General features: G+C 40.5%; 7 protein-coding genes across 7 annotated transcripts; 6 read left to right on the forward strand and 1 right to left on the reverse strand.

The window, feature by feature from the left end:
* Positions 1-21681: 21681 nt before the first annotated feature.
* On the forward strand, positions 21682-95002 carry LOC143354700 (inactive tyrosine-protein kinase transmembrane receptor ROR1-like). The gene is made up of 5 exons (XM_076788965.1): positions 21682-21694; positions 21800-21893; positions 40954-41164; positions 41894-42053; positions 94908-95002. The coding sequence occupies exons 1-5, from the start codon at positions 21682-21684 to the stop codon at positions 94982-94984; spliced, it is 555 nt and encodes a 184-aa protein (XP_076645080.1). The 3' UTR covers positions 94985-95002.
* Positions 95003-95996: 994 nt separating this feature from the next.
* On the forward strand, positions 95997-99945 carry LOC143354496 (tyrosine-protein kinase transmembrane receptor Ror-like). Its single transcript, XM_076788645.1, has 9 exons — positions 95997-96201; positions 96274-96398; positions 96463-97001; positions 97095-97331; positions 97404-97537; positions 97623-97839; positions 97978-98319; positions 98398-98666; positions 98805-99945. The coding sequence occupies exons 1-9, from the start codon at positions 96022-96024 to the stop codon at positions 99492-99494; spliced, it is 2733 nt and encodes a 910-aa protein (XP_076644760.1). The 5' UTR covers positions 95997-96021; the 3' UTR covers positions 99495-99945.
* Positions 99946-103750: 3805 nt separating this feature from the next.
* On the forward strand, positions 103751-104916 carry LOC143354670 (uncharacterized). Its single transcript, XM_076788929.1, has 3 exons — positions 103751-104150; positions 104549-104643; positions 104712-104916. Exons 1-3 carry the CDS (start codon positions 103821-103823, stop codon positions 104914-104916), a joined length of 630 nt encoding a protein of 209 aa, XP_076645044.1. The 5' UTR covers positions 103751-103820.
* Positions 104917-104974: 58 nt separating this feature from the next.
* On the forward strand, positions 104975-105783 carry LOC143354701 (uncharacterized). The gene is made up of 2 exons (XM_076788966.1): positions 104975-105179; positions 105521-105783. Exons 1-2 carry the CDS (start codon positions 104975-104977, stop codon positions 105781-105783), a joined length of 468 nt encoding a protein of 155 aa, XP_076645081.1.
* LOC143354671 (uncharacterized) lies at positions 105718-107469 on the forward strand. The gene is made up of 2 exons (XM_076788930.1): positions 105718-106367; positions 107145-107469. Exons 1-2 carry the CDS (start codon positions 105979-105981, stop codon positions 107347-107349), a joined length of 594 nt encoding a protein of 197 aa, XP_076645045.1. The 5' UTR covers positions 105718-105978; the 3' UTR covers positions 107350-107469.
* A 1748-nt stretch (positions 107470-109217) lies between these two features.
* Positions 109218-112781, forward strand: LOC143354702 (uncharacterized). Its single transcript, XM_076788967.1, has 7 exons — positions 109218-109523; positions 109922-110016; positions 110085-110262; positions 110315-110552; positions 110584-111061; positions 111251-111676; positions 112455-112781. Exons 1-7 carry the CDS (start codon positions 109311-109313, stop codon positions 112657-112659), a joined length of 1833 nt encoding a protein of 610 aa, XP_076645082.1. The 5' UTR covers positions 109218-109310; the 3' UTR covers positions 112660-112781.
* A 634-nt stretch (positions 112782-113415) lies between these two features.
* Positions 113416-115209, reverse strand: Mrpl45 (mitochondrial ribosomal protein L45). Its single transcript, XM_076788646.1, has 6 exons — positions 114815-115209; positions 114428-114745; positions 114180-114331; positions 114061-114109; positions 113825-113974; positions 113416-113748 (listed from the first exon to the last, which is right to left on the reverse strand). Exons 1-6 carry the CDS (start codon positions 114866-114868, stop codon positions 113488-113490), a joined length of 984 nt encoding a protein of 327 aa, XP_076644761.1. The 5' UTR covers positions 114869-115209; the 3' UTR covers positions 113416-113487.
* Between the last annotated feature and the right edge of the window lie 6687 nt (positions 115210-121896).

A 121896-nucleotide genomic window follows, 5' to 3' on the forward strand; every position in this document is an offset into this window, starting at 1 on the left:
ACATTTAACACTAGGTTTACGGAGAGTTAAAAGTGAGTATTTTACAATACTTTATAAAAATAAGAAGAATGCGTCTATCCAAGTTTTCAGCCATTTTTTACATAATATATACCTAAGGAAATAAGTTTGTTGAGTAATTCCACGTAGATGGATCTTTGCAATCTCAATAATCGCAGATTATAAATATTAGAACCCGTCATTTTGACGGGTCCCGTAAACCTAGTGTTAAATACCGATCGCGTCGACGTCACTCGGAACGATTGAAAGAGTTCTAGGCGATCGGTTTTGATTGAAACCAATTTCCCGGTGGCAATTTATTGGCCCGTTTTAACACGTTGACTTCCACGTCAGCCATATGTGGGTGACGGAATTATTTGTGCAGGTTTTAAAATAAATTTTATCAGGATCTGTAACATACAAGAAAGTTGGAGGAGTATGTACTCAGTATCACACATTTAATTTTTTTCAATTTTCATTTCATTAAATAAGTTACTTTGATTTCATGGAATTTTTGAGGTTTCTAGACTGGTGATCAAAGTGTCAACCCTTTGCACTCGGCGCTATTTTCATTCTGAAACTAATCCGAAACTGATCCGATTTACACATATAACATTTAACCCGTACCACTCGAATGGCGACTGTAAGGCGCCACTAAAAATTGCTGTATCATTATTCAAAATATTTTTAATATTCTTAAATTTGTGTGTATTTAATAAATTACAAAAACTTCAGTATCGTACGAGTAAATTGTACCATTTTTGTATGTATGACATGAGAAAAGAAATATATAGAAGGGAAATATTCCAGGTCGGAAGAAATGTTTTGTTTTCGAGATAAAATAGCTTCGAGTGCAAAGGGTTAAATGTTTAGTAATCTATTGATGAAAATTTTGTAATCTAACAAATATTTTGTAATATATTTTGTAATTTCTTTGAAATAATGCCACAACAATGTCTAGTGGTGCTTCAGAGTCACCACTCGAGTGCGAAGGGTTAAAAGTGATATAGCAAATTTTATTAGCGTTAGCGCGGGGATATGAAAAAAAAAAGAAATATGAAACGATGCGTGTGTGCCCTCTGCGAAGATACGCCAGGTGGTCGATAGATTACCAGTTAAATGGCCGCGAAGGGACACTCTCTCACGGAGACTTCGGGGGCCCGGGCTTTCACGTGCGGTCCACGTTTCGCCGATTTTATGTTTAATTTCGTGCCGGTCGTTACGTGAGTCGCATCTATCCCGGGACGGACCCGGAGGCTGGCCGGGACGCGATCTTCCCGGTTCTGCAGAGCACGCGGCGCACCACCGAACACCCGGAGCCATAATTCAGAAGCACGTCCCGCGTTAATGCAGCAATTCCGCAGATACGGAATTTTACGCTTACCTGCTAATTGCCGGCGAACGGACCGAAGCCGTAATGAACCCGTCTTCTTCGGAACCGTGAACCCCTCCGCGCCCGGAAACCTTGCCCGTGGTTGGACGGTGACCAATGGCGGCCCGGACCTCGGGCTGAAATCGCACGTGGCGGATCTGTCGTCACGAACCACCGGCAAGCTGCAGCCACGGACCAACTGGAAGGACACTCTACCACTTTGCGATTTAACATCGGAAGAAAATCTACGTTTCAGTAAATAAATTCTATTCGGAGTCGGGCTAATTCAGTTACGTTGTAATTCATTTGTGCAATTGATTCGCCATCATCATCCAGTCAATTGCGTTTCAATTATACAGGCCGAGGCGCACTAACTATTGCCAATTATAATAAACTCCGAAAGTGTGATGGTAACGGAAATGTTTTTGAAACGAGAGATGCATGGGACAACCTTTTTTCCTAGGTGGAGTCGCTTCGGAGATGTGAAGGTCACCTTTGCGTTTTCGAATGGAATGCTATGTTTCCTGTTTTCTGATAGCGGCTATTGAGACGAATCGAACGAGGTGCAACATTAAGGTCTTTGAAGGTCAGCAAAGGTCATTTATGACAAAAGAAATAAACTTGTTCGAAGTGATTGCCATCGGTATCAATGCAATGCTGCAATCTTCTTAAGGGGGCCGGCAGTCATTCGGCCTTGACTGTCACGCAATGTTACGCTGTGCCTTTTTTTCTAGACATTTTACGTCTTAAATAAGTAAGTGATCAATTAAAAATGCATACCACCGTGTTCGTACATGTCTTTGCTACGTCTGTCCACTAAATCTCTCGAAATTAAGAGAATCTCTCTGCAATATACGTATATGAACTTGCAACGGTCAAAATCTTGACAAATCGACGCTTCAATATTGCAATGAGCAGTTTAAAAGCGGTCACTTGTGTTTCCCAAAAGTCCAATCTACGTCTGTATGGAGCCCAAATTGCGAATTTCTACCTCATCCTGGCGTAATTTGTAATATTTGACAGAAAACTCGCTTTCTGAAGCAAGTATGACGTCACAAGATGGCTGCCGCAGACAGATTCTCTTAATTTCGAGCAAACACGGTGGTGTGCATTTTTAATTGATTACTTACTTATTTAAGACGTGAAATGTCTAGAAAACAAGGCACAGCGTAACATATGTAGCGTGACAGTCAAGGCCAGATGCCTGCCGGCCCCCTCAATCTTCTTGCACAGCTTTTTCGAAATCGGACCAAACGACCTAACATTTTCCGAGCGATTGGAACGATTGGTTTGCCAAGGGAAAAGATTTTGAAAAATTGCAATTCCCGAGGATTACGTGAGAAAAAACGCGGACCGAGGAATTACGAAGGAAGTTAAACAAGAATATTCCAGATTCGAAAAATGGAGTCTCACCGAGGCCGAGTCGCCCGGAATAGAAGGTTGTCGAAAAGGGCGTTCCACGGGACCTCCGACCCCGGAGCATGGTTGCAACAATGCTCCCATCGGAGCGTGGACTCGGCCGGTGGTGTGCAGTCAGAATTTTCCATCTCGCGGCCGGTCGGCCGTTGCGGCGTGCACGTGTGCAGCGCGCGGTCTCGCGCGTGCATACCGGGCCCTTTGACACGCGCATAAATCCAGCGGGGCGTCCCGTGGCATTGTGAGCCATGTCAGAGATGCTTCCTCCCGTGCCATCTTTAGAAATGCCATTTCTCTGCGTCACGCGTCTCTCCTTTCGCGATCCTCGCTGCTCACCGACGACGCCACCGAGAGAGAGAGAGAGAGAGAGAGAGAGAGAGAGAGAGAGAGAGAGAAAGGGCCTGCCCAGGTGGCCGGGGTTCAAGATAATGCTAAATCTTGCTGACTGGCGGTAGTGGAGCGGTTTCGATGCTCCTGCGATCTATTGTTTACCTCCTGCGACGCCGTAGATCGCGTACCTAGCTTCTTTTTGTAGGTAGTCGCGTAGAGGACACATGAAGGTCAACGTTTTCAATCGGAATTATTAGGGGGGCCCATAAGTAATCAATTATTTTGAAATCTGAAACAAACTTAAATTCAAGTTTTTATTTCTTCATTTATTATATAATCGCCATCATTATCAAGGAGAGTTTGCCACCTTTCCTGCAAATTTTCAATCGCCCTCTTATGGAAATCCAGGGTTCAAGCAAAATATGACTCAAGGTGCCTCCTTACATCTTCTACGGAATGTTTTATTTCTTAAATAATGCTCCAGAGATCGGAAAAGATCAGAGGGAGCAATATCCGGTGGAGTACGGGGGTGCGGCAAAATTTCCCATTGCAATTCTTTGATTTTTTTCCTGAGTGAGTTTCGCTGTACGGGGCCGGGCATAGTCAATTTGCAGTATTACACCTTTTCTGTGGACAAAGGCTGTAAAACGACGTGACTTCATTGTAAAAATTAGTATAGTTCTGCAACGTTCTGCAAGCCAATTTTGGCATTAGAATAAAGTAGAGAATCTCTACTTTATTATATGTGAAAATCATCGCGTGGACCGACGTGGCGCATATACTGATTCATTAACGAAGAGTAGTAACATGGGCGTTTCTGTGGAAAAATAAGTACCGTCTTTGACACTTAATTTACAAAAATAGAGGAATGTTATCGATAATTTGGAATTACTAAAGTGAAAATACATGTTTCGAGATGTTACATCCATCATATACAGGAAATTTGAACACTCCTTAGTACATTTTAACATATTTCTAGCGCGTATGGAAACGTGCCCATTCATTTATAGGTTAGGTGTTCGTCTTTTAGGTGAAGTTTACACGCTCTGTAAACGTACAACAAAAGAGTTTACCCAGTTTATAAGTGTTGATTATTGATTATATAATAGACAAAGTAAGGCGAAACAAATTTATTACACATTTAATTACAGATATTTTCATCTATAGTATATAAGTAATTAGATTAAGATCAACAATACTACATAAGGACCGTTTTTGTATTGGGCAGACAGAGTTCAGGCTCTTCAACGCCATCTTTATGTATATAAAGAGAAGAATAAACCATAAACCATAAACAAAAGAATTTTAAGTTTTAATATTCAAGGGTTTTAATACGTGGTTATTTCAGATTATATTAGCAGAGTCAGTTTTTGTTTATTTGAAAGTGAATTTTGTCCAGCTGAAAAGGCCATTCGTCACACTGTGCGACGTTGACACTTGTTGACCTTCGATACGTCTCCATAAACATCGGAAATTTTCTTTGTTGTTACCGTTGCGTTAAATCTCGCATGAAAATGGAAAAACTATGCAACGACGAATGTGATCCTTGATACGACACTTCCTCTGCCGGGAAGAATCGCTTAAACGCCGCGATTCAACGGCATCAAGGATTCACAACCCTAACTGGATCCCCGGCTCGTTCGCCTCGCCGAGCGAGCAATCGGATGCTGAATAATTCACCGGCCGATCGGATCGAAACAGGCCACTGAAAAATAAATTAAGATGGCGGGCGTGGGAGGCTCGCCGCGTGAAATTTTCAAAGCGGTGTTTTCGGCTGTCGAGCGTTTCGAACGGTCCGTATTTTGACACCGTTGACGGGCTCTCTTTTCTTATGGTAATCCTGCCAACCCCGCGTCCTCCCCCACCCCATCCTCAACCCTATTTGTCTCCCTCTTTCTCTCCCACCGGAGCTCCCTATTCCAGGCGACACGCAGGCTTTTGAAAATCTTTTCATAAATCTACGTCGGGCCCGGCCGGGTGCATTGTGGTCCCGGGGACGTTTTTCGGCAACAGATCTCGAGAATGTACGAGAGGAGCCGGGCTTGCTGCTTCGAAAGACGCTCGATGGTTTTTGTGAGCCCCGAACGTGAAATATCGCTTCCTTCTTGATGCCGAGCTTATGGCCTTTGTAGCTGCCCTTGATGCATCGTGTTCCCTGGCGACCAAAATTGTTACGTTAATTTTTACAGCGATCTTTACGTGTTGGTTTTGAGGTCGAGGCAATTTGAGAACCGAACTGCTTCCATTTCCTTTTTATTTATTCGATCGACTGAACCACTATCGGCGACATCGTTCGAATATTTAAATTTTTTAAAATTTAAATTCTGTGGAAATAAAAATTCTCTCGATTTGAGAATTGCAACATCTAAAAGCATCTACATTAATTTAAAGCGGACTCTGCAACACTTACGGAGTTCATTTTTCCAGTTTCTCTTCCCTCCGCGAATTTGTTTAAGCAGAAACGCATACGTTAAAATTTTGTTGGGAAGAGTCCCGCGGTCGGACGATTACCGATTACTAAATGCGGAATGATTACTTAATCGCGAATGATCTCGAACCTGGAAAAGTCCGCTGCCGCGTGAATTCCGTTTTTCCCGATCCGCTTGAAAAACGGGAACTCTATCCGTGACACGATTAGCATAAACGCGGCAGAACGACGGAAATATCCGTTCGTAAATTCATTCACGATTTACATACGGTTGTTGAATACTGTAATATTCATAACAATCACAATTTCATGGTAATTTCGTAAAATGTATTCCTCGGGAACTGTTCGCTCGTCAGTATGGAATTCCGGCGCGGCGTGCGCCGCTGAAAGCAATCTTCGCGCGCGTTGAATATATAATAAACAATGATTAAGGTAAATATGAATATTTAAATCGAAATTACGTGGGGAGGGGAGGGGGATAGGAGGACAAAACGTGGGCGGGGCGGGAGGGGTGACAGGGATGTTTATATTCTCGGGACAGGAAAGAGTTTTCCCGGGGCAGTTCAGCCGGAAAATTTCAGATTCCCAGCACGGTTTTTCGCTTATTGTCCGACGTATCATTTCCTCGGCCAACAGCTGCGCCTCTGTCGCGCGAGCTTCTCCCGGAGCACCGGCGATGCAACAGTCCGCAAACACCGCGAGAGCGTTCTACTGTCGCCGGGGTTAGTAAAAGGAACCATCAGCTATAATGAGGACCCGCAGAAGGGGGACCCGTCGCCATTATAATTGAAAGCCGCCCCTAAATTTTCCGCCGACCTCCGGGACCCTGTCAAAATAAAAAGACGCCCGGGCGAAACCCGGGCTTTGTCCGCCGCGTGAAATATCGATGGTACACTTATTGTGACACTTCAATGAACCCATAGAACCCGCCGACTGTTAAGTAGCTGTCTAGGCGAGAGATATTTACCGTGGGACCGCGGTTATGCCAATTCAACAGGCACCATCATTACTGTGGCGGTGCCAATTACTGTGCCCGTATTAACCCCTAACGGACCGATGCCGCCACATAAACGGCATCGCAACTTTTACTTACCGGGTCCAATGGAAATCGAATTTCAATCATCTTGTTGTTACTTCGAATGTACAGGCTGGTTCACCTAACTCGAGCATCTAAAATATCTCGCTTGTTTTTTATGATAGAAAAAAATTGCACAGGAAAACATTAGTTGGTTCGGAGGGGCAAATATTATGATAGGCAAAAAGATTTGTTCGAGGTTATGTGTTTTGAGATTCCAAGGTCATCGATGTTTTTTTAAATGGAACTTTTTCTTATTATTCTTATTATCGCTATATGGTAGCCGAAGTCACGACGAATCCAACGATCCGTAACATTATGACCTTCGCGTGACCTTGAACCAACTAATGATTTCCTCGGCGATTTTCTTCTATCATAAAAACAAGCGAGATATTTTAGATGCTCGAGTTAGGTGAAACACCCTGTACATAAAATATAAATATTTTCCTTTCTATACCTGATATAAAAATGTTGAGTCCACAGTTTCTCCTCGTATGAAAAATAGCTTGGACTAAGGGTTAATGATTTCCTCTGCGATTTTCTTCTATCATAAAAAACAAGCGAGATATTTTAGATGCTCGAGTTAGGTGAACACCCTGTACATAAAATATAAATATTTTCCTTTCTATACCTGATATAAAAATGTTGAGTCCACAGTTTCTCCTCGTATGAAAAATAGCTTGGACTAAGGGTTAATGAATTCCTCTGCGATTTTCTTCTATCATAAAAAACAAGCGAGATATTTTAGATGCTCGAGTTAGGTGAACACCCTGTACATAAAATATCAATATTTTCCTTTCTATACTTGATATAAAAATGTTGAGTCCACAGTTTCTCCTCGTATGAAAAATAGCTTGGACTAAGGGTTAATGATTTCCTCTGCGATTTTTTTCTATCGTAAAAAACAAGCGAGATATTTTAGATGCTCGAGTTAGGTGAAACTCCCTGTACATTAAATATAAATATTTTCCTTTCTATACTTGATATAAAAATGTTGAGTCCACAGTTTCTCTTCGTATGAAAAATCGCTTGGACTAAGGGTTAATGATTTCCTCTGCGATTTTCTTCTATCATAAAAAACAAGCGAGATATTTTAGATGCTCGAGTTAGGTGAACACCCTGTACATAAAATATAAATATTTTCCTTTCTATACCTGATATAAAAATGTTGAGTCCACAGTTTCTCTTCGTATGAAAAATCGCTTGGACTAAGGGTTAATGAATTCCTCTGCAATTTTCTTCTATCATAAAAAACAAGCGAGATATTTTAGATGCTCGAGTTAGGTGAAACACCCTGTGTATAAAATATAAATATTTTCCTTTCTATACTTGATATAAAAATGTTGAGTCCACGGTTTCTCCTCGTATGAAAAATAGCTTGGGTTAATTATGCGTATTGTTGAAGCGAATATTTAAAAGAAATGTTAAATATTCCATATTGAAAATAAACTCGACAAGATCGTTGTGGCTTTTACGTCCTGTAGTCCTCGTAAAGCGTTCATGAAAAATGGCCCCGAGCCATCCGGTACTTAGTGTCGACGTATCGTTAATGTTACTCGATTATCGTGTAGTCGGTGGCAAAAAGAAAAGGTCCGGGGAAATGTTTAGCCATTCGAGGGCCGAGTATAGCGTTTCATCGCAGACAATGAGGAGCGGGAGATTTGCGCCGAGGCTGGTCGCGAGCAAGCACGCTCCTATCCCAGCGCGGAAAATGGACCAATAAGAGGTCCATTAAGTGACAAGCCGAGTCGCCATTGTTGTTACGAGTGGGTTTACGTTCAACGTGAACAGACAATGCTTGTCCATTCACGACAAGAATAGATCCCGACCGAATCTTCGCTCCCGACTTTATCCGACCACCCTGTATAATTCCGCGATATTCGCCACGCGCTATTCTGCGCGTGTGTGCGTTTCCGGTCAATCCACTTGTCCGTGGGGCACCGTGCACGCGATTTTAATCGTCCGAGATATGGCACTCGATAGTTTCCTCGACCGTTGTGCCATTTCTGCGAACGCTGTCGCTCGATAATTCTGAAACGTCGTTCTACGCTGGAAACATCACTTTTATAATTGCTAAACAATCGTGCAGCTGAGTAAAACAAAAATAACAACGGCTTCGGAATTGTTCAGAAATTATTTTAGAGATCGACGTAGATTTTTGCAATGATTTCTCCGATGCTTCCTGCCGTAAACTGGACATTTTTAAAATGATTAAAGAATAGAGTTCACGAATCATAAAGCTACCTTCAACAAAATGGCAACATGACTGTGAGAATACTGTGCAATTGTGATGCCCTCAAAGAAACAAAAACTATAAATGGTTCTAAAAATACCCAAAAAATGGCCAAAAATTACTCACGGTGCCGTATTCAAAATGGACGAGTCCTTCGGAGATCTGGAGCGACGCCGCGCGTTTTTCGGAGCAGAAAACGGCAAAATGGCAGAGCGAGTCGCCTGAAAGTCTGACCGCGTGAACCACTTTTCGCGGGGCGCATCGCCGTGAAATTATTTCGGGCTAGACGCACGCAGAGAAAATGGAAAACACCCCCGGGGGTTGGAGGTTGGAGCCGTCAAGGCAACGGGAGAGGGGTGAGGGCGACGGGGGGGAGGGGATGAGTTTTAAAAGGCAAGCGTTTTAAATCCTTGCAGCATTCATTATTCTGTCGTGCGCACTTTTTCCACGCTTTTTCTCCCGCGTCCCCCTTTTTGCCCGGTGGATTTTCAGATTTTTCCGCGAGCTGGGAGCGACACAGCGCGAAGCCCAAACGCATTTCGAACGGCGAATATTATCCGGCTAAATGAAGATTATGCTCTCACCCGGATTTGCCGGCTTTTCGTCCGGCTGGCCGGTTTCTGCAATTTTTATTCCCGTCCGCACCGCGAATCGCGCTCTAAGAGCCGAGCTTCTCTGCGGCGGCGAGGACAGTCTCGTTCGTCCCTCCCCTCCCCCCTCCCGCGATATTTACGTTGAATTAATTTAATTACAAGACAGGGCCACCGTTAAAATATTCCGGCCGCCGTTCGCCGACCAAACGAGAATCCCGAGTCTCGCTGAATTTGACGGAAACCTGCTCTTCTGCACTCTCTTCGCTTCTATACTTCTCCACTTCTTGTCAAAGAGTAATTGTGTTTGTAATATATATAATATTTTGCGAAAATAAGGATTCGAAGCAATGTTTACAGTTTCGCACGTACCATCGTTAAGATAGTAGACAAATGCTAGGGAAATGAAATTGTCGACAAACACTGATAGCCAACTGTAGTAAGACACGTTTAGGCTGGTGTTTACACAGTTTTTCTCCTATTTGAAAGTTAGTTGACACGAGTAAGTCAAGATGAAACCACTTGGTGCAGATAAAAGAAACAGTATCGTTTCATTGTGCGATCAAGGTTTTTCGCTACGGCAAATTGCAGTAAAATGTGGCGTAAGTCGTACGATGGTTGCAAGAATAAAGAAAATCAGTAGTGTGTCAACTTCTTCAAGACACGGTGGACCGCAACTTGTTTCTGACAGAGCTGCGCGTGAAATTGCACATCGTCTTCGGTCTGAAGGTCATGAAACTCCAAAAATCGTGGCTCGAGACGTTGGAGTAAATGCAAATGAGTGGACCATCCGCTCCTTAATGAGAATCGGGTTCAAAGCGAAAGAAAAGAAACGCAAACCAGCTGTTTCAGACAAAAATATTAAACTACGAAAAAAATTTGCTCACACATACACAGAGTGGACAAGAGAATATTGGAAAAGAGTTGTATGGCCCGACGAAACAAAAATTAATAGATTTGAATCCGATGGAAGGTCTTGGTACTGGACTTCATCCGAAAATAGTAATCAAGCAAGTAGCATAAAACAAACTATGAAGTTCGGGGGTGGCTGAATTATATGTTGGGGTTGTTTTACTCGTACGGGTGTTGGTCCCTTAGTTCGGATAGAAGATATCACGCGCAAAGAGCATTATTCAAATATTTTGCAAAATAATTTACCTCCTGTTGTTAATTCTATTGAATTTGCTGAAGACGAAGCAGTATTTCAACAAGACGGGGACCCTAAGCATAGTGCAAAGATAGTAAAAATCTGGCTAGGAAATCAAAAGTTTTCTGTGATGGTCAGCAGGAAGTCCAGATATGAACCAAATCGAAAATTTGTGGTCAATTGTGAAAAGAAAGGCTAGTAAAATATGACAATCCACCTTCAGGTGTTCATGAATTGTGGAAAAGGACGGAACAAGAATGGCACAACATTGAGCCGGAGATTATTAAAAAATTTAATAGATATGCCACGCAGGCTAGAAGCAGTACAAAGGAGTAAAGGAAAATGGACAAAATATTAATTTGAAGCTTTATTCGAGCACAATTAAAGTACAAACCTGTAAAAATTGTTTTCAGTCCCTATTTTCGATCAATATCCCGTATATTGTTAATGTTAACGAAAATAAACTGCTGTGTTTTGTTTACCCTATTCACTTTGTAATTATTAGTATCTAATCTTTATCTTATATTTATCTTTACGTTTTCTCACTGTCACTGTATATACAAACACGAGGCGCGCAGGTACCCTCATCCGAAATACGACGACAGCCGGTCCCGAGGCATCGTCTTATATCGGAATAAATCTGTATTAGCAAAATATCGATGTGAGTAAAAAATGACCCCGGCACAGTATGTACTCCAAGTCCCAGTACTCGGGGGGTTAAGGGATGAAAAGAATTTTTGCATAAACATCCGCCTACTGATAAAATAATAGCCTACTAGGCTAGAAGCAGTGCAAAAGAGTAAAGAAAAACGGACAAAATATTAATTTAAAGCTTCATTCGAGCACAGTTAAAGTACAAACCTGTAAAAATTAATAAAAAGTAAATATTAATCCTACTCACTTTGTAATTATTAGTACCTAATCTTTATCATTCAATTGAGAAATACGTTGTATTATCACGTTTTACATAAAGCTAGCGAAGTGTGTTCACGCTTCTGCTCGTCACTGTATTTATATGGTTTATTATTTACAGGGTGTCCCAAAATGTAATCAACTCTTAATTGGGCCTCAGTTTTTACGGGTCCCATCTTTCGTTAGTAAAAGGTATAACACGCCGTCTAAATTGTCGAGCGGACAACTTCGAAGAAGAGGAGGGGTCGGGGACTTTCTTGTTGCGGAGAGAAGGTAGTCGTCTTGTATCGAGAGAAAACTGTAAAATCGCTGAACAGGGGGAAAGTTCGGTCGATAATTAACTGGTTGCGGGAGACCAGTGGAGGGGCGATGGTGTCCGTCCGTCCGGCGCCGGTGTCCATCGCGATCGCGGCTACATATTTGCGCTTGTTGCTGGACAACGGAACTCAAACAGCACGGGCCGGTGGCCAGAGTTGTCGAAGAAGCCCGAGGAAACTGTCCGGGCCAGAGAGCCGACCGATGAAAATACCCCCTGGAGATCGGCGAAACTTTCGGCCGGGGTCCACTGTTGCGGCTTCCTTCCGCGTGTTATCCGGGCTCTCCCTGCGGACGGAGGACCGGAGGTTCCTCCTCAGCATTTAATTGCCAAGTACCGGCCGGAAAAGTTCCCGTTGCCGATCCTAACTGCGACCGACCTTGCCGAACGAAAAACGGCTCGGGATGGACAACGTTGATCCTCGGGTTTCGAAGGACCCCGAGATTCTCTCTCTCACTCTCTCCCCTCTCTCGCACCCTGGTTCTGTTGTTTCGTTGAAATTCAGATATCATGGCACCCCTTTGTGCCGTGGGACGACTTGTTTTGTCTGAATCAGCTCCGGCTGTTTGTCGATTCCATTATACGCGGTCTTTGTTACCTAGGACACGTTTCCCTCCCAAGAAATTGGATGTCTACCCCCACCCCCCCCCCGTCCCCGGAAAGTGCCACCCGACTGCCCTGACTTTTCGGAGATTACATCCCGTCCCCGAATTTTAATTGTAAAAACCCTCCAGAATTTCGCAGCGCCGATGTCTACTTCGTTCCGGGCTCGGATTTGCCGGATTTTAATTGAGTCACGTGGTGGCCTTCCGTGCGGATTTTTATGCAAAATAGAAGATGTTTGCATTGATCGCGAGAGACAGGAGCTACGTAGACGTTTCTTCCTTCTTTCAATTATCTTATTAACACTGGGTTTACCGGACCCGTCTAAATGACGGGTTCTGCTATTTTTAATTTACAATTGTTAAGACTCTGAAGACACATCCGCGAGAAATTATTCAACAAATTTATCTCTTTGGGTATGTTATTTAACAAAGAAAAGGCTGCAAATTTGGGCAGCACATTCTTGTTTATTTCAGAACGTAATGTAAAATAGTCACTTTTGGAGCTCCGTAAACCTAGTGTTAAGCTGAAATCACACTTGCCGCTCAAAAGTATCCGCGGTGGATGCGTCGATGAATCTCGTGTTTATTTTTAGCGTAGTGTTGGTGAGCTCCGCGTACGTGATTTTTAATTTAGAACGTGAGATATTTCATAAGAAACTAATGAGAATCGATTTCAGTCACTGAAATCACTTTTATGCAAGGCTAATACATAATTCGCAAGTGTACGGACACTTTTGAGCGGTAGTGTATGCGCTTCAAAAATGTTTTCAATGTGTCCACCGCTTTAAATTGTACCATTTTAGTCAGAAATTCCCAATACTCCGTGACATGGATCGTGTAGGGCTAGTATTTTCTTGTGACCTGCGCCGAACGCGCAGAAGGACGGCGCGTGTAAATAAACAACGCGCGGCCGATTAAAATACCGTAAATGCGGTATCGGATTACGCAGTATGTTTACACTATACAGGGTGCGCCATCTTTTATGTCGGTATGTAAACATCGAATAACTTTAACGTTTATCAACCGATTGACTTGACTAAACATATTTTTGAAAGGCCAATTCAGTACAATTTTAACTTTGGATCGCTTCAGAAGTAATCGCTAAGTTTCGCTAGTAATCGCTTCAGTTTCTCTCGAAGTTATTCAATATTCACATACCGACATAAAAGATGGCGCACCCGGTACATTGCTCGGCGACCGAGGCAGTTTCTGGGCCCCTCGCGGGGTATGCCCCCCAGTGGAGGGGATAGGCGAACTAATATCGTGTCGCTCCGTGCGGCTTAGATCGAGACAGTACTGTAGTTTGGATACCTACTTGTATACGCATATTTAACGATTGCTTCGATATTTTACGCTTTCGATAATTAAGTAACGAGACGTGGACGGAAAAGGGTTGTGTCTCTTGTTGGGGATTTTTGTCTACTAAATTAACACTCACTCTTTGGTTCTACCTTTTGATTATATTCATAACAAATATACAACAAACGTTATAACACGTGCACTCTCTTACGTGGTCACATTCGACGACGCTTTCTCGATTCGCTTCTTTTTTCTGTTCTTCCCACTCCTCACTCATTCCATCTCTCTCTCTCTCTCTCTCTCTCTCTCATACTATTCTCAATTGTTTCTTCTAGATCCTTCCAGGTTCTTCTTAACGCATACATACACACACACAAGCACACACATCTCTGACGGTGTCAGAGTGTATAGATACAGGATCGTTATCGATGTCACCAGACGCGGACGAAAAATCGCAGGCATTTTTCGGCGATTTAAATGCCGCCAGCGTGTCACGGGAGCGGACAAAATTCGAGGGATAAAGAGGAAGGGAAACAAGATAAAAATGTAGCCAGTCTCGAGCGTCGAATAAATAAAAACCGGCCCGGTGCAAATGTTCCTTGTCAACGGAATCCTACGGTGTGCACCGTTTAAATTACCGGGGCTTGCGATATTTTGCCGCTTCGGATTGACTTGTTAACGCGGACACCAATTCACGATCAAATAAACGCCGACTCGAATGTATCGTTCGACCGTTCTGTTCGATTAATTCGATCCCTTCGACCACCGCGCGATAACGTGGCAATTAATTTCTTTTTTTTTTTAACCGTTCCACGGAATTCGACGATCCTCCAGCCCAATGACTTCCAAACTCGGCGATCTTCAAATCCAACCATTTTTAAAAACAATTTACAAAAAGCCATCGTAGACGAGACTATTGAACAGACAAATAAGAAAACATTGTGCAGAGCAGAATAACTTTTTCAAAATTGGTCCAAGCGAATTAAGTTTCTTCTTTTAGGATCTAGATGAAATAGTTTGCTAGACAATGAGGAAGAAAATTTTGACAATCGCAAACGGCACAATGTTGCGAACGTGAAAATGGAAATAATCTAAATTTTATTAAAATTATTAATATTATTAAATAAATTAATATTATTAAATTTAATATTATTACAATTAATAAGAGTTGCACGCTGTCTCGAACTTTAACCAGTTAACTGTGGAATTTAATTTTCAAAATCCCTCACGGCGCGGAATTGAAATCAAGCAGTGACGAATATATACGTCGAATGCAGGCCAAATGCCGCTATTATAAATTGTACGAAAAAAGGAAAGCAAAATGAGAAAGAATTACGTTTTTATTCGATAAGAAATTAACAATTCATTAACGTTAACCGCACCGCAATAGAATTTTGGATGACGTGTATACACGTCAAACGCGCTTAACTGGTTCAAATGGGAATGGAATGCATAAACATTGCGCATTGTTTCAAACTTCAAAATAGAAACAAAAATAACCGTATCATTAACATATTATTTAAGAATCGCACAGATCGCTTGGACCATTAATGACTAAAACCTAACCCAAAATAAAGATTCCAAACCAAGTTCCACCGCGTAAAATTAAAAGCTAGGAAAAGCGGCGTCGCAGCAGAAAAGAAAAATGGCGAGAACAACGGCGAACAGTTCGCGCGAGGGTGGCGTCGGCTCGATTGAATGAAGAGGAAATATTAATTCAGCGGAGAGAAAAAAAAAAGCGAAGGAAAAAAAACTGCTTGCAGCTACAGCAAATATTTGCGACTCAATTTAATAGTTTCCACAATGCGTTCGGTTTCCGGACGGACAACGGGCTTTCATTTAATAAAATCCAGCGGCGGCGATCGCCGCGGTCCGTGCGGGCTCGCGTTGCTTTTTTTAATTACCCGCGCGACATTAATCACACGCCGGAGAACGGAAAGAGAGGGACTACAAAGGAAACCACTTTCACAAAATTAAATTCTCATTTCGTCGGCGCGCAGCCCGGACGGTCCACCATTGCGCCGCCGTTTTAATTCGCCCAAAAATCGTTGCCGCGGCTTTTACAGGGTAACAAAAGCACCGCGGACGAGGGAGAAAAAAAACACACACACAGAGAGAGAGAGAGAGAGAGAGAGAGAGAGAGACGCCCGCAACAAACACACCGACGCGGCGCGCACGCACGGCGAGCGCGAGCGCCGAAATAAATACAAACAAAAAGAAACACACCGGGAGTAGAATAGCCGTTCGATTTTATTGGCCGTCTCTCGATACGTGTTTCGCGCGCCCACCCCAATTCGCCGACGTACACTCTCGGGATTCGTACACCCCCGCGATTCCTACACCCCCCGCGCACGGGGCTGTCCGCTTTTTAGAAGCAACGACACTTGTCCCGGATCGAAGCCCGGCCTGCAAAAACCCGCGGATCCGGAGGAGACCGATCGGTTTTCAAAACGCGCGCGATTTATCTTCCCCAACGACGATCAGTCAACCGACGGGAAGCCAATCCGGGCTCGCACGATCCTTTTTACAACGTTTAGCCCAACTTCCACCGAAGGTTTCGTCTCGATCGACCGTTTACTAATGCACTCGGATGAACTTCCATTCAGGGGACCAAAAATTTTTAACTTTTCTGAATGCGATATTGTTCGTACTTCGCTAGAAAATGATAGAACTGTAATTTCAGTGCGCGGAGTTCACTCGTCTAATTGCTACGCGCGAGTAAAGGTGCTCGATTTCGAGCGCGTTGATCACACAAGGGCGCCGCCATTGAAAATTGTCATTGAATTACTCAATTCTCTAAAGAATCTCAGTCAACCGACGGGGAGCCAATCCGGGCTCGCACGATCCTTTTTACAACGTTTAGCCCAACTTCCACCGAAGGTTTCGTCTCGATCGACCGTTTACTAATGCACTCGGATGAACTTCCATTCAGGGGACCAAAAATTTTTAACTTTTCTGAATGCGATATTGTTCATACTTCGCTAGAAAATGATAGAACTCTAGTTTCAGTGCGCGGAGTTCACTCGTTTAATTGCTACGCGCGAGTAAAGGTGCTCGATTTCGAGCGCGTTGATCACACAAGGGCGCCGCCATTGAAAATTGTCATTGAATTACTCAGTTCTCTAAAGAATCTACAAAAAGCGTCTTAAAAATGTCTTTAAAAAATGAACAAAAATGAATTGGTTATATTAGTACCAATGTTCGAGACCTTAAAATGATCGAAAGGATTTCGTTCGCGTCTTTTGAACGAATCGATCACTATGCGTCGCACACTTAGCCGCGGAGCATGATTTTACCACGAGCCTGGTCTCTGTACCACGGACGTTTCATTGAATTGTTTGCCCGTTTTTCTTTCATAATACATATTTTGGCATTGTGGTACGTGAAACAGGTTTTACAAAGCCCCGGCGGCGCTTTGTTTCGGTATTTCGTCCTCCGCGCTGCTTCTAATTGTTTGTTTTTGTATGCATTTGACGGTTTTATTTTGTACCCTCCAATTATTTGCGGATTTTTATGCATTCATAGCCGGTGCACGTGTTTTTCGAAATCGGCGGAGCACAATGTTCGGGATAATTGAATACACCTCCAGGTTATTTTGTACTTTGTGTTTGAATTACCGCCGTAGGCGGCGAATTAAATTTTACAATTTTCCGCTTTGTCGAAATTTGGTTATAAACACGGGAATTTTCGTGGAGGTCGCTGCCTGCAAATATTACGCACACTTTTCCAGATTATTTTCACGTACGATTTTGTAAATATTTTGTGCTAATGTTTATTAGCTTGATAGCCTGTCGTGTCGTGCGTGTCCGTGTGAAACGAATGAAATTTATCATGTATCCATCGATAAATCCGTGAATTTTGTAAACGTGAAATATGCGTGTAATTGTGCAAATTGTGGGATTGTCGTAAGCGAAATCGAATGTTCGAGTTTTACCAAATGTGCGATGCTGAATAATTGTCAAATAATTTTAAAATTTTCAAAAGTCTCCGGAATCAGTAATGGAATGCAAAATTCAAACATAAACTCAAATTATTTCTCTAATAATAACAATTCCATATTTTTTAACGAAATCATAGACACCATTATCTCCAACTTAAAGTAAGAACGAAATTTCTATCTGGCTCCTGTCTCTCGCAATAGACGCGGAAAATAGCTTTCATTCGATATAAGACGGTGGCTCGGGGCGGCTTTCACCTTATTGCGGATGAGAGTGCCTAACCGGCCCGACATTATTCTCGAGTGATTTTATGGGTTCCATAAAGTGGTCAGCTCTGCTGTGATATCTTTCTCCGGAAAATGACACACCCTATTGTAAGCGAAAATAAAAATAAATTTCGAAATCGATCAGCACGGTGAACGCGTCATAGATCGAAACTCTTCACTTCCCAAGGACACGAGGCAACAATCTCTAATCAGTTTCGCGGTTAGGTCGAACGGAATCCAAATATAACCAGCGTCAGCTGTCGATTACGTTCGCGTATAAAACTGAATCACGTCGATCACGTGGATCGCTTGGCTGACGCGCGTCGAAGTAATAAATTTCATTACCGCGGAACCTGTATTTCTAGTTGTCACGGGTCTCGTGACACGCGGTCCTCTTGATTTATTGTTTATAATTCATACCGCCGGGCAGACTGTAATTAAGGCTGGCATCATGCTCCTCGTTAATTCGCTAATGAGCAATTCGCCGCGGAGGCTTTAATATAGATTGCAACTGGAGAATGTCGGGGCCAGGCTGCTCAATGTTGTAGCTAGGCGTCAGGCCAAGCTATTAAATAATCGAGCGAATTATACCACCACCACCGTACCCTCCCCTCCACTTCCCCCACCCCCGGCCCCACAGACTCCTCACCGGCCCCCTCCTGACCCACCACCCAACATTTTAGCGTATATACCTCTTGGCCGCCGGTTCCCTGCAACGTCAGCCGATCAGGTGCCAAGTGCAAATTTAAACTTGCAGTTTCCTGCCTCTTCCGACAAGCCAGTCCTCTCCGCATTGGAATGCCTTCGCGAAAGAACTTTATGGATCCCAAATAGAGGAATATTGACCAGCTTTGTCTGGCCGGGCTCGCTGCCTCAACGCTCCGGGAAGATTGCGTGCATACGAGAACGTCGCGAACAGCTGTTTGAGTGTGCATTCGTTGATGCAATTCCCGGATATTTTATACAAAATAAAAAGACTCAGGGCTGAACATAGGGACCACAAATTTTGGCCCTCAGAACGCTTGAAATCGGGTTGAAACCAACTTTAAACATGCATAACATTTGTCCCAGTGAATTCCTAACGTTAATACTTGGATTTTTGGCACTTTCTTGTGAAAATCTACAGGATGAGATTTGGAAAAGTCCAAAATTTGTGGTCCCCCGAGTTGAAGTTTAACCGCTTATTACGTTTAAATTGGTTTTAATAGAGGAAGGAGTGGTGATGTGCCAAACTTTAACTTAGGGGACCACCAATTGTGCCCTCAGCTGTCAAAGACGCTCGAAATCGGGTTGAAACGAACCTCAAACACGCATAACTTTTGCACCAGTGAATTCCTAACGTTGAAACCTGGATTTTTGTCATTTTCTCGTCAAAATCTACAAGACACTATTTGAAAAAGTCCAAAATTTGTGGTCCCCCGAGTTGAAGTTTAACCACTTTTTATATTTAAATTACTTTTAATGAGGAAAGAGTGGTAATGTGCCCTTCCTACCCAGTTTTATACATGTCTCTAAGGTATTTGAAGGTTTGATCTTCCATTTGCGAGGATCCGGGATCAGTTTCGTGAAACTCGCTTCCCCGGAAGCGTTAAATTACGTTCGCGTAAGCGGACTATTTTAATTACAGTTATTCATTACTCAAAGTCGAAGCTTTCCCAACAGCAAAGGTGTCCGGCAAAAATGATTAAAGAAGCAGTAAATCTGTACGATCATGGGCGGTTTCGCATCGCCACACCACTAGATCGTAACCGCGGCGATCGACATAATGTGATCCGGATCTTATCCTGATCAACGTTATTAAGCCCCGTAACGCGGCGCAACATCGTCCGTAGCTCATAACTTAATCCGGACCACTACATCTGAGATCAAGATACGATCAAGTTCCCTATACCCATAGATCATGACGTCGTCAATGAACAATGTATCATGATACAGACCAGATCAGTCCGCGACACCTCGCCGTGTAACCAGGATTACCGTTGTCGGTAGCCATGATCGAGCTAGCTCGCTATCGTGCTTCCTGATCCCGATCGTTGGCCAAGAAATATCTCCTCCTGAAATTGTCATCACACTGTCTATTGCCACTAATTGACTATTATCCGATGGAAACCGGAAATCGAGAACCGATTCATTGCACGAACCAGTAAAGACTCCAACACCTAATCCCGCAGCTAAACGACACAACAAACCCGACACTGGCGGTCCACAGATTAGTTCGGATAGTAGAGGTTCCACTTTATCGTGGATTAAACGAGTAAATGCGAACGGAACCGGGTCGTGTTTGGTATCGTTTTAATCGGCGAAATGTCGCGCATCCGTTGACAAAAGTTTCACGAAGACATCATTCGAAGGGAACGAGTTTGATTAGCAAATTAACATTGCCACACCGACAGGTTTCTCCACTCGCCGTTCTCTTTGATGTTCGCCGTTACTGTAATGCGTTATGGCAATGCGGTAAAGTGGGACACCCGGTAGACCGTAAAACGAGCATGCTCGCGATGCATACTCGCCGCAAGAAAACTCGAGGAGCAGCCGAGGCGAGGCTCGACATCTCGAAGCATTCGGATTTTGTAAAAACGCCGGACCTGTCTGTTTCTTTCGCGACAAGACCAGCAGTTAGGCTCGGGAGTGGCAAGTCCCGGTTATTATCGCTCGCGGGGGTGATACCCGAGAGCTAATAGAGTTACCTGGTTGCCACTCGAGTGCTCGAGGCTGACGTGACGCTGGACGGAAGAGAGCTATCGTGTTTCAAGCCGGTGAAATCGCGGGAGTTCCGTGTGCTGTTGCGTGGAACGCAGAAGGGCTTGATGGCCGCGCATAAGATCCTCGCAAGGACGGCTGCTGATGCGGTATTTGCGCAGGTGTACGAAACACCGAACCGGCAACCTTGTTCGGAGTAGTTAGTCGTTGCATTGTTACATAGTCGGTATAACTTGAGACGCGCGCGAGGGGTGGGCGCGTGTAGCGCGCGTTTCCGAGATAAATCGCAAGTTCGATACGCCAGACCACGAACCAGAGTTGTTTCGTCGACGATGGTATAGGGTATACTTCGTTCGCACTTACCACAGTTTCTCACATTGCAAATTGTTGTTGGCAGGATTCAGACATCACCTTCCGAGCATCTTTGGGGACCCCTTTCACCTTTATATTTCTGAAATTGTTCTGATTAAAACGATACTAAACTATACTTCGTTCGCACTTACCACAGTTTCTCACATTCCAAATTGTTATTGGCAGAGTTCAGACATCACCTTCCGAGCATCTTTAGGGACCCCTTTCACCTTTATATTTCTGAAATTGTTCTGATTAAAACGATACTAAACGCGATACCGTTCGGATCTTACTCGTTTAATGCTCACATATACTTTAATTGACTATACAATAATCGATGATGTCTGGGACCAGTTAATGCTATACCTATCAATTTTTTAAAACAGGTTTGAAGTCAGCTGTTCACTTAATTAATTCTCCAGAAACTGAATAAGTGAATTTTGATACTCTGGGTCAGAGTAGACCCGGTCTCCGCCGTCCAAGGGACAACTCAGACTTACTTGACGATACAGTTAAACCGTGCAACTTTACAATTTCCTTTTCCTGTACAATTTTTGTCCATCTTCGATAATGACCGAGTTCGGCCCAGTTACTGTACACCCCTGTGTACGGACCGTTCGGATAATCGAGGTTCTACTGTATCGTGGATTGCACGAGTAAATGCGAACCGTACTGCATCGTGTTTGGGCTCATTTTAACCAGAAAAATGTGGCGAACACGTTAGTCACAGTTTCACAAAGAAATTGTATCTCATTAGTTGTTTGTATCTGATTAAGTTTGTAGTTGTTTTAACTTCTGCTGACCAATGAACGTTCTCTTTGCAGATGGAGCTGCTGATGACGAAAATCTGGACACGGCTGTTCAAGATTACATAACTGACGAGGACTACAATGATCTCTTCGATCCTACCACCAACGGGTACGTGTCGCCAATAAACAAATAATAATTTAAAAACATCCGCCATCCTACAAGACACTGAAAAATTCGTATTTTCCATAGAAATCTTCAGTTAAAAATGTTCTCGTACGAATGTGCTGCTGTCCCAAGGTTTTAGTATACTTGACCCCACCGGTAACAGGATCAAGGACACTCGCGAACGATTGTCCCCCGAGTCGAGAGATAAAATGTTTCGTGCCTGAACGTGAAATTAAAAATAGGGCGAAATGTATGACAGGAGGGTGGAGGAGGAGGAGAGGGAGGGTAAAAGCAGGATTGACAGGGGCGTAGAGCGGAGGGGTGGGGGGAGATTTCATGGGTCCGTATGATGGAAAAGCGAGAGCCAGGGATGCCGCAGGGCTTAATAAGGAAGCGGCTCGATTGGTTCGATTCGAAAGCTAATAATGCCACTTCCCGTGCGTCGTGCCACTGCGAAGGCTTTAGGCGTGATTAAATTTGAATTCTCTCGTTCCTTCAGACAGGCTAATTCGGGGAGGAAGCGGCGATAGGGCCAATCGAGATTCCAACGACCGAGAGCCTCGTCCTCGTCGTCCTCGTCATCTTCGTCCTCGTCGTCTTCGATTTGGCTTATTGCGGGGAGAATTTTCTCCCAGGAACGCTCGAGATTTCGGAAATGGAAAGATTTCGCTCCCCGGGAAATGAAAACTCTTTAAACCAAATCGATCGATTTAAACCCGCTACAGGGGAAACAACTTCAATCCTCGGCCCTGATTACGTGTATATTTTTTTTTTTCTTGAGAGAAAATTCTCCGTTTCCCGCAGATTCAATTCCATCCCTTCCGACTACAGAAAAAGAGAACATTTTACATTTTTATTTTCTAGTTATGCATTTATGAGAAAAATTAATTTAATATTGCTGCCACATTATTAGAAACCTTTTACAATTATTATTAAGGGAAGAAGTTAATTTTTATGTAACTCCTTTTTCTTGCAATCGATGCAAACAATTTTTAATTTGCATAAAATTTCTGCTATCACAGCAAGAAGAAAATTGTTCATGGAAGAGTTTTCATTTAACCCATTTGCATCATTAGCGTATATATATATACGCTCAATTTATTTCTTCTTATAATGCTGAAATATGAAGTTCTTTTATTTGTAGTCATTTTTGTACTTGAATATAATAAAGAAAAAGTTTGGTGATAAAGGCCTTCTTTTCATATTTCCTTGCAAATGGGTTAACTTGTGCTTCTTCCAGCGGATTTGGGAAATTGTTTGCACAAAACCCTGCGATAATAATAACATTTTTAGTTTATTTAGTAAAATTTTCTTAAATGAAGAAACACCTGGAAAACTTGTGGCGTAAATATACTATATAATATGGTGTAATATTTTCAGTTTATTTAGGGCGAGTAAAATTTTCTTAAATGAAGAAATACCTGGAAAATTAGTGCCGTAAATATACTATATAATAGGGCGTAATATTTTTAATTTATTTAGAGCGAGTAAAATTTTCTTGAATGAAGAAATACCTGGAAAATTAGTGGCGTAAATATACTATATAATATAGCGTAATATTTTTAGTTTATTTAGAGCGTGTAAAATTTTCTTAAATGAAGAAATACCTGGAAAATTAATGGCGTAAATATACTGTATAATATGGCGTAATATTTTCAGTTTATTTAGGGCGAGTGAAATTTTCTTGAATGAAGAAATATCTGGAAAATTAGTGCCGTAAATATACTATATAATATAGCGTAATCTTTTTAGTTCATTTAGAGCGAGTAAAATTTTCTTGAATGAAGAAATACCTGGAAAATTAGTGGCGTAAATATACTATATAATATAGCGTAATATTTTTAGTTTATTTAGAGCGTGTAAAATTTTCTTAAATGAAGAAATACCTGGAAAATTTGTGACGTAAATATACTGTATAATATGGCGTAATATTTTCAGTTTATTTAGGGCGAGTGAAATTTTCTTGAATGAAGAAATATCTGGAAAATTAGTGCCGTAAATATACTATATAATATAGCGTAATATTTTTACTTTATTTAGAGCGAGTAAAATTTTCTTAAATGAAGAAATACCTGGAAAATTAATGGCGTAAATATACTGTATAATATGGCGTAATATTTTCAGTTTATTCAGAGCGAGTAAAATTTTCTTAAATGAAGAAATACCTGGAAAATTAGTGGCGTAAATATACTGTATAATATGGCGTAATATTTTCAGTTTATTTAGAGCGAGTAAAATTTTCTTAAATGAAGAAATACCTGGAAAATTAATGGCGTAAATATACTGTATAATATGGCGTAATATTTTTAATTTATTTTGAGCGAGTAAAATTTTCGTAAATGAAGAAATACCTGGAACATTAGTGGCGTAAATATACTGTATAATATGGCGTAATATTTTTAGTTCATTTAGAGCGAGTAAAATTTTCTTGAATGAAGAAATACCTGGAAAATTAGTGGCGTAAATATACTATATAATATAGCGTAATATTTTTAGTTTATTTAGAGCGTATAAAATTTTCTTAAATGAAGAAATACCTGGAAAATTTGTGACGTAAATATACTGTATAATATGGCGTAATATTTTCAGTTTATTTAGGGCGTGTGAAATTTTCTTGAATGAAGAAATATCTGGAAAATTAGTGCCGTAAATATACTATATAATATAGCGTAATATTTTTACTTTATTTAGAGCGAGTAAAATTTTCTTGAATGAAGAAATACCTGGAACATTAGTGGCGTAAATATACTATATAATATGGCGTAATATTTTCAGTTTCTTCAGAGCGAGTAAAATTTTCTTAAATGAAGAAATACCTGGGAAATTAATGGCGTAAATATACTGTATAATATGGCGTAATATTTTCAGTTTATTTAGAGCGAGTAAAATTTTCTTAAATGAAGAAATACCTGGAAAATTAGTGGCGTAAATATACTGTATAACATGGCGTAATATTTTTAGTTTATTCAGAGCAAGTAAAATTTTCTTAAATGATGAAATACCTGGAAAATTAGTGAGATAAACATGTGGGATGATAGTAATGCATGCGTGATGTCGGACACGGCAGAGATCGAGATCAGCTACCGCACATCGGAGTCGGAGCAAGAAAGCAACAGACCCCCTAAAGCCTAGCCTACAGGCAGCCCTAGGTCGCCGCATAATGGCGTGGTAATGCACCGAACCCGATTGAAATTACGTGTCGTAACCAATCGCAGTAACGCATTATGGTTACAATGTCGTGCATGCACATGGGTCGACGACTTCCCAGCCGGCTGCATTATTCCTGAACGCCACGTGGCTCCATTAATATTGATGCACCGACCGATTCCCTGTAACCCCTTCGGCAGGGGGATGTCGGAGCCGGAGTTGACAGAGATGCTGGTAGACGTTGTTGCGACACGGGGCTTTATCCCTCGAAGGATCGTGCGAGATCAATTCTTCGCGGTCCCGGAACCGTGCCCGCCGCGGCAAAATTATTCCGAATATTCTTCAGACGTTGTCCCAAGATTTATCGCCGGGACGCGCCGCAACTCGAACATTTCCAAACAATTTCAATATTTCGAGAAAGTAGCGGTCGGTAGCGTTTATTCCTTTCTTTCTTCGCTTAACTGATTTTTCGGTTTGTTACAATGACAGTTGGTATGTTATACTGCGGATCTTTATGCGTTTGTGGATTATACAAATTTTCAAAAAATCCGAGAACATAAATTTTTATGTATTTTAGATCTACAACGCCTATTCCCATTAGAAATAAAATGTCATGTGATTCCACTTGCTTAACGTTTGTCTAGAACAATTGAAAATTGCGTAAACATCCGCAGTCTAATTATGAGTATACAGTAACAATTGGTGTGCAACTGGTATGTTATAATAAAAATTAGGAACGGTGGTATTACGAAGATATTAACCTAATCCATTGGTGTATTACAATTATTAAAAAATCTCCCTCACATTTTCAAAATGGCTGCTGTCAGTGGCCACACAAAACTAAATCTACAACACTCAAAAGAGAACATAACACTTTTTGTCAAAATTGTAACAAACGGCTTTATTGGCTTTAGTATTATAAAGATATTAACCTAATCCATTGGTGTATTACAATTAACAAAAGTCTCCCTCACATTTTCAAAATGGCTGCTGTCAGTGGTCACACAAAGCTAAATCTTCAACACCCAAAGGAGAACATAATACTTTCTGTCAAAATGATATTAAAGGGCGCTATTGACTTTAGTATTACCAAGACATTAACCGAATCCATTGGTGTATTACAATTAACGAAAATCTCCCTCACGTTTTCAAAATGGCTGCTGTGAATGGCCGCGCAAAAAGGAATTTTCACCATCAAAACGACATTAAGAATTCGGTATAAAGAAAACTGTGCACAGAATGTTACCATTTGATCCCGATTGCTTCTATCAACTTCCCATAAACAGTACAAAAGAAGTTTCCCCGGACGCGCGTCGAGATGATTGATAATCTGCAAAATGGCGACCGAACCGAACCAGACCCAATCACGCGAACACTCTAGCAAGTCAGCCGTTACCCACGCATAATTAAGTTCGACATCCGAGCAAGCACGCTCGCAGACCATCGCCCTGGACCCCTCCCACCCCCCAAGGCCCCTTGGGCTAGCGGAAAAGGTGTTAAAACATCGCCGAGGACGAAGGGGGTCGACGAATCGTCAACAATTCGACGCGCCCACCGTTGCGTTGCGTCACTTCCTTCGCTGGCAGTTTTAAGCACTCAGAAGACCGTCTCAGACAGGGATTAGGCGTTCGCGGGGTTTCTATAAATAATGCAACGTTTAACCTCGGCTGAGGGATCGGTTTTGTCGCTCGCGACGTTCCCTCCGGCATCGCACCGGCAGCAACGTTTTAAAGTCGCCATGCAAATGATCGAAGAGGCGTTCGATCGCCGCGAAAGTCGGCTAACCGGCGGATACAGTTTGCTTGCGGAGCGAACGCATGGTGGATGGTCGTGTCATCCTCGTCATACTAGATTGTCAACTCTTCCCTGCTCTCGAACAAAACGACGGTCGGCTGCAATCCTGCGGAGATTTTCATTAGTTGCGCGCACCCTGCACAGTGTCTTCTTCAAACCGATTGAAATGTTCTGTTAGGTCATGAAATGAGATTCAACATATGTAGAACCTTTAAAAATAATACTTATATTAACAGCATTGCTATTAAGCTGCTATTAAATAAGAAAAATACCACGATCTTTAAAAATCTCTTCTTTAACACGTCCGCGGACGTGAATGCTATAGCATTCATTTTCACAGTGATGCAAAATTACATGAATGGTATAGCATTCAAATTTTAAAGCCAATTTTTATTCATTTAATTTTATACAACCTTAAGTTTTTGTAATTAATATACACTTCAAAGTAATGACCAACTGTGATTACTAATGACAGTTAACTTATTATTATTGGTTATGTCTAATCAGATTTCGGATAGTACAACTAGTTTCAAGAAAAATTTTTACTGTCCGTGGACGTGTTAATTTTAATCAGTTAAAGACAATATATTGGCGTTCTTACATTCCTTTAATATTCCCATCGCTTTAAATTGCAGCAACTCGACTTTGTCATAAATGCGCAAAATCCGCCGTCTAAGAAAATTTATAATAAAAATTCTCTACGTTAATTGCAAGGTAAAGGAACTAGACATTTAAAATTGCCCTCAGCAATTTTTACAAGCTAAAAATGATACAACAACATTTTCTTATTATTTAAATGTTTTCCCCGTTGCGGGTGCGATCTACTCATTTCTGTCATCAGAATTGTTAAAAATTGTTAAAGGAAGAAACAAGATGTTCACGCGGTTCCGGTATTTTGAAACAGAAAATTTTGCATAAAGATTCACGCTATATGTTTACATTATACGTTCGAGTTTCGGATCCGAAATTTCCGCGGCCGGGTGCGGTTTTTGCGAACCGGAAATCGTCGAGTTTCCGCGGAAATCGTAGCTGACGAGCTCGCTAGCGAAATCCGTGAAATTGATCCGGGCCGTTACATAATTTTCGGTCGTCGCGCAATCGTTGTAAAGCGCGGTGAAATTTTAACTGGTTCCCGTCGTTTAATAAACGATATTTACGATCTCGCGAGGCCAGGCCCCCGGAACTTTCGGCGCGTTTCCTCCGGCTGGAAAAAAAAAATAAACCGAACTGCTTTTTCAACCATATATTGTGTTTTTTACGGGATTCTTATGGGACATTCCGTAGGATATCGGGCGCGCCGGCTTCGAAATTATGAAACTTAAATTGAAAAAGCTCCCCTGTCGGCGGCCGTTCATTTTACGGACTTCATATTTTACAGTTTTCGCGTGAGAGCGCCCGCGCGCAACTTTTCGGCCGTTTTTAGCCAAGAGATACAACATAAACGCGGGCACCAATTTTCCTAGAAGATGAGGAAAGCAATTTATGGACGATCAATAAGCAGAACATATTTTTGAGCGGGACACTTTTGAGCGTAGTTAATATTTATACAATATAAAGTCTTTTGAATGTATTAGGTTGGAACCGAAGTTCGCAGGGTTTTTTAATTAAAATTAAAAAATAGATTTAAGGTATTCATTCGTAGGTTTGTTCAATAATATTATTTTCCATTCTGTTACTTTTTGAGGTAACTGATCATATGATTGAATAAACCTATGAATAAATATCAATTTTATCTTTGAATTTTTATTTAAAAACTGTACGAAATTTTGACCCAATCCAATATTAATTTAAATTTGGACAATTTCGAGGACATTAATAATTAGATTGCGAATTTTATATATAACTAGAACTAGTAGAAAAGTACAAAATTGTGAAGACGTTAGAGAAATTTGAGAATATCATTACGTTATGTTCGACTTGTTTTTATTAAGAGAAGGAGGATATATTTTCGCCCAACTTCTGCTTTCGAGAATCAATATTTAGAATGTGATCGTTTGTGTGTGTTTTTCTTTTAATCAGACACGAACTTTTGCAATCGTCTAATAAATATGGAAAAGCCTGGTTCTCCTCGAAGCGACGTCTCATTTTAATCCTGCCCTATCGCTTTGAGTTATGAATAGATGGTCGCAGGTGCAGCAAAGGATCGTTTGTTTTGATCAATTCGGCAGAGTGTTTCGGATAGGAAAGGACTAGTGGAAACATATTACGGAGGAGCGTCTTCTGATGCATTTTTCAATAACCTACACAGTAGTACTGACGTATTTTACCATCAAAAGAAATGTTATAAATAGACCGCGGATCTTTATGCAAAATAAAATTTTCACACATCAATTGCAATCTACAGGAGCCGAGTAAAAATTTATTTTGCTCATTAATCATTTTTATATGTTAAAAATTGTACCCCGAGATTATTAAACTCTTCTAATCTTTCTACTGTTTTGAATTACACCGACTGATTTTTGTCATAAATGCATAAAATCCGCAGTCTAGTTATAAACATTTAAGCTTCGAAGTAAATACTAGGAAATAATTAAGAACACAGCAAGTCTAATCATTGCAGCCGTGGAAAAAACTAACACGGGAGGGGGTTAAATTATCGGAACATTTTTACTGATTAGCATTTCGCCTAAACAATTTTTCCACGGGCGCATAAATATTTAAGCAGTCTAGTTATAAATATTTAAGCTTCGAAGTAAAGACCAGGAAATAATTAAGAACGAAGCAACTCTAATCATTACAGCCGTGGAAAAAACTAACACGGGAGGGGGTTAAACTATTGCAACACTTCTACTAATTAGCATTTCGCCTAAACAATTTTTCCACGAGCGCATAAATATTTAAGCAGTCTAGTTATAAATATTTAAGCTTCGAAGTAAATACTACAAACTAATTAAGAACGAAGCAACTCTAATCATTGCAGGCGTGGAAAAAACTGACACAATTGGGGGTTAAACTATTGCAACACTTCTACTAATTAGCATTTCGCCTAAACAATTTTTCCACGAGCGCATAAATATTTAAGCAGTCTAGTTATAAATATTTAAGCTTCGAAGTAAATACTACAAACTAATTAAGAACGAAGCAACTCTAATCATTGCAGGCGTGGAAAAAACTAACACAATTGGGGGTTAAACTATTGCAACAATTTTACTGATTAGCATTTCGCCTAAACATTCTGCCCCGGGCGCATAAAATCCGCAGTATACTTATCTCGGCAGCAACTTGCCCGAAACCGGAAACAACCCTCGCGCCAAGAGCCAATCATCGAGTTTACCGAGGCGAACGGTTGTCTGCGTGTGTGTGTGTGTGGTGCAACTCTACGCGAGCATGAGAGCGCGCGCGCGCGCGCGAGCACACCCATGTATCAGCTTGTGTTTACACGACAGTACGTGATTGCAGGTGGACGCAGGGTAGTAACCAACCCCGCTGGTTATTGAATATAAATCAAGCTATGATCAGTAAGTCACAGGCAAGTTCTGTTGCATCTGTGGCCCGCAGCGTTGACCGTTCTTGACGTACCGACGGCCTTCAATTGTTAATGATAGTACGTGCCGCGCTATCGCCGCACCAGACGCCTCTACCTTCATTACCGAGCGGTACCGTTTCTGCGGAATATTCCCGAGACGCATTGTTTGGACGCTGAAATTTCCGTCGGAGCCTGTGTGCGCGGTCCTCGATGACCCGCCGGGGCCACGGTGGCCGTGAAATGCCTCGGACATCGATGATTCAGGCCAATATTTGGACACCTCCGTAATTAATCCGCGGATTTTACGCATTCCTCGAAATTTCAAGCGGCTGGAATCATCGGATCGTACTAATTTAACCCCCTCCCGTGTTAGTTTTTTCCACGGCTGTAACGATTAGAGTTGCTTCGTTCTGAATTATTTCCTGGTCTTTATCATTTTTCTAGAATCTTTAAACAGAAAAATAAACTTCTATGTAAGTGTTACTGCTGGAATAATTTTGCGTGAAAATGAACAATATTTGGTGAAGTTTTAGTTCACATAAAAATTGTATGAATATGTTTTTATTTTTGTTAGGTAGGTGGAATATGAGGCAACATGTGTCGGAAGAATTTAAGGTTATGTAATCGGTAGAATATTCAAAGTATTTCTTCCATTTCTGACCTTGCATGACCTTGAACGCTAACGAAATGCCTCGAACATCGATGAATCAGGCCAATATTTGGACACCTCCGTAATTAATCCGCGGATTTTACGCATTCCTCGAAATTTCAAGCGGCTGGAATCATCGGATCGTACTAATTTAACCCCCTCCCGTGTTAGTTTTTTCCACGGCTGTAACGATTAGAGTTGCTTCGTTCTGAATTATTTCCTGGTCTTTATCATTTTTCTAGTATCTTTAAACAGAAAAATAAACATCTATGTAAGTGTTACTGCTGGAATAATTTTGCGTGAAAATGAACAATATTTGGTGAAGTTTTAGTTCACATAAAAATTGTATGAATATGTTTTTATTTTTGTTAGGTGGGTGGAATATGAGGGAACATGTGTCGGAAGAATTTAAGGTTATGTAATCGGTAGAATATTCAAAGTAGTTCTTCCATTTCTGACCTTGAATGCCCTTGAACGCTACCGAAATGCCTCGGACATCGATGATTCAGGCCAATATTTGGACACCTCCGTAATTAATCCGCGGATTTTACGCATTCCTCGAAATTTCAAGCGGCTGGAATCATCGGATCGTACTAATTTAACCCCCTCCCGTGTTAGTTTTTTCCACGGCTGTAACGATTAGAGTTGCTTCGTTCTGAATTATTTCCTGGTCTTTATCATTTTTCTAGAATCTTTAAACAGAACAATAAACATCTATGTAAGTGTTACTGCTGGAATAATTTTGCGTGAAAATGAACAATATTTGGTGAAGTTTTAGTTCACATAAAAATTGTATGAATATGTTTTTATTTTTGTTAGGTGGGTGGAATATGAGGGAACATGTGTCGGAAGAATTTAAGGTTATGTAATCGGTAGAATATTCAAAGTAGTTCTTCCATTTCTGACCTTGAATGCCCTTGAACGCTACCGAAATGCCTCGGACATCGATGATTCAGGCCAATATTTGGACACCTCCGTAATTAATCCGCGGATTTTACGCATTCCTCGAAATTTCAAGCGGCTGGAATCATCGGATCGTACTAATTTAACCCCCTCCCGTGTTAGTTTTTTCCACGGCTGTAACGATTAGAGTTGCTTCGTTCTGAATTATTTCCTGGTCTTTATCATTTTTCTAGAATCTTTAAACAGAAAAATAAACTTCTATGTAAGTGTTACTGCTGGAATCATTTTGCGAGAAAATGAACAATATTTGGTGAAGTTCTAGTTCACATAAAAATTTTATGAATATGTTTTTATTTTTGTTAGGTGGGTGGAATATGAGGGAACATGTGTCGGAAGAATTTAAGGTTATGTAATCGGTAGAATATTCAAAGTAGTTCTTCCATTTCTGACCTTGAATGCCCTTGAACGCTACCGAAATGCCTCGGACATCGATGATTCAGGCCAATATTTGGACACCTCCGTAATTAATCCGCGGATTTTACGCATTCCTCGAAATTTCAAGCGGCTGGAATCATCGGATCGTAATAATTTAACCCCCTCCCGTGTTAGTTTCTTCCACGGCTGTAACGATTAGAGTTGCTTCGTTCTGAATTAATTCCTGGTCTTTATCATTTTTCTAGAATCTTTAAACAGAAAAATAAACATCTATGTAAGTGTTACTGCTGGAATAATTTTGCGTGAAAATGAACAATATTTGGTGAAGTTTTAGTTCACATAAAAATTGTATGAATATGTTTTTATCTTTGTTAGGTGGGTGGAATATGAGAGTAGAATATTTAAAGTAGTTCTTCCATTTCTGACCTTGCATGACCTTGAACGCTAACGAAATGCCTCGGACATCGATGAATCAGGCCAATATTTGGACACCTCCGTAATTAATCCGCGGATTTTACGCATTCCTCGAAATTTCAAGCGGCTGGAATCGTCGGATCGTACTTTGATTTTATGCGCCCGTGGCAAAATGTTTAGGCGAAATGCTAATCAGTAAAATTGTTGCGATAATTTAACCCCCTCCCGTGTTAGTTTTTCCACGGCTGTAACGATTATAGTTGCTTCGTTCTTAACCAGTTAGCTGTTGCGACCTCTTTGGAAAATGTGTACCTAAGTTGCGTCGCAAAAATTAACCGCTGTTTGAATTATAGATGTTTTGACGAGTACACTCGTCATGACACAAAATATTGTCATTTCTTCATGACGAGTATACTAGTCAAACACAGTTAACTGGTTAATTGTTTCCTGGTCTTTATCATTTTTCTAGAATTTTTAAACAGAAAAATAAACTTCTATGCAAGTCTTACTGCTTGAATAATTTTGCGAGAAAATGAACAGTATAATTATTATCATCAGATTTCAGACCAATATTTGTCGAAGTTTTAGTTCACATAAAAATTTTATGAATGTGTTTTTATTTTTGTTAAGTGGGTGGAATATGAGGGAACATGTGTCGGTAGAATTTAAGGTTATGTAATCGGTAGAATATTCAAAGCAGTTCTTCCATTTCTGACCTTGAATGACCTTGAAGCTCATTGCGTTGCATACGAATTTGTCTCGACGCACTCTTTCAGCTGATATAAAAAATATATATACTATTTGATTTAAAATATTGAAGGTCACCTTCGTATCTCGAAAAATAAATCATAATAGTGTTTAAAAAAATGTAATAATAACGCGAATTTGAATTTTAGATATTTGCTTTCTATCTCTTGGAATTAATGCAGACAATTTTTGTTTCGCACGAAGGTTCACGGTCCAATCGTTACAAGCGCTGGCAATTGTTTATTGTTAGTGAATATTTTTCTCGGCGACTGTACGAGTTCAGCGTTCTTTGCCGGTATATATCGGCGCCGAGGAAACGTTGCAGCGGGCGAGTCTCGTTTTAAATGCATTCCGGCGAAAGGGTGAAAACACGAATCGTTCGGAAGAACGTGGATGACGATAATCTTAAAAATAAAAATAGTACTCGAGGTTTTCGGGCGCTTGGTGCTCCGTTATTTTTCCGGCGCGTCGGTCGAATGGCTTCTCAAAATGCATGGAGTAACTTTGCATGGTAAACACAGAGGAAACACCGAGCCCCTTTTTTCAGCCCTCTTTTCCTTCGAACTGCACACCCCCGCGCCGTGCTCCCCCACCCTCCGCCGCGTGGATTTTGTGGACGCTGTTAATTTTGTTCGTGTCGTTTGACGTTGAAAACCGCCGGGACATCGTTAACGCATGCACCGGTGATTTCAATTTTGCGAAACTTTCCGAGCGTAACTTTTTTGTCCCCGGTAATTCGATAATCCTTTAATGGCCGCGCATAAAATCGACCGAGACGGAAGGACGGCCGATTGAAAAAAAAAAAAAGAATGAAAAAATAAAAGGAAAAAAATTGCGAATCACAATGCGGAACGGCAATCCGTCCGTGCCGGAGGATTACTTGTAAAAATCATTTTTGGCAAGGTTTTATCCGATGGCGGTCGTCGGAATAGTTGTTCCGTCGAATCGAAAAAGAAAAAAAAAATATTTAATTCGATACCGGGCAGCGGCGGCGCGTTCTGTATCGAGGTTTCCGATGCTATTTGAAAAGTTGATGAAACAATTCGGTTTCGATATTTAATTACGCGGAAGTAGGGCCGCCGCTAAATTCTTCATGCTTTCATTTCACTACCCTTCCGCTGCCGAGATCTATATTTGATTTCGGACAGAGCTCGCGCCGTTGTTTAATCAATCACAACTCCGAGATGCTTCCTGTTCTGCGTAATGGAACGTGATTCTTATGCTAAATGTCGGGCTCGCGTTGTCTGCGTTTCGCTTCTGCAATTGTTCGGTAAAAAAATTTCTGGGAACTCGTGATTTTGTGAAAATTGAAATTAGGTGAAAATTCTATCGGTGGCATGCGGTACTTATGACAAAAACTAGTGCGATTTAAAGTGGCTGGAAAATTAAAAGAATTTAAGGGCGGCGACGTACTCTTTTCAATTTATTTGACAATTTTTATTTCGCATAAAAGTGTTCCTACACTTTTTCCGATGGACGTGAATTATTGTATAAAAAATATGAAAGCGTCAGTTGAAAGTTTAAAAATAATATATCCCCTTATCTAATGTTTAATCTTAATTTTCTATACAAATTATCAAGTTTGGAAGCCAGTAAGGAATAGTAGTATATTACCAATTAGGGAACAGTAGTGAATCATAATAATTTAACATTTCATTGCGGGAAAATATTTTTCGGGTTCTCTTGTGCCAATCCAACTAGAAAATCATTTCGCAAAGGGATCCTTTATCTCTGGAGCGATCGCAATTTTCCAATTCCTTCGTTTCTACTTTACCGACGGAGGCCGAGGGTGCAGAACGGCGGGGGTTGCGGCGCGACGCGCAACAACGAAAAGAAAAAAACAGAGAGATAACAGTCAAAACGTTTCAAATTCTCGATGGAAGTGTAACCTTGGAAGGGAAACAGACGCGGAAATTCGATCCAAAAGCTCGATGCCCGAAAACAAAACCGGGGCTTTTTTCCCGGAGACGGGCTACAGTTTGATGAAGGTTCCATCGAACCGCACAATGAAACACGAAACGACGGGGATCCCCGGGCGAAAGTTTCATTCGATCGAATTCGGTGTTCGATTGAATTTCAAATTGTCCGGAAAGTCCGTGGGAGGTCGCCGGGACTTGACGAAATTCAATTAACCATTTCCGCGTGGATACGACGGGTTTTTTTCCTCTGCGAACCACCCCCGCGCGCCGACCACCCTCTCTCTCTCTCTCTCTCTCTCTCTCTCTCTCTCTCTCTCTCTCTCTTTTTCTCTCGAGGAATTTTTCACGCGGTCGTTATAAAACATGAAAGAAACCGGGGGGCCGCGGTTATTGGCCGAGAGCCGTTGTTGTCCAAATTGACCCGGCTGAATGGCCGCGTCGCGAACAAAGAAGCAAACGAACAAATTTCCACCGGGTACCCGGCAGTTTAATTAATCGCCGGACAACAATCGCAACCCGCTCCGAACCCGGCTTTTCCTCGTCTGCAACGGCCAGAGAGAGAAATAGAGAGAGGGGGGGGGGAGAGAGAGAGAGGACATTTCCCTTTCGAAAAGCCGTGGGACGACGCGTCGCTCTGTGTCTGACATGCGTGCTTCAAAAGCTCTTTGCATAATCGTCGCTCATTGTCGCGATTCACCTCGTCGCCGTGTCAATGAAGAAGTTTAATATACCGAGTGTCTTGAACGAGGGTTCGCGAAATTACGACGCAGGCTGATAGCGGCCATTGTCTCGCGAGGCTCGAGCCACGGGGAAGAAATTGTGCGAATCCGTCGCTCGGACGATTTTTTTACAACAATAGTTACAAAAGATATTGCGGCTATGGTTTCATCGGACGCTCTTCGCGTCGTTATTGGTCGCACGAAACGTCCATTCGTTCTGCGAGATGCGATCGATGCTTTCGAAGTCGAACGTTCAGACAACGTGAAAATGGAAACGCTAATTCGGCTACGACTTTTTTGACTTTGACAATTTTTCTATGGAACACTTGCCGACATGCTCGTTACACTTTTCCGGTTAAAATGAGACCAAACACGACCCAATTAGGGTCTCATTTGCCCGTTTAATACACGATATAGTGGAACCTCGATTATCCGAACTTGTACGGAGTGAATCCTGTAACTGGATCGAGTTATAAATCGGTTGTTAATGAAGCTAGACAAAAATTGTAGAGGAGAGCTTTGTATAATCCGGTGTAATAAGTAAGTCGTGCTGTAATGCGATTTTTAACGGAAGTCCAGTTGCAATAATTTGATCTGTTTGAAAATAAATTAAATAGGTTGCGGAGTAGGTGATAGTTCCGACGAAGGAGAAGTAGGAGAAAGTAGTCGGCGACGAATCGACAGGAAACTGCTCGTGGAAGTTGCAGTCAATTGCGACTTCCGGTTTTGCACTCGAGGGCCAGGGAGTAATCGTGTATATTCGGCCAATATAAATCGGACGGGGGCGGACGTAGCCGGTGGACTGGTCGCGGCTAGAATATTAAGTATGAATATGTTAATGGGGACCGCGCACCCTATTCTTCTCACCCTCCGTTGTCGCAAACTCGCGGCAAAATAATGCGTGCCCCGTGGACTTTCCCTCTTATCAACGGAGGGGGGGGGGGTTGATATACGATAGCTGGGGTCGCGCTATTTACCGGAGTGTTTTCTGGAAATGGACTGGCCAAGATTTCACTCTTTTCCCCTGTCTCGCGAGCCTCCGTGCCGCCCCGTGGAAAACGTTAATTCACTTTGCGTGATTTATGTCGCGAATCGTGATGGCGCGGCGACACGTTCGCGCCAGGAATTGAGCAGGCTCGAACGACAAATGGCGGCGCGTATCTAAACTCTCCGGCGAGTTATTCCTTACTCCTTATTCGTTCCTACATATTTCTGAGGTACAGGGTATATAAAAATTATATGTCACGACCACCGTAGCGTGATTCTACATCTCTAGATCGGTGGAAATCTGTTTAAAAAATGCACCGCAAAATTCACCTTGACCTTGGAAATCAAGGTCAAAGTGTCGAAAAAATTTTCTTTTATCGCATCGTATAGTACTCATCACTCAAATTTTTCGATACTTTGACCTTAAGTTTCGATGTCAAAATGAATTTTGCGGTGCATTCTTTTCACAGATCTCCACCGGTCCGGAGGTGTAGAATCACGCTATGATGGTCGTGACATGTAATTTTTATACACCCTGTACAGTGGCGAGCAAAACACACTTCGCTGGTTTTACATGAAACGTGATAATACAACCTATTTTTCAATTGGATGATAAAGCTTAGGTAATAATAATTGTATGGTGAATGTGACAAACAAAACATCACAGTTTATGTTAGATAAGATTAACCCTTTGCACTCGGCGCTATTTTCATTCTAAAACTCTTACAATATTTTCATTTCATTCATACGAAACTGATTACCACATACAATATTTAAATGTTTAGTAATCTATTCAATACAAACTTCGTAATGTAACAAATATTTTGTAATATTTGTTGTAACTTCTTTGAAATAATGCCACAACAATTTCTAGTGGTGCTTCAGAATCACCACTCGAGTGCAAAGGGTTGACAATATATATAATATTTTACAAAAATAAGGATTCGAAGCAATGTTTACAGTTTCGCACGTATCATCGTTAGGATAGTACACAAATGCTAGGGAAATGAAATTGTCGACAAACACTGATAGCCAACTGTAGTAAGACACGTTTAGGCTGGTGTTTACACAGTTTTTCTCCTATTTGAAAGTTAGTTGACACGAGTAAGTCAAGATGAAACCACTTGGTGCAGATAAAAGAAACAGTATCGTTTCATTGTGCGATCAAGGTTTTTCGCTACGGCAAATTGCAGTAAAATGTGGCGTAAGTCGTACGATGGTTGCAAGAATAAAGAAAATCAGTAGTGTGTCAACTTCTTCAAGAAACGGTAGACCGCAACTTGTTTCTGACAGAGCTGCGCGTGAAATTGCACATCGTCTTCGGTCTGAAGGTCATAAAACTCCAAAAATCGCGGCTCAAGACGTTGGAGTAAATGCAAATGAGTGGACCATCCGCTCCTTAAAGAGAATCGGGTTCAAAGCGAAAGAAAAGAAACGCAAACCAGCTCTTTCAGACAAAAATATTAAACTACGAAAAATATTTGCTCACACATACAAAGAGTGGACAACAGAAGATTGGAAAAGAGTTGTATGGCCCGACGAAACAAAAATTAATAGATTTGAATCCGATGGAAGGTCTTGGTACTGGACTTCATCCGAAAATAGTAATCAAGCAAGTAGCATAAAACAAACTATGAAGTTCGGGGGTGGCTGAATTATGTGTTGGGGTTGTTTTACTCGTAAGGGTGTTGGTCCCTTAGTTCGGATAGAAGGTATCATGCGCGAAGAGTATTATTCAAATATTTTGCAAAATAATTTACCTCCTGTTGTTAATTCTATTGAATTTGCTGAAGACGAAGTAGTGTTTCAACAAGACGGGGACCCTAAGCATACTGCAAAGATAGTAAAAACCTGGCTAGGAAATCAAAAGTTTTCTGTGATGGTCAGCAGAAAGTCCAGATTTGAACCAAATCGAAAATTTGTGGTCAATTGTGAAAAGAAGGCTAGTAAAATATGACAATCCACCTTCAAGTGTTCATGAATTGTGGAAAAGGACACAACAAGAATTGAAAGATCTCGATTAATCAGGTATTTTAATTAATTTCAAACAGAGAACACTGTCGACCGAGTCTCGGAGTATTTTAATATCGGGACAATGGCGGCGTCAATCGATCAAGAGGGCAGGATAAGTAATAAAACCTTAGCTTCCAAAAATATTGGATTAAAAAGATCAAAGAGACACTTGATCGATGAAGGAGCATTCGAAGTTCCCTCGTCGGAGAATCCTCGCACCGAATGTCCCCGCGTCGTCATTGGCTTAATCAAAATTCCTTTGTCAATCAGCCGAAAGTTTCACTGGCTGGCCCTGATAAGAGCGAGGCTCCTTTAATGATCCCCATTTTAAAGTTACATTGTTAGCAGCGAGCCTGGATGAAATTACTCTGGCTATCGATCTTATGTGTGGCAGGGAGCGCAGGCCTCCGGGGCATCGCTGGACCATGATAGTTTATCGCAAACACCGACATTGTTATGCGCCCGCTATATTACCCGCAAATTCGATCGGTCATAACGTCTATTCAATTAATTCTACCAATGATCCGATTCAATTATATCCGTCCCTCTGGCAAGTAATTTACCCGGAAATTTATATTTATGCAAAAGACTAAATCGCGGAGACTGAAATTAAAAAATTCTATTACCGCGTCCTACGAGATTTCAAACTAATTTGAAACTACACTGATAACTAGATGTTATTGGTTTCTAGACAACTATTTTTCCACGAATAACTAGCATTCAGTAATGGCTCGTAATTATTATGGATTATTATTCCTTTCAGGAATTAATATTTAATTGCGTTGAATTTGCGCGTATCTTAAAAATTGCTCGGTTTGCTCGATTTTGTTGCGAGGAATCGTGGCTGTTATTCGATAAATAAACAAGTAGAAGAACATATAATTAACGGACATTTTCCGGGGGGGGAGGTACGAGCATGTAATATGGATCGTTACAAAATTCCCGGGCGTCGTGTAACGCATTTCTCCGAGGGGAATTGCTCGCGCGCTGTAAAAATATCGATACAGGTATAATAATCGTTGAATTTTCATATGTCGTACGGTCCTGCGCCTGTAATCATGCTAAACGGAGCATGTAAACTGACAGGCAATAAAAAATTGAACCCTCGTCCTGAACGTTCTTTGGTCAATTTCTCGCGACAACATGTTGCTCATACATTTCAATGAGGATCCTCTAACGGGTGTTCGGGGAACGCGTATCCTTGCTTCCGCTATTCCTTACATTTTTCATTGAAAAATAGCATCATCATTTAAACACTTATTTCACATTTACAATTTTTCTCTATTTTATTCATTACATGTACTTGCTGGTGAAATTTTTCACATTCACGTATTTTCCATTTGGGGGATCATTACAGCATTGTTATTATTTATTATTAGCGCGTTTACTAGTCTCCATAGACCCATATTATTTAAATTCAATTAATAAATATATATGTATTTATATATATATATATTCAATTAATTGAATACTTTTTATACTTTTTTATACAATATTTTCTACTATGAGCATGTAGCATTGTTATTATTTATTATTAGCGCATTGACTAGTCTCCATAGACCCATATTGTTTAAATTCGATTAATATATATATTTATATATTCAAATAATTGAATACTTTTTTATTTAATATTTTCTACTAAGATGTCTTGAAATATTGATTATATTTTATAATTTATTGTCTGTGCATTTTATGCAGTATATTTTCAACTAAGGTTATTGAACAAGCAAAGAAACTTTTATTTCACCCCTGTTTCCCACGAAAGGTGCAGAATATTTTAATGTTAATTTTACCAATTACCGAGGAAATTTTAGGAACGAGGGCGCACGGTGTTGTCCTTTCTACAATGATGTGAATTTTTTATTTGCAGGACCGACGTGGAGGCGACATCCGGTTCTAAGAGCGGCACATTGAAATTCACACGAACCCTAACGAATATTTCAAGGGATGCTGGAGGGGTGGTTCATATGAGATGCGAGGTGGTCGGCGATCCTCCGCCAACCAGGATCAAATGGCTGAAGAACGAAGCACCTCTAGAGGAGCGACGACCGAAAATCACTATTAAAAAAATTAACGCGCAGGTACGTGTCACCGAAAAACTCATAAACCACCGGTATTTATTAAAGGTATCTTTATTAACGGACCAATGCCGCCATATAAGCGACACGGCACTTTTACTTACTGGGTCCAATAAAAAGAAATAAAATATAAATATATATAAAATATAAATATTTTTTCCTTTCTATACTTGATGTAAAAATGTCGAGTCCACGATTTCTCTTCGAATGAAAAATAAACTTGAAATACTTCCGGACCGTTAAGGGTTAAAATTGTCCGACGTTTATCATCCCTTTCGTGTCGATTAAATTGTTTTGGATTTTATAAATCTTGAAGTTATTATGTTTTTGTTTTCTGAAAATTTCTTTTCAGGGTTTTGAGGGTAGCTAACCTTAAAGTTAATTCTAGTTTGTATTATAAGTCTTGAAGTTATTACGTTTTTGTTTTCTGAAAATTTCTATTCAGGGTTTTGAGGGTAGCTAACCTTAAAGTTAATTCTAGTTTGTATTATAAATCTTGAAGTTATTACGTTTTTGTTTTCTGAAAATTTCTTTTCAGGGTTTTGAGGGTAGCTATTCTAGTTTGTATGAAGTTAGTTATTAAATATTGAAACTATGAATTGTAAAACGATGTTATTCCGAAATATCTTTTTCTAATGTCCACATTTTCAGTCTCGAATAGTTTGTTTCGTTCCGCAGCTTTTTCGGGACTGACAAGTTGAACTATTTCAGCGTGGCATTTCTAATGTTCAGGAGCACGAGCATGCTGCAAAGAACCTCGCCGGCAGTCGGCTGAAGATCATCAATCTGGACGTGTCTGACGTTGGGTTTTACACTTGCCGAGTCACGAATGGCAAAGATCAAATACAAAGCGAGGGAACGCTCCGGATCGACTCCTCTAAAAGCAGACGCCGTGAGTTAAAGACAATTTTGCAATTTTTCGAACGGCAACGAAACGATCGGCACCGGTCCCAACCAGTTCGGAACTGTTGCATCTGTTTCGCAACAGCGAACTTTAAACCCGACGTGTTTACGTAACCGTACCACTTGCTGAACTTATGGCTGCTAAAATGAAGTACACTCATAGCGAAAGCAATCACATTTTCTAAGTTAGATTTTCGATTTGTTTTACAATAAAATATACTCAGATTTTAAATAAAAGTACGAAGATATTATTATCATGATAATATTAGTAATGTTAATATAATATTAGTATTATTATTATTTGGTTTTTATTTTTTTTTAATTTTATCTCAAAATTAAATATTTTCTTTTTTGTCAGTTCTGAAGTAAAATATTTTTCGACTTGTAATTGACTGTAAAATAAAATATCCCTGGATTTTCAGTAAATTCTGAAATAAAATATCTTCAGATTTTCAATTTAATGTAAAATTAAATATTTTCTTTTTTGTCAGTTCTGAAGTAAAATATTTTTAGACTTGTAATTGACTGTAAAATAAAATATCCTTGGATTTTCAGTCAATTCTGAAATAAAATATCTCCAGATTTTCAATTTAATGTAAAATTAAATATCTTCTTTTTTGTCAGTTCTGAAGTAAAATATTTTTCGACTTATAATTGACTGTAAAATAAAATATCCTTGGATTTTCAGTCAATTCTGAAATAAAATATCTTCAGATTTTCAATCCAATGTAAAATTAAATATTTTCTTTTTTGTCAGTTCTGAAGTAAAATATTTTTAGACTTGTAATTGACTGTAAAATAAAATATCCTTGGATTTTCAGTCAATTCTGAAATAAAATATCTTCAGATTTTCAATTCAATGTAAAATTAAATATCCTCTTTTTGGTCAGTTCTGAAATAAAATATTTCTACACTTGTAATTGACTGTAAAATAAAATATCCTTGGATTTTCAGTCAATTCTGAAATAAAATATCTTCAGATTTTCAATTCAATGTAAAATTAAATATCTATTTTTCTATCAGTTCTCAAATAAAATATCTCAGGATTTTCGATTCTCTGCACGATAAAATATTCTTTTTACGATCAGCTATTCGCAAAAGAATTTTCCATTAACATCGACTATTTGAAATTTCTCTAGGAGCGCGTAAATTTCAATTTTTAAATTGCACTCTCAGAATATGAATTCTCTTCAAAGGAATATATTATCATTAATATCGAGTAAATGTACCCCGGGCACTTGATTAAAGATTACCAAACTCATTTAACGTTCTCGGTTCCCAAGAAATCCGAAGAAACTCTTAAGAGGCGAAGAAAAATTCCACTTAATCCACGTCCCGTGTAGCAGGACACTTGAAAAATTTGTGTTCGCGCAAACATCGTCAGCGATGATTAACTAAAGAAAACTACTTAAAGAAAGTGAGGGAACTTCGTTAACCTTCATCATCTCGTTGCCCTCGGCCGGTTATGTTCGCCATAAATACGTATATCAAGTTCGCAGTGGAATCGTCGCGAACCGCGGGTTCCGTGGCAGCGATCATCGGAGAATTTAATGACTTTCTGCGAATAATACTAAAATGAAATCTCCACTGAAAAACTCTTAAAAATAATTGCTATCTCCTCCGATATGCAGTGTCAATATTTCCTGTGTTTAGCAATAGTTATTCTCTCAATTTTTAAGAGGTGACATTCAGTCTTCGTTATAAAAATACATGTGACAATATTTTTGTCTGAACTGTAAACGCGCAAAGTTAAATAAAAATCGTTGATTGACGGGTGATGTTCCTTGTTAGTGAAAAATCCGTGTTGTGCCGACGTCATCGGGGCTGTAGGCGAACCGTAAACTCTATTTTGCTATTTTGTCCACGTTTTGGCGGCAAATTGGCGACAGTGCCGCCCCTGTCACTCAAAAAGGTGGGCGAACGGGGGTGTGCGCGGGGTGGTTGGGGGGTGTTGAAACGGGAAAGAAGTTCCGAATCTTCCGCCGGGTGGAGAGAGTTTGACTTGCAGAGTGCTAATATTAAAGTTCCTCGTCGCGCGGAGGGTTGAAAGTGGAGCCGGCCAGCGCAACGGTCCGCGGATAAAGGGGGGGGTGGGTTTTCGTCCCGGGGGGTTGGGCGGCGAGTCTGGGCGTTTTCTTCGCGCATCGGCCTCGATTAGATTAGAATTTGTTAGGGGTGTCGCCCGGTAACTTCGTCAGAGGAACGCTGTCAGTTTTGTTTCATCGCTCCCGGGCACAAGAGCTTTTTGGGAAAGTTTCGCGCACCGAAATTCCGCTTCGAGACACGGGGAAAACTTTCCGGCTGAATACCGACTTATGAGGGACGACGTGGCCCCATCGGGGGATGAGCGCCGAATTAGCCCTGGCACGTCCGAAGATTCGACATTTTTTTTTCATTTTACCGCCCTTTATCCCCCCCCCCCCCCCTCTCTCTCTCTCTCTCTTTGTCTCGATTTCTCTCGCGGCGAGACAAAGACCTCGGGGGAACGGTTTTTACTGGAATATTGACGGAAGTTATAATTTCCCTTCGCCTTAAGTCCACCTCGGTAAAATATGCGCGCCAACTTTCCACCAGTTCTATTTGTGCTTCGTTTGTTTTTCAGCTCCCCGGGAGCAAAAGATCGGCAACTCGAGCGGATCGAGGAGTTTTAGACGATCTTTTGTTGGTCTACTTTCCGCTCCGTTTTAATCTTGTTTGACTTGTTAGCGGCCATAGCAATCAATGCATTGCTGCAAAAAAGTTCCAGGATGCCAGTCCCTTTTATTCGGTATCACTGATCAAATATATTCATCAGAAAACTGTGAGGCTTTCTTCAAAAAATTGTCTCGTATTCAATGCTAGGAAACACCGCATACTTTTTTTTTTACAGGCGATGAATACAATTTTAATTCAGAACAAATTATATTTCAACCCCCTAAAAATTGAACCGTGGACCCCTATACAAACTTATAATTGTTAGAGTTCGATCAATCATTAAAATTAATACTCGTATTTAAATGCAAGGAAGCACCACATATTTTTTTTTACAGGCGATGAATAAAATTTTAATTCAGAACAAATTATATTTCAACCCCCTAAAAATTGAACCGTGGACCTCTATACAAACTTATAATTGTTAGAGTTCGATCAATCATTAAAATTAATACTCGTATTTAAATGCTAGGAAGCACCACATATTTTTTTTACAGGCGATGAATAAAATTTTAATTCAGAACAAATTATATTTCAACCCCCTAAAAATTGAACCGTGGACCTCTGAGCAAATTATAATAATTAGAGTTCTAAAATAACATAAATAAAATAAAAATAAAATTTTAATAAAATAAATAAAATTGTATTTCAGAACAAATTATATTTTAGTTACTTCAACCCCCTAAACATTGAACCGTGGACCTCTACGCAAAGTTATAATTGTTAGAGTTCAATCAATCGCTAAAATTAATCAGTAACTGATGCTTGAGGATTCTATTTGATTAAATGTTCATTCATTTGATTTTTATTGCAGTTTGAATGCTGCAGCATTCGACAATCTAGTGCACTCTATGAATGCACACGAACGCGCAAGGTATTGCAGCGGTAATTAATGGTAATTAATGGTGGATCGGAGGGTTCCGGCAACATTGATATTGCATTTTTGTTCGTTACGGGAATGCAGACTCGTCGTCAAAATTTCCGACGTATATTTTTTTTCCAAGTCGAATCTCGCCACTCGAGGGAATCAATTTCCCCTCACGTTCTCGGCGAGCAGACGTCAAAGGGGAATTTCGATGAGTCGAATTGACAGTTTTACGATCCCCCTCGAAAGCTTCCTATATTTCGTTCGTCTCCATTGGAGATCAGGAAAAGCTTTTCTTCGTCATCGTGGATACTTGTCAAAGATCGGGACGCGTTTTCTCGTCAACTTAATTCGAGCATGGATCGCGAGGCACGAGCGTATGCATCGTTGCATATCGTGCGTGCGACCAATACATTTTTCTCACAATTACTACGGTTGTTCTTTATAGAAAAATCTCTAAAAATTAAAAACATTGCTTTCAGCACTAACGAATTTATATGAATCTCTAAAACTACCATGAAAAATATGCATTTTCCCTGATTTTCTGAGATTTACAATTTTTTTAAACCTGTTTGCCTAATTCAACAAATCCGAAAAAATACAGGTTAATAATCACAATAAGACGCAACTACCCTAATAATATCAATGTGTTCATCCGATAACTTCAGTATAAAATCAGCAATTTTAAGTTTCTACAATTTTTTAAACATCAATTTTGCAATTGAAAAATCGTAAAAAAATCGCAGTTGTGCGGGCTATCGGGTAGAATGTTCATGAATTTTTTCGTAATTTTTTGTCAAGCAGAACGGAAGAAATGGGGGATAGTTCATCAAACCGAACTCACCCTATAACTACCCTTGTGGTAGGAGTACCGACTTGAAACTTTCCACAGAGGATTTTCTTGGGCGCTTCTGTCGAATGGTATGAAGAGAGATCAGTTTGTTTTGGGCGATTAAAAAATACGATTCTTCGATTCCTCCGAGGGGGTAGTACTTTCTTAAACGTTTTTTAAACATCAATTTTGCAATTGAAAAATCGTAAAAAAATCGCAGTTGTGCGGGCTATCGGGTAGAATGTTCATGAATTTTTTCGTAATTTTTTGTCAAGCAGAACGGAAGAAATGGGGGATAGTTCATCAAACCGAACTCACCCTATAACTACCCTTGTGGTAGGAATACCGACTTGAAACTTTCCACAGAGGATTTTCTTGGGCGCTTCTGTCGAATGGTATAAAGATAGATCAGTTTGTTTTGGGCGATTAAAAAATACGATTCTTCGATTCCTCCGAGGGGGTAGTACTTTCTTAAACGTTTTTTAAACATCAATTTTGCAATTGAAAAATCGTAAAAAAATCGCAGTTGTGCGGGCTATCGGGTAGAATGTTCATGAATTTTTTCGTAATTTTTTGTCAAGCAGAACGGAAGAAATGGGGGATAGTTCATCAAACCGAACTCACCCTATAACTACCCTTGTGGTAGGAGTACCGACTTGAAACTTTCCACAGAGGATTTTCTTGGGCGCTTCTGTCGAATGGTATAAAGATAGATCAGTTTGTTTTGGGCGATTAAAAAATACGATTCTTCGATTCCTCCGAGGGGGTAGTACTTTCTTAAACGTTTTTTAAACATCAATTTTGCAATTGAAAAATCGTAAAAAAATCGCAGTTGTGCGGGCTATCGGGTAGAATGTCCATGAATTTTTTCGTAATTTTTTGTCAAGCAGAACGGAAGAAATGGGGGATAATTCATCAAACCGAACTCACCCTATAACTACCCTTGTGGTAGGAGTACCGACTTGAAACTTTCCACAGAGGATTTTCTTGGGCGCTTCTGTCGAATGGTATGAAGAGAGATCAGTTTGTTTTGGGCGATTAAAAAATACGATTCTTCGATTCCTCCGAGGGGGTAGTACTTTCTTAAACGTTTTTTAAACATCAATTTTGCAATTGAAAAATCGTAAAAAAATCGCAGTTGTGCGGGCTATCGGGTAGAATGTCCATGAATTTTTTCGTAATTTTTTGTCAAGCAGAACGGAAGAAATGGGGGATAGTTCATCAAAACGTACTTACCCTATAACTACCCTTGTGGTAGGAGTACCGACTTAAAACTTTCCACAGACTATTTTCTTGGGCGCTTCTACCAAATGGTATGAAGAGAGATCAGTTTGTTTTGGGCGATTAAAAAATACGATTCTTCGATTCCTCCGAGGGGGTAGTACTTTCTTAAATGTTTTTTGAAGGCAGGCAGCATTCCCAGCGCTGGTCTTGCAGACCCGTCGTCGTTTCCAGTTTGTTCTGTCCGCACCCTCAAAAGCAGCCCCTAAAATTGACGCGTCCCGGACTTTTACGGGCGGAAAACCGACGGGGATCGTCGCAAAACAATTATCACCCCAATAAATTCTGCGAAACACGAGTGGAGGGGCGTAATGAAATCAGCAGGAAAGGGGGCGGTGTTGCGGGGTTGTGGGGGAAAGGAAAAGATGCGAGGCGGAGGACAGGGGGAGGGGGTGGTGGTGGTGGTGGTGGTGGTGGTTTCGGTCGCGAGTTTAATCGGCCGGTTCTCACGGGGGCGCGAGAGAGCGACGTCGCACGTTCTCCCCGGTGTTTAATTCGAAGGGTGAGAAGTCGAGTTAATTAACACGGTGCTCAATTATTCAGGGCAAGCCTAATAAGCCGTGTCGAAACTGTTTGCCGCTGGTACACGATCGGAACGAGTTTACGGCGAGGACCGGGCACGTCTGCCCGGGCTTTTATGGCGGGCTGTTGCTTTCCGGGGGCCAGGCTGACCCTTCCATCGTGTACGTGGCGTGGAACGAAATGATTCGCGATGGGACACCAAGGGTTCAATGGGAAAAGACAAACCCGATCCGAGAAATATTTAACAGTGCCTCCTGATTCCCCAGGCTTACACCACCTTAGAAGGGGCGTGTCCTTGATGATAGGAGAAAATGTAAAAACAATTGGAGACAGTATTGATAACAGTACCCTATTATTTAATTAATGTCCAGACAGGATGCTCTTATGCAATATGAAATCTGTGTTTTCTCGAATTTTTTCGTGATTTTCATTTTTCATAACCAGAGTTTGCAACCGAAAAATCGGAAAAAATTCTCGAATATGTGGTTCGATATCCTGAATACGTCAGATTTTTTTTAGAATTTTTAGACCCGATTACGTGGGAGAAATGGGGCAAAAACTAGTTTTTTGTTTTTACCCTGTACCTACCCTTGGAGGCGACATAGGGGGCTGAAACTTGGCAGAACGGGTTCTTCCTCGGTGTGCTATCGAACGAGCCATTTCCGGCCAAAATTATCTGAAGGGTATTTTTTCTACCCTTAACCCTTAGGTCAATAACCCACTTCCAATTAGCTTTTATAATAGCTGTAATATTTTTGTGGTCTTGGATAGTCACAGATTAATTTATATTTGAGGCATAAAATGTTGACAGCCTCTAATACTGAACTAAAAATTAGAAGAAGACAGAGATTCACAGTGAGGGGGTGAAGATTGAATTGCATTGGAAATATATGGAATATTAAAAAACGGCTTAGACCAGCTCGGACAGGTCGATACACCTAAAATAAAGATTAATCTTAATCGGGGTCGGTCTAACAGCGAGCGAATAATATTTTAACACCCCGGTTAGGGGATTTACGCGCACACACTCTCAGGGGGACGTCGCCGGGGGTGGGTCGTCCGAAAATTGTCCACGGCTCGCTTAAACAGACCTCGGGCCGAAACTTTTTCAATTATTCCTGCAAAATAGCCGGATCAAAGTTGCCGGCCGGCTAGGTAGATTAATAATTCCGGTATTAATTAAAATTCAGTTATGACGGTGTGAAATAAGGGGCAGTCGACCGAGAGGATCCGTGACGAATCGATAGCCGGGCCCGGCTGCCGGCCGCGGATGAATATAATCGCGAATTAATCGAATCAGCCGAGGACACGTGACGTATCAAATTCAGGAATATCATTTTAATTATCGGTCCGGTTCAAGGGTTGTTTTACCACCTCTTTTTCGACCGGCGTTGTCCGCTTTTAATCCCACGCCTGTCGCTCGTTTCACGAACGTTTACCACCTCGCCGCAAATAAACCACCGCTGTAAATAATCGGAGGGGCCCGTTAGGATGCTTTCACGCGGAATTGTATGAAAAATTATCGACAGTTTCTTGAATATTCATCGACAACCCCCCACTCCCGTTCCCGTGAATATCCGATCGGATTGAAAATTTTGCCGGCGTTATTATGCAAAAAGTTCGACTAATATTCATGACGTTAATCACACTCGAGCCACCGGACGTAATATTACGTCGCACTTAGTTTCTACCAGCGTTTGCACTTCGAAATTAGTTTAAAATTCGCCCCGGACCAGATCTCGGCTAATCTGTTTCGTGAACTTTCGCGTTTTATCCAACTAGCTGTTTTTCCGGCAAATATTGCTCGCGAAAAGTAGTTCTCAACAACTAAATAACAAGTTGCAATCTTCGTGCACGACTCTGCTTAATATCGTACGGTTCTATTGACTTTTAACCGAACTAAAAAATTCAGGACGCGTCCGGAAGAAGAGAAACGAGGAGAGCGATGTAAAATTCAGGTGTGACGAAAATTGAGTCTGTTGATCTTTCCACTCCTGTCGCGTCGAATATAAAAATCGTAGACCATTGTTTCTACGCTGGTCTCAGAGGGCGAATTCTCTACTTTCCGATCCCTGAATTCGATTTCTCAAAAGTTTCTCTGTCCTCGAATCCCCGGATTCTAAATCGATTCGTAAACTTTAAACGAGGAGAAACTATTTTTTCCCAAAACGAGCACAGATTGAATGTTCGAAAAATTTTTTCAGGAGTTGGTGGGATGAACAAAGTCGGTTATAAAAATGTTTGTAGCGTGTGTCGAATAAAATTCTAACCCTTAGCACTCGAGTGGTAACTCTGAAACACCACTAGAAATTGTTGTGGCATTATTTCAAAAATATTACAAAATATTTGTCGCACGACAAAATTTGTATTTGATGGAATACTGAACATTTAAATATTATATGTGGAAATCGGATCAGTTTCGTAAGAATAGAACAGATTCTAAGACGGAAGAAAAATTTAGTTAAAACAGCGCGCCGAGTGCGAAGGGTTGAAATATTTTTAACACGTTGACTGCCATGTCACCCAAATGTGGGTGACGGAATTATTTGTCCAGGTTTTGAAATGAATTTTTAGGTTAGGATCTGTAAAACGCAAGAAGGTTGGATGACTACTCAATATCATACATTTGAGTCGTTCATTGCACAAATCGATTAACTCCATAAAACAAAAAGTTGAGAAATGCAATGAAATAATGTACATTGTTTTTTAAAATTCCCTTTATAATATAAATTCAAATAAATATTGTAGAATGCATAAATACAGATGTAGCTTTTATCTAACGGTATATAAAATTAATAAGAAAGAATGGCCAAAAAATAGTCGTCAGTAATGTTACAATTTTTATGTGACTGGTGGAGTTAATCGATTCGTGCAATGAACGGCTCATACATCCCAAATGCCTAGCCGATAAAAGTCCTAAACTAAATTAACTAAACTAACCTAAACTCCTCTATTCCCGTATGCCAAACCTTTTGTTTTTTATGCTTTTGTAAATTTCGGGCCCAATTATCAGGATTACAACTTCTTTTCCGCCCAATCAATGTGTTTGTTGCAATATTTTTACTATTTCAATCAGAAGAATCCGAAGAAAACCATAAACGTTTTCTTGAGCCAGACTGTCTGTTGATAAATCGTATTGAAGAACCATCAGATGATTCACTGTTTTCCACATCCACGTTGTTATTAGTCTCACTCATCTTGACTATAACGTTATAATATTTATTTCTTTAAAACCACCGACAAATTGAAATAATTGTTTGCAATAATTTAATCCCAAATACGATCTGGGGGTGATGTTGAAAAGTATACAGTAGAAGTTAAAACATACCCAATTAAACTTTATTCTTAATAATAATTAATTTGACTTCACAAGTACTTGATCCTGCGGCGATTAGATTGTCACTGACTAATTTATTTTACGTTAATTCTGATAAGACGGCACTAAAAAATGTACCGTTATCATTCAGCGCTTGCTAGTGCATTTGAGTTGCATTATTGCAATAGATTTACATTAGAGTACGGAGTTAATCGAAATGGCCTCCGAAATAAATTATTTATTATTCAATGGCGAAAAAAATTTTGTCGTGTAATGGTGTTAATCTTTATTATTCAGGAAAGTTGTTATAAATATAAAAGGTTACGATTATACCAAGTGCTTTGACACTTAAATTTAAGATTGTTCAAAAAGTGGAGTTAATCGATTTGTGCAGTGAACGGCTCATTTAATTCTTTCAATTTTTATTTCATTCGATAAGTTACTGTGATTTTATGGAATTTTTGAGGTTTCCAGTTCGGCAGTCACGGTGTTAAAACAACGAAGCGTTCGCAAATGAGTGGATAGTAATTTTCGGCACGATCAATGCTTGCGATTTGCTTCACGAGAAATCTAGTTTCCGCTTCCCGGGACGGAGGATTACATATTTATAGTCCCCGCAGAATTTTTATTCGATTCTTGCCGACATGGCCGGGGCGAGAGCGTTTCATTTGAAAGTTTCCGTGTGCTCGAATCGCACGCGGAACGCAAATTCTACCGTGGATCTCGTCTGACAGGTTCAGTAAACACGTGAGAAATCCAGGAGAGACCGTCGGACAGGGGTTTAGGGTAACTGAGTGTTCAGCCTGTTCGTTAAAAACCCGGAGGCAACACGAATAAGTGAATTAGGAAGGTGCGAGGCCAGACGTCCTTTTAGGGCGGCCATTTACCTTCCCCAATTTTCCATCGTCACCGTGTCCCCGTCTCTATTACTGCTAAAAAAAAAAAAGAAAAAGAGAAGACGAAGACGGGACGGGGAGGTGCCTGCTCTTGGTAGTCGTGAAAACCTTTGTCAGAGACGAGCAAAAGGGAATCTCTTTTCTGTACTTTTTCCTTATTTTTTGACAACTGTTTGGCTCTTCGTTTAAATTGGAACGATGAGATAATTACCGAAGGTTAAGCATCGTTTTCCGGGACAAAGCGTTTCTTCGCGCGCACGTCTTCGACGTTTGTTTGACGAATGACGTTAACGATCTCCGATGGTGAACGCGTCTGATTAATCGCGGCACAAAAAACCGTGCATTGAATTTCTTTCGTTTCCAGGCTCGGTATAGTTGTCAAGCGCGAACGACACACAAGGAGAAACAAATTCTGGCACAAAACAGCATAGCAACCTCGGCTTCATTTCCTCCGTATTGATTTCCCCAGTCGCCTCGGCTGCAATCCCAGTCCATTTGAATTTCTCTCTATTAAAATCTCTTCTCCACACCACCATACACCACCACCCCCCCCCCACCCCCCTCCCTTCTAACGGCCACCGAGTTTCATGTGCATCAACTTGTCCATAACTCGAGCAGCCATTGAGCAAGGACAACAGCAGGCAACGCGACCGGAAACGCATTCCTCGTGCATCCAACGCTCGCGCGTGTGACGTTAATGCATTCGCGGTGACAAGCGAACTTTTTCAATTATTCACCTGTCGATTTTCCTGGCGGATTTCAATTCTCGAAATAAGAATCTTCAACGCTTCCCTCCTCGTTCTTGTCTTCTTTTTGTTTTGTTTTTTTTTTTTTTAGGGGAGGCTGCACAGTGTCGCGATCATAGATCGTTTCATGCTTCTGCAAAGCGATTGAAATTTTCTGTTAGATCGTGAAATGAGATTCAACGTATGTAGAAACTTTAAAAGTAATACTTATATTGAAAAATATTGTACAAGTTATAGAAACAAATGTAAAAATAAATAGGAAATATCATATTAAATAAGTATAACGATAACGTCTGAATATAACAATATAAAAAGTAATTCCTCGCTAATAATAGTGCTTATGGGATTAGACGGAAGTTCTTGTTAAAAGTAGGTCTAATACACCTTTCGGTAGCGGATTTAATAATTTATATAGTAATTTATGATGGGATCGGAGTTAATTAACAGCATTGCTATTAAGTCGTACTTTGTAGATACACGCGAATCCTTCCTTGTGTGGTCAATCCTGAACCTTCTTATGTCTTTGTTGCGAGCTTCTCGAGCCCCTTCAGACATCATGCCAATTGGCAATAGGCATGATTTACTTATTTCTACCAAATAATAATTTGCGCACTGTAACGGGCAAGAATATAAATTGAAATATAAATCTTTTGTTTCGCGAACAAATTTCTCGAAATTTAGAAAATTAATAGCAATAAATTTATTGCTCTGACATAATTTCTTTAGAACAAATATAAACGTACTCGGGGGGTATGCCCCCAGTGGATAGGCGTACTAAGATCGCGTGGATCCGCTCGGCTTAGATCAAGACTTTACTGTACTCTTGAATTCTTTCAATCTTTATACTCTCTCGAGCTGCACCCTCCCATTGTTCCTATAAATGCATAAACATCGTTGTAATAACCTCGCATGCGGATCTTTATGCAAAATAAAAATTGCAAGACGTAGGGATCAAATAGAGATTTCCTTCCGTCTTTAATGATTTTAAAAAACTGCAAAATTACATCTAATCTTTCCACTCATTTTTCTCATAACTGCATAAAATCCGCAGGGTAGTAATAACCCTCCGTGCCGGCAGGTGAACATTGAAATCTCGAACCTCCGGGTTGTCTGAGGCCGGAGGGAACGAAATGCGAAAATGAAATACTTTTTTGAAATACGCCCACTTGTATTACCGTGAAAAGCCATTTCTTCCCGGAGCCGTATTTCGAGAAATGCGAGGGGAATATGAAATCGTACGAGAAGAGAAATAAGAACAAGGCTTTATCGATCAAACAGGGTTCAGCTAATATGGAATAGTTTTTTCTGTTACAAGGGAGAAAAAATTTCGCAATAGTTTTCGACCGCAATGTGTGATATTCAACATTTTCAATCTTATGAAAATAAATCCTTGCGGCAAATCTAATTAACCAGCTGATATTATCCAGTTGGAATAAATCGAAGGAAAATGTTATTTTGCGGTCATGAATATTCAGTCTTTACGAATATATAATTTCTCCGCCTGAAAAAACATTAATAACAAGATTAACAAACGCGAGGCTGCTCGTGGACCAAATCGTAAGGCGGGGGATTAACTTGAATAAATAAATGCATTCGATGTTTCGGTGGAAACGTCGTTAAAAAATAATTCTGGAAAATATTCCTTGTGCAAAATAAAAATTGTCAGGAATCAATTGAAATTTATTTCCATTCTTAGCGCATCTTAATTTATTTCCATTCTTAGCGAAAATGTATACAATTTAGAACAGTAACAATACTAGCAGAATTTAAAGATACTGTTATATTATTTTCAATCTTTTAAACATAATCAAGAAGAAATTAAATTTCTATTTCACCCCAGTTTGTTGCAATTCAGATAGAAAGTGTTTATTCTGCGTAAAGATCTATTGATAAGGTAAGGTAGAAATTTATCATACGCCGTAAAGAATGTTGAATAAGAGTTAAACAGTTCTATTGATTATGGAAAGTTACGGAGAAAGAGTTTCTGTCTACAACGAATTAAGTGGGTGGCCACGGTTTTTTATCATATTCCCCGAGGTTGGGGGAGGTCCGAGGGCGACTCGGTGGAGCCGCAACAAAAATTAATTAAAAATCCAATTAATCGAGAATCCTTAAAGGGTGGGAAAAGGATTCGAGGCGTCTGTGGAAAGAGGTTTGATAAAGGAGAACGGAGGGACTTGTACCGGGAGAAACTCGCGTCGGCGAAGGGCAGAGAAACGGCGAGAAGGAAGCCGAGTTTCAAACTACATAGACGTGTAATCATATATAGATAAGCGGGGAACGTATTCACGGGGAGAGGCCAAGATTCTATCGTTGCAGCAGCTGCAACGTAAGAGGATGTGGCGGACCTTGGTGAAAAGCCTCCACACCCGATTCCGACGTGATTTCGTAGGGTTATTTAGTGGTGGGTGGAGAAAGAGAGAGAGAGAGAGAGAGAGAGAGAGTGAGAGAGAGAGAGAGAGAGAGAGAGAGAGAGAGAGCAGGGTTCTCGGGAAGTTTCGGTTCGCGATATCGAATCGCGTACAATGATACAATGAGTTGCGCATACACGTCGGTTTCAGTGAGAGCTCGCCTTCGAGATACCGTGCGCTGATAGCTTTTGTAATTTTAGAAAATGGACGACCTCGAGACGCCGAGGATGCCAGCTACGGACACATATTTAATAGGAAATTATTTGAAGAATCACGGAACCTTCAATTCAATTTTCTTTTCCTCGTCAAGATTTCTTCCAGGGGATTATTTTTGCGTGCACATTTTTGCGAGGCTGCTAAATATTATTTGGAAAATTGCGGAATTAAATATTTCCCTCGTGGGATCTCCTCAAATGGCTTATTCTTGTATGAAAAGTGCGTTAAATTATTTGGAAAATCAAGAAACCTTCAATTAAATTTTCTCTTATTCGTCAAAATTTCTTCCAGGGGATTATTTTTGCGTGCAGATTTTTGCGAGGCTGTTAAATGGAAAATTGCGGAATTAAATATTTTCTTCGTGGGATCTCTTCAAGTGGCTTCTTCTTGTATGAAAATTTTTGCGTTAAATTATTTGGAAAATCGCGAAACATTCAATTAAATTTTCTCTTATTCGTCAAAATTTCTTCCAGGGAATTATTTTTGCGTGCAGATTTTTGCGAGGCTGTTAAATGGAAAATTATTTGGAAAATTGCGGAATTAAATATTTCCTTCGGGGGATCCCTTCCAGTGGCTTATTCTTGTATGAAAATTTTTGCGTTAAATTATTTGGAAAATGGCGAAACCTTCAATTAAATTTTCTCTTATTCGTCAAAATTTCTTCCAGGGAATTATTTTTGCGTGCAGATTTTTGCGAGGCTGCGAAGTGGAAAATTGTTTGGAAAATCGCAAAACCTTCAATTAAATTTTCTTCTCTTCGACAAAATTTCTTTCAGGCGATTATTTTTGCGTGCAGATTTTTGCGAGGCTGTTAAATGGAAAGTTATGTGGAAAATTGCGGAATTAAATATTTCCTTCGTGGGATCACTTCTAGTGACTCATGAAGATTTTTGCGTTGAACGGGAAAATCGCGAAACATGCAATTAAATCCACTTTTCTTCATTAAGATTTCTTCCAGAGGATTGTTCTTGTGTAAACATTTTTATGAGGCAGCCGGGAAAGTTATAATTAGCTGCTGCACTTTGTTTTGTTTGGACGGGGTAATTGCACGTGGAGAATCTAGTTGAATTATCCTGTTTAATTTGAAGTGAACTGAAGAACGTTTTGAATTCACTCTTCTCAGAAAATTCCTTTTTCATCGGCTTCCGAGAGAAATTTTATGTATCATCAAAAACGATTCTAATTGTTTCGCCTGATTTAATGGTAATTGTGATTTTAAGACAAAACAGTTTGCAAAAAGAAATCTACATTTTTCAGAAAAGTAACTTTAGTGTATCATTGACGAAGGCACCATGTTTATATTGATTTTTCACAGTATTGTTGTTTATGGATTTTATCGCACGAAACCGGGCCAGACTAACAAGAATCGGTTTAGGCAAACATTCTGCCATTAAAATCTAGTTCTACGAAGCACAGTGTCTACTCGATACTTGTCCAAAACACGGGTCCGGCCAGGGACATGTGTCGAAGATACTATGCTGGGAGATACTATTCTTTGACACACTGCCGAACACTCGAGTCCTGAAAGTCCCATAAAAACATAATGAAAAATAAATCAATTTTGTTATTGGATGACCTGTATTATGTTTACACTCCTCGGCGACCAAGGTCATTGGAGCTTGGGGTTATATCCCGCGGGAGTGGGGATAGTTCTAGGACTTTTATCCGCTAGATATTTGCGACATATATCGAGTGAAGACAGGAGCTCTAGGGAACGAAGTCGCAGGGACGAATTCGCGTGGAGAATTTCGCGAAGGGGACCGCCGCCGCGCCGTCTGCAATCTCGATTTTGCCCGATTAATCAAGCGGCCCGAGTGAACCAATTTGGGGAGCATTCACGCGGCCCCGGAACAGTTTCGATCGACGGGTCGAACTTAAGAACGGTTAACAGCACACGCCCTGTAAAATCGGGTAATTTATGGGGTCCGACGGGGTACGCAACAATGCACGGCTAGGAAAATACATTTCCCGCGACCGGGCTTAACGACTATCTACGAAATATCGGCTACGCTGCAACCAGCGCACGACGATTTACAGTCAGGCACGATTAAGTAGCTTACCTGGAAACTCTCCCCTGCCCCCCTGCCCCCGTCGGCCCCCGGGAAACTTCGCCCGGAAGTTTCGAGTGCAACTTGCGACCGCGCCGTCGCTTGAATGCGTTAATCAAAGGATATTTGGCAATAAGACAAGGCCGGACGACGTTCCCTACGACGAACTTGCTGCGGGAAACCGGCTGCAGTCGAAGATTGGCCGATCGTTGTCGGAGATCGGCGTCTGACCTTCGACCGGGGACGGCAGCTTCCGGTACGGCCATCTTCTTTCACCTCGTTCGGCTCGTGCTCCCCTTTCTTCTCTTTTATTTGTGCTTCGTCTTATTTTTGCACACTGATTTGTACCCTGGAAGATTCAGATTAACTTATACTATCATTAACAAAATATGACAATGATATACAAGATGTAATATCATAATTAAGAGTAGAGGTCTCCACTTTAAAAAATCGATTTGTACTCTGTGTGACCCCCATTGCCAAGAAACTTCAAAATCTCATTTTTATTTAAAGAAGGACATTACTTATGGGGAGACCTAGATAAATGGGCCACCCTGTATAATTAACAAATTTTGGGGGCAGGATGGTTTTTAGGTGAAACGATGGTTGTGTGGTGGGGGAAGCTTGCGTTCCGTGTAAAAATGGAAATTATTGACTTAATAGAGACATAATGGAGGTCGAGTATGGCGAAATGTCGATCTTATGATTTATACACTGGAAGATTTAGATTACCTTAAACTATTATTAACAAAATATGACAATGATATACAAGATGTAATATCATAATAAAGAGTACAGGTTTCCACTTTGAAAATCGACTTGCACTATGTATGACCCCCACTGCCAGGAAATTTCAAACTTTCAAAAATTTTTATTTAAAAAAGGACAACGCCAATGCCAACGCCTTAAACTATTTTTAACAAAATATGACAATAATATACAAGATGTATAAGTAAAAGATAAGTATATCAAAAAAAGTGGAGGTTCTCACTTTAAAAAATTGATTTGTACTCCATATGACCTTCAGATCTCCACTGCCAAGAAACTTCAAAATTTCAGAAATTTTTGTTTAAAAAGTGACATTACTTATGGGTAGACCTAGATAAATGGGCCACCTTGTATGGTATAATTAACAAATTTTGGAGGCAGGATGGTTTTCAGGAAAAACGATGGTTGTGTGGTGGGGGAAGCTTGCGTTCGGTGTAAAAATGGAAATTATTGACTTAATAGACACACAATGGAGGTCGAGTATGGCGAAAGGTCGAGCTCATGATTTATACACTGGAATATTTAGATTACCTTAAACTACAATTACTAACAAAATATGACAATAATATACAAGATATAATACCATGATAAAGAGTAGAGGTTTCCACTTTAAAAATTTGATGTGTACTCCATATGACCTTCAGATCTCCACTGCCAAGAAACTTCAAAATATCAGAAATTTTTATTTAAAAAAGGACATTCTCATACTCATTCTCATTCTCATTCTCATTCTCATTCTCATACTCATGGGTAGATCTAGATAAATGGGCCATCCTGTATGGTATAATTAACAAATTTTGGAGGCAGGATGGTTTTCAGGTGAAACGATGGTTGTGTGGTGGGGGAAGCTTGCGTTCCGTGTAAAAATGGAAATTATTGACTTAATAGACACACAATGGAGGTCGAGTATGGCGAAAGCAAGCCATAAGTAGTGAGCCACACGGCAAAGGTCGAGCTTATCTCGAATCACCGGTTCAGTCACGCCTGCCTCGAAGACGCTTTTGCGCCTGGGGCACGGCTTTAACTTTATGCGAAAGTTGGCCGGCGCGCGAGCTCCAGCTGGATGCTTCAATTTCATCGTGGACGTGCTTAACGAGAGGTATCTTGGTTTAATGATACGCTAGACGAGCTGTCTCTAATTATACCGCTTGAAATTTGTTAACAAATTTATCGGCAAACTCGGCCCGCCAGGAGCCCGTCCCCGTCGTCTAGCTGGATGGATACTCTCGGCGACTTGTTTCCGGTGTTTATCGGGTTTCTTTCTCGAGTGAATGCTTCGCGGGCACAATATTGCCCGGGAAACTAAACCCGAGACGAAACTGTTTTAACCGTGAAAATCGAAATTATGCGTATCGAGATATTTCTTGAAAATTGATTTTTTCGTAGAACCTCAAAAACGTCTTCCCAAAATTATATACTACAACTCGTTGAAACGAAAATGTTTTGACGATTGCTGAAGTAACTTTGACTGTTGACATAACTTTGAACGCGTTTTTCTCGCGAAACTATATTTTTTAAATGGGCGTGCAAGGTGACTCAATAAGTTATTAATTTATCATGTTCGACCAACGCTTTGGTTATTCCTTATACATTTCTCTGTGGATTGTACTACAGATTTCGACTTCATTTTTTGTTTATGATATCCCTTCAATTCATATAAACTCAATCTTTCAATTGAAAAATGTTCATTTTTCTACTTGTCTAGTTTTCGTAATTTTTTAGCTACAGTTAACCCTTTGCTCAACCAACACTTCGTTCCTTATACATTTCTCTGTGGATTGTACCACAGATCTCGACTTCATTTTTCGTTTATAATGTTCTTTCAATTCATATAAACTCAGTCTTTCAATTGAAAAATGTTACTTTTTCTACTTGTCTAATTTTCGTAATTTTTTAGTTAACTATTTTGACTCCAAAACGAGACATTTCTTCCGACCTAGAATATTTCCCTTCTATATATTTTTTTCATGTTATACATACGAAAATGGTGCAACTTATTCGTACAATACTGACATGTTTAGTAATTTATTAAATACGAACAAATTCAATAATGTAAAAATTATTTTGAAGAATGAGCAATATTTGGTGCTCCCTTACAGCCACCATTCGAGTGCTAAGGGTTAAAACTACAGTGAACATTTAACAAATAAAATATTAATATAATTATAGCTTATTATTAAACAAAATATCACTACAACTATAGTTCATAATTACAGAAAATAAATTTAATATTTTAATGATTGATACACCGCATGGTTAAACAATCTTTACACTGCTAAATAGCATCAATTGTCGGCAACTTGCAATAATGATAAAAAGATGAATAACTTTGTCCCAGTTTTTCGGCACCCTTTGATCAGCCGGTGCCAGCGCACAACAGCATAACAGAATACTTCGCAGTGAACTGAATTTCTCGTTAGACCAGCAGACAGCCGGTGGGAGGGGTGGGTTCTGATAACATGATCACGCATACTCGTTCAACTCCCTTTTGCGATTCGGAAAAGTTAGCATCGGCGGTAACTCTTGGACCGACCTGTATAGCTCGCGGAGGTCATCCAAAGAGGCCTGCAGCAGGTGCGGGCTCTGTGTGTTTAATGCACTCGAAACACACAACACGCCCCCAGGGCCGACGGGATAGCAAGGATAATTTCGGATAACCGCGCTGGTAAAACCTCCGAACATCAGAAGGGTAGGGCGCAGGGGAGGGGGTGGGGGTGGGGGGTGTATCCATGGCCACGGGCCACGCGCCGAATGAAATTTCGAATGTAACTTAAATCTTAATAATATTCCGCCTTATCTTAATTAGCCGGGACGAGCGCGCGCTCGCTATGCGACGCGTGTTTTAATAGTGGCAGAGCTCGGCCGGTTATCTACCGATCGAAATTTATAACCGGTATTACGTTACTTCGCGCGTTAATGCCGAGCTGATACCGTGTTCGTCCTGCTTTCCTCGGTGCCACGCGTGCGTAGTAAATCCTCCGATTTTTTGTTCGCTACTGATCGCCGCAACACTGTAACCAGTCCGACATTTTTCTTCCTCCGGTTGAGCATTCGATATCCCGACAGGGATTTAGTGCAGCTTACATGCATGTATTACAGCTGTACATGCAGTGCGGAGTGCGTTTCTTAGCCTTGTTTGATAATTGCAACACCTGCTGCTTGGTACAGCCTTTGCGAGAGACTCCGAAAGTGTTCTTAAGCCTTGACGTGTACGGTAAGGTTTCGACGTTTGGGGAAATTTTGGAGTCAATTGTTATTTCTATCTTGCGTGAATGCTATCGCTCGATTCCTCGGATTTTTCTGATTAAAATGAGTCCAAACACGACACCCTTCGGATCAGGTTTACTTGTTTAATCCACGATATTGTAGAACCTCGCTTATCCGAACTACTCACTGGAACGCGAATGGAACCTGGGAATTAATCTCATCGCATATAGGCCGGTTTACAGTCAACTAATTTACACGCGCAGCACGTATCGGGCAATGTAGAGTGCAGATACCACTGGTTCGGATAATCGAGGTTCCACTGGATCGTGGATTAAACTTGTAAATATGATGCGAATTGTGTCATGTTTGGACTCATTTTAATCGGAAAAATGTCACGAGTAAGATGACAAAGGTTTCATGAAAAGATTGTTAATCCTCAAGCTCCGTGTGTTAATTTTTTATTGCATTTTTAAGGATCAAGAGCTGCCTCGAATTTCGTACGATTTATCTCCATATCATTTTCTGTTCTTACCGCGAGCCTGCAGTTCCGCTGGCTTAATTAAAACGTTTTACAATTTTTATTGTTCATACAATTTTGTACGCCAAATTAAATACTCTGTTGCGGAAGAAAGTTTCGCGGACAAAGTTCCCGACGGCCGCCCCCGTTGCAATCGAATGTTTTAGCCCTGGCGCACGTGAAATCATTTATTGCAGTTGTTCGCGGAACAAAGGGAAAAAGAATGTTTAGTGTACATGCACGTGAGTATTGTTCGAATCAAAACGAAACGAATGGAAGCGCTGGGAAAATAAAAAAAAAACAAACGACAGTGGCGTCCATAAAAAAGTTTCGCCGGAAAATTGAATCATTGATATTCTGTAACTGTCGTGCGTTCCTCAGGCAAAAATCCACCAGTTTCCCGTCTCTAGATGTAGTGAAATCTGTGATTTATGAAAAACCAATTCAACAAAATATTAAAAATGTCATAGTCATTATGTGCTGTATGTGATAAATGTGCAACAAATAACCAATTTAATAAAGTATTCAAAACTTTATTATTAGCCAATAAAAAATAGTGAAATAATATATAATTATAAAATAAAAAAAAAAGTGAATAAATGTATAATTCAATGAAATATTTAAAAATTTCATAATCACTATATGGTTGCCAATGGTGAACAGAAATTTTCTGATTTCAATTAAATTAGCGTCTAATAATGGAACCTTGCTGCTGAAAAATCTGTTTGACTCTCCGATGGGACGACCGAGTCCGGGTCTATTTTGACCCAGAGTATCAAAATCGCCTTTCAATTGCTCATTTCCTGGCGAAATAATGAAATGAACAGTTTCGGCATTAGGGACAATAGAAGGATCAATTTGTCAACAAGAAGTACCTTCAAAATCTGTTTGGCCCTCCGACGGGACGGCGGAGTCCGGGTCTATTTTGACCCAGAGTATCAAAATCGCCTTTCGATTGCTCATTTCTTTCCGAATTAATGAAATGAACAATTTCCGTGTTAAGGACAATAGAAAGATCAATTTGTCAACAAGAAATACCTTCAAAAATATGTTTTAAAAAATTGATAAATGAAGCAGTGAGTGGTCCTAAACGTCGTCGATTGTAGAATTACAAGAATGGTCTGCAGTTTGAGGGTTAGAAAATTCCGTTTTTCTTATTTCTTTTTTTCCTGTTTCGATTTTAATTATTTCTGTGCACTGTCTTCCTCGTCTTCCGACTCCTCGGGCGCTAATTACGACGGGTTCGAAGGGTCTTGCGGTGGCGAGAGTGTTTAGGCGTCAGCCTGGAGACGTCGGGGAGTGTAATTTCACACTCGTTGTCAGGTCGAGTGGCTGTGCGGTTGAAACCAAGTGCTTTCACGAGTGCCCGTCGAACTCGGCCGATTGAAAAGAGTTCTGCGGTCGTCCTTAAATCGCCAACGGGACGGGGACAAGTTTCCGGCGAAGTTGCACGGGACTCGCGAACGAGCCCCGACAGTTTTCGACGGCTTGTTAACCGATATTGTGCGGGGGCCAGTCACCGACCCCTGAATTCGATCGAAAATGACGCTCACTTTCAGAACGAAACTTCCCTGCCCTCGAAAGGGGTTGCCTCGTCGTCTTTTTTTCCGGTCACGCGTCCGCCTTACTGCCTGCGCAATTTACCATAAAGTTTTCACGCAGTTTTCGCAACTGCGGGGACTCGCGTATTTTTTAAATTTTCACCGCAAACCAAAAGTCGTAAAAAAAACAACTTTTGTATCATTTTTCACGTCATACAGTAAACCTAACTGACTTCACGACAAAAATCCAAGTGGCGAGTGTCCGAATATTAATACAACAGTCACTATGAACTTTTAGAAATTTTTATTCATACTTTTAGAAATTTACCAGAAAACAGATTTGTAAATATTATTTGTAACCCGATGTTTCGAGAGGCGTTAATTAATCGGAACAGGAGCGACAAGAGCTCGATCATTGAATTCCAATGACCAGCACTGCGACCGCACAAGATGGCGGCGCGGCATGCTAGGAAACCGCATTTTTATTCCATGCAGAATTTCGAATTAATTGCGGTACGACCGGCGCTTAAACGGCGCGGACTTCGGAACGGTTTCGGGTCAATTAATATAAATTGTCGGTGATCGTACCTGGCAAAGAATAATCGTGGCCCGCGATTCGATATTGGCCCATTAAAACGACTGGTCGGTCGCCGCCGTTCGACCGTATCAAATCGGATCTATAATTTCGAGTTTCACTTTATAAATCGGCCTGATAAACCGCTAATGGCACGCTCGCTCCTCGTAATCTTTGCGCGGAGATCTCCGGGTAACGACTGCTAGTTTGCACAGTAGCCATGTTGCAGATTTCTTTCTTTGAAACCAAAAAGAAAAGGCAACGCTAATTCGAATGGATTGCAGGGGAGAAATTCTGATTGAGGAAACGGTTCAGCAGGAGTTTTGCTCACTTACGTGTCTTGTAATAACACTTTAAGTACTGGTCGGTTAATTATAGGCCATTCAAAGTGATTCATAGCTAATGTATTAGTTTACGAAGGAATTCTTTGCGAAGTAATCCTTTGCTAAATAATTCAGACGACCGTTAGTCTCTTAACTTAAAAGCCCGAGAATGCTCGGGTATGATAATATAATATAGTACACACTTTGACAAAATAATTGTTACGTTAAGAGGTTAACAGGTTTGCGAGTTTGCCCGACATTTACTTTCAGAACAAGGTTAGGTTCTCTCTTAGTGCGACCGACCCGCCCTCTACAACGAAGCTGAACGTAACCAAGGTTTGGCTTCAATTTGGGAAATTTGGCTGCAGACTTTGCACTGAAATACCGAGCCTAATGCGGAAACATATGGACAGGAATTTGGAGTCAAATTTTGGTGCAAAATTCAAAGCAAATTGTTTACTGGGTGGTAAGCAAAGCAATAATATTTCACGCATTTTTCAGTCAGCATCGTGAACTGTTTCATTGGAGAGAAAAGTCACAAAAATTCGCGTTTGTTACAACGCTTCAGAAAATATTATACATTAACTAAGAAAATATCCAGTTATAGAAAATTTTACTAATCCAAACCAAAAATTTTAATCTCGAAAGTTCCTTTATATCTTTTTTAACACTAGGTTTACGCAGCACTAAAAGTGACTATTTTGCATTACTTTATAAAAATAACAAGAACGTGCAACCCACATTTTTAGCAATATTTTAAAAATAATATATACCCAAAGAAATAAATTTGCTAAATAATTTCTCGTGTATGCATCCTAGAGTCTTAATAATTTTAAATTAAAAATACTAGAACCCGTCATTTTGACGGGTCCCGTATACCTAGTGTTAAGAAAAAAGTATCCTATCTAATAAGTGTGAATGTAGCTGACAAAAAAGTTCCGGAACTATTTCACACCCTGGAGCGAACCCGCGGGTCAGATCCGCAGGAACCTTTGTTTCCAAAATAAATCAAGTTCCGGAAATTCGAGACCCGCATCACCCGCAGAAAAATGGCCGCAGAGTTGCCGCGGCTTGCGAAGGCTCATTGCTGTCATTACACGATAATAATGTCACCTTGGCCGTGGAACGAAGCCGCAGCAAACAAACCAAGAAAAAAAAAAGAGAAAGGAAATCCTGCGAACGGCGTAGCCGCAATCGCGTCGGGAAAATCTCGAAAAACCTCGCCGGAGGCGCACACCGCATTAACGCACACTAACGCCTCAAAGCGGCCGTGTTCAACCGGGGAGGATACGTTAGAAAAATAAAAACAGGTCCTGGCGGCGCGCGGTTATCGTTCCCCTCCCCTCCCCTCCCCTCCCCTCCTTTGCTCGTTCCCAAGATTCGATCTTTTTTTTTCTCTCGCCAGCCTACACGATTCCCCGGTAAAACGGGCTACCGATATAATTCCCGGAGTGTCGCTATCGGCCTATTCGTTAAAAGGTCGTGGCACAGAACATTCGTCCCTTTCCAGCAGTTAGGCTCCGTGCTGCCTGGACTCTTCGCCGATCTTCCTTATCGCTGGCCTCGCGTGCAAACGCGATCGGTGAAATGGGACGTCGGATTGCACATAGGGTGTAACAAAATATACTGTCAACGATTCTTCTGTTAATTCTACACCTTCGGATCGGTGCAGATTTCTTAAAAAAAAGTGTCCGCAACATTGACCTTGAGCAGAATTTTCAAGGTCAAATTTTCTTTTCCATCGCACCGTTTAGCTCTCGTCACGAGGAACAAAAGTCCCAAAGGAACCATAGGCCGCAAATCAACCTGTTACCCGTACTATCCAATATTCCACCGTTGTGAGTTCGTATAGTAGAGGTTCTACTATATCGTGGATTAAACGAGTAAACACGATCCGAATGCCATCGTGTTTGGTATCATTTTAATCAGAAAATTGCCAGGAATGTATCTAATAAATAAAATTTCCATTTCAGAGTGGTTAGAAGCAAACAAATTCATGGACAATATTCGTCGTTACGATTTAAGGGAACTAGGGTGTAATTGTTCCATGGTATTTCATCTTTCCGATCATTGGGATGAAGATTTTCGAGAAGATGAGAAACGGACAATAATAAAAAAATTACCCATGATCACCCCGTCTCGAAGTGTACCGCCGCGTTTTTCCTCGTGTGGTTTCTCGCCGCCATCGGTCTTCTGCGGTGTGTTTCGTGCTGAGGAAGTCAACACCGACCGGCGCGGCGATCACCCGGTCGATTTCGTTTCGGCTCTAACTGGCTCGCGGCACCGAATCTCCTCGATCTCTTCTCGCTTCTCTGCCTCTTCCCCGGCTTTCTGTGGTTTCTTTTGTTTGCGTGGGATCGTTAGCACTGGCCGTGGAGAGGCGAGACACGCCGCTGATGATAATAGCTCGAGATCAGCCGAGCCTCTCTCCGCCTAGGTACCTGCTTCGACGCGGCGCTGTAACTTACCCCTATCTCTGTAAAAACGGCCGAGTGAAATGGTACTCTTCGTTGCCAATTGGAACTCACACTCCCGCACCGGCTGCACCGTACACTGCACTTTTTCTGGAACCGTTGGACAACCGCCATACGATATTTTGAACATTCTCTTGTGTTTTCAGGACAATTGAGAGACCTGGCCATTCAACACTATACCTACCAAGCATTATCTGGTAAATATTGCCTTATGAAAATGGCAACCCTATTAAGATTGTACGTAATTTTCAATATAAGAAATGCTTGGACGAGGAAATTTATTAAAACAGTGGTTTTTCATAAATGAATTTTTAGAGCTTCAACCATTCTAAAATAGAAAACCGGTCACTTTGACCGTGGTAGGTTCGGTGTTAAGCAGAGAACTGAGTCAGGGCCATTTGGGTCTTTTAATATCACTTTTATTTTTACCGTAAAGCATTTTCTCCTCGATGAAATCAAGTTTTCTCTGATTCTGATTAAAATCAAATTTTTGAGAATTTGTTTTACCATTTTACCATTATAAATTGTACCCATTCGCTTTTGTCACAAGTGTAGGCGAAAATATGATGAAACATAAGCGACAATTAGATTCAATGCCGCTTCAACTTCAACAATCATTTCGCGTACAGGTCCGCCGTTTAATGGTAACGTATTAATATTGCCATTTAATCGTAACTTAATATCCCTTTCATGATGGACGACAGAAGGGAGGAGGGTAACTTACTTACGGCCCGACCCTCGTACGTTTATTTATGGGCGATTTTGAGCGGAATGGAAGCAGTTAACTCTCGAACAGGGTCCATCCGGACCAATAACAGCCATGCCATATTTGTATAACACAAATACACCTTTTCCCGACAAGTTTCATCTCATTTCAGTCGTATTTTCGATTTATAGAACCCCTTCTCCAAACAAACCATAAAAACTACAGGACTACAGGACTTATTCGGTCTAACAATCTGCAGTCAACAATATAATATTTGCAGTCCCAATATAATTTCATCTACAATCTCTACTCGATATATGTCCCATATATCTAGCAGATAAAAGTCTATCTAACTATTCCCACTGCCACGGGGCATACCCCAAAGCTTGAGTGACCTTGGCCGCCGAGGAGTGTAAACAAATTTTGTTATTGGATTAGTAGTGGTCCCACACCGATACACACGATGGTTTGTTTACACTCCTCGGCTTCGCTGTCCTTTTCTACATTTCTACAGTATTTTGGAACAGTATCTACCCGATATATGTCCCTGGCCAGACCCGTGTTTCAGACAGAAATCGAGTAGACACGAGACCATTCGATTCACTGAAAGCTGGCTAGAACTTTCGCATTCGTATCGGAAAGAATTATTTTACATCCTGCCGCGAATCTCGTTTATTAAACCTTCGTGAACCATCTGCGAATGGAAACAAACAATTAAAAAGAATTATTCTGAGCGACACAGGGCAATAAACAAGTGACAGAAACGTCCGCCATGTTGCTCGTTAGCGGCGAGATCGACGTATCGGATCCGTTCGTATTCCGGCCGATCGGAAATGTTAAAAAAACCATGAAATTTCATTTGACCGGCAGTTTACAAAATTTTATATTCAGAGGAGAGCTTTTTCATCCGTAAAAATCGGGGGGGGGGGGAGGACGCAGTCGATGGGATCGCGATTTCGGGCCAACGCCGCGGCAATATTTTCAACAAATTTGCAATTTACAGAGTGAACCGTTCCGTGCAAATACGCGTTATCGTTACCGTCCCCGAGCCGGAATCGCGGTTTTTCGCGCACGTAAACCGAAAACGCGGCTACATAATCGTCCATAAATGCGTATAGATTTCGCGTGGCCTCGAGCGCGCTCGCCGACTATATGTATAGTGCCACCACCCCCCCCTCGCACCCCCACCCCCGCTCTTCCGAAAATCCGGGCTTAGGGGACTTAACAATTCGCGTTTCACGTAATCTCGCATGAATCTTCATCGTCTCCTATCTGGCCGCCCTTTCTGCAAAGCCTCCCCCGCCGGACGGGGACCCACGGTTCGCTAAATTGCAGCCGGAGTTTTTATTTTACCGATATTTTTGCCCTAAGCGGTCCGCTATCAGCGGAATTATGCGACGTTAATCGAGCCGCCGGAGGGAGGTGACGTTTCCCTGATATCGGGGAAATCGAATTTACAAGTGTGCCGACAAAATTCCAATGCGAACTACAGCGCTGTGAATAATTACAAACTGAATCATATTTTCATGTTTCTCATCATCAACTTTCAAAATAAACGGCTCAAATCTTCGGGGTTGCCTTCTACGAAAATTTACAGCAATGGCGAACAAAATTCGGTCACCGAATCAAGGAATCAGAACTTAAGGTTAAACTTCACCTCCTGGGACCAAAAATTGCTGACCCTCTTAAATATAATCTTGTAGATCTTGACGAGAAAAACCCAGGAATCGAAGTTTTAATGCGAGGAATTGACTGGTTCGAACGTTGCAACAAGTTGGTTAAGTTACACACGCATAACTTTTGAATTCCTTGCCTTAAAACTTCGATTTTTGGCACTTTCTCGTCAAGATCTCCAGGATTATATAGCGAAAAGTTAAACATTTCTGGGTTGCCAAGGTGAAGTTTAACCTTTTCATGATTTTTATAGTACTGAAACCGTTTATGCATTTTTTAAATTCTAATAGAAAACAAACGTGAGCAAACAAAAACTAAAAGTTTTGTTCCTCAGAAATCTGAGAGAAATGGCTTTGTTCTTAAAATTGTGGTTTAAGCTGCGAATAAGTGTTTGCAGCGGGGAGAAAATATTTGGGGAAATTTTGTTACGAATTGCGTAGTGATCGCATAGATTCCGAGGCCATTTTCGACAACAGTTATTCAAAATGGAGGGACGAACGCGCCGGGAAGGTTCGGTTTGACAATTCGCCGGGAATTTTTCTGCTGAAAAAAAGACTCGTGCGGCTTGATTGGCGACGCGTTTGTTTTATTCGATTTTCTTTTGATCCGTTCCCTTCCGGAAAAATCGAAACAAATACGGAAAACAAACATGGCCGTGGCGCGAGCGTTTTACATCGAAAAATCGGTGTTGCCGGCCCACTCGAGCCGCCATCTTGGCAACGGTACAAACATCGGCGCCGTTTCATTTGCGTGCATTACGAAAATGGCAACGATTTCGAGATTAAAATAAATTTCTCCGGCGCGCACGGTTTTTGATGGACGAACGTTACATAGGCCGACCGAGACGAGTTTATTTGGTTGAAAATGTTGCCGGCCGGAAGTGACAATGATACCGGCCCGCTCGTATATTTCCATGCGTTTCACTTCGAACAAACACCGTGTTGAAACGTCGCCGATTCGGCCGCGCGTTACTTTTGCAAATGGACTTTCGATGTTTTTAAACGGCCGATTCGTTATTTAATGCCGGGCGATTCTGCAAAAATAATGTTGTTTTAAAGGGGAACGGGATCTCACCGGAAGACAAATACATAATATTCAAATTAATAACCGTGACAGCGACACGGGAATCCATTTGCTTGATAAAATCGCGGAATTCCCGCGATAGTCGACAATTACGATACATTACTTTTCACGAAATTCGCTTTTTTTATTCGGTACACGAATACGCAATTCGCTGGTGCCCGGGCTACGTGGAATGTATAGTTCAAATATTCGCTCAACTTTTTCGTGGGAAAAAATACCACGGAGATGTTGTGTCTCGTTAAGTAGAGCTCGGTCCAATTTAATAAAAATCTGGAGCTGACAAACAATGGAAATAGGATCGTTTTAATGGAACATTTGGAGACGGTTTTAATCAAGTTTTTAAAATTTTTTGAATTTAATTAATTTCAAGTTTAAAAATATCTAAATTGGTCTTTTATATTTCATATTTATTATTTAAGAGAACACTGGGTCACTTACAATTTTTTAAATAGCTGGTGAATTAGGAATACCGGAAACCAAATGTCCACAAGAAATACAATTTAAATGAAATGCATTGGCCTTTTATATTTCATATTTACTATTTAAGAGAATACTAGGTTAGTTACAATTTTTTAAATAGCTGGTGAATTAGGAATACCGAAAACCAAATGTCCACAAGAAATACAATTTAAATGAAATGCATTTAAAAAAATTAGTAACTAAATCTGTGAATGGGTAAACGATAAATAATCGTTTCTACCGATCCAAAAGTCATGTGTCCGACGAACAACTTTTATTTATAAGAGACCACAGTTTCGTCCCGCCCGGAACGAGCCAAACTGTTGAAGTATCAGAGTTTCCGGGGACCGCGAATAATTCAGGGCGAAGTGACTTTTGGCCGATAGTGTACCTTGCCAGGAACAGGATCAAACTCCGCGTGTATAATTTGTTAAACTGCCCCCGGGGAATTCTGTCTTGCACGAGATACCTGTAGCTTAACGCGACACCGCGATACGTGAGATCACGGCGTGCATCTACACCTGCCCGGCTGAGCAAGACTAATATTCCCCTCTTATTGTTTAGATCTGCCCACGGCTTCCTGCTCGTCCTGGATCCATCCTGGATCCATCCCGGGTCCATTTCACGCACCACATACCGGCGAAATCTTCTTCCACCGTACGATCTCCCCGGTCCCGAACCGTTAGGCTAAAACACGACCGTACAATACCTGACCACCGTCGTCCAACTAACGCTAGGGCCAACACCATCCTCTCGCCCTCCATCCCTTCGCCCTTTTCCTCCTGTGCGACTACACTTTTACGCTGTGCCATTTTTCTAGACATTTCACATCTTAAATAAGTAAGTAATCAATTAAAAATGCATACCACCGTGTTTGTACATGTCTAAATCTCTCGAAATTAAGAGAATCTCTCTGCGGCAGCCATCTTGTGACGTCATACTCGCTTCGGAAAGCGAGTTTTCTGCCGAATATTACAAATTACTCCTCGATTAGGTAGAAATTCGCAATTTGGGCTCCGGACAGACGTAGATTGGACTTTTAGGAAACACAAGTGAGCACTTTTAAACTGCTCATTGCAATATCGAAGCGTCAATTAAGAGAATCTCTCTGCGGCAGCCATCTTGCGACGTCATACTTGCTTCGGAAAGCGAGTTTTCTGCCGAATATTACAAATTACTCCACGATGAGGTAGAAATTCGCAATTTGGGCTCCGTTCAGACGTAGAATGGACTTTTAGGAAACACAAGTGACCACTTTTAAACTGGTCATTGCAATATTGAAGCGTCAATTTGTCAAGATTTTGACCCTTGCAAGTTCACATACGTATATTGCACAGAGATTCTCTTAATTTCGAGAGATTTAGTGGACAGACGTAGCAAAGACATGTACAAACACGGTGGTATGCATTTTTAATTGATTACTTACTTATTTAAGATGTAAAATGTATAGAAAAAAAAGACACAGCGTAACATAGCGTGACAGTCAAGGCCAAAATGGCCGTGTTTTCGTGGAGAATATAACGGACAAACCGGGAATTGTTCCATATTTAACACTAGGTTTACGGGACCCGTCAAAATGACGGGTTGTAATATTTTTAATTTGCGATTATTGAGATTGTGAAGATCCATCTGCGTGGATAACTCAACAAACTTATTTCCATAGGTATATATTATTATTTTATTTATTGCTTTAAACCAAGTGGTTTATATAGCAAGTACAGTATTATTACATTTGGCTTACATCAAATAGGTTTACATTGTTTCTAAATTCTAATGGAACATTGTTTAAGGAAATTATAAATTATTTTCAGACCTTTCCTATCAGGTTTACATAAGAAGGAACTAATACAAAGAGGGAAACAGTACTTGCCTTTGGGGAGCTTCGTTTCCAATGTATTACGTTCGTTTTCATACTCTGGGCATTGTCATATATTATTATTTTAAAAATGGCTGAAAACTTGGATAGACACATTCTTCTTATTTTTATAAAGTAATGTAAAATACTCAGTTTTAATGCTCCGTAAGCCTAGTGATAAAAGAATTTTATTGTCGCATCGTCGGGTCTGCCGAGTGACAATTATAGTAGAGGTGCTATATTCCCTAATTATTTTGGTGTCACTTTAAGTAGAAAAACGAGACGAATTCAATGGCAGAAGTTTCATGAAAAGAAAACTCAAAAATCAGAAAAGTTGCAATCTTTTGCTAGGCTTGCATTAGTACGAGGCATGAGTACCGATTAGTATGAGTACCGATACTCGACCCCCGGTCGTGTTTACCGCTTGGCTGGCCCCAGTGGTGACAGTTACGATAGAGACCTTCGCGACAGTTACAGAGAGAATAATGTACTGTAATGAAAATCCATATAAATTGTACATTTTCATGAGTTACGATTGCCAGTAGGTCGGCGATATTCTGAAGGATGTAATTATGTTTTCGGACACACGTGACACGAATTATCAGAACACCTTTCTCTCACTCTCTGTCTCCCTCTGATCATTATTTCACACGCGTCGGCCGCTTAGTATTATCATTTCGATACAGCCCGGCCGATATCCGAAGCTATTTATGCTTATTCGTTATCGAAGCACGAAATAAACTGTAATGCTATTACGGGGAAGCGTAAAACGCGACGCGGGACACGTATTTACAGCGGACGCGGCTGCACTTTAACTCCCGTTTTATTAACGCCCGTGTCACCGCGCGGACGCGAATTATTGAAACGAAATGGAATTTCGTCGGGGCCCCGTCAATAACGATTCCGAGCGTGTGTCCTTTGCCAGGACGCCGCTCTTTAATTGCGCTATTAATCGACCGCCTCCCCATGAATTCGCCCCCGAAACGCGCTGCTCTCTTTTCAACACTTTTCCATCGATACCCGCTCGCCTATACATTCTAATTACGAAACGGCACACAATATTGCCGCCGGTGTAGCAATAAATTCAAGATTTCCTTGTTACACTGAACCTGCTACCACCAGTCAAATAACCGGTTACAGATTCATTTTACAATTATGGAAATTATGAGGATACTTCGACGGCGGTTGATCGAGAAACGAGATTATAATGCTAATCCATTGATACAACTTCTTTCGCTTTTAACCCCTTAACTGTGCACGCTCGAGATAATTCGAGCGGCGTTGTATTTTATGCTGCTATAATTTTTCACACCCGAATAGAATCGAGAATTGAAAATAACAATGTAAAAGCAAAGAAAAAAGATCGTTTTATTGATATTTATCATTTACGTGGGATTGTAAGCAACAACACTTATTTATTCAAGAATAAAATATAGCCTTTTTCCGTGGAATAAAAGCGCAGTATATCAAAAATTGATTTTTATCAAAAAAACTGTGCGTTAAGGGGTTAACCGTTTATCTATTAAACTTTCGCCATCGTATTCCTGACATTCTTCCGGTTAAAATGAGACCAAACACGATACAATTTGAACCATATTTGCAAACCGCATTTAAACCGATAGTTTAAACAATGCTGGTTTCATTCGTACGGAATTTGTTCGCACAAGTTGGCACAAGTGGATGCTAACCGAAACCGATCGGAACTCTTCTAACGCGCTAATTCCGACATGGTGTCGGGGTGGAGGGGGGAGAGTATAGTATGGCGGTGGTTCTCGCTGGTAACAGCTCATGTTTAATAAATACACGGGCCGGTGCCGCATAGTTTACACAGCGGAGAATTCCTACGCGCGGCTGCGTGGCCCCGGGATTATCCAAAATGTCGATACAAGGCCGCCATTCCAATTTATCCGTCCTGGTCCCGGTCCCGGGTCCGAACCAATACACCAACGGCCACCGGGTTCACCATTTCGACGATTGCTCGGGTACGATCCTAAAGAGGTGGCTTCTAATGGAGCGGTGGTGCCTCGGACCGGGTTCCCGGCATTAACCGCTTTTGAATTTTCGCGGGGGGGGGGGGTGAAAACGCAGGGGGGTTGGTTGGAATTGGCGGAGCGCGTTGCACGCATTACGCGCCGACCCTCTGCAAATTACAGCTGGCCGCCGGATGATCGTTCGGGCGCTACGCCTTCCGGTGAAACGGCCGGGGTTATGCGCTCGATCTGGCGTGAATCGTGGATCACCGGCTGCTGTCGAACAGTCTGTTTGATATTTGCCGGAGTTACCGTGTTTCAATGTTATTCCATTTCGCTGTTTGCGCAGGAAGGACCCGCGACGGCCGCCCTGCTCCTCGCGCAGAACCTGTCGACTTGTTACCAACGTGTTCGACAGCTGCGGTGGGTCTGCGATGACCCACTTTTTTTGCGTCGACGATGTCTCTCGTAAATAGTCGGACGTCTGAATCGTTGCAAAATTACCGCTTTGCGCGAAGGGAAATCGCCCGAGAGCCACACGCCGATTTTAAAGGGGCCTTGAACTTCCAAGGGTCAAAATCTTGACAAATTGACGCTTCAATATTGCAATGAGCAGTTTAAAAGTGGTCACTTGGGTTTCCTAAAAGTCCATTCTACGTCTGTATGGAGCCCAAATTGCGAATTTCTACCTCATCGTGGAGTAATTTGTAATATTCGGCAGAAAACTCGCTTTCTGAAGCAAGTATGACGTCACAAGATGGCTGCCGCAGAGAGATTCTCTTAATTGACGCTTCGATATTGCAATGAGCAGTTTAAAAGTGGTCACTTGTGTTTCCTAAAAGTCCATTCTACGTCTGTTCGGAGCCCAAATTGCGAATTTCTACCTCATCGTGGAGTAATTTGTAATATTTGGCGGAAAACTCGCTTTCTGAAGCGAGTATGACGTCACAAGATGGCTGCCGCAGACAGATTCTCTTAATTTCGAGAGATTTAGTGTTCGTATCGAAAAAAAGGCTCTGGACAGACGTAGCAAAGACATGTACAAACACGGTGTTATGCATTTTTAATTGATTACTTACTTATTTAAGACGCAAAATGTCTAGAAAAAAGGCACAGCGTAACATAACGTGACAATCAAGGCCAAATGCCTGCCGACCCCCTTAATGAAATTTATGCAGGATATACCCAGTGAACAATTTCGAGTGGTTTCGATCCAGGAATGAAAAAAATATTTCATAACAAACTATTTGTTTGAACAATATTTACAAAAATTTATATTTTTTTGTTTTGTAATATTTCTTATTGACTTATTTATATTTATGTAACTTTGCGTACGTAATTTGTGGACCGAAATGGGGGATGTGTTTTTGGTATTTTTTTGTTTCCCATGATTTTTTATGGCAATTTCGCTGAAACATTCGTGACATTTTTCTAATTGAAACGACACAAATATTTGAAGAAATTGCGTTGTTAGAGAAATAGTTATCGGTATGTTCTTCTGTAGGTTTGAATTAGGTCTCTGTCGGGAACGTAGATTATAATATTAGCTACACAAATGAAACTACCATTGTTTAGACTATCGGGATCGCACACACGGTTCTGCTGGCAAGTGATACAGAGAGCCCTTTGTCTATGAGCACGCTTTGTCGACTTCTTAATAAAGCACTGTTTGTTAACGCTACTTATCAATGAAAGTGCCCGGGTCTTATCGCTAAGGACCATGCAATCTACTTGCAATTCACTTTAATAACAGCATTGATTTTAATAAGCAAACATACAAATATAATAGAAATCGTATTCCTTCTCTTGCTAATTTTACTAAATCCAAAATAATACAAAAACATTCACAAATTCTAATAATAATTGGACAATACAAAATTTTCAATTTTAGAAGACCAAGCACAAGAACGTGAATTTTAAAAATATACAAATGAGCCGTTTATTTTGAAAGTAGATGAGCAGTAAATTGTTATGTAATTTATGCAGTTAGAAAATGTCCTGAATTGCATAAATCATGTTTTTGAACTGTTGTAAAGATACATAAAGTAAATTGAGTATTGGTTTTTCAATTTGAAGCATTTTAAATTATGTCGAATCGACTTGGGCTCTTTCGAATTTTATAACGAATCTGGTTGTTCACTTTGAAAGTGCTTCACTCCATTTTCCCTAAGAAAACACATATTATTCGCTTAATAATTGCTATTATTTTAATAGGAACTATAAATTTAACGGAAGGATCTTTCAAAATAAACGGCTCAAATCTTCGGGGTTGCCTTCTACGAAAATTTACAGCAATGGCGAACAAAATTCGGTTACCGAATCAAGGAATCAAAAGTCAAGGTTAAACTTCACCTCCTGGGACCAAAAATTGCCGACTCTCTTAAATATAATCTTGTAGACCTTGACGAGAAAAAACCAGGAATCGAAGTTTTAACGCGAGGAATTCACTGGTTCGAACGTTGCAACAAGTTGGTTAAGTTGAACACGCATAACTTTTGAATTCCTCGCCTTAAAACTTCGATTTTTGGCACTTTCTCGGCAAGATCTCCAGGATTATATAGCGAAAAGTTAAAAATTTCTGGGTTGCCAAGGTGAAGTTTAACCTTTTCACGTTTTAACTGTTCACGATGTGACGTAATAAACACATTGTAAAAGTTTCCAGTTAAACGATAAAAGCGGTGGAGCATTCCGCGAGTAATAAAGACACGGTATGTCTCGCAATCAGCAAATCGACAAAAATTCCTGGGAAGAGGAATTGGTATCGTATCAGCCACTCGAGTCCTTGATAAAGCAATGAAATGCAGGGCGATCGGGGATAAAAGAACGGGCGAGCGAAACGGAGGGCCGAGAAGGATCGAGAATTGCGATCGAGCTGCCGGGGCGCGATGGATCCTCTTTTTGCGACGGTTACCTACAAGCAGTTCCGGCGATATTTAGAATCGAAGTTTGCTTATGTAGAGGAGCGGGCGTCATTTATTTCGGTGCATTCTCTTCGCCGGCGGTGCACGCCCGTGTTCACCGACACTATATCTGCTTTTCTCAGAGTTCGCCGTGCCCGGCGAAACGATCGCATCTACGCCAGTGGTTCTCACGGAAGTTTCGACACTTTAATAACGCGGCTCGAAGGCCATTTTAACTTTGCCTCGGACCGTGGAACTGGACCCGCCTCGGACTTCCCCTAACTTTTATGAAAAACGGCCGGGACGCTCTCCCCTGGCCGACCACCGCAATGTTGCATGGAAATTTTCCGACCCGGCGTCCCGCGATAATGCGTGGAACAGTCTCCGCGTTTGCGCTTTCAGAAATTTCTAATAATTGCCCTGGGAGTTCCTGAGAACTTTTGCGTTGTCGTACGACTCTTATAATAAGGCGGTGTCTCTAATAAAGCGGACAGCGACGCGAACGAAACGCGTATCGGTGAAACTAATTCAGTGATTCTTTAGTTTGCTATGATTTTTTTGTGACACTTTCAAGTACCGGTACATTCGTCGCATTTTTCCGATTAAAACGATACCCAACATGACGCCATTCGGATCGCGTTTACTCGTTTAATCCACGATACTGCGGCACCTCTAATATCCGAACTGATATTTGAATCCTCTCCCGGGCTGACTATTAAATCGAAAGCTACCTATGCGTATATGACATGATTCGTTGTACAAATCTGATAGCTTAGGTTTCATTATCTGAACGTTATCACTGATCAGTTCGGATAGTCGAGGTTCTACTGAATCGTGGATTAAACAAGCGTTAAGGATTCAAATTATGTCGTGTTTGGGCTCATTTTAATCAGCAGTCGGAAATACGATCATATAAGTTCTATAAAAGAATAATTGCAAACAAAAAAGTTTCATTTCCACAGTTCGAATACAAATTTGAATAACAGCGAAACATTACAGCTACTGAAATGAATCATTTTGTCCATATGGATCTAATTTATCGTGTCTGAATTATTCGTCTATTACTATTCGAAATTTGTTCGCGGCTGAAATACCACTCTATTATCGCAGTGTTGATATTAATTCGTCCGTAAATCATTTTTGCACGGACACATACATAGAACCGTCTGGCCACTTGATCCGATTAAAAGTAAGTGGACAATAGAATCATCGGACGGCGGGACAGCACTGGTAATTTTGTTAGCGACATTATCGCCGCGTGCGAATTTGAATTCTAATAATAATAATAATAATAATAAAAAAGGGACCGGTCCTTCCCGCAGGCTAACAGCGTTCCCCCGTAATTCCGCGCTAATTCCCGTCACGACGCAGTTGCTCGATTTCGTTAATATATCGCCGCGCGTGCCGGCTGTTTAAACGGTGATTTAATTTCATTTAATAACGCGGAACGGTATTACCGTGATTTAGCGTCGGAACAATATACGCGGAATTCGCAACGAGCGTAACTCACCGGAAACTTGAATGTGTGTTCGCCGGTTTAACGACGCCCGGAATGTCTCTGCGTATGAATTTTCAAGAAAATAAATTTCGTTGCTCAACGTACGCCGCGGCGCTGCGTCTCCGACGGACTCCCGACGGTTTAATTGAACTTCTTGTTTCGCTTCATCTCCGACAACTCGGTGCCGCAGGAGAAACAGCATTGTCAAAGGAAAAACTCGTTTCAGTAGCACGATAAATTATAAAAATATCGCGGGAACCATTTGCGGGACCTTACAATATACTCGAATTTCTTTAATCGATTTGAATCGATCAAACTCTGCGAAATATTCTTTCAGCAATTTTTAGAAATTAACTCCGAGGCGCTTAACATGACAAAATCGCTCAACTTTAAACATAACTTTCGAACCAGTGAGTTCCTCGCATTAAAGCTTCGGTTTTTGGCATTTTCTCGCCGAGATCTACAGGGTGGTATAATAAAAAGTTAAAAATCTCCGGTTCGTCAAGGTGAAGTTTAACCAAATTGCATCCCGCTTTAATAGCCAGTCATATTATGTAATTTAATAGCCAGGAACATATTATTTAATATCTGTTTCACGGAAAAATTCATTGCCAAGCTTACAGAAATGGAGAATTGAAGAGTAAATGGCGCAAAGGTAAACGGTAATAATGGCAAATAGTCTATAAAAATGTATCTCAATTGTCGCGTCAATAGGCAGCGTCAGTTAGGAGAGTCAAGGGACGAATTGGTCAAGGGACGAATTGGCCGAGGGACGAAATTCGGACGCGTCAGGCTCCAGCAAAAAAATAAGCTGAAGAGAGGAATGTTAACACTTCGGAAACCGTGCTGCGGGTTTAACGTCCTCCCCATCAATCCGTGCATTAATTCCGAGGCTCGCTGCTGCCGGCAGGGATTTTTGGATTTTCAATTTCCCTGGACGTCGATGGCACGTCGCAGTTGCGGTTCGGCCACGAGAATTGACCGGACGGCGTTTGAACGGTTCTGCGGCCGGGAATATTTGCCCTGTCCCGGATTCACCGTTGATCCCGCGCTGTTTGATGACTTTATTTCCCTTCTGACAAGCCCCGTTCCTGCGGCTCCTTTTTTTCCCCCTTTTTTCCCCCCACCACTGTCCGTTGTTTTGACGGCGAGGCTGCGATAAGAATCGACGACACCGGTCGCGAGCCATTTTATTGCATCGGACGTCGTGGAAAGAATCGGTCACAATCGATTTCCGATTTTTCGACCCCCTGGCGTGATTTGCGAAAAACTTCTTTTCCACTTTCACTCGGGTCTCGCACGCCTCGTTTATTACTGCGAATTTTTCGGTACCAGTTCTGCGACCGATTTCTGACATATCCGCGAAATGTACTGAATTAATTTTTTTATTTTATTTTGTTGCTTTCGTCAGCCCTTTTTTCAAGAGAGACGTATTTGTTCCTCGAGCGCCTAAGCGTCAACCCTTAGCATTCGAATGGCGACTGTAAGGCGCCACTAAAAATTGCTGTATCATTATTCAAAATATTCTTTACATTATTAAAGTTTGTATTTAGTAGATTCCTAAACATTTCAGTATTGCACCATTTTCTTGCGTATAACATGAAAAAGAAATTTATAGAAGGGAAATATTCTAGGTCAGAAGAAATGTTTCGTTTTGGAGTTAAAATAGCTTCGAGTGCAAAGGGTTAATTAAAGTCCCATAATTTTTTAGAATCCACGCGAATCTCGAAAGTCTTGTGATCAAGTAGTACGAGTACTGCTTTGGGGAGACATCGGTTAGGGAAACGTGATTAACACAGATCAGCCGACAGATTAGGAATCTTTATTAATATTAATGTATAGTTTCAGCTTGCGAACATTGTTAAAGTAAGAAAGGAATATTTACTGTTTTTCTTAATTTTGCATAAAAATCCGCAGTCTAGTGAACTCAAATTATGATTCGGTCCGACACGAAACCGATCGACGATCAGAAACTAGTTGTTACCGGGAAACGTGTAAAAATGCGATACGAATTTGCTCGTCGAGGGGATAAAAACTTCCGGGCCGATAAATCTTCGGATCCCGATCAGCAAAAGCGTTTCAAAGTGTCGAAATCAGACACGTAAAGGCCCCCCACCCCCCACCCCCCGGAAAGTTTTCCAGCCGGCTGACCCGATGAATGTAAACGCCATAAAACTTGCCGGGGAGCGTAGTCGTGAGGGACACTTTACGGCTGTACAGTAAATCTTCGATTTTACACGACTTATGGTAATCGAGTCCGCTCGACGTCCGAGGGTGTCGAAGCCGCTATAAATTCCGGAGGAATTATGGCGCCACTAAAGGAGGCAATTTCCACGGGAGAACCAACCGTTCGCCGCCGCGCAGCCCTGCAAGGATAATCCAGGAAAAAGATCAGCGAGCGAGCGCGCGCGCGCGCGCAGGGGGATTATTAGCCTGCGGCCTCCGCAGAAGTGTTTCCAATTAACGAGAAGAGAGTTATGATCGCCGCTGACGGGCCGTTCTGCCGCGATAGATTAAAAGTTTCGCTCTTTGTGGAGGATCGGCCGCTGCGCTGGACCGTCTCCGGCGCCCAGACGCTCCTAAATTAATCGTTTCTTCCCCGTAATCCCGAGGAGAAGGGGATTAAGCCTCGACCATTGTACCGCGACACCTGAAATTGAACGGTTTATGAAAGGTACGATCACCGTCAAACTCTTCCGAAATTAAGTTCGACCCTCCGCAAACATTTCAAATCTGTTTTATCTCATTTTTCACGTTGACACGTTGTTTACAGGAAGCCTGACACTACTCTATTGAAAATCCTCTTCTAGGAAATAATACGGAAAGAAATTATCACGTTCCCAAGGGTGGTGTATTGCTCCGTAGAGGAGATGTATTGGTCCGTGGCCTCAAACGGTTCCGAAATTCGACGCGATTTTTCCTGATTCCTAAATAGCGAAGTAGTTTCTGCGGATTCAGAATTCCATTTCGAGAACGCCGTTTCGCAGCCAATGAATTGGCATCGCAGCAAATTCGGGAGTCTTCCGGATTTTCCCTGCTTACCGTTTGATGAATTCCCCCCGTGGGGGACCAAAACATGGAAAATGTATATATCTCATAAATATTGTATTAACCCCGATCTGCATACGCACGGAGAGAGAGAGAGAGAGAGAGAGAGAGAGAGAGAGAGAGAGAGAGAGGGAGAGGTGGAGAGGAGAGAGGGGGGGTAGCGGGCTAGCTCTTTTCGCATATAGGCGCGCCGCCAAACTAGAAGGGAGGTGAGGCTTAACGACGAAACGGCGGCGGCAAGCTTTATTATAATTTCATGTAATTTCGCTAATGGGGATTAGCCGGTGGGCGAGCATAGAATAATATTAAGGTGAAACTTCCTCTAGTGGGTTTAAGCCATAATCTAGCTTAATACGAGCACCGGGGGAGTATTTTTCGGCTGCTGGGGTACCGGATTCTTGTCGGTTGGCCGATCCTCGGGGGGGCACCGGAGACAGATATTCCGCCGGCTAATCCAACCCCCATGGTTTTTCCAGAATTAGCGAGCATAAGTTTCGACCGCGGTTGAGCACCGTTTTATGCGAATCGTACAAAAACACCGACCAGGCAGACTCGTTCCCGACGTTTAATCCCAAACGAAGTTGGATTTGCATTGATGCCGACGGAGGCATCATTTATCTCCTCCATTTATGACCATCATTCAACGACGATCGGCCATTTTTCCGCTTTCATTAATGTTCGTGGACCGTGCCCAGAAAATTTCAGGCGAAAATTCAAAGTTGTTCGCTGGTACAGATCATAAAGCTATGTCCACACTGAAGACACATTTATCTCTTCTATTTATGACGATCTTTCAGCGACTATCGGCCATTTTTCTGCTTCAATTAATGCAAGTATGTTTGTAGACCGTGCCCAGAAAATTTCACACGAAAATTCAAAGTTGTTCGCAGATACAGATCATAATGCTTCGTCCACACTGAACAAAACATTTATCTCTTTTATTTATGACGACCATTCAACGACGATCGGCCATTTTTCTGTTTTAATTAATGTTTGTAGACCGTGCCCAGAAAAGTTCATACGAAAATTCGAAGTTGTTCGCAGATACAGATCATAAAGCTTCGTCCACACGGTAGAAACATTTATCTCTTATATTTGCGACAACTATTCAACGACAATCGGCCATTTTTCTGCCTCAATTAATGCAAGTATGTTTGTAGACCGTGCCCAGAAAATTTCACACGAAAATTCAAAGTTGTTCGCAGATACAGATCATAATGCTTCGTCCACACTGAACAAAACATTTATCTCTTTGATTTATGACGACCATTCAACGACGATCGGCCATTTTTCTGTTTTAATTAATGTTTGTAGACCGTGCCCAGAAAAGTTCATACGAAAATTCGAAGTTATTCGCAGATACAGATCATAAAGCTTCGTCCACACGGTAGAAACATTTATCTCTTATATTTGCGACAATTATTCAACGACAATCGGCCATTTTTCTGCCTCATGAATGAAAGTATGTTTGTAGACGGTGTCCAGAAAATTTCAGTCGAAAATTCGAAGTTGTTCGCAGATACAGATCATAAAGCTACGTCCACATGCAAGCAACGTCGAACTACGTTCGGTTCAGTCACAAACGCGCAAAGTTGAAATTAAATAATTATGCAGACGGCCCATGGGGGTCCCGCATTATTATTTAGCCCCTAGATAAGAGGCGGCCGGCTTTTTACCCGGAGCTTTTGCCCCGAAAAATCTGCTTAATCCACGGCGGATTAAGTCAAAATGGCGCGGACATTCTAGAGCGTCTAGGCGAACGTTGGCCGTCGGAACGTCTCCGATCACGGCTGCCGCGCCGCCATTAATATTAATGGAATATCGATAGCACGCGATAAAAGCGATTTAATAGCGCAGTTAATGGCATTATATCACGGGACTACTGGAGCCCATTAGCGAAATTACGTGAAATCACGAGGAGGGGGGAATTAGATGCGCCGTTTCTGAGCGTTTTTTTTTTTTGTTTCGACTAGGCCCGATTAGACCCGGCTTCCGGCTTCCGGGGACGCGTCGAGGATACCTCCATGAATCCTTGATGAATCGACGATCGCTACTGGGACACATGCGCTACCGCGAGCATAACCGATGCAAATTAATCGCACCGTTGATCCCGCGCCTTTCGGGTGCCATTGATTATCGCGGATGTTAATTTCCCGGGAACCGACTCCGTGAAAGGGTTGTCTGGTAATTTGATAGTCTAATTTAGGTGTCATGGCCGCCGAAGGAACGATGCTGCACGAAATTTTCCGCGAAGCGATAGAATTACCGCGTTTAAAATTCATATCTCCTATCATTTCGCTAATCGAATTATCCTGGTCGCTATCTCCTTGATTACTGCCCGCGCTCGGTGCGTTAAACGCGGTCGTAATTGCGTGTTTAGGTTTCAATCCGCTATTGGCTACGGTTTATCGTATTTAACGGTTGTTGGTGGATCTTTGCGCAAATTGAACATTTTCTAACTGCGTTGCAACGAACCGGAGTGACATAGATATTTATTTTCTTTCTTGATACGATCAATCCAGTAATTTCTCTATATATGTCGCCAAGACCTGGATGATAAATGTCGCGGAACTATCCCCACTCCAGCGGGGTATATCCCTTGAGGGGCCTCGAAACTCGAGAGGCCTCGGTAAACATAACTCGGGTATGTCTCCTGGACGATACAAGACGCTGGCAAGACTCGTGTTGTTGACATATATCGAGAATTAACTGTATATTGAAAATAATATAATACTAATTTTAGATTCTTCCTATGTTTCCAATCTTTCAAATTACTCCTACTAATTTTTGTCATAAATGCTTACCGCCGTCTAGACTGCGGATCTGTATGCAAAATAAGAAATATTTCCATTGATTGCAAGACACAGGGGCGAAATAAAAATTTCTTTTTTCTTTTAGTTATTTTATTCAGCTGAAAAGAACACACTGCTGGCTTCAAATCTTTTTAATATGCCCACTGTTTGAAATTGTGCTTTCCTATTTTTGTCATACGTGCATAAAATCTGCAGACTACTAATAAGTTAATGTTTAACACTAAACCTACCAAGCATTGACAGTATCTGGTAAATATTGCCTTACAAACATGGCAACCCTAAGTTTATTGAGATTGTCTATAATTTTCAATATAATAAATGCTTGGACAAGGACATTTATATACCTATTTTCCATAAATGAATTTTTGTAGTTTCAACAATGGTAGGTATAGCGTTAAACAGTGTTCCTAACGAAGGTTATTGGACTTAAACGTACTCGTAACTGCTGGTTCAAGTTTCAATTTCTTGTTATCCAAAATTACGTTTATTGGTTATACTGTCGTGCTGGTACGACCGAATAACCGCAAACGAAAAATTTCCCGTCGCAATTCACCGGACACCCGGTACACCGGAGCATCGAAAATCGTTCCACGCGGTGAACTTAATATCGCAATTGCCGCGCGGCCAGCCAATACCCGACGTCCGTCCCCGGCCATTTTGATCGGCCGCGAGATACCGAATTACGGACGAAACGCGGACAAAAAAAAAAAGAAAAAGAAACAAACGACGAAGACGAAAAATAAGAAGAAAAAATAACGAGGAAGACGTCGTATAACGACGGTGGGTGGGTAGAGGGTGGAGGGCGAGGGATGAAAGCGGGAGAGAAAAAAAAACGAGGAAACTCGAAGAAATAAAAATGGGGTTGATATGAAACGAGTCTCGTCGGCTTAATTCCGGCTGCAAGCGTGCCCGATAACGATTTCATCCCCGATATCTCTGCTCGATTAGTCGAGTAACACGGCCGGAAGGGCGGGGGAGGGGTAGGAAACGGAAGGGGAGGGTTGGCCGGGGAGGGGATGCGCGGAGGGGTGCAAGGCCGCGCGGCGGGAAGATAAAAAGAGGAAGTGGCGACGAGGATCCAGGGGTCCGGCAGAAGGCAAATCACGTACACCGGTGCCTTCGTGGGCTACTGAATTGAATTTCGGACAACACTTACCATGCCGGCCTCATGAATAATGCATCCGCCGGAGTGGCCGGTCGCGGGTGTCGCGCACGGAAAAGTGTTGACCCTTTGACCAAGATGGATGAGGCTGCTGTTGATTATCAAAGACAAACGTGGCCGCCGGCCGCGTTTCTTGCACTCCGCGCTCCTCTGCACACCGGGTGCGCGCGGAAGTGCTCCTACTTTCCGCCATTTTTCAGACTGTCGAACGGGACCTCCATTTTACCTTCGAATTTTCACTTGAAAATCCCCCGCAAACTTTCGGGCAGATGTCTGAAATTTCTACGATAATCGACCAAATCGGGAGGAAGGAGTATGCAATTGCTAAGAGTCATCCACTGATTGGACATCAAGTGCCTTTAATTCGCTGTTCTGATTTGCCAATGGAGAACACCCCTGAGGCTCGTGATTGTTTAAGTCTCGGTATTTCTGAAATTTCTGCAATAATCGACCAAATCCGAGTGTCGGTGCTCAGAAAACTCTAATAAGCAGACTGCGGATCTTTATGCAAGATACAAAATATGTGCACCAATTGCGAGACACAGGAAAAATTTGTTCTTCTCTTCATTATCTTATTTAACCGAAGCTGATACACCGACGTTCTTAAATCTTTTTGATATGACCACTGCTTTAACGCTAGAACTACCGAACCAGTCAAAATGACTGGTTCCTAATGTTTTCCTTCGCAATTACTGGAATTCTAAAAATGTTTTAATCAGAATTTTTTGAACGAACTTTTTCATTGAAGCACATGTTACGATAAAAACGGTATTAGGTTTGAATAGATGTAGTCTTGTCATGATTACAAAGCAATATTCATCAGTTGTATTTATTCCCCGGTAGTTCTAGTGTTAAATAGTGTGTACACATTTGGATCGTAAACGCATAAAGGCCGCAGTCTACTGATAAATAATACGTCGTGATTTTTCCAATGACTTCCGAACAGACCCTCCGGACCTGATAAAAGTAAATGATGTCCCCGTGGCTGATAAAACTCGTCCCCCCCCCCTCTGTCACGAGTTCTCGCCGACGCGGTAATGGCGGCACAAATTATCATGGCGCGATGAAGATATCATAAACTGCGCCCCTCGCTCGGCCGAATCCTTAAAAACTTTTGAAAGCGACGGCACAAAAATATTCGGCCGGTCGCGATGATGAAATAAGCCATTAAGTCGCGGCCCCCGGTGTAATATCACCGACGAGCAACGTAATCCCGTCTAATGTCGGGCAATGAAACGTAATAGCATAATGTATCACGGCCTATCGCACGCGCGCGCGCGCGCGATCGCTCGCTCGCGAATGCCCGCGGAAAATTGCGCGCAAACTGCCCTGGCCCGTCTTCTCCCTTTGCTAATTACGTTTTCTTCCCGGCTTCGGCCCGAAAGGAGAAAACTCGGTGCTTTTTCGTTCTGTTCGGTCGTCTACCCCTTTACGGTACACGGCATTTCTGCGCGGCCATTTTGTCTTCTACGACAGTACAATTAGGTTGCGAGTTTCGTGCATTCGTAGCAAAAATGAACGGACGAAGTACAAAACCTTACACCCCGCCTAGAATTATAAAAATTATCGAAAATTAACTCATAAATAGACGGCGGATTTTATGCATTTATAACAAAAACGAGTAGGTGTAATTTCAAACATGAGAAACATCAGAAGAATCTAAAAATACTGTTATATTATTTTCAAACTATTAAACCGCCAATGTCCCATTTTTGGGACACTGAATAAAAGGAATATAATAAATAATATAATGTAACGAATATATTACGAATAGAATAATATAATTAAACGAATACAATTTCAATTTTGCTTTTTTAGTATACTATAGTACATTCCGCCAATGTTCAATTTTTGGGACACTGAATAGAAGGAATATAATAAATAATATAATATAACGAATATATTACGAATAGAATAATATAATTAAACGAATATAATTTCAATTTTGCTTTTTTAGTATACTATAGTACATTCCGCCAATGTCCCATTTTTGGGACACTGAATAAAAGGAATATAACGAATATATTACGAATAGAATAATATAATGAAACGAATATAATTTCAATTTCGCTTTTTTAGTATACTATAGTACATTCCGCCATTGTCCCAAAAAAGGGACGTGCTCTAATTTTCATACTTAAACAAAAACAATAACAATTACAGCAAAAATAGTTCCAGTCGGTTAGTATGAATGTGATTGTACAGTTATAATTTAATTTTCTTTTGTATTTTTGAGTTGCGGCGGGTAGTGGGTTAAGAGAGAAAATAGATTTCAATTTCGCTGCAGTTTGTTGCGAGTGAGGTAGAAAATTTTTATTTCGCATAAAGATCCGCTGTCTGCTTCACACAATCGCCGTAGAATCGTAATTAGAAGAGCTGTAAAATTCGCGAACGAAGGGTAATTCTCGTTTGTCCCATTGTTTCCCGTCGAAAAGTGCCCCCCACCCCTGCGCATTCCGCGAGTCGACGGAAAGGAATCGTTATCGTTGGAAAAAGGATGGCGAAACACGTACACGGAAAAGTCGATCGTCCCGGTTTTACAGAGACGCAGCAGCAGGCGGTTTACGTGTCCGACCCACGTATTATGTATCTCGAACAGGAAGTGGGAAAGATAAGAGAGACAGAGAGAGAGAGAGAGAGAGAGAGAGAGAGAGAGAGAGAGTCCCGGTGGTCATTAATATAAACCCTCCCCCGCAACTGGACCTGCATCTCGAGAGCTCGCCCTTCGCGCAACTTCGCGCAGTTCCATTCGCTTTGCTATTTATTCAGAAATAATTTCTCGCCTCGGCGAACATGCAGTATCGGGTTCATTGTTCCAACAATAGCCTCCGCACTTTGCGTACTTTTCCAGATCCCCGGCGTTCCTCTTGTTCGGCCTGCTCTCGTTATTACCGGGCCGCGAGTTTTGTCTGTAAACAATGCGCGAAAACAATGGAACAAGTCGAATTTCCACCGTCCTCTGTGCCCTATGCAAATTTAGATTTTTATAGACCGGCCCGAAAGAACGTTGCGATTTTATTAGAGAAAGATGGACGGGTTGAAACACGAATTATCAATTTCGGGGAGAAGCTGTTTATAAAAATACGAATTTTTCCGTTTCTTCGAAATCGAAATATTCGGTGAAAACGTGTTACTCTATTATTTCCCAAGCTTAAACGTAAGTACAGTGATTTCTCTATATACGTCGCCAAGGCCTGGATGATAAACGTCGCGGGATTATCCCCGCTACCGCGAGGTATACCTCGTGAGAGGCCGCGAAGCTCGAGAATGTAAACATAACAGCTGGACGATACCATCGATGCTGTTGTTAGATTGCGAATATTTATGCAAAATAAAAATATTCTGCCTTTTAACAGGTTGAAAATACTACAATAGACACACCTATTACACATGTATAATAAATACCGTAATACACACCTACTCGTTTTCGTCATAAATGCATCAGTCCACGGTAGGTTTCACGCTGACAAATAAAGTTCCATCTCGTTTGTTTATTAGCTCGAATTTTCGATCGCGTCGGACGTCCCGAATTGGTTTATTAAAACGTTCCGGGGCGCGTATTCACTGAAAATTCTGTTCATTGTGTACGCTGTTTAATACCATTCCTAACTACGGACATCTTTTCATCGTGGAAATATTTGCTGTTCGTGCAACCGGGGAAACGTAATAAAGCGAGCTGGGCAGATGTGCGTAAAAAAAGATTTATATACATGTAGGTATGTATGTACGTATCTGTATGTATACGTATGAAGAGAGCCGTTCGAGGGAAGACGATTTACAATCGCGGAAAACGGATTTTTATACGGCTTCGCGGTACGCGCTGCGGCCCGTAATACAATTCCGGCATCGATTCTGTTTTGATTTCAATTATCTTTCATTACATCGGCCGTATTGTATGATTTCCGGGCATGAATTCGATACTAGACGCGGACTCGAGCTTCCGAACCGCCGCAGCATCGATTTATCGCGACGCCGATAATAGACCGACGCGATTGTCGGACTTCTCTCTCTCTCTCTCTCTCTCTCTCTCTCTCTCTCTCTCTCTCTCTCTCTCTCTCTCTTCCATTTTCATCGAAAATAGAAAAACCCGCCGCGCCGTGGAAAAAAAAAGAGAACGTAATCGAGGAACTTGAAAATCGAGTGATGTTCGGATGCTATGAAAACAATCGCCGACAGAACTACGGATTTTATGCGTTTATACCTATAGCAATCGTTTAAAACAGCGCAGCAGGATACATATCTGATAAACTACTGTCTGCAGCACCCATTGAGCAAATTAACCCCTTGTCTTATAAGTTTTCCTTCATTGTCTTCCTTTGTTGTCCTTTCTTTACGCAGAAACTGAAGCATTATTTCTGGAACAAATATCTAACACGCGTTTCATCAATTATAATATTAATATTTATTATTTTTTTACATCATTTTGGTATGTTGCTTTCTTCAAAACGTTGCCTACATTTTCACGAAAGCAATGCAAACATAGGAAACGTGCGCGTACAAGGATATTCAATAACAGGATTTAAATAAATCACCGGACTATTTTTCGCACGGATGTTTAACACTTTGACTGTCAAACTAGAAGCCTGAAAAATTCCACATAATCGAAGTAAGTTATTTAATGAAATAAAAACTGAAAAAAATTAAATGTATGATATCGGATAGTCCCCCAACTTTCTTACATTTTACTGGCCCCAATCAAATTTGTTACAATCAGTATATTGACATAAAAATTCATTTTAAAACCTGGACAAATAATTCCGTCACCCACATGTGGGTGACATGGCAGTCAACGTGTTAAATATTGTTTCATTAATACATATTTCTGTCAACACGTGCATTGATCAATTTTTAATTGAGCATTGATCATATTTAATTTTTCTTTAAAAATAGTAAACGCTTGTACAGGGTGTATGAAAATCATATGTCGCGACTATCATAACAGGATTCTTAAATTTCAAGGTCAGAGGGTCAACAATCTTTTTTCATTGCATCGTAATCTACACATCGCAAGGATAAAAATTGTAAAAGGAACCTTGAGTAGAATAAGACGAAATAAAGAAGAGTTTGTTGACCCTTTCACCTTGAAATTCATTCCACCCTAATTTCACCTTTCTTAGACCTTTTTTTGCACCCTGTACACTATAAAACCAACAATATTGGAGCCATTCTATTTGCTGTAGTAGATCTGTTCGTGTCACTTTCACCGCACAGAATAGACGGTCTTCTGTGCCATAAGTTCGGAGAGTCGAAGCAATTGTTTTCCCGTGAATCGTGGACGAAGATCGCTCGAAAGATTTCGCGATGGTCCAAGACTCTCGAACAAGCGGTCCCCTCGGAGACACGAGGGGTGGATTCAGATTTCCGATATTATTTACTTTGCACCCCCGGCTTCCGTAGCTCGGCAGGACAAACACAGGGGCGGGGAGGGGTGGCCTCCCTAAAGACCAATTCACCTATAATAAACCCGGGCGATTACCGGGGTGAAATTACTTTTCCTCAAAAGATCTCCCGGTGCCGTTTGATGTTGTCGCGGCGGCGGCGGCAGCAGCAGCAGGCAGCCATCGCGAAATTTTCCCGTGGAACTTGATGTAATCACGAGCCCTCCCCGAAAAGTTCGACGAGAACTCGTGAAACTGGAGGCGTACCATCACGTTCGTTCGTTCGTTCGTTCGTTCTATCCGCGTCTGTTTTTCGAGCGTGTCTTCGTGTTACCCGTAATGGGAATACCTAGTCACCGGGCCCCCGACTTCAAGGCGCAAAGGGACCTGTTAATGGCAAAAATCAGTGATTTGGAAAATGAGAAATCGGACGGCGAGGTTCGTCTTCGAATAATGATGGAAACCGCCAACTCCCCGTGTAATACGCGACCTGGTACCTAATTTGGGTACTGGAAACTAGACTTATGGGGTCGTTAAGGAAGTCGCAAAATTATTTCAGTTGATTTCAATTCATTTGAATTGTTCAAGAAGGAAACAAACGTGTACATAGCTTTGACATTCATCTTGGTCTTATATTTCTAATGCTTCTCTTTAATACGAGACCTGGTACCTAATTTGGGTACTAGAAACTAGACTTATGGGGTCATTAAGGAAGTCGCAAAAATGATTCCAGTTGATTTCAATTCATTTAAATTGTTCAAGAAGAAAACAAACGTGTATATAGCTTTGACATTCATCTTGGTCTTGTATTTCTAATGCTTCTCTTTAATACACGACCTGGTACCTAATTTGAGTAATGGAAACTAGACTTATGGGGTCATTAAGGAAGTCGCAAAATTATTTGAGTTAATTTCAACTCACTTAAATTGTTCAAGAAGGAAACAAACGTGTACATAGCTTTGACATTCATCTTGGTCTTATATTTCTAATGCTTCTCTTTAATACACGACCTGGAACCTAAATTGGGTACTGAAAACTAGACTTATGGGGTCGTTAAGGAAGTCGCAAAAATTATTTGAGTTAATTTCAACTCACTTAAATTGTTCAAGAAGGAAACAAACGTGTACATAGCTTTGACATTCATCTTGGTCATATATTTCTAATGCTTCTCTTTAATACACGACCTGGAACCTAAATTGGGTACTGAAAACTAGACTTATGGGGTCGTTAAGGAAGTCGCAAAAATGATTCCAGTTAATTTCAACTCACTTAAATAGTTCAAGAAGGAAACAAACGTATATTTATCTTTAACATTCATCTGGGTCTTATATTTCTAATGCTTCTCTTTAATACACGACCTGGAACCTAAATTGGGTACTGAAAACTAGACTTATGGGGTCGTTAAGGAAGTCGCAAAAATGATTCCAGTTAATTTCAACTCACTTAAATAGTTCAAGAAGGAAACAAACGTATATTTATCTTTAACATTCATCTGGGTCTTATATTTCTAATGCTTCTCTTTAATACACGACCTGGTACCTAATTTGAGTACTGGAAACTACACTTATGGGGTCATTAAGGAAGTCGCAAAAATTATTCCAGTTGATTTCAATTCATTTGAATTGTTCAAGAAGGAAACAAACGTGTACATAACTTTGACATTCATCTTGGTCTTATATTTCTAATGCTTCTCTTTCTTTAACACTAGATCTACGAAGCACTAAAAGTGGCCAGTTTGGATCATTTTATAAAAATACCAAGAATATATTCAGCCAGATTTTTAGCAGGCTTTTACTATAATACATGTTCCAAGGAATAAATGTGTTGAATACATTTCCTATAAATGCATTTCTACAATCACAATAATTGTAATGGTCCCGTAAATCTAGTGTTAAAAAAGCGGTAGAAATGACGTACAGGGTGTGGCTGGAAGGTTAGTACGAAGGAAGGGGATGATTCTGCGTGTAAAAATCGAAAACTAGGATCGAAAAAATGTTATTCCTTTTTTTCACGTGTAGAATGCAGCTATTTCATCGAGTGCCTGGTTCTTTTTTCTTTTTTTTTTTTTTTTTGTTTGGAATTATACCGGCACAAAAGGGGACGAAAAGGGCGGGTGCGAGGAGAGAATAAACTGCGAATGCGGCGCGAACCCCGGGATTTTGAAAAGGGCGACGAGACGTGCTGGGCGTGCAAAAGAGAGTCCCCCGGGCAGAGAAAACGGCGTGAACGGAAAAAGATTTCGGGTGTTCGCGTATCAAATTTTTATCGGAACGAAAGGCTACGGTACCGGTGCTCGTGTGACCGAGAAAGTGGCCCGGTGCAAACGATATGTAAACTCGCGAGAAAGAGGGGTTGCTCGGGAAGTTCGAGGGAAAACAACGACCCCGAGACGCGATAAAAGAACGATTACTCGGGGACGTAATGGGCTCGGAGAACCCGCGTTGCAAATAGTTACGGCAAACTTTGGGGGATGCGAAAGACTATGGACGGGTCCGGGGATCTGTATGGGCTTCGGGAACGGTGTTAAACTGATACCGGGGGAATGGACCAAGTTTTCACCTAGATAAAAGTTTTATGGAACGCTCAAGGTCAGCCCAAGGTCGACTTCCTCCGTCGGTTTTCTCGGACGTATTTTTGCGTCGATGTTCCTTCAACTAGAACGAAATAATTAGTGAATATGAATAACCTTGAACCCTTCGAGGACGTTCGTGCGTCGTGAGCTAATTTTAAAGAATATTTTCAAATTTATTATACAAACGAAATTATAATATTAACCCTTTGCACTCGAAGCTATTTTAACTCCAAAACGAAACATTTCTTCCGACCTAGAATATTTCCCTTATACATACGAAAATGATGCAATTTACTTGTACAATACCGAAGTGTTTAGTAATTTAGTAAGTACAAATAAGTTTAATAATGTGAAAAATATTTTGAATAACGATACAGCAATGGCGCCTTACAGTCGTTATTCGAGTGCTAAGGGTTAACTTATTTATAATCTCTCGTGGATTTGTCAGTCTGATCTTGTACCATGTAATAAATTAATTATAATTTATTATTTTACAGCTCCCATTGGCCAAACGTCCAGCGATGATAGATTTTCTCCGGACATGTCTGATGGTAGTGATTTCCTCGACAGGTAAATATTAATTAAATATTCCTGTACCTGTAAATATAATATTTAATGATCAGCAGATACACTTCACCGGGCATAACTGTAATGAGTCTAAAAATTCTGTATCATTTTGTGTTGACATTTAACTGCAATAACTCGTGTCACATTCATTTTTATAAATGGAACACACTTGAGCACACAAAATATTTTCCTAAATTGAAAACGTGTATAAAATACTTCTCAAATGATCTAAAGTATCTTATAGACTTTTCGATTTTATGAAAAGAATTTTTTAAATGTACAAAAAATGGAGGATTACTAGTCTAATTAAATGTATTTTGAATAACAAGATAGTGTTAGTAGTATATGTTTAATTCCTGATTTCGCCGCCAAAAGCCGCGATAAGCGTTAGTTTACAAATGGACGCCGGGTGTGGTGTCAAATGACACGGACTTTCTGTTACAATTAAATGTTTTGATAGATTATTTATAATAATGAAGCTACTCTTGTACCTAGTATTGTTGCAAAATACGTGTATTTTTGTACGTGCCATGAATAGTGTCAAAAATGTTACTAATGTTACAGAGACAAGGTGATAATACATTGCTGTAAACACAGTGAGGTTATGAGATAATATCGTGTTTTGTGCAATAACGAATCCACAGAGGCGTATACGATGATAAACGAATGAAAACTCAACTCAAAAGTGTTCATTTGTTCTTATTTCGGTTTTCAAACATTTCGATTTGGTCTATTTCTTTACGATTCTATGAAATGCAGGTTATGTTTTGAAAAAAAACAATGGTCTATTTTTGTTGAAATCATGACATAAAATGTTAACGAAGCGTTGCAACAAGTTCACAACTTTGTTCTATACGTATTATGCATCAAAATAGAGTCATATAACCAAGAATATATGTTAATATATAATGATTTCGAGTGATTCAGTTGCTCACCTAACCTAACCATATTGTCACTGTTCTAAGCAGATTTAATGACTTAAAATTATTTCGTGGTGTTGACAGCATTAGACCTGGGGACGGATTAGACCTCTCAGGTTCTGGAATGTCAACGCCACACATCTCTCACCTGGCATCAACAAATCCGTTTAGCATATTATCACCGAGTCCACAGCCGACTAGCTCTCAATCTAGTACCACAGACATGCATACAATCGGCGGCCTTACAAACGTCAATATGCACTTATCTCCTGGGAGAAATGACAATCATGAAGGAAAATGCGAGGTACGTCAGAAACACCTATATATTTCACTTAATTTTTGAATTGCGTATTAAAAAATTATTTCACTGTTCCAGATATATGTTGGAAAAACATGTGCACCATTTTTAGAGAAGCAATCAGTTTATATACCGTATCCAATGACACAAGAATTACTTGACGATAAATTGATGAAAGCCTTTGGTGTTATCGAGTACTCGAAGTAAGTACGTTAGAAACTATTCAAATTCAGTTCAAACCTAACACGATCAACTTTAACATTTCAGCGAAGTCTCATCGAATTGCGAAGGTTACGCGAAACCATCTTTATGTTACTCCGCATTTCCAATATGCCGAGATCCTGCCAGTATTCTAAAGCTGAAAGACGCGAAGAGAATGTTTCATATTTTAAATAACAATCAAGATGATCTATCGAAAGACACAGGCGACGGAGACGACATAGGTGATATTACAAGATCGCATAGTATTCCCAGAAAGCGTAGTCCCACCTTGGGTACTGGTTCTGAATTCAATCCGTTCATGGAAGGAAAACCTTCCACGAAGAAGCTGCTCAGCCAAGGTTACGGCGAGTCACTGTTCTCTGGCAGAAACGACATCAATCGTAAATTACGGAGGATTTGCCGACAGGAGTGCGAGGTGTTGGAGAATGATCTATGCAGGAAGGAGTATGCAATTGCTAAAAGACATCCACTGATTGGACATCAAGTGCCTTTAATTAACTGTTCTGATTTGCCAATGGAAAACACCCCTGAGGCTCGTGATTGTTTAAGTCTCGGTATTTCTACAGAGGACAATGTGCAAGAGAGTAAGGGCAACAGATTATTATTTACATATATATATCTTGTTCTACTTCATTGGGGTTGTTCGCTATATCAGCATTATCTGTCTCACGTTACAGACGATCATTGTTATTGGGGTAATGGTAAAACTTATCGAGGTATAGTGAAAACAAGCATTAGTGGACGACCATGCTTGCAATGGTTGGCTCACTTCAATCTCCCAATTTCTGATTACCCTGAATTAGCTGGTAAACACTCGTATTGCCGCAATCCAGACGAAACAGAATCGCAACCGTGGTGTTACGTTGACGTCAATCATACAATGCAGAAGGAATTTTGTGATATACCTAAATGTGGTAAATATTGCTCATTGGTAAACGAAAGGGCACTTAATATGAATATTATAAAAACACTGCATTTCGTTTCAGTTGAAAACTTATGGATCTATGCAGTCGTTGGGTTTGTACTAACAGGAGGACTTGTTGTAATATTGGTGTGTTATTGCTGCTGCTATAGAAGCAGAAAATCTACGAGGCAGATGAATCATTTGCCATCTAACAAAGTAAGATTTCATATAATTTCGCGATTAGAGAACCCAGCCAGTATACGGTATCATAAAAATAATGTTCTGTTCTTTGTTCAAACAGATGTTAACAGGTATACAGTGCGACAAAAACATATACGATGGAAGACGAAGTACGACACAACCTATGGAAATGAGTTCCCTTCTAGCCGGTCCCGGTAACACGACACCAGGAACTGGAACATTAAGCAGTGGTAGCAGTAGAACATCCAATAACAGAGTGCCGCAATTTACCACCAACAATGTTGTACTTTTGCAAGAACTTGGTGAAGGAGCGTTCGGTGAGATCTTGCAACTTTTTCAAGTTCTTCCAGTTAAATTCATGAAGACGACATGAATTTAGTCAGGCGCTTCTGCCGAAATGTAAAATACCGGTTTTTAAGTCCCCGATTTTAATTAATTATTCTATCGTTCACCAGGCAAAGTGTACAAGGGAGAGCTACAAACGGGTAATAAGTGCGAGCCGCCGATCTACGTGGCGGTGAAGACGTTGAAAGAAAACGCGAGTCCAAAAACGCAAAACGACTTCAAACGTGAAGTCGATCTAATGACGGATCTTAGACATCCAAACATCATTTGCTTGCTCGGGGTGATACTGAAGGGAGAACCAATGTGTATGCTATTCGAATACATGACCCAAGGTGACCTACACGAATTTCTGATTTGCCACTCGCCGAGATCGGACGTTCCGTTGAACAACGGAAGCGGCAAAATCTTAGAGCAACCAGAATTTTTGCACATCGCTTTGCAAATTGCGTCTGGTTAGTATATAGCATCTCGCGTCAACCATTCCAATCAATTTTATCGGTGTACTTTACTCGGGGAAAATGTTTGTTCAGGTATGGAATACTTAGCGAGCCATCATTACGTTCATCGAGACTTAGCCGCAAGGAATTGTTTAGTCGGGGACAACCTAACAGTTAAAATTTCCGACTTCGGGTTGTCACGTGACATATATAGTAGCGACTATTATAGAGTTCAATCTAAGAGTTTGTTACCTGTTCGATGGATGCCTCCGGAGTCAATTGTTTATGGGAAATTTACAACGGAGTCGGATGTTTGGAGCTTCGGTGTCGTATTATGGGAGATTTACAGTTATGGTTTACAGGTAATGCCGACGAATCCTAAATCCGAGTATTTACGACCTTGGAGATGCTTGAGAGATGATGTTATTGCTCTTGAGGAATTGCGAGGTCGGCAAATTTATTTTACACATTCCCTACTTATTCCACTTTTCATTTTGCAGCCGTATTACGGTTACAACAATCAAGAGGTGATAGACATGATACGTTCACGACAGTTGTTACCTTGTCCCGAGGACTGTCCCACCATGATTTACAGCCTGATGATAGAATGCTGGCATGAGGTTGCGAATCGTAGACCGCAGTTCCCGGAGATACATCACCGGTTACACAATTGGTACATAAATCAGACCTACCTGAGCGACTTCTGCAACGAGTCTATCACCAGCTACTCCGGCAGTAGCCACAAGAGCACGAACAAGACCAACTCCACGCAACTGTCCGCGCCGATTTACAAGTGCGACCAGAAGGACATGGGTAACTTCAAGGGGAACATGGAGCAACCGTTCTGCAACATGAGCGAGCACACTAACGGGCTGAAGATGCTACCGCCGAGCTTCCAAAATTCGAACTCGATCGACCAGAGACCGAACTGTGGTTACAGTGAGCACAGTACACCGATGAAAACGCCGAATTATCCGAATCAAACGAACATTAACTTGAACGAGTACGACGACAAACAGTGCTGTTCGCCGAAGCTGAGCGGTGCCAAGAAGGTTCTGCCGCCGACGACGCAACAAGTTGTCAAAACAAACACGTTAAACGGTACCAGACCCATGCAAAACGGTGCGCAATTAGTCGTCAGGTTACCAGACCCCAGTAAGGTGATAACCGAGACCAGGGTATCCAAGTGAGAACGATAAATCTAAGATCCTCACGATCCTCGCGATCGCGACGAATTTTTATGTTTCTATATATTTACCGTAATCGCTGTACAAGGTATCTATATGGTCCGTTTCTAGGTACAATTGAATCTTTAAAGCTTCGGGTAACGTTCGTTAAAGGAAATTAGGTATACACGACCGTCAATACCTAATCACTGCCATATTTCTGCATTTATATATTTATTTCTACCGGAATATATATATGTGACATTTTATACTGGCAATAACAATTTTCGATGGTACAACTTTAACGTTTTATACATATACAGAAATACGTACGCGCGTGTAGACAGACGTGTATGTCCCTGTTACGCATACGCGTTTGCATATACGTTATAAACAGTGGTGGGGGAGTCCAAACATTTAAAAACTGATTTACACTCTAAGGGGAAAGAAGACGCATTTTTTTGAATTTTTACAGATTTGCAGTGAATTATTTCAAATATTTTTGTACTAATGTTTGATTATTGTAATTTACTTTTTCTACTTGTTAGTCTCTTGTTATTTACGTAGTTTGTGTTATATTACGAGTTCTAAGTGAAAGTGAATTTTAAAATATATTGGGATAAGAATTAAATGCCCTTAGATAGCGGTTCAGCGAATTCAAATGTTTAGAAACTTGTTCGCACGGACCAATTGAATCCCATCACTGATTATAAGTAATTATACATATACAGTGTAGGCTGTAGACTGTACCATTCATGTTTCCCTGTATCATTTCTTGGATTGTATTTGAAAGTATTAGGCATCCTGTTGATATGTACGTGAACATATTCAACAGACTTCACTCGTACGTTAATTTCGTGTAAGTATGTATGCGGCCAACTAGTATTACATCTATATTATACTACAGTAACAATATTGGGTGCCGCTCCGACCGGTGGAACAAAATTGTAAATCAAACAGCCGCGGATTGTTTATGTAACTTTCACTGATATTTTTGCAAACCTGTAACCCGTGAATTTTTTACTGAGATATTGTTGCTAGGATATAATATACCTGTAATAATAGTTGCACCTGTAATATTGTGTGCTTACCAGACTGAGGATAAGTATTTTAGAAACTAAACTTTAAACGATTTGCGAAAAATCAATCCCCTCCCCCCACTAAGAAATGGCACAATAATAAATTATCATCTGTATGTGTAGTGGTAGGTTGTTCTCTACGGAAGGGACGATTTGAAATGTGATCTCTTTAGCGTCTGTTAAACAATTCTTACATAATAGGCGATCGTACGTAGACTGTTTCGATTAATTTTTCGGAATAAACAAAAGATGTATGATAGCGTCGTTCACTGGAACGAGTCCAAGTAATCGAAGCGTCAACTTTGTAACTGCATAATTGTATTGTTCAATCTTGTGATTTTTCTACTGCCGACGTCGTGTGTATTTTTTCTAACACTTCATCTACCAGAAGCCTGTGTATAGTAGGCATTTTAATGAGACTATCATATTTAAAAGAATAATTTTCCTCCGAATAGCAATCTCAAAAGAACTGAACAATGCTACTCGAGACTGTTTGCAAATGAAATTAGCGTCACCATTGAAGAATTGATTAACGTCTTTGCTTGAAATTGTAACATTTGGGGAAGTATGCAACCTAAATAAATAGGATGCCTAAAAGAATGTTATGTTGCGAGCGTGTTAGAGGATTGTTAATCCCTGATTTTTGAAAGACTGTTAGATGATCGCCAGTACATGAAGTGTTAAAAAAAGGGGGATTTTTAAGAAGACCCAAACAAGACCACGTGCTCTGAATGCATAATCGCGGAGAGCTCGTTGCGAACATAACATTTTGAGCTGTTTAGTTTGGTTAGGTAACGATGCAGATCTATCTTCATAAGGAATCTTCATTCTAGAAGATCCGACGACTGTAAGATCGATAGCGATCGCTCATCGTGAGAATTCAACGAGATTCGGTAACAAAATGAAGTTGCCAACGACATCGGTGTGTAAATTATATGCGGGATCATTTATTGTTTGCGTGTAGAGCGTAGGACACGGCTAGAGGGGGTGTTGATGCGCGCAGGCTGTTCAGAACTGGTCCGAAACTCAAGAAGATGAATAAAAGAGAAGTAACAATTGTTCTCGACGATAACATGAACAGTACTGTGTCGTGAGCGAACTAACAATAAGTGACGAGAGTAGTGCTGTAAAAATTCAAATGTTCGAGCGCGAACTGGTCGGTCGAACTTCGAATTGTAACAAATATTAGTAACAATTCGAATAACATTTTTACCGGGAACTATCAAGCGATAGTTCTTTATTTGTCTGTTTAAAATATTTACTTTTTATAACTGTGTGCTGGCACGTTGACTTTGTGAGATTATTTTTATTTCAGGTTTTATTTATAGTAAAATACTCTTTTAAATGCCCCTTTCAGTTTTTACTGCTATTAAATAATGCATACAAGTATTTTAAACTCGCGAGTCGAAAAGAATATATTCGCTGCAATTCGAAATTCGTGCTGCAAGTTCGTTTTCAAACCAGTTCGAACTTTATTTATAGCCCTAGATGAAAGCCTAGAGTGGGAAGCGGACCTTGCATGGTCAATAATATCTTTTCTCGAGCATGAAATTAGTCCAACCGAAAAGGGGCAAAATTTGCTAAACAAATTCCAAAAAATGTATCGAGCACGTCATCATCGAACCGGTATCATTGACCGTGCAAGGCCAGTTAGGGAGCTTGAACGAAAACTGTATTATATACTTTTTATAATTTTCTATTAAAAAGGAGCCAGCGGGGTGTTTCATCGGCTGTAAGGGAAAGGTGCGTGCGTCGCACCTGAAATCGATGTAAATTAGATACGTGGAGATCATTAGAGTAATTAACGTACCGGTTAAGTTGGAGCGATACTTTTTTATGGTGACGAGCCTGCAACATGGTAATTGTATTATTAATTGTATTTGTAAAACACTCTCGCGGCCGCGTTGGAGGTTCGTCACCGGTTAGAGTTAAGTTAATTTATGTCAACTACGTCGACGAATATAGTAAACTTAAGACCTTTATATATATATATAAATATATATTATATATATATATACAGTCAACTATGGTATAAACGATACATGTTTTTTGTACGTGCCTCTGCATTTTTCATTACTCCTTCATGCACCTTTTATCATTTGTTAATAGTTCCTAGATCTCATTTTTCATAGCAACTTTATTTTGCAATACTCGAATAAACCTTGGAAGCTTTCAAAGTAGAAAGGAACTTATTTTGTACTTATAAAAGAACTTATAATTTATTTAATATGTGTTTCATCAACAGATAATATTCTGTAGAATATTTCTATTAGCAACACTATTAAATCTTTAAAATAATTATTGTTGAATTTTCAAATATTTTTTGAAAACTATTCTTTATACTTCTGAAGGTTTCCTTGCTCGAAATACATCACGTCGCGTGTAGAATTTGCTGAAACGCGTTTGGAATCACTGAAATATGATCTATTATTATAGCTACGAAATTATACAGTACAACATAATGAAGTCACGTACCATTGCAGAACTGATTGTATCGACAGCGATACAAAGATATAAATGAAAATATATAAATAAACAGTATAAATTTCACGGCTATTATTTTAATTTATCGCTCAGAAAAATGCAGTTTCAATTATTGTTTATAAACGTTTAACGAATAAAGTGTACTGCCTACAATGATTTCAAAGTAGGATCCTCCGAATGTTAAGAAATAATTTATTTCGATTTCCTATGGCAATCTAAATTTCGATCTAGCGACGGCAGGATTCATCGGATCGATATCAGGACATTTAGGATCGCGATAATACCTAATTGAACTAAGAGACCAACACGCATAACATTCTCACCTGGATTCGTGTCCGGTAGCATTTATTGAAACTGTTAAACCTGTTCAAACACCGTGCAAATAGGACATGCTGCCAGTGTATAATATAAAATATAAACATGAAATGTAACATAAAATGAAATCTTTAAAAAGCAAATTGTAATTTCCATTCTTTAAACATAAATTGTAAATCTACTAACATTGACAATGAAGCAGATTTGTAAAATTGTGACATTGATACCATCTTTTAAATAATTATTTAAAACTCATCTTATTTAATATTTAAAACATTGTTTAATGTCTACAGGAATTGTAACTGCACAGTGCAATTTTTGTTAAGAGAAACAGCATAATATTTTTGACGTGGAGGTGGTTAAAAAATATGAAAAAATAAACAAGGCAGGAATACAAATTATTAGAATAATTAGAAAAGCGTTTAGACGCGCCGATTATTTATTTAAAAATGTGTCAACGCAATGATATCGAATGGATTTAAACCATTCGATCGATCGATATCGCAAAAACAATTTTGACAGTAGTATCTCAGCATCAACCATGGTGCAACAGTCGCGGCTAAGATTTTCCGATACCACGAAGAACGCTATGAGACGGTTATTGCTGCTTATAGTTGTTCATGGCTTATTGACACCCGTTCAATCAGTGAATGGCGTGATATGGGACAAGGAAATGGCCGATTTCGTGCCGATTTTCAGCAAACCAATTTTCGCAGCGATGAACCAGGAACGTTTGAGCCGAAGTCGTGCGGAAGAGACTCACAACTTTCAAGGAAGGACTTTTAGATTCTCTTATTACGAGGTAAAGGAACGCATTAAGTTGCTTATTTCGTCATTCACAGGTGTCTTGTATGCGCGGGGAAATGTTACGCTCGTCTAATAAAATCTTACGCGTCCTCCTCTCAGAATTCAGACATCAGTTCGGATAATCGAGGCTCCAGTAAATCGTCGACTGCACGAGCACATATATTTCGAATTATGTCGTGTTTGGATTCATTTTAATTGGAAAAATGCCACGAATGTGCTAGTAAAAGTTTCATGAAGAAATAATGAACAATAAAAAAGTATCTCCGTTAAATTACATATTTTATTTTCACATATAAAAATAAAATATTTTCTAGTTTTCGCTACCTCGCTAGTTTATACGCTAGGTGAAGGCTAATTAATGTTTCTATGAATGGTTTCCTCTTTTTTCATCAGATAGAGAACGTGATCTCGAGCGATAAGAACGGAACGAGCATCACGGGCTACATTGGCGACACTTGGAACGTCTTAGCGGAATATTTAAATTTGACGTAATATCGTTCGAGGAATGAACATCGGCATAACGAGCAAAATTGTCAACCATAATTTGTTGTTTTAGGTTGAAACTCGACCGTGTGAGTGTAGGAACTTTAGGGTTCGAAAGGAACGGCACGTTTTCTCCCGGTTTACTCAAAATGATAAAATTGAATCAGACGGATATCATAGCGAGACTTGAAGCACTCAGTCTGAGATTACCGGCAGCCCAGTTCACGTTTCCGTTTATGTATTCCAGGCGAGTTGCGAGAACTATGTTATGTCTTTAACCTGTTGACGTATAAAAGCGTCTAGCGTTTCTTATGCCATTGTAGATACAACCTTTTCATGCAACCGAAACCACACTATGTTACCACTTGGATGTGGAAACTGTTCTCCAGAAAAGTCTGGTTCTCGGTCCTGGCAACTTATGTAATCTTCAGTGTATGCAGTTATATTTTCCACGCGATCGAGGCGGACATGTTCGGGAGGAACATGATGCCGAGCATGCTGGATTCTTTCTTCAACAATCTCAGCATGATATGCGCCCAACGTGAGGAAGTTGTTGTGAAGAAATTGCCCGGACCTGTACTATAGCACGCAAACCCAACGGATCTTTAAACTCGATTTTCACGAAAACGGAGGAAAAAAATTGATTCCGTATTTTCGATTTATTCTCTTATGTATAATCACCCCCTCCACGGATCTACGATCAATACTGTAGACTGTAATAGTATTTCTTGATCAAAACGCTTTATACAACCTAATAGTTTACGAATACAGTCGTTAAACAACTATTTATTTCGTTTTGTTTCGTTTTGTTTTGTTTTGTTATTTTAGTTGTTTCCACGGATCCAATCAATCATGCTAATTCTTTGTTATTTTATTGCGCAGACTACCACTCAACTGCTATGAGTAAAAGTTCCAAGATGCTTGAGTATCTGATAGGTCTGTTCATCGTATTTCTTGAAGCGGCGTTCAACGCGCTTGTACTTGGCTATATGACACAGGTTATCCCCATAAAGCAGATCGATGGTGTGTATGGTGCAATAGAAACTACGGAATACAATATCTTCGCTGCCAAGGGCTCATTTCTGCACCTGTTGTTCGCGGTACGATCTTCGAAGTCAGCGATTCTCAACCAATGTGTCGCGTAAGACTTGCAAATGTGCAAGATTTTGTAAACAACGAACTTAGAGAGAGAATTATACAAAATTTCATTAATAATCCTTGTACTCCTGCAAGTTCTAGGCCTCTGCCGGAGTCATTTCTGACTCATGCCGATATTTCACGACTTCAGTTTTACTCCGATATAAGACGATGGCTCGGGGCCGGCTTTCGTCGTATTTCAGATGAGGGTACCTATGCGGCTCGACTTTCAGCGATTTTCTTCTTTCGAAATAAAAAGCGTCGTCCTCTGTCGGGATAAAATTGCACGTATTGACTTTTGTATTATTTCCTCTCAGAAGATAAGGATTGCTTTGCATTTATATTTTCAGACGGGATATCTGGCTGATCACTCGAGTAGGAGTCCCAAGAAAAGAGCTTTCGTTGTGAACAATCAAACCGAAGTCTTTAAGATACTCTGTTCGAGTGACTTAGCGACCACGTTTTTAAGCGAGGAAATATACAGAAGCGGAAAGTATCCGTGTCAATTAGAGACTGTGGGATTGTCGACAGAACTCCCTATATCGTCTGGTGTCTCGTGGCACTTCGAAGACAAACGGAGCATCGATGTCGGGTAAATAATACGAGAATTGAAATTAATATAATATACAGGCTGGTCCTGTAAAAATTAGCACTTAAATAATTATTTTTGAAAATATGAAAACACTCAGTAAACAATTTGCTTTGAATTTTCCACTAAAATATGTCTCGAAATTCCTATTCATATGTTTCCGCATTAGTGTCGGTATTTGAGTGCAAAGTCTGCAGCCAAAATTCCTGGCCAAATTGAAGCCAGACCTTGGCTTCGTTCAGCTTCGTTACAGAGGGCAGGTCGGTCGCACTAAGAGAAAACCTAACCTTGTCCTGAAAGTAAATATCGGGCAAAATCCGAGTATAATACATTTATACACACAAATATTATTTTTTATAACACATTTTTTACGGCGCCTTGTCTTTCACGGCACATTGTGGTGTTTACGCACCACTTTTGCGAACAAGATTACGTCCGCTCTTAGTGCGACGGACCTGCCCTCTATAAAGAGGGCTGAACGATGCCAAGGTTTGGCTCCACTTTGGCGTGGAATTATGCTTGCAGACTTTGCACGCAATTTGCGATCCATCTGTCTCCGAATTTGACTAGGAATTTGTCGACAAATTTTAGTGCCAAATTCATATAAGACGGGGATCAAATTCTGCTCCAAGCAGAGTTTGGCACCAAATGGGCAAGTCTTTTGCTCGCAAAGTGTGGTGCAAACATTGAACTTTTGAATTTTTTTTAATTTTAATTTTTATTTATTATTGCAATAATAAAATGAACAACATAATTCTCTAATTACGTTCTGTTCTGCAGATTGTTAAAATTATCTGAAATCGGTCTCCTGAAGGCGATTCAAGGAAATTGGCTGGGATGGTGGAAGGAAGAGAACAATTTGCGTGCACCTAAAGGAATCGTCCTGGAACAGGTGCAATTCATTCACATAGTGTTGTTAAGTGGTGTGGTGATGTCGCTGATAATTCTCATACTCGAGCAAATTACATTTCATTGCTATAAATAACACGATATTCGGTGCCTGTGATTTTTAGCCTTGGACACATATTTTATTCAGAGCGAAATAAAAAAGTGAAACAAGAATTTGTTTCCGAAATTACACGGAGAAACTATACCTTTATTTATTTGTATAAAATTCGAATATACAATATATAAATATACAGGGTTCATTTGAAAACTTTCCAGGCGAATATCTCGATAAGTATGAAAGATATTAAAAAAGCGTAAAGCACGTGTCCAAGGATTTCGAGGGGGAAAAAGGGGGGCGGTATCAGTTTTTTATGTGGGTGGCATTTTCAAGGTCATTTGAAGGTCAACTTTGTTTTTTTAATTGGAATGTCCCATTTTTTGAACCATAGATCGATAGAGTACCAAAGTCCGAGTATAAAAGCGTTGATCTTCATATGTCCTAAACCTAATAGTTAACGAGACATTATCCAAAGGAGAAAGAAAATTATTTCGATAATATCTCGTTGACTATTAGATATCTATATATATATATACAGTCAACTATCCACAGAAAAAAGAAAATTATTTCGATAATATTTCGTTAACTATTAGATATATATATACAGTCAACTATGATATAAACGATACATGTTTTTTGTACGTGCCTCTGCAATTTTTATTACTTCTTCATGCACCTTTTATTATTTGTTAATAGTTCCTAGATCTCATTTTTCATAGCATTTTAACTTTATTTTGCAATACTTGAATAAACCTTGGAAGCTTTCAAAGTAGAAAGGAACTTATTTTGTACTTATGAAAGACCTTATAATTTATTTAATATGTGTTTCATCAACAGATAATATTCTGTAGAATATTTCTATTAGCAACACTATTAAATCTTTAAAATAATTATTGTTGAATTTTCAAACATTTTTTGAAAACTATTCTTTATACTTCTGAAGGTTTCCTTGCTCGAAATACATCACGTCGCGTGTAGAATTTGCTGAAACGCGTTTGGAATCACTGAAGTATGATGTATTATTATAGCTACGAAATTATATATTGCAACATTGTGAAGTCACGTAACATTGCAGAACTGATTGTATCGACAGCGATACAAAGATACAAATGAAAATATATAAATAAACAGTATAAATTTCACGGCTATTATTTTAATTTATCGTACAGAAAACTGCAGTTTCAAGTACTGTTTAGAAACGTTTAACGAAAACAGTGTACTGTCTATAATGATTTCAAAGCAGGACCCTCCGAATGTTAAGAAATAATTGTTTTCGATCGTCGTAAAAAGCTGTGAAGTAAAATCGCTATGGCAATCTACATTTCGATCTTGCGTCGGCAGGATTCATCGGAGCGACATCAAGACACTTAGGATCGCGATAATACCTAACTGGCTACTGAACTAAGAGACCAACACGCATAACATTCTCACCTGGATTCGTGTCCGGTAGTATTTATTGAAACTGTTAAACGTGTCTAAACACCGTGCAAATAGGACATGCTGCCAGTGTATAATATAAAATATAAACATAAAATGTAACATAAAATGAAATCTTTAAACAGCAAATTGTAATTTCCATTCTTTAAACATAAATTGTAAATGTACTAACATCGACAATGAAGCAGATTTGTAAAATTGTGACATTGATACCATCTTTTAAATAATTATTTAAAACTCATCTTATTTAATATTTAAAACATTGTTTAATGTCTACAGGAATTGTAACTGCACGGTGCAATTTTTGTTAAAAGAAACAGCACAATATTTGTGACGTGGAGGTGGTTAAAAAATATGAAAAAATAAACAAGGCAGGAATACAAATTATTGGAATATAAATTAGAAGTTGTTCCAGAGTTAAATAACGAAAATCCAGGATCAATGGAATAGTTAGAAAAGCTTTTATCGATCGATGTCGCAAAAACAATTTTGACAGTGGTATCTCAGCATCAACCATAGTGCAACAGTCGCGGCTAAGATTTTCCGAGACCACGAAGAACGCTATGAGACGGTTATTGCTGCTTATAGTTGTTCATGGCTTATTGACACCCGTTCAATCAGTGAATGGCGTGATATGGGACAAGGAAATGGCCGATTTCGTGCCGATTTTCAGCAAACCAATTTTCGCAGCGATGAACCAGGAACGTTTGAGCCGAAGTCGTGCGGAAGAGACTCACAACTTTCAAGGAAGGACTTTTAGATTCTCTTATTACGAGGTAAAGGAACGCATTAAGTTGCTTATTTCGTCATTCACAGGTGTCTTGTATGCGCGGGGAAATGTTACGCTCGTCTAATAAAATCTTACGCGTCCTCCTCTCAGAATTCAGACATCAGTTCGGATAATCGAGGCTCCAGTAAATCGTCGACTGCACGAGCACATATATTTCGAATTATGTCGTGTTTGGATTCATTTTAATTGGAAAAATGCCACGAATGTGCTAGTAAAAGTTTCATGAAGAAATAATGAACAATAAAAAAGTTTCTCCGTTAAATTACATATTTTATTTTCACATATAAAAATAAAATATTTTCTAGTTTTCGCTACCTCGCTAGTTTATACGCTAGGTGAAGGCTAATTAATGTTTCTATGAATGGTTTCCTCTTTTTTCATCAGATAGAGAACGTGATCTCGAGCGATAAGAACGGAACGAGCATCACGGGCTACATTGGCGACACTTGGAACGTCTTAGCGGAATATTTAAATTTGACGTAATATCGTTCGAGGAATGAACATCGGCATAACGAGCAAAATTGTCAACCATAATTTGTTGTTTTAGGCTGAAACTCGACCGTGTGAGTGTAGGAACTTTAGGGTTCGCAAGGAACGGCTCGTTTTCTCCCGGTTTACTCAAAATGATAAAATTGAATCAGACGGATATCATAGCGAGACTTGAAGCACTCAGTCCGAGATTACAGGCAGCCCAGATCACGTTTCCGTTTATGTATTCCAGGCGAGTTGCGAGAACTATGTTATGTCTTTAACCTGTTGACGTATAAAAGCGTCTAGCGTTTCTTATGCCATTGTAGATACAACCTTTTCATGCAACCGAAACCACACTATGTTACCACTTGGATGTGGAAACTGTTCTCCAGAAAAGTCTGGTTCTCGGTCTTGGCAACTTATGTAATCTTCAGTGTATGCAGTTATATTTTCCACGCGATCGAGGCGGACATGTTCGGGAGGAACATGATGCCGAGCATGCTGGATTGTTTCTTCAGCAATCTCGGCATGATATGCACCCAATGTGAGAAAGTTGTTGTGAAAAAATTGCACGGACCTGTACTATAGCACGCAAACCCGACGGATCTTTAAGCTCAATTTCCACGAAAACGGAGGAAAAAAATTGCTTCCGTATTTTCGATTTATTCTTTTATGTATAATCATCCCCTCCTTAAAACGCTTTATACAACCTAATAGTTTACGAATACAGTCTTTAAACAACTATTTATTTCGTTTTGTTATTTTAGTTGTCTCCACGGATCCAATCAATCATGTTAATTCTTTGTTATTTTATTGCGCAGACTACGACTCAACTGCTATGAGTAAAAGTTCCAAGATACTTGAGTATCTGATAGGTCTATTCGCCGTATTAATTAATGCGGCGTTCAACGCGCTTGTAATTGGCTATATGACACAGGTTATCGCCATAAAGCAGATCCAAGATGCGCAAACTCTAATAGAAACTACGGAATACAATATCTTCGCTGTCAAGGGCTCACTTCTGCACGCGATGTTCGCGGTACGATCTTCGAAGTCAGCGATTCTCGACTAATGTGTCGCGTAAGACTTGCCAATGTGCGAGATTTTGTAAACAACGAACTGAAAGGGAGAATTATACAAAATTTCATTAATAATCCTTGGACTCCTGCAAGTTCTAGGCCTCTGCCGGAGTCATTTCTGACTCATGCCGATATTTCACTACTACAGTTTTATTCCTATATAAGACGATGCCTTGGGACCGGTTTTCGTCGTATTTCGGATGAGGGTACCTATGCGGCTTGACTTTCAGCGATTTTCTTCTTTCGAAATAAAAAGCGTCGTCCTCTGTCGGAATAAAATTGCACGTATTGACTTTTGTAATATTTTCTCTCAGCAGATAAGGATTTCTTTGCATTTATATTTTCAGGCGGGACATGTGGCTGATCACTCGAGTAGGAGTCCCAAGAAAAGAGCTTTCGTTGTGAACAATCAAACCGAAGTCTATAAGATACTCTGTTCGAGTGACTTAGCGACCACGTTTTTAAGCGAGGAAATATACAGAAGCGGAAAGTATCCGTGCCAATTAGAGACTGTGGGATTGTCGACAGAACTCCCTATATCGTCTGGTGTCTCGTGGCACTTCGAAGACAAACGGAGCATCGATGTCGGGTAAATAATACGAGAATTGAAATTAATATAATATACAGGCTGGTCCTGTAAAAATTAGCACTTAAATAATTATTTTTGAAAATATGAAAACACTCAGTAAACAATTTGCTTTGAATTTTTCACTAAAATATGTCTCGAAATTCCTATTCATATGTTTCCGCATTAGTGTCGGTATTTGAGTGCAAAGTCTGCAGCCAAAATTCCTGGCCAAATTGAAGCCAGACCTTGGCTTCGTTCAGCTTCGTTACAGAGGGCAGGTCGGTCGCACTAAGAGAAAACCTAACCTTGTCCTGAAAGTAAATATCGGGCAAAATCCGAGTATAATACATTTATACACACAAATATTATTTTTTATAACACATTTTTTACGGCGCCTTGTCTTTCACGGCACATTGTGGTGTTTACGCACCACTTTTGCGAACAAGATTACGTCCGCTCTTAGTGCGACGGACCTGCCCTCTATAAAGAGGGCTGAACGATGCCAAGGTTTGGCTCCACTTTGGCGTGGAATTATGCTTGCAGACTTTGCACGCAATTTGCGATCCATCTGTCTCCGAATTTGACTAGGAATTTGTCGACAAATTTTGGTGCCAAATTCCTATAAAATGGGGTCCAAATTCTGCTCCAAGCAAGGTTTGTCACCAAATGGGCAAGTCTTTTGCTCGCAAAGTGTGGTGCAAACATTGAACTTTTGAATTTTTTTTTAATTATAATTTTTATTTATTATTGCAATAATAAAATGAACAACATAATTCTCTAATTACGTTCTGTTCTGCAGATTGTTAAAATTATCTGAAATCGGTCTCCTGAAGGCGATTCAACGAAATTGGCTGAGATGGTGGAAAGAAGAGAACAATTTGCGTGCACCTGAAGGAATCGTCCTAGAACAGGTGCATTTCATTCACATGGTATTGTTAGGTGGTCTGGTGATGTCGCTGATAATTCTCATACTCGAGCAGATTACATTTCATTGCAATAAATAACACGATATTCGGTGTTTGTGATTTTTAGCCTTGGACACATATTTTATTCAGAATGAAATAAAAAAGTGAAATAAAAATTTGTTTTCGAAATCACTCGGAGAAACTGTACCTTTATTTATTTATATAAAATTGGAATATATATATATATTATATATATAATTTTCAAACAATTTCTTTCAAACAAATCATTTGACAGCCAAACAGTGAAATTATCTAGAGAAAAATCATTTTCATCTGCAAAAAAGTGCACTATCCACAATCTTAAATCTATAAAACTCTACGAACACATTTTAGCAAATGATTTATTTCAATCTTGATACGAGTTTACATCGCAAAACATAAACGTCCCGGTGACCTAAATTCCAATCTTGCGCTTCCGTGACCGAAGAACTTATCAGCTCAACATCGGGACATTTAAAATCATGATAACGCTTAATTAGGCATTGAATTGCGAAACCAACATGCACAACATTCTCGCTTCAGATTCTGTCGGCAGTATTCATTGAAACTTTTAAACGCGTTCGGCGAAAAGCTTTTAGGTATATGATACCATTTGCGAAACTGATGGATGTTATCAGAGGTAAACGCTGTTCCTATGATACCAGCGATAAAAACCGTTAAATGTAATTTTCAACATTATTTTTTAAACGTAACTGTAGATATACCATGCACGGTAATTAACATTGACCGTGGAACACAGATTTATAAAACTGTGACCCCAAAATCACTCAAACATCAAAATGAAAATCAACAAAGTTGATCAAAGCTACTTTATTCAAGCCTTAAATTTACATCGATCATAAAAATGTGTCGTTTGTTCATTGCCATTTATTGCGGTGGTGTTACAGCAACTGACTCTTCGGCATCTTTCGCTGTTAAACTAGTTTCTTCGATCTTCTTTGGCAATGTATACGTTTTCGCCGCTATTTCTTCCGGTGGCAGCCAACTTGGTATAATCTTTGCGTGTAATCGCCAAATACCATATTGATTAGATAAATGCTTCTCGAATACAATGTAATCTAGAACATCTTTTCTTAATATTTCGCTACCCTTCAACAGCCGTCCAAATCTGTCATAAATGCACAGTATCTGAAAAGATTTATCTTACATGAAGCAATACATAAACGATGTATTGTATAAAAAAGTAAGTTGTTTATTATTGAACCTGTTGAGTGTGAAACCGGACGGTAATTTGCGCGAAAATATTGGTCTTTGATATTACTTCCGCGCATCTGGCGTGTACAATACGTGCTGGTTCTAAGGATTCTAAGAATTTCCAAACAATTGTTTTGTCCTCTATGTTATGTAACATTTTCTATAAATAAACAAAATTTATCAATACATTTTTAATGTTTAATGTTAATGTTAACTCATAACAATATTCCAATGTACGGAACTTACAGGATACGCAAACTCTGTAACATATTGTAGTAATTCATCCTTATCTTTGCTGAAAATAGACGAAATTATTATTTTACAAAATTCTTGATATTATGTAAATTTCCATGACAAATACTCACTTAGCTAATGCATTGTGCGCTTTCTTGTATATCTCTAATGCTTCTTCTGTAAACATACTCGTCGAAAAGTCGTCATCGTATGATCTTATTTTTCTGACAGCGACGTAGGACTTTCCTTTTTTCCCAATGTAATCAATTTTTTGTTTTGCTCCCTAAATATTAAATGTAAAATAATTTTATAGATTTTGCAGATTAATAATAAGGTCAGTGTAACGTTTACTACGTTCATTAAGCTGGTGTTTATGTACCTCTTTAGTAATAGTAGAATATTTTCCATCGCCTTCTGGTACAACATATGGCTCAATTATGTTAGATGTAGAAGAAATGACAACTGGTCTTTCGGACCAGTTCCTTTGAGGTAACAGACCCTGCTTTTTCAGTGTTGATCGAAATCGTTCTTGTGTCACTTCTTCGCGATCTTCTTCGAAATTTGGAAGTTCTACTTTAATAAACTTCTGTGCCCTAAGCTTACGAAACTTTGGATTCCAATGTTTCGCTATGTTCCTATGTTGTTGAAAATTATAATATGGACAGTTTACAGGACTTAATATCAAAGATTGATTGTTCTGAAAAAGAATAACATTTACTTAAAGACCAGAAACGTTTATTAAATTCAATAATAAGAATCAAATTACCTGTACATATTTTCCAAAAGCACAAACTGCGCCTTTATATTTTGATATCATCATGACAAATTGACTTTAAATTTTCTCGAGGTAAATGTTTATCTACTTGACTCACTTTACACTTACTCTTATCGATACATTTAGGTTAGGTAGACATATAATAACAAAGGTTATTCAAATACGACATAACATATCACGCAGTGACTCAAATACGTTTCTGCAACTTAAATTGAGTGCAAATATAAATGTTATTAGAAACCACTTTAAATATATTCCTTCTACAACAAAATATTAATATTGTTTCGTTATAAATTCGCTCATTAGGATTACATATGTAGAGTTGAGACAGGTTGAGCTTATAGCGAAAAGTGGAGCTTATACAATCGTGCCTCAGACCCGGGATTTTTATACCACCGTATAATATTTCCTCTCTGGTATAATCACAAACCAGGTATAGGAGTAGACCAATCACCATATGGGGTTTCGTGTCTCACGATCTGAAATACCGACATCGTTAACAACAATTAGATTTCTTACGCCCTCTACGCTGCCGAACGATGAATGTTGCAACTAGATCCACGAGAAGCTTAGACCATATACCTATAACAGAGAGGAATCTCTGCCTATAATAAATGGAAGGACCTCCGATCGAAAGAATACCAATTTTAGGCAAAAAATATCAATTTTAAGAAAAGGAACTTTTGAAAAGTTCAGAAGCAAATTTCAATTAGAAATCCAGGAAAAAAGGTGACGATGTTCATTGAATGACAAGTTAATCCGAAACAAAAACTGTGTTTTTCGGTTAGTAATTCAAAGCAGCTTACCAAGAAGCTGAAGGTGGACCAGGGGAAAACAAGGAAAGCATTGAAGGACCACCTTGGCCCATCCCGAGCTAGCCTAAAGTAAATTCAGACACAATTCAATTAAATACACAAGTTTTTATAATTAGTTAGTCTTAAATTCTATTTTACAATGTTATCGCAAATAATAAATAAGCAGCTATTAGCTCGATATTATTCTCTATTTGTAAGATTACTAGAAGTTCTTACAAATAGAGAATAATACCGATTGCCCGGGTCTCACCACGAGGAGGTTGCTGCACGAGAGACCCGAAAGGAAGCCAGAAGGAATTCAATACGCTTCCTTCTGACTCCCTTTCTTACAACGACGCTTTCGAGTTTTACAAACTAAATTTCGCAACGTATGTCGAGTAATTATTGCGGATAAAAAATGTGTGAGTCGGAGAAGAAGTCTCCGATCCACGGTGGGTGAAAAACGAATCAGGCAGAAGGCTCTGATTCTTTCGAAGAGAGAAACAAAACCGAACCAGAGCAGAAGGCTCTGGTTCGAGGGTGACGCGACGCGTACAATGCTTGCAGAACCAACTCCAGCCAGCACCGATACCCGACGTGTCCTCACGAAGAGCGATGGCCGAGAGAAGCGTTCAAACGATACCCATTTCCCCCACCCACCTGTCGCCAGGCAACGACTAGCGTTGAGGCGACTCGGGTGGCCTTACAGCAGAGAGGATTTTACACGAGTGAACAGGTCTCTCAACCATCCCTCTCAATGGATCTACGCCGAGCACCGGTACCAACCGGTCTGGTACATACAAGCAAGGTCCGACACAGCATAAGGCTGTGTCGGAATCAAAAATCGAACCGAGCAAACTGAAGTTACGGCAATAATTACTCGACATTTATACAATACTGATAAACAAGCTTAATAACTAACGCACGCAATCGAATCGAGCAATTATTGTGAGCCAAAAAAAAACTAAATCTGACAAGTCTCTGAACAATTCCAGAGAAAATAAAAATGGAGCAGAAGGCTCAGATTTACGAGAAAGAAAAATAAAAGAAGCGAACCAGAGTAGTAGCCTCTGGTTCGAGAGTGACGCTACCAACTGGTCACAGCAGAAGGCTGTGACCCAAATCAACAAGCGAAACTAACAAAATAAATCGAACACAATAATTGCTCGACAACTAATACTAACTTATTAATAACGAGGAGTCTTCATACGATTCCTTTTTTTCGTTCGACGATGAACATGCTGAACTGTTGTAATTCAACTAAAACAGACTAATAATAATTAGACACAAAATGAAGGAACACCGAAGTATTCGATGAAGAAATGATGACCCCGTACACGAGTACGGCCTACCTAATATGCACAAGAGTGCAAATCTACCAGCTCACGAGAGCCAAACTAACCCCGTACACGAGTACGGCCTACCTACATGCACACGAGTGCAAATCTACCAGCTCACGAGAGCCAAGCTAACCCCGCACACGAGTGCGGCCTACCTAACATGCACAAGAGTGCGAATCTACCAGCTCACGAGAGCCAACCTAACACCAGCTCACGAGAGCCAAGCTAACCCCGCACACGAGTGCGGCCTACCTAACATGCACAAGAGTGCGAATCTACCCGGCTCACGAGAGTCAAACTAACCCCGTACACGAGTACGGCCTACCTAACATGCACAAGAGTGCAAATCTAACAGGCTCACGAGAGCCAAACAAACCCCGTACACAAGTACGGCCTACCCGACAAGAAACTAAGAGTAGATGAAGTCAGAACTTCCATCTACTGAGGTGGCGCTTCGGGGCGCCCCGGGTTCGCCAATACCCGTACTCACCCACAGCAGTGAGTCCCTGAGGGACCTCCGTTCGGAGGAATACCAACTTAAAACCAGATATATCAATTTTAGAATAAGAACTTTTGAAAGTTCAGAAATAAATTTCAATTGGAAACATGAACAATTCCAATAGGAAATAAATCAAACGAAATGGGGACGCAACGACATAAAGGTTAGGGTCATAGCAATTTTAAGAAACAGAACTTTTAAAAAGTTCAGAAGCAAATTTCAATTAGAAATCCAGAAAAAATGTACGATGTTTATTGAATGAAAAAGTATTCCGAAACAAGAAGTGTGTGTTTCGATTAATAATTAATAGGAGGTGCCAAGAAGGCGTAGGTGGGCCAAAGGTAAACAAGGAAAGCGCGAAGGAAAGCAGGAAGGACCCTTGGCCCACCCCATGCACGTTTAAAATAAATTCAGACACAATTCAATTAAATACACAAGTTTGTATTATCAGTACGTCTTAAATTTTATTTCACAATGTTATCGCAAATTATAAATGACCAGCCATTAGCTCGATATTATTCTTTATTTGCAAGATAATAGAAGATCTAACAAATAGAGAATATTATCGATTGCCCGGGTCTCACCACGAGGAGGTTGCTGCACGAGAGACCCGAAAGGAAGCCAGAAGGAATTCAATACGCTTCCTTCTGACTCCCTTTCTTACAACGACGCTTTCGAGTTTTACAAACTAAATTTCGCAACGTATGTCGAGTAATTATTGCGGATAAAAAATGTGTGAGTCGGAGAAGAAGTCTCCGATCCACGGTGGGTGAAAAACGAATCAGGCAGAAGGCTCTGATTCTTTCGAAGAGAGAAACAAAACCGAACCAGAGCAGAAGGCTCTGGTTCGAGGGTGACGCGACGCGTACAATGCTTGCAGAACCAACTCCAGCCAGCACCGATACCCGACGTGTCCTCACGAAGAGCGATGGTCGAGAGAAGCGTTCAGACGATACCCTAAGTTTCCCCCACCCACCTGTCGCCAGGCAACGACTAGCGTTGAGGCGACTCGGGTGGACTTACGGCAGGGAGGATTTTACACGAGTGAACAGGTCTCTCGAACATCCCTCTCAATGGATCTACGCCGAGCACCGGTACCAACCGGTCTGGTACATACAAGCAAGGTCCGACACAGCATAAGGCTGTGTCGGAATCAAAAATCGAACCGAGCAAAGTGAAGTTACGGCAATAATTACTCGACATTTATACAATACTAATAAACATGCTTAATAACTAACGCACGCACTCGAATCGAGCAATTATTGTGAGCCAAAAAAAAACTAAATCTGACAAGTCTGAACAATTCCAGAGAAAATAAAAATGGAGCAGAAGGCTCAGATTTACGAGAAAGAAAAATGAAAGAAGCGAACCAGAGTAGTAGCCTCTGGTTCGAGAGTGACGCTACCAACTGGTCACAGCAGAAGGCTGTGACCCAAATCAACAAGCGAAACTAACAAAGTGAATCTAACACAATAATTGCTCGAGAACTAATACGAACTTATAAATACTGTGAAGTCTTCTTACTATTCGTTGTCTTCGTTCGACGATGATCATGCTGAACTGTTGTGATTTAACTGAAACAGACTAATAATAATTAGACACAAAATGGAGGAACACAGAAGTAATCGAAGAAGAAACGAGTCTTCGTACGATGCGTTGTCTTCGTTCGATGATAAATTTCTGCAACTGTTGTACTCAATCTGAAACAGATTAGTAATGATTAGACACAAAACAATGGAGGAACAACGAAGTATCAGAAGACGATGAAATAAAGACAAAACGATGACCCCGTACACGAGTACGGCCTACCTAACATGCACACGAGTGCAAATCTACCAGCTCACGAGAGCCAAACCTAACACCAGCTCACGAGAGCCAAGCTAACCCCGTACACGAGTACGGCCTACCTAACATGCACAAGAGTGCAAATCTAACAGGCTCACGAGAGCCAAACAAACCCCGTACACAAGTACGGCCTACCCGACAAGAAACTAAGAGTAGATGAAGTCAGAACTTCCATCTACTGAGGTGGCGCTTCGGGGCGCCCCGGGTTCGCCAATACCCGTACTCACCCACAGCAGTGAGTCCCTGAGGGACCTCCGTTCGGAGGAATACCAATTTAAAACCAGACATATAAATTTTAGAATAAGAACGTTTGAAAGTTCAGAAATAAATTTCAATTGGAAAGATGAACAATTCCAATTGAAAATAAATCAAACGAAATTGGGACGCAACGACATAAAGGCTAGGGTCATAGCAATTTTAAGAAACGGAACTTTTAAAAAGTTCAGAAGCAAATTTCAATTAGAAATCCAGAAAAAATGTACGATATTTATTGAATGAAAAAGTATTTCGAAACAGGAAGTGTGTGTTTCGATTAATAATTAAAAGGAGCTGCCAAGAAGGCGTAGGTGGGCCAAGGGTAAACAAGGAAAGCGAGAAGGAAGGCAGGAAGGACCCTTGGCCCATCCCATGCAAGTTTAAAATAAATTCAGACACAATTCAATTAAATACACAAGTTTTTATTATCAGTACGTCTTAAATTTTATTTCCCAATGTTATCGCAAATTACAAATGAGCAGCTATTAGCTCGATTTTATTCATTATTTGTAAGATAATAGAAGATCTAACAAATAGAGAATATTATCGATTGCCCGGGTCTCACCACGAGGAGGTTGCTGCACGAGAGACCCGAAAGGAAGCCAGAAGGAATTCAATACGCTTCCTTCTGACTCCCTTTCTTACAACGACGCTTTCGAGTTTTACAAACTAAATTTCGCAGCGTATGTCGAGTAATTATTGCGGAGAAAAAGGTGTGAGTTGGAGAAGAAGTCTCCGATTCACGGGGGATGAAAAACGAATCAGGCAGAAGGCTCTGATTCTTTCGAAGAGAGAAACAAAACCGAACCAGAGCAGAAGGCTCTGGTTCGAGGGTGACGCGACGCGTACAATGCTTGCAGAACCAACTCCAGCCAGCACCGATACCCGACGTGTCATCACGAAGAGCGATGGCCGAGAGAAGCGTTCAAACGATACCCTTTTCCCCCACCCACCTGTCGCCAGGCAACGACTAGCGTTGAGGCGACTCGGGTGGCCTTACAGCAGAGAGGATTTTACACGAGTGAACAGGTCTCTCAACCATCCCTCTCAATGGATCTACGCCGAGCACCGGTACCAACCGGTCTGGTACATACAAGCAAGGTCCGACACAGCATAAGGCTGTGTCGGAATCAAAAATCGAACCGAGCAAACTGAAGTTACGGCAATAATTACTCGACATTTATACAATACTGATAAACAAGCTTAATAACTAACGCACGCAATCGAATCGAGCAATTATTGTGAGCCAAAAAAAAACTAAATCTGACAAGTCTCTGAACAATTCCAGAGAAAATAAAAATGGAGCAGAAGGCTCAGATTTACGAGAAAGAAAAATAAAAGAAGCGAACCAGAGTAGTAGCCTCTGGTTCGAGAGTGACGCTACCAACTGGTCACAGCAGAAGGCTGTGACCCAAATCAACAAGCGAAACTAACAAAATAAATCGAACACAATAATTGCTCGACAACTAATACTAACTTATTAATAACGAGGAGTCTTCATACGATTCCTTTTTTTCGTTCGACGATGAACATGCTGAACTGTTGTAATTCAACTAAAACAGACTAATAATAATTAGACACAAAATGAAGGAACACCGAAGTATTCGATGAAGAAATGATGACCCCGTACACGAGTACGGCCTACCTAATATGCACAAGAGTGCAAATCTACCAGCTCACGAGAGCCAAACTAACCCCGTACACGAGTACGGCCTACCTACATGCACAAGAGTGCAAATCTAACCGGCTCACGAGAGCCAAACTAACCCCGTACACGAGTACGGCCTACCTAACATGCACACGAGTGCAAATCTACCAGCTCACGAGAGCCAACCTAAGACCAGCTCACGAGAGCGAAGCTAACCCCGTACACGAGTACGGCCTACCTAACATGCACAAGAGTGCGAATCTACCCGGCTCACGAGAGTCAAACTAACCCCGTACACGAGTACGGCCTACCTAACACGCACAAGAGTGCAAATCTAACAGGCTCACGAGAGCCAAACAAACCCCGTACACAAGTACGGCCTACCCGACAAGAAACTAAGAGTAGATGAAGTCAGAACTTCCATCTACTGAGGTGGCGCTTCGGGGCGCCCCGGGTTCGCCAATACCCGTACTCACCCACAGCAGTGAGTCCCTGAGGGACCTCCGTTCGGAGGAATACCAATTTAAAACCAGACATATAAATTTTAGAATAAGAACGTTTGAAAGTTCAGAAATAAATTTCAATTGGAAAGATGAACAATTCCAATTGAAAATAAATCAAACGAAATTGGGACGCAACGACATAAAGGCTAGGGTCATAGCAATTTTAAGAAACGGAACTTTTAAAAAGTT

Source organism: Halictus rubicundus, chromosome 5 (genome assembly GCF_050948215.1).
Source record: "Halictus rubicundus isolate RS-2024b chromosome 5, iyHalRubi1_principal, whole genome shotgun sequence".
Classification (NCBI taxonomy): domain Eukaryota; kingdom Metazoa; phylum Arthropoda; class Insecta; order Hymenoptera; family Halictidae; genus Halictus; species Halictus rubicundus.

Excerpts from the sequence above, each read along its gene's own strand:
- LOC143354700 (XM_076788965.1), top strand. Across the intron at positions 21,894-40,953 it reads TTCGATCCTACCACCAACGG|GACCGACGTGGAGGCGACAT; the intron begins GTACGTGTCGCC and ends TTTTATTTGCAG. Across the intron at positions 42,054-94,907 it reads CTCCTCTAAAAGCAGACGCC|CTCCCATTGGCCAAACGTCC; the intron begins GTGAGTTAAAGA and ends ATTATTTTACAG.
- LOC143354496 (XM_076788645.1), top strand. The coding sequence starts at position 96,022 with ATGTCAACGCCACACATCTCTCACCTGGCATCAACAAATCCGTTTAGC. Across the intron at positions 97,002-97,094 it reads AGAGGACAATGTGCAAGAGA|ACGATCATTGTTATTGGGGT; the intron begins GTAAGGGCAACA and ends CTCACGTTACAG. Across the intron at positions 97,332-97,403 it reads TTGTGATATACCTAAATGTG|TTGAAAACTTATGGATCTAT; the intron begins GTAAATATTGCT and ends ATTTCGTTTCAG.
- LOC143354670 (XM_076788929.1), top strand. The coding sequence starts at position 103,821 with ATGGATTTAAACCATTCGATCGATCGATATCGCAAAAACAATTTTGAC. Across the intron at positions 104,151-104,548 it reads TTAGATTCTCTTATTACGAG|ATAGAGAACGTGATCTCGAG; the intron begins GTAAAGGAACGC and ends TTTTTTCATCAG. Across the intron at positions 104,644-104,711 it reads GCGGAATATTTAAATTTGAC|GTTGAAACTCGACCGTGTGA; the intron begins GTAATATCGTTC and ends TTGTTGTTTTAG.
- LOC143354701 (XM_076788966.1), top strand. The coding sequence starts at position 104,975 with ATGCAACCGAAACCACACTATGTTACCACTTGGATGTGGAAACTGTTC. Across the intron at positions 105,180-105,520 it reads CAGCATGATATGCGCCCAAC|ACTACCACTCAACTGCTATG; the intron begins GTGAGGAAGTTG and ends TTTATTGCGCAG.
- LOC143354671 (XM_076788930.1), top strand. The coding sequence starts at position 105,979 with ATGAGGGTACCTATGCGGCTCGACTTTCAGCGATTTTCTTCTTTCGAA. Across the intron at positions 106,368-107,144 it reads AAACGGAGCATCGATGTCGG|ATTGTTAAAATTATCTGAAA; the intron begins GTAAATAATACG and ends TCTGTTCTGCAG.
- LOC143354702 (XM_076788967.1), top strand. The coding sequence starts at position 109,311 with ATGAGACGGTTATTGCTGCTTATAGTTGTTCATGGCTTATTGACACCC. Across the intron at positions 110,263-110,314 it reads CGTTTATGTATTCCAGGCGA|CGTTTCTTATGCCATTGTAG; the intron begins GTTGCGAGAACT and ends AAAAGCGTCTAG. Across the intron at positions 111,062-111,250 it reads TTCGCGGTACGATCTTCGAA|AGACGATGCCTTGGGACCGG; the intron begins GTCAGCGATTCT and ends TATTCCTATATA.
- Mrpl45 (XM_076788646.1), bottom strand. The coding sequence starts at position 114,868 with ATGATGATATCAAAATATAAAGGCGCAGTTTGTGCTTTTGGAAAATAT. Across the intron at positions 114,110-114,179 it reads GCGCACAATGCATTAGCTAA|CAAAGATAAGGATGAATTAC; the intron begins GTGAGTATTTGT and ends GTCTATTTTCAG. Across the intron at positions 113,975-114,060 it reads TTACAGAGTTTGCGTATCCT|AAAATGTTACATAACATAGA; the intron begins GTAAGTTCCGTA and ends GTTTATTTATAG.